Source organism: Channa argus, chromosome 23 (genome assembly GCF_033026475.1).
Source record: "Channa argus isolate prfri chromosome 23, Channa argus male v1.0, whole genome shotgun sequence".
NCBI lineage: Eukaryota > Metazoa > Chordata > Actinopteri > Anabantiformes > Channidae > Channa > Channa argus.
In genome coordinates, this window is record NC_090219.1 from 12100253 (window position 1) to 12243049 (window position 142797).

The window sequence follows — 142797 nt, forward strand, 5'->3', positions numbered from 1 at the left end:
CTGTGCACGATCCAAACAATCAAAGCCACTGGTGGTCAAAGACTCTTCACGATGCCTTTGAACTAGACTGTGGTTGTCCTGCAGAATGACACTTTGAAAAATCACAGATTCAAAATTCAAGCTATTTTCAAGTACAAAGAGGAAGTTTGTGATCACTGATGGAAAAGTAGAATTATTGTTGTTTTTAGCAACATTTCATGTTGCAAAGATAAGTCATCTTAAAAAAAGGTTTATTCTGATGCAGCGATTAAAGAATGTTCTCAATTAAGAGGATCCCTGAGTCATCAATATATTAGATGTGTATGTTGTAAATACAAGGTCGAGTAACAGATCTCATAAATACGAGATCTGTATTACTTTGTCTCATAATTATGAGCTTGGCATCTCGTGATGACCAGATATGGCTAAATTTTGTCTTTGGTCAATGCAATGCTACACCACACTACATCGTTTAGAAAACCAGCTTTTATTTTGTAATGTTGCTCAGGTGGCTCAGTGAACGTTCTGTGCTGTGACTTCTTTACTGTCTGTGTTGAGCAGGTTTCAGTTACTTTCCATTGAGAACTGAAAGAAAAAAAACTCTAGCTTGTTATTAAGAACTGAAAAAGAAACAGTTGAGTTAACAAAAAGTTTTCATTTGCCCAATGCACTATACTTTTAAATTTATTTCATTCTCAAAGCAAGGCCTCGGCAACAGTGGAGAGGAAAAACTCTTTAATGGAAGAAACCTCCAGCAGAACCAGGCTCAGGGTGGACGACCATCTGCCTTGACCGGTTGGGGTGAGTGAAAAGTGAAGAGAGAAAAGAAAAGAGCAACAACAGCAACAACAAAACATCAGGCAGGTTGGTAGGACCAGTAGCTGCACACTGGAAAACACACAGCTCCAAAGCCGGGGACACCTGCAGAAAGGGACAGAGAAGGAGACAGAGAGAGGAGAGAGACAACTACTGGAGCAGGAAGGTTTAAAGTCTTAAAAGTAAAATATTGTTACTGCAGTGTCAGACTTTTAAATTATTTAAAAACATTGGGCTTTTATTTTGAAGCCTTCATAAAGGACACCCGTTCATGTTCCTGGATACAGGTTGAAATTTTTGGGACTAACTAGGACACAAAGCAGGATAAATGCCATTTATTTAATGTTCTTTCTCTATGTTCTGAATAATGTTTCCCTCACCTGAGCAAAGATAATGAGTAAATGATCTTATTATTGTGATTTGACTGCAACAATTCAACTGTGTGGCATGAAGCTCAGATTGACAGATTTTAGGCTGAAGTTCTCTTTTGGCCTTGTTTTATCTTGTTTTTATTTCAGAAAAGGCTGAGTGGTAAACTGCACAACATACGCGTCATTACAAGCAAGAAAAAACGTGAAGAAACTAAATTAGGTTCCAAGGCTGAAGAGCTTTATTATTAGAGATTAATGAGGGTAAATATCAGCAGGCTGCTTTGGCCCTGAGGTGAAGTTTCTCAGTGTCAAACTCCAAACTGTGTGTGTGTGTGTGTGTGTGTGTGTGTGTGTGTGTGTGTGTGTGTGTGTGTGTGTGTGTGTGTGTGTGTGTGTGTGTGTGTGTGTGTGTGTGTGTTTTGACCTCTGATGGCTGCCGTAACCACAGTTGCTCCTCGGACTGTAAGAACGACATTAAATGTGTTTCCAACAAAACAGTCAACTTAAGTAGCAACATTTGGTTGATATTTTTTTTTATTGCTGTGCTGATAATGTTCAGCAACTGCATAAGTCATTATTTTTAACAGATTGATTCCATCTTGATTATGACATATTTCTTTAATATCAAAATGTGTTTAATTTCCTCATAGTCTTAACACATTTTACCATCAAATTAACTTTTTTTGTTGTATTACAGTTTGACAAATAATGATAAGTATTTTAATTCATAATTAAGATATGAATCCCCTTCTGCTTAAAACTTGTTCTCATTAAACACACACTTTAATCCCTCACTTACGTCCTGAAGCTACTTTGAAGATGTGTATTATGTTATCATATCGCTCATCACATCATAATACAGAACCTAATTTAATCAGTACAGTTTATTTGAAGTAACCAAATGATGTTTCCATTTGATCGTTTCATCGTCTAGATGTTTATCTCCCTACACCTGGAGATGTTATCAGCAGACGACAGATTGATCACACTTTAATTAGCTTCGCCTCTTTATATCAGGATGACAAACATGTGGGTTAAACGTCCTCGTTAAGGTTTCTTTGCTCTCTGCTGGGACTCTCTCTCCCTCCCAGTCTCAGAGTAATGACTGCATCAGACCTGCGGCTTGTTATCTCAAGATAATGAGCCGTTTGTTTTCACTGTGATAAGTCACATTACTGTAATGAAGAGATTAGAACTCATGTACGTCGTCATCTTTGGATGGTTGGTTAAATACCAGCTAAAAATGCTGCTTGTTTTATTGTCATGAAAAGACAGTTAAGTCATTATAAAGTGATAAAAGAGGCTGAAAATAGCCTGAGTAATCAGAAACGTCCTTTATGAGTCCTTGCAGTCAGAACCAGTGTTTCCAGCTGTTTTAACACTCAGGCATCCTGTTCTCTGCAGGCACAGTCTCCACAGTCGCCCCCTGGTGTTTGTGCTGCACCATTACTGCTGAACTCAGAGTGATGGTAAAAACCTGCATCAGATTCCCGTAAGAAGAAAAATGCCTTCACGCATGGCGTCTGCAGGCCCAAAGGAAAGCAAGCGATGTTTCCATTCCCAACACGATGCTGCTGTGCGGTTCAAGACGACGAGCACTGGGTCACAGTGTTTCAGCAGCAGGTTCCTCTGGGTTTAAGACGACTGGGAGGGTCAGACCTGATCCCCCACCTCTGAGGCACAAATTACACCAGTGACCTGCACTGCGAAGTCTGTCACATAGATTTCTGTCTCAGTTCATTTGATTTTGTTATTATGTGCATTAAATATCCCTAAAGACCTGGTCCTCTTTACATCAGACTCTGAACCCAAAGATTTGCAGGCTTTTAGTGCAGGAGTGTCACATGGTGCTTTAGGAATCTTTAATATCCTTAAGACTTAATATTCGGAGGTAAGCTGATACTAACAGACGCCTGTCCTGCATAGAACACTGAGACTTTGAAGGTAAATCTGCAGGTTCAGGTCCTTTTCACATCGCTTCCACTGTGCAGAATAGAAATGTTTTGTTATTACTACGATTTCAGTAAGTACAGATAAAAACTATCTCAGTGTTTTACATTTGATCTGAGACCCTGGACACATTCTGAAAAGTTCATGCTCACATTTGCATGTGCTGTAAAAATGCGTGCAGCTGATTTCTGTATGCCCACTGTCAGACTCGTGTGCAGAATACTTACCCATGAGCCTCCAGCAGAAGCCAAGTGCAGGTTGTGTTTCCAGTTTTCTCAGCAGATCTTTAGCTTTTCAAACAGAATCATGTTCTCATGTTAATCACGTTATAGCCCGGCCCGCAAGGAAAAGCGTCACTTTGGTGTCTTACACTGGCGCTAAAGGTGCACTTTGGCATCTAGAAGTTTGATGATGAGAAGATTGGCACATGTTGCCATGACAACCATAAACCTGTTTAATATGTGGTACACTGCCATGTTCTCCCCGTGCTTGTGTGGGTTTCCTCCAGTTTCCTCCCACAGTCCAAACACATGCTTGTTAGGTTCACTGGTGACTCTAAATTGCCTGTAGGTGTAAATGTGAGCGTGAATGTTTGTCTGTCTGTGTGTGTCTGTCTGTGTTAGCACTGAGACAGACTGGGGACCTGTCCAGGGTGGACCCGCTTCTCCCCCAAAGACAGCAGGGATAGACTCCAGCCCCCCATGACCATGAACAGGATAAGTGGTTACAGATGATGAATGTGTGCTGTCGACCCATTCTTCCACCTCCTGTGTTCCAATCCAGTTCCTAAACCGTCCCACATCCAGGCCCCTTTTCTATTGGGGTCTGTTCAAGTGGATCCCTTTTCACATGGCATCTCATCATCCTCTGCTCAGATCTGGTAGATCAAGTAAGTAGCTCATTAAAAAGAAGGTCAGAAGGTTAGATTTCTGCTGCTCAGCTCAGTTCGGACTCATACCTAAAACTTTTCAACGTTAGCGTGACACTCAGAGCCGGTTCGGCTCTTCTGAAAGACACAATTAAAACAAGTAAGTCCACATGACTGAACCACAGCGAGCCCTGCAGCATGAGAACACATATGCAGTGTGGACAGAGTAAAGTCTGGGTGAGCTCATTATCAGCATTAACAGGGGCAGAGAGAACAGGCTGGAGATGCCCGGAGGGGACGGTTAGTGGTGAAAGTCCCGCAGCCGGCGAACAGCGTGTGATTCACTGTGAATAAAACCGACAGCAGCCGAGTGCACACTTCACAGATACAGAGCCAGTGGCTCCTCAGGGCTCCAACACTAGACAGGAGAAAAAAGGAGAGTGAAATTTCGTATCACGATGTCCCTCAGAGACAGGTTGAAACCAGCTGCAGACTCTGAAAGAGCAGTGTATTCACAAATCCATGTTCTCCTGCAGCAGTTACACATGACTGTATGAGATGCCACAGCAAATTACTCGAGGACGGTCCCAGTGTTTGGTATCGTCACGGCAGGTGACTCACAACCTGGCTGAAGGGTTTTTTTCCATGCAGGACGGTCTTCTAACAGGAAATGACAGGATGGTGTATGGAGAAATAATCATCTTCTTTATATCGTGTTCCAGTAAATGTCATCATGCAGAAAGAAGAAGGGTTTCTGAGACGTAGCAAAACACCTGAAGACACCTGAAGGGCTGAGATCCCTCTGTCCTCCGATAAAATGTGAATGTCGTATCACAGCTTCACTGCTGCTCTGCCTGTGTCCCACTACATGAAGGAGGCACATTTACCTCCCACACTTCTCATTTTTCATTACAAGACACAGACTGAAATATTCCACCAGACTTAATCAGCTGTAGCAATTTAGCAGCTGTAGTGCTGCTACAGGGGCTACAGGTGTCTCGGTGTCTCAGTGTCTTCACAGCAGAGTGTCCCATTGTTGGCCTCAGTGTTTTGCACAGGAACCTGTCACGGCTTTGGCAAACTGCTTACACTGAAACTGACCTTTAGCTGTGACTCCGCCTCCTTTGTCAGCTTGTCCACTGAAAACGCTGAGCTTCATATTTAACTGATGGCACCAAAGCATCAATTACTGAGGATCCTGGTTTGCTGGTGTGCACATCTGGATCTGCTCGTTTCCATGTGAGTAAAAGGGTTTTGACATGTGGACACAGGATCATCAGTCAGTGCAGTTGAGCTGATCATTCTCATTAAAAAACACTCTTACAGTTTGTGAGCAAGTGATTTTGTGTTGCGATGTGTTGTGTTTGGATGCATTTCCTATTGTGCTTTGCTATGCACCCTGCAGTGACCTGCAGAAGCCATTTCGTTTCGGTTCATGCAGCTTTATGTGACGTGAGGAAATGTGCTGTAAGGCAGAAACACTGACAGCACTGTGATGCAGCAGCTGCCTTCTCTGACTCCATGAAGGAAGCAGAAGCAAAACATTCTAGGTTTGCAGTGAATGGAACTTTAGCCTGAACCTCAAACCATCTCACACATCGGTAACATCCACAGGACCCGTCCAAAGAGTCAAAGGGTTTACAAGTAATGGTACACGAAGATCCTGAAGTTCCAATATTATCCGAAAACTCAACAAAAGTCCTCACACTCTTACCAGGGAGCAACAGTTCTGGTCACAATCTTCTAAAATTACAAAGGCATATAAATCAGATTTGGAGATATTTCCAACTCAGGACATTTTCTCAGTGGTTGTTTTGAATTTTACTCTTAAAATTCCAGATCTGTTACTGTCAAAAAAAGAGAAATAGTAAAATACTTAAATGATGTACTTACTTACCGTAGAGGTGATCTTATTGGAATCTGACGGTCCAGCAAGTACTTCACTCCGCAGATCAGTGTATGACGAACATTATTAACATTAGTATTAACATTTATTATTAACATTTGTTGTACTTATCAATTGTACACACAAGTTTAAGTAGAGTAATCTCACACACACGTTCACAAACAGTGTCATACATACAAGTTTCTCAAAGTATGACTTGCAGTCAGTTCCTCTGCTCCAGCTACCGTGTCACATCTGCTCCCTTCAGTAGCTGATCTGACCAGCATCTCTTACACTTTTACTTAAGTGGAAATGTCAGTGGGTACTTGTACTTTTATTTAAGTACAGTTTTGGAGTATTTCATCCAGCACTGCTGATGATCCAGTTCAATATTTATGAAAAACAGCTCCATGGACAGGTGAGACGGTGCAGTGGGTGTAACTTCTATTCAGTTCAGAAGATGTTACAGCAACTTTCATTCATTTCCTGAAGACCTACACGGATCTTAACCATCACTTGCCAAACCTGACCGTACTCTAACGTTAAACCAAGAGCTCAACAAAAAAGCTTGTAGCTTTCTAAGGACATTTCCTTGTGTAGCAAATAGTCCAACGTTTGTACAAATGACTGTTCTGTCATTGTGGTCTGAAGCCTTTGTTTACAGAGAAATGGTGATGGAGCCGTGAGGACTGAGCTGCACATTAAATGACACAGTTATTTTATTCGAAGCCTCTTTGTGATTAAAGAGATTTATGATAATGAATGTGGCACAAGCAAAATAACGCCTTCGTTTCCTGTAGCTCATTTAGTTTCTACAGCACAAGTCACCTGCAGTGTGTTCCAGCTTCTAAAATGCAGGACAGAGACGGACAGAGATGCACAGTCTCTTTCATGTGTGATCGACTCTTGTTGTGTTTTCTGTGATTACAGCGTTTTTCTCACTGTTGTCGAATTAGTGAGGCTGCTTTCTCACATTGCAGAGTGTTAAACTGCATGCAACCCTCCAACACCACTGCGAACGTGTGAGGACTGTCCAAATGTCACTCACAACAATGGTTCTAAAGTAAAATGCGTCTTTATAACAATAGCAAGTAAACACACGGTCGGAAAAAGATCAGCACATCCTCTCTGTACATGAGACGCTGGATAAAAGGGAGGATTATACTCTACACACAGTTCGGTGTTTGACAAAGTTCTTTAGGCTGAAAAGCAACTTAGCAAAGTATTAACAAAAATTGAAGTCCAGCTTTGTGTGTCCTTCAGATCCTCTGGCTGGGTTTAGCACACAATGAGGCCATTCACGTTCAAGGCCAAAGCCCAGAGACAGCCCATCGCATTATTAGAGTCCATGTGACAAACGAACCCACTCCACGAAGGTTTAGCAACTCCACCCACGGGGGAAGGTCACGGAGCATGACTGACCGCTTTGACAGTAACAAGTTTCTAACAACCTCTATGAATAAAGCTACCTGCAGATGAATAAACATGAAACCCTGAAGTTTATTATTCAAGACACACAATGACACCGAGCGACCTCCCTAACAACTGCTGAACACTGTGTCAGAGAACCTGACTTTGAAATGAAAACAGATCTACAGTGAACCGCTGCAGGTAGAAACTCAATTCTTTTTTTTAGGCCAGTTATACATCATGATGCAGTGTTTGATTTATTTCAATCGTTCATATCTTTACTGAAAAATCCACGAACTGTGGAAACTTTAAAAGCTGCCTCATAATGAGACGTGAAGGGCGAGAACAGATTTTAGTTCAGCTCGATTCAACTTTCTTAATATAACGCTAATTTGCAAAAAAAAACATCTCAAAGCTCTTTGCAGACGAAGGTCAACGCTTTGCTTGTCTAACGAACATGCACAATCAGTTTCAGCTCAAACAGCGTCGGGCGGTAACGTAAGACTCAAACCACGAGCTCTTGTTGCACTTTGGTGAGATGCAGTAACTTGGCTGCTCCGTCTGCAGGACTCGTTTCTGCTGCCAAGACTTCGGGCTCCAGCGCTCTGAGCAGACGCCCGTTTTCTGGATTAAAGGCACCGCTTACACTCTTTGTTATTGACTGTATTGTCAATCTTTCATCATTAATACTTTCAGGCTAATGTTAAGTTGTGTATTTCTGTATTCTACATTGATTCCTTTCTTGTGTTTGGGGATTTTTTTAAGTAAATGCTGCTGTGACACCTGAAGTATTATTAAATCTAATCGAACCAACAACACGCTGAAAAAGCTGTTAGCTTGGTTGTAGCAAAACACCTCGTGGGAAGTTATCACACTTTTCAGTGACTCATGCACCATTGACATGAACCAGTGCAATTACTGAGGCCCCTGCTAATTAACCACCTATGTCACAGAAATGAGTGACAAACAAATGTAATGTGTGTGAATGGATGTTTGACGTGGCCCCTGTGAAGTGTCAATTCGCACAATGCTGCCCTGACACCTGCCCATTAAATGGCGTGATGTCAGCAAATACATCAAAGATTCTCCACTTTCTAAATTCTCCAAAATGAGATGGTGAGGAAAAAAGGAGGTAGGCAGCAGGTGACCTACTGTGGGCTGATAACAACTGAGAACTACACGTTACACACTCATTAAACACCTTTAATGAGGTGAATGTGAAGAATTGTGATTCTCATTGTCACTATACAAACTAACAGGCTTCATTTTATTGGTTTTTGGTCACTCTGAGCTCCAGTTGTTTAAAACTATTTTCAGATGCATAACAGACCAAATAAAGAAGCCGTTCATCTAAAAGATTATCATCAGATCAATCCACCATGAACACACTCATTAGTTGCAGCTCTAAATACCAGCAAAGTGACACTGAATGAGAGCCACACAATTAACCAGCAAACACACAAGCAAAAACAATAACTCGCTGCTCTTTCAGGCAGAGAATCTGAGTTTAATGTGTCCTCATTAGGCTAAAAACTGCATGAAGTGAGCCTTTGTATTTAATCTCATCATCGGGTTGGGAAGGTTGGCCAACAGATAACTGTGTGAATCTTCTCAGCTTGAACAGGAACAAGTGTCCCTTTGAAATCTGCTGTGTGATTAAAGAGCAGCACTGGGTTTGTCTGTGAAACACAAATAAGTTCATGAAAACTGGTGAATTTGTTCCTCGTGCTTCCAAAAAAACCTACTAAATGTGATCTAAGTCCTCTTAAAAGTGACAGTTAGAGCTGTGGACCCGTCATGTCTCCACCCACTAATGTGTGTCACGAATGAGAGTCTTATCATTAATCTGCCTCTGTGTCAGGAACTTTGAGATGACAGAGAGAACAGTGGAAAAGCACAAAGCAGGTTGCAGGTAAAATCTGGATGATTCAAGTTTTTCTTCATTGTGTAGGCAGGTGCTGGGTCAGCGCTCAGCTCAGGAACCTGATATAGGCTGGTGTAAGATGAGGAACGTGATGGAGGTGGATGGAGGAGAAAAGCCACTGAGGGGGAGGACAGGTACAGGACGCATTAATGAAGTTTGGTTCTGACGTTCATGGTCTCCTGGGGATGGACATTGAAATGACTGTAACCACATTTTCATCCAAAGTGGGGGCAAATTTAGCAGAAGTTCAGCAAATCAGTCAAAGAAAATGTGAAGTAATGCCAGTTTCTATCCACTACTAATACTGTCCAGGTCCAGAGAGACTGCTGCCAGTCCATTACATCCCTACAAATGTCCCCCCACTCTCACCGTCTCTATTGTCCACATAGGTCAGGTGAAAACAACAAGTATGTTCCAAAATGCTCCAGGTGGTTCAGGTTGTTTCCACATTTACCTCCATCCACATTCAATCAGTGATGGACAGAGAAACAGGTGGTTCTCCTCCTGCCGAGCAGGTCTGGAGGACTGACAACCAAGAAATCAGAAAACAAGAGAAGAAGAAGCTGTGTGCTCTGCACATTTTTCATATTGAGAAAACTAGACGAATGTTGTCACAGAACAAGCAGAGAACACCAACTGTTTCGGAACAGATAGAACGTGAGCTCTGTTTTCTCCAGTTTCAGAGTCACGTTCTCTGTAGGACAGTTTGGAAAAGCTCTGGTCTTTCAGATTGGACAAAGCCAAAACATAGAGAGAATATGTGGTTTTGGATTCACCCAGCTTCATGTGAATGTGATCCACATATTCCAAGTACCTTCTTCAGTCCTAGGAACGTTGGCTAGAACCCAGATCAGTTCAAGCCTGTTCTTCTACCAACCAATCGCTGTATCTCATTCATGACCTGCTGCTTTCCTATGTTTCCCTGTTGCTCGTCTCGCAGGCGTCCACCACCACCCCGACTCCACCTACAGTAGCCCTAGAGGGTTCCACCAGGATCTGCTTCAGCCTCAGTCACACTGAGTCTGAGTCTGCACCAAAACTTTATTCCAGTGTCTATAGTGTTGAAACAATGACTCATAGCTGCACCTCACTGCTGCTATGGAAGAAATTAATATTCATATACAGCTATGTTGCATGAAAGATGAACTTTTCACAGGGCGAATCGTTGGCATAGTTCCACTTTTAGAAATGTCATGTGTTCATTTTCTTAATTCTACCTAAAAATATACAATAAGAGAACGTGGAGGAGGACTGGGCAGAGGTTGGGGTGTCCAGCTTTATTCCTTGCCAGGTGTGTTCAGTCAATCAGAAGCTCACGTTTTTCCCTCCACCCCACCCTCCTCTAAAACTACAGAACTTGCCTGATCCAGGTCATCAGCAGGGACAGTTAGAAAACCATAGACCTCTTAAAAGTCCAAAAATGATTGAAAACCATATCCTGCCTCTCAAAGATCCACCTGTGCCGCAGGTGGAGCAGGTAATTTAACAACCCTGTCCTATACAACTGAACTGCAAACTCGCTCATGTTTTTGAGAATATGTTGACATGCTGAACATATCAATAAATTGTTATCGGACGACATATTTCTGTCCAGCAAAACATCCAATCTTGCAGCAAAATACCAGGTTTCGTTTTCTGCCGTAATATGGGATCCTGCTGTACAATTTCCAGTTTGTGTGACTACAGTGACATTAAAGTGTTTTCTGGTCGAGCTGACAGCAGCTGGTTAGGGTCAGAGGAAGGTCGAGGGCTTTTACACAAAATGTGTTACTCTAACCCTAATGTCATCGCTTTTCGTTTTTGTTTCTGTTTGATGCTTCAGTTAATACACTGGGATCTGTGCTTGTGTCATTAATATCATCATCTGTCTCACATTGTTCTATAAACAGATCTGATCTGGAAAATCCTTTCATTATTGTGAAATAATGAACTGATTTGATTTTCTTTGAGCACATAATTGAGAAAAGGTGAGACATGGTGCCCTGTTGAATTGAGAATGGATGAAGACAGATGAGAAAAAATGTTTGTTCCCTTTATTGCTGATTTGACAGGAGCGAACACAAAGAAACCTCGTTTGTCTGCAGCTGGAAGGAAAGAAAACACATATTGTTTGTGCTTTAAATTCAATGCAATCATCAAAAACATTTTTCATCCATTTGCCCAAATGTCTTATTTATCAGGCTTTTGTAAAAAATGTAGTGACCTTTTAGAACATGCTGATCTGATGTTGATCATCGCTGGGCGTTCTGACAGAGGTGGAGGGTGAAGACGGCTCGTGGCTGAGGGATGTAGATCAGTCCAGGGTGTTTCCTCCTCAGGATGCTGTCGTTCCATAGAAACATCACCCAGACCAACACCAGCACCAGAGCTGCTGAGAAACTAAACACACACATTTACTTATTAGGCCAGTAGCACTGTCATTGTTCAAGAGACAGGGTCCCCCCTGGACAGGTCTCCAGTCTGTCTCAGGCCCAACACAGAGTCATTCACACAGACAAACATTCACAATCACATTCAATGCTACAGACGATTTAGAGTCACCAGTGAACCTAACATGCATGTGTTGGGACTCTGTGAGGAAACCAGAGGAAAACCACAGCAGCATCCAAACAGGATGAAAAAAATGTGTCCTCAGTGGTGCAAACACACCAGCATTAGGACAACAACACCCTAACATTTGTGTGCTTCAATCTGTTCGGCGTCCTGAAACCGCTGATTCCTGCTTCCAATTGCTGCATCGTGTGGAGAATCGCTTTTCACTGGGACAAAGCTGACACAGACTTGTGCAAGCTGTCCCTAGTTCAAGCTGTTGATGTGCAGGTTTAGAGCATTTCCACTAAAAAATGTATCAGATTACTTAACACGTGCCAGAGATCTGCACCACACTGCACAGAGAGTCACATGTGTTCACACCTGCACAGCATGAAGAGGCCGTCGCCATCAGGGACCATTCCTCGCCTCCTCTGGTGCATCACTGTGGCGGTCATGGCGAAGAAGGTGAAGATGAACAGGATGAAGGTCTGTCCCTCACTGATCAGATACCTGTTAGGTACGATTAGATGCTGTGGTCACGGGTTCAAACCCCACTGTGTGCAAACCAAAATGTCAGTTTTATCAGCTTTGTCATCTTCATGTTGTTCAGCACACAGTTATCTGCACAAATTAACTGTTAATTATAATAATCAGCGATACATAAAGCTGCTTGGCAGCTTAAAAGCTTCCCTGAATGCACCACAGGACATTTCCAGAGTGGTTGAAAGTAACAAAAACTGTGTTTAAATAGAGCTTGTATTTGGTGAGAAAAACGTTTCTCAGCTTTTACTCAATAATGTAATTAGTCAGCAACACCTGAGAACTATCAATTATTACTAACACCTGCACACACACACCTACACACACACCACAGTTTTTCTGCACATAGATTTCCCACAGAATGTACTTTATGCTCAGACACACAATAGTTTGACACACATTTGAAGTTTCAGTTATGATGTAAACATCCTGAATAGGGTTCACTTTTGTGTTGTGGGATCAGGATCTAGATTTGAGAAAAACGCATTAAATTAATGTCAGTGAAGATTCTCAGTCATCCAGGTTTGGTTGTCCGAAGATCTGAGCTAGGCCTGTAGTTATCCTAAGTGGGCCTTAAACAAGATAGCGTCCAGATCCAACAGAAGAATGATGGACAGAGCAGAGACTTAGAGTCAAAGGAAAAACCTGGTGATTCCTTACATGGCTGGAGTGTCACAGAAGCTCAAAAGGATCTTCAGAAAACACCACATACCTGTTCACTTCAAACCCACCAACACACTGAGGCAAAGACTCGTCCACCCGAAAGACTAAACACCTAAACACAAGAAGAGCAACGCAGTGTTTGCAGTCCAGTGCAGTGAACAGTGCTCTGAGCTTTAAAATGGAGAAACCAAACAGCCTCTACACAAGAGGACGGTCCAGCACAGGGGAAGCAACACCTCAGCACCAGAATCAGCATTTTGGACAGAGAAGACAGATGGTATGAGAGAGGAGGACGTGAAGCCCTTTATGTTCACATGGAGAATTGTTCTCTCAACAGAGGAGGAGGCCTCAGGCACAACCTGTCCCCTTTGTCCATTCTGGGGTTACAGCTGACTATAGATCCATCCGTCCATCCTGCCTCCCTCTGTGGGCTGATGTCTGTGTTTGCCCCTGGTAAAGACCTCGAATTTCTCCTGCTGCCGGATGGATTTTGTTGCCTAAAGTAAACATGTTTTTTGGCCAGTTACTTTAATGACTGATGCTGTCATTTGTCTCTGGAGGACAGTCTTATTGGTTTCAGCTTGTGTTCTACTTAAAACAGCCCTGAGCTTTTTAGATTGGGTTAGCATTACTGTTGAAGGAGTTTAATCTCTTTCTGCTGTCAGCAGACAGACTGATCTGTCTGGATGATAGCGTCTCAGAATGTCAATGAGCTGAAGTCAAGTGAAGAATGCAAGATGGGCCTCACACAAAATAAATGTCAATTTGTGCAGGAGCCTGTTCCAGGGAATCCATCTCACTGCAAACTGTTTCTTCTGACATGCAGATAAATGTTCTGCACTTATATAACGCTTTTCTATCTATTTGCACTCAAAGCGCTTTATGCTGCTTCTTATTCACCCATTCACACTCACACTCACACACACACTCACACACCGATGAGGGAGCTGCTATGCAGCTGGCCAACACTCACCGGGAGCAACTAAGTTGGGGTTCAGTGTCTTGCTCAAGGACACTTCGACACGTGAGCAGAGGAGCTGGGGATTGAACCAACAACTGTGGGATTGGTGGACGACCGCTCTACCTCCTGCACCACAGTCGCCCCTACACCATACGTTACAGTGACACACACACTGGATGCTAACACACAGTCACATGACAGACTACGATGTACACGTAAAGTGGTCTGACCAGTAGTAGGCGGTGTTGGGGACAAGCAGCATCCACGCTGCTGTCGGCATCTTCTGCATCTCCTGCTTCCCGCAGCAGAAACAACTGCTGAAGAAGAGGAGGAGAACGATGAAGAGAGGAAGGTACCTGCAGGAGACAGGATTAAAACAAGTTAGAGTTCCACTTCAAAAACTTAATTTACCCCGAAATGGCACAATGTTTTCAAAATTCCTACTCCCAGAAAAAACCCATGTGAGGACGTAGTGCCCTCTAAAGATCCAGTAACTCTGTGGCTTATAGCAGTGTGAACATACCTGATTGGTTAAATGCCACACAGCTTTTTACACCCGAGAAGTTTTTAAATCCCACTGCAAACTGGGGTTGTTGCATCAGAAGGAAGCAGCTCACGAGCTTTGCGGAGCGATGGACACAAGAGGATGTGCGTTTTGCTCGTGTCAGCACAAAAAGGGATTTTCAGCATTGGAACTGAAAATGTGCTCCGTCACACATTCATGACTTCTCACAATTATTAACAACTACTGTAAAAAGGATGATTTGCAAATCAGCGCTGAGAGCGGGTTGAAACGGACCCAACTGCCTCCAGGGTCCCAAGAAGAGAATTACATAAAGTTGCCACGTACAACACATCTCACAGCTCCTCCATCTAATCTGCACAGGAGGTGAAGTGTCGCTGTGAAGGGACTTTAACAACACACCAATGATCACAGCATCACAACTGACCACAGAGCTTTATTATCCTTTGATGTGAACACTCATTTTCTGACTTACTCATTTTTAAGTACACACATTGTCATCAATGTCCATGTGTCCAGGCGTCCACAAAGACGCGTAGAATCTACAGAGCATCTGCAACATTCAGCTTGTTCAGTTATTTTGCAACTCTGCAACTTAATGTAGGTGAAAACTGTTTGGTAGCAGTAGTCAAACATGAAATTAGACTAATGTCAAAGATTTCACGCCTGTAAAATTTGCTACTCCCAGTAGAAAAAGAGTGTAAATATCAGCCCGGTCTCATTTCCAAGGCGTCAAAAAGTGTCTCATTGTCTTACATGCTGATGCTTGTGGAAGTCTATAGTAGTATATGTAGTGTATGAAGTGAAAGTGTCACAGGGAAGTAAACGGGCTGGTGGACAGTCCAACAAGAGACAGGACTTTTCCACAGGAGACCAGGGTTTGACTCTACATGATGATCGGATCATTGCACACGTGTTTTGTTTTTTTTTGTTATAAATCTTGTAACGTAAACTTACCCAGAAGTGGTTTTCACTAACCCGAACCCAGTTTTTGTGCGTCTGCTCCCTGAGCGTCCAACAGTTACAGCAGCGCAACGGACGTAAGAAGATGCATAGGAAGTGACACAATCTGACTTTGTGACATGACAACAAATATTCAATGTGGTCCAACTGGTTTAGAACAGTTTCAATTGGTTTGAATGTCTAATATTCCACCTGCTTGATGCAAATTAACAATTCACTTTTTCATTATTTCAAGAAATCAGTCTGATCAACTCTGACATTTGTTTTTGCTATATGAAAGCAGTAAAATGATGCCTGCAGGAGATTTTTAACCAACAGGGAACAGGACACTGTAGAATATCAAACCGTGCTATGAGAGGCGTCATACAGCACTGCTTAACAAGCTCTTACCACAGCAGATGACCGAGGGTTTTGTCGTAGTAAAACAGAAGCTCGAAGACCTCGATCTGGAAAATAAAATCATATTTATCACTGTTCACATGTTTGTGGCCAAACTTCAGTTACATTACATGCTGCATCACAGGATAAACACTCACACATCATTAAACAAACGCAGACATGAGGCGACAGTGAAACGTGCTGGAAGTTATTTCTCCTCTGCTGTTTAAGACTCATTGAGTTAGCAGATGACAACAGTTTAGAGTTTTAAATCCGATTCCTTAGTGAGCGTACTATGCTGAGGTTACTGGTCATGTTTCTTCTTTGAAAGCAGAAGAACAAAGTGATACAAAGTGACTCAAAAATAATGAGGTTACCAGAAACGTCCTGGAAAAAAATAACATGGAATTTCTATAAAAGCAAAATAACAAACTCTGGTCCGGCAACTACCAGAGTTGAAGGCTCCAGGTTCTTCATGACTGGGTTCTCTCTGAGCGTCAGGTGCAGCTGGTAGCCAATTAGCAGGAGCCGTCGGGTGATGGAGTCGGCCACCAGGTGGAGGGTGGTTCCCATGACGACAGCGATAATGCTGAGGTGGACAGCAGAGCGAGGAAGCTTCCTGGGGCTGCGTTCAAGCATCTGCAGCAGAAGAACAAACAGCGTGATCTGAAAGGTTTTGATAGCAGGTTATTATCCAGTGCACAGTGACGTCACAGGTGTCTGAGTTACTCCGAGCAGCAGGAGCGGAGTCGTGACGTTGTACAGGATGTGGAGGTATTCTGCAGCACCAGGGCGGCTCAGAGGAAACCAGTCTGCAGGGAGGACGAGCTACAAGAAGATTGAAGCAGAAGGAAAAATAGGTTTAATATTTTATTCTCCCTCAATAGTTTTATTCTGTCTGACTCCATTTATGAGTTTAAAACTATTCACACTATAAAAGTCTACTGGGCTTTTATTTTGATTTTGGTCCTGCCGGACAGAGCAGCGCAAATCAACCTGTTACCATGACAACAGTTCGGCCCACATCCAGGATCCAGGTCTGGGCAGTGAAGACGAGCCAGAGCTTCAGGTGGAACCGATACTTGGACAGAGGCTCCTTCTCTGCAGAATCGGCCGAGCGGCTGTAGAACACAGCAGAAAAGAACAGTCGCAACAAATGTCAGAACCACGATGCTCCTGTTCCAGTTTGCTCTGTCCAGTCCTCTGTCCACTCACTCCTGCAGGTCCCTGCAGTGTCCCTACTGTTTCATCATTTCTCTTCCCAGCCACCAGATGTCCTCAGACACACCTGTTCCCCTGTTCCCCATCCTCTAATCACTACTCTCCCGTAACTTCCTCACCTGTTTCTACCTGAGCTTGATCTGCGTCTCATCTACCAAAGTTCCCGTGGTTCCCGTTTGATCTGTCGGAACATATTTCCAACCCATGTTTGAGAGCTTCTCAGTTTGCAAGTCAGTGTTTGAGACATGGATTTGTGAGAGTGGAGACAGATTTGTCCTCACAATCCCAACCACGTGCTGCGTCTGTGTCCCCTCAGGTGTTTCATCTGCTCCCTCAAACCAGCTGGCATGCAAGACTTTTGAAGGGCCAACCAAAATAATAATGCAGCTTTAAAAGCATTCAAAGATTTAGTTCAAATAGTTCAGTCAGTCTTTTAGCTGAGTTTGTGCCTGAATCAGTTCATCGTGTCTTATTATAGGTCATTATAGCATAAATTGTCTCCAATGAGTCCATGAACACTATGTGGTTCACAGTAAACCCACTTGGTTCTGGCCTCTGAATGTGTTGTACTTTTGCAGGTTATTGTTATAAAAATTGCTGCAGAAAAATCACAGTCTCGATGTCTCGGTTGTCCACATATGAAGGACAGAGTCTCATAGTAACCGGGCTGATCTCTGCTGATAACTTTCCCACCGTTAAACGTCTGCACTTGCGTCATTTCTTTTAAAAGGGACAGTTTTGACCTGAAACTAAGCGATGGAGCAACAGTACCATCGAGCAAGTCCTGCTGAAAGCGTGAAGTGAAGTGTGACGTGTGTGTGTGTGTGTGTGTGTGTGTGTGAGTGAACAAATACAGGCTGACAGAGTAGGTACTGTTAGGAAAGGATACAGCAGAGAATCTCTGATGTTCTGCTTCCACATTTCCCAAACTCTCACATCCTGGTTCCATTTCTACTCGTTATGTAATCAGATTACTGACTAGCATCCCCAGCCACAGCAAGCCAACAGTGAAGAACTTAATGTTAAAGTTAAATATAAGTTTTACATTTCACTGTCAGGGATCAGTTAATTTTAGTTATCCTTCATCTCTATGTTTCACACTGCATTTTGTCCACACAGCTATTATGATACTTTGGTTTTTTTATTGATTGCTTTTTTTTTCATTCTCAAACAAAAAACTGAAATGAAAACTGGACTAATGTGGCAGTTAATCAGATGTTTTTCTCAAAGACTAAAAGACATAAATCGGTCCAATCCACCCAGTTCTCATGAGATTTTCCTCCTCTGGTGGCTTCAAACTTGATTGAGAGCAAAGATGAGCTGGAGCAGCAAGTGGAGGGTTGATCATCACAGAGCTTTGGGTTTAAATATGAAAAGTTGACTTTACAAACCTGCTCATGAATGTTGCTGCATGCAGAGCTGAGTTCTGTCTCCTCCGCACAGATGGATGCATGTTGCTCTTCTAGTGTTTGATGCTAAAACACGGTTTAAAGAGCTGCAGTGTATTCCAGTCTCAGTGAGATCCTGCTGCCATCACCTCCAACTCTTCCATCATTATGGACTAGTTTGTTTTCAGAGCTCCTACTCCACCTTGAGCTCCTCCTGAAGCTGAAAGTGTCTCCTTGTGCTGACCAACAGCCTCTGGCTGGGTCAGACTCTCATTATTATCTGGCAGCAGATAAGCCTGTAATCCGTATAAACCTCCTCTCAATTGTTTATTAGACGGCGTTAATCTGATTTCAGATGAACACGGTCAGAAGCTTATGCTGCAGCATAAAGATCATAAATACATTTTTATTAACTGGAAGGAATTTGGGCCAAAGAGAAGTGATGAAGAGACGAGTCTGCATCATGTGACTGATTTCAATTACTGTCCTTTGTTTTTCTGTCCTCGTGCCTCCTGCCAGTGTCACATCTAACCACCAGATGTCCTCGTCTCATTCCATTTCCTGGTTCACCTCCACACCTCAGCCTGCATTTGCATGATTTTCTCACCTGCTGCCTGTTCTCTAATCACCTCCCCAGGCACAGACCGCTCAGTGTTGTGCTTTGATTTAGCACCCAGCCTGTTTCCAACCTCTGGCTGCCTCCTAAATGAGAATGCTGCAAAATATTTCACATGAGGAATAGGAATGTAAGGAGGGTGTAGCTCTGAAGGGGACGATGAAGCTCTTTACAATGTCAGGCTCATTACACCATTTGAGACAGTATCTCTGTAACTCAGCTCACACACACACACACACACACACGCAGAGTCATAGCTGTATGAAGAGTCCTGCACATACCTTGACTTTCTCATCATCTTTCTTTGTTCACTTTCAGTTCCGACTCTTCCTACTGAGGAGGTTTATCAAAGCATCACTGTTTTTAATTCTATTTTCTAACTTTTCAACTTTAGTCAAGCCAAGTAAACCCTTCTGAACAAACTGTCTCTTTCAAATCCTCCAGGACAGGTGCTATCTTTCTTTGTGCAGTTGATTAGTGTGAAACATGTAGACTCAGTACAGAGTACCCCAACTCTGGTTTGTATTCTCTGCAGTTTCAGTTTGGCAATGCCACAGAGAGGGCTTCAGTTTGTGACAGGCACAGCAGCATTGTTGCTGACATCATGGTTATAATGGTACTGCACTTTCAAACTCCTTTTGAAAGGAACAAAAGACCTGATGGTGCTGCAGAAAAGTCAGAAGGTCACTAAAGTCAGTGAGAATATACTCTTCAGTGACCTGGTTACAGTCGTGTTTCTCCAGCAGTTTCCCTCAGACTGAGGCTTGCAAATTCTTTTTAGTGTTTTGAAATGTTTCCTTTATGTTTACTAGCCAATATTTAACTGTGAAGCACTGTGTAACCTGCCATGTAAATAAATGTTGCTTTTCTTGTTTTTTATCGTCTGTCACTCTTTTGACAGTAAAAAAGAAAGTCAGATTACTGACTATATGCTTCCAAAGGAGGCATAAAGAGGATTAATCTGATTACTCATGTGATGCATGTATAGGTGGAGTTACATGTAAACGTGCTCCCTGATTACCTGCTTAACCTGATTTCTCTGAGTAACCCGGTTAATTACATGCATGTCAATGAACTGGATGTCAAATGCACAGCAGAGGTAATATTAAACAGGATGTGTGTAATTTTTTCCAAAAAAAGCACAGACAATGAAATTGTGGTTTTACTTATGGCTTTGTTTTGTTATTTTAACTCTTGTTCTGTGTTTTGTATTCACTGAATTTCGGAATAGTGGAACATCTATCTGCGGAAGAACGTTCTAGTCGGACAAGTTTTCCAGTTGAACAGCAACTTCCGGCAATTGCGAGATAATTAAAGGTGAAAGAGCTTGTATGTGTTTTTGAATCTTTTCCCCACATTTTAGACGAAAACGCCTCCAGACGAATAAGTCTTGAATATTCTATAGTCAATGACAAGAAAAGACTTTAGTTTTTTAACAAACCTGGAAGAAAAAAGTGTCGGTGTAAAAGAAAAAGTCTGTAACGTTAGCAGACTAGCTAACCGGCTAGCTCGCTCAGCTGACGCCTGATACTCAGTCGGAGACAGAAACTGGACGCTCCGGGTCGGGCGGTTTAAGAGAAGCGTCTCTCTAGCTGGGATCCGCTGCGTTTCTCCTTTGGTTTTTAGAGAGAAACAGACTTTCATGCGAGCGTTGGGGCTCGTTTCGACATTTTAATGGGAGGCGGCTTGCTTTGCAGGTGTGGACATTGCAGGCGTCATTTGCGAAGAAAGCGGAGGTCCTGGCTACTTGTCGGGCTCAGATGGAGTCTCTGGCCGGCTACGTGTACAAGGCAGCCAGCGAGGGCCGAGTCCTGACCCTGGCCGCACTGCTGCTCAACCACTCGGCGACTGAGACCCAGTACCTGCTGAGCTATGTCACCCAACTCGCCGGGCAGAGGTCCACGCCACTGATCATCGCAGCCCGGAACGGACATGACAAAGTGGTCCGACTGCTTCTAGACCACTACAGAGTGGACACTGAACAGACCGGCACGGTTCGGTTTGACGGGTAAGAGCTGCCATTCGGCGGGAGGGGGTTACCAACCGGGCCTCACAGTTCCAGGTCCCCCCTGAGAACCAGACTGGTTACATGTCACTTGGTTTTACTTACAGAGCGGGTTCACCGTTTTTCTGTCGATAGTAAGCGCCGCCATCATTAAACATCATTAAAGTCTAGTTCCTTGAATTAGTTGCAAACTTGGTAAATTGGAGAAGAATCAGCCATGTTAATTCCTAAACTGTCAATCTTTAGTCTTGGTCTTTTAAAGAGAGTCTGTTTAATTACCAGATATGATCAAATCAGCTAAAGGTCAGGTCGAGGTACAATTTTTCATTTTTGCTTTATTTCTTCTGTGTGTTCAGTAACAGACAACCTCCAGTCTGCAAAGCTGCCGCTGCACAGCTGAAATCAGCTTTTATCTCATGTATAATCATCTGGTAATTATAATCTTTAATAATCAAAGAAAACCTCACAGTGTTCCAAAGATATTGAATAAGGAGGTTGTGAAACTAGCAAATGTTCTCATTGATGATATTGTAGTGACAGTTAATTAGTTAAACCAATAATTTCATCTGTACATCATTGGTTAGTCTGAGTAAATGGAGAAATATTGACACCGACATGTATTTGGGGTCAACAGGTGCTCAGCAACAAATTCTTTACCCATTTTACAAAGACAAATTTTAGACCACAAATAGTGGCAAAAGACAGATTCTGATCTAGCACTGTTCCATATCGTAACAATTGCCTAGAATTTCTCCTCATCATCATGTCACTTTGGAAAGTGTGGTGCAAAGTCAAGCTCACACTTTGGAAGAGTTATGTGTTTGGTATAAATGCACCTCAGGGAATTTGCTATGAACTGAGATTTTTCACACTGTCTTCCTCCAATTTCCCTGTGATATGTAGACGAACTGTGAAAATGTAAAAACTGCAGCTTTAAAACTTCCCTTAACCTATTAATAAATAAATAAATAAAATGTGAAGTGGTTCACCTGGACAATGGAGATCTGTGATTTTTACAGCCAGGAAATAGATTCACATAAAGGAAAGTTGTGGCCAAAAACAAAAAACACAAATTGTTGCAAGTTGCTCTTACTGGGTGAGAGGGTGTGTGTGTGTGTGTGTGACTGTGCAGCTGGTAGCAGTGTATCAGTACTGCAGAAAATAAATATTGGAACACTTTCAAATATTCTGAATTGGTGTGTATTACAGGACAATATTTTTGATTCTAGCCGTCACAGTTTATTCATGTGCTTTCTAACTAATTAGTTTTTCTGAGCCAGGCCACTTGAAAATCTGGATTAGTCAAAATAAAAATCGTTAAAAAGTAGACTAATTATGTTGTCTCTGTCCGGCTCGCAGCTACGTCATCGACGGGGCCACAGCACTGTGGTGTGCAGCTGGAGCAGGACACTTCGAGGTGGTGCGTCTACTGGTGACTCACCAAGCCAACGTGAACCACACCACTATCACCAACTCCACGCCGCTGCGGGCTGCTTGCTTTGACGGACGCCTGGACATCGTTCGCTACCTGGTGGAACACAATGCAGATATCAGCATCACCAACAAGTACAACAATACTTGCCTAATGATCGCAGCCTATAAGGGCCACGCGGACGTAGTCAAATTCCTGCTGGAGCAGGGTGCGGACCCTAATGCCAAGGCCCACTGTGGGGCCACCGCCCTGCACTTTGCAGCTGAGGCGGGACATCTGGAAATTGTAAAAGAGCTGGTGCGCTGCCAGGCAGCCATGGTGGTGAATGGACACGGCATGACGCCGCTGAAGGTCGCTGCAGAGAGCTGCAAAGCTGATGTGGTGGAGCTGCTGCTGACGCATGCTGACTGTGACCTCCGCAGCCGCATCGAGGCCCTGGAACTTCTGGGAGCCTCGTTCGCCAACGACCGGGAGAACTACGACATCCAAAAGACTTATCAGTACCTTCACATGGCCATGACGGAGCGTTTTCGTGATCCAGATAACATCATCGGCAAGGAGCTGCTGCCGCCCATTGAGGCCTACGGGGGGCGCAGCGAGTGTCGAACGCTTAAAGACCTGGAGGCCATTCGAGTGGACAGAGACGCTCTGCACATGGAGGGACTGATGACCCGGGAGCGTATCCTAGGCTCGGACAATGTTGATGTGTCCCACCCCATCATATATCGTGGTGCTGTGTATGCTGACAGCATGGAGTTCGAACAGTGCATCAAACTGTGGCTTCATGCACTTCACCTTCGGCAGAAAGGATCCAGGAACACGCACAAGGACCTGTTACGCTTTGCCCAGGTGTTCTCCCAGATGGTCCACCTGAAGGAGCAGGTGCTGGCCTCTGCTGTGGAGCAGGTGCTGAGCTGCAGCGTGTTGGAGATTCAGCGCAGCATGGCTCGGGTGGAGGCGGCGGCTGAATCCGAGTTGCAACAAGCCATGGAAAATTACGAGTCAAATATTTTTACCTTTCTCTACTTGTCCTGCATCTCCACCAAAACCACCTGCAGTGACGAGGAGCGCGCCTCCATCAACAAGCACATCTACAACCTCATCCAGCTCGACCCGCGGGGCCGAGACGGCTCCTCTCTGCTCCACCTGGCCATCAGCTCCACCACGCCGGTCGATGATTTCCACACCAACGACGTCTGTAGCTTCCCCAACGCCCAGGTCACCAAGCTGCTGCTGGACTGCGGCGCACAGGTCAACGCTGTGGACCATGAGGGCAACACCCCGCTGCATGTCATCGTCCAATACAACCGACCAATCAGTGACTTCCTCACGCTGCACGCCATCATCATCAACCTGGTGGAGGCCGGTGCTCACACAGACATGACCAACAAGCAGAAGAAGACGCCACTAGACAAGAGCACCACGGGCGTGTCCGAGATCCTGCTGAAGACGCAGATGAAGATGAGCCTCAAGTGCCTGGCTGCTCGTGCCGTCCGGCAGCACCAGATAACATACCGCAACCAGATCCCCAAAACCCTGGAGGAGTTTGTGGAGTTCCATTAAAGCAGAGCCAAAGGCTCAACACGATCCAAGGACAGACTTTGTTCTTAAAGAAGTTCTTAGTTTTCTAACAGATCCAAAGGGTGCTGAGGACGATGAGTCAGTGCTAAAACATTTTTAAGTGTTTTTATAAATGAAGCGTGTAGATTATTTTTCTTTTTTTTTTTTCTATGAGATTATTAGTTGCTCAGTACCAGCAGCCAGCAGAGAGAACCATCACTACACTGCACCTTGTTTTGCCTTATCTCCATGCCAGGGAGCTACTGCGTACACCATGTTACTGTGATTCTGCAGCCTGAGACAATGTGAGGGGGAGATGATCAGGAAAAAGGTGACTGCAGAATCAACCAGATGCTTTCTGTGCATCCATCCCTCTGATCATCTCTCACACGTAAGCTTGATATTTAACTTGAACAATAATTTTTACTGTTTCTTTTTTTTTTTTTTTTTTTTTTTTAACTGTAACAATGAAGTGGTGAGAAAAGCAGGAAACAAGGGTTCGACTGCTGGACAGAACTTATTCTACCAGGTTTTTAGTTTATTATATTTTAGAAGCAGGTCATGTTAAAGACTTTACTGGTAACAATTATTGGGTGGAATATTTGTTCTCACACTGAGGCCCAACGCACTCTCACCCCTGTAAGCTTCCTGTCCACCGATTGATTGCAGTGAAATTGAATGTTAACAGTATTTTGAAATGTGGCATGTTGGCAAGCGATTCCCAAGCTCTTAACACGTAGGAGAACTGTTTCTTCATTTGACCTTCACAGGTGCAACGTGTCCAAAGTAGATTTTTATTTTTCCTTTCTCAAACCATTTAATGGCAATAAATTCTAAAGGCTGGAATAGGTCAATACTGCCTGATGTTCACCAAGGAAAGGAATAAAATTAGGCATAGGTGAAAAAAAAAACACTTCTGTGTAAAAGAAACCTATTTGTTAGTTCGCTTTAATTATTCCAATAATTTTGTGGGTCACAATGAACGTTTTTATTACATAGGCACCTGTAGGGAAAAGTAGGATCCGAAAAGAAATGCATGTCTGTCTGGTAAACTCCTTAAATTTGTGTTGGGATTTTTATTTTATTTTTTAAATCATGATTAACCTCAGAGGATGAACATTTTGTAGTTTTAAGAAAAGACTTACTAACCTGCAGGTTTATCTGGAGAAAGGCAACATCCCAAAACTAAAAACTGGTCCTTTTTGTGTTTGTTTCAAGTTGATGGCCACTTACTTTTTGCCATAAAAGTGTATAATTTCCAGTTAATAAAAACATGAAGCAGATTTCCCCAGAACCTGCTACCAAGACTCCACTGACTATAATTGAGTTTGTATTTTGAAATATGTCTGAGTCTGGTAACAAAATGTTAGACTTTTTTTTATTTCTTTAAAGTTTTCTTCGAGGCAGAAAGGGAAACTCATTTATTTGACTTTAGACTAATTCTTATAAGGTGTCACTGTTCTTTCTTTGGGCTCAAACCTTTCAGACCAGGTTTGTGTGTCCTCATGTCTTTTTCACTTCTGAGCTTTTCCTGAGGTATTTTCCCATGACTTTGGTAAATGGCCACTTCTATAGCTCTTTTATCCAAAGTGCTTTAGAATGTCGCTTCTCCTTCACCCACTCACACACCTGACCCACCGGGGGCAACTTGGGGTTCAGTGTCTTGCCCAAGCACATTTTGACAGGGAGTCAAAGCACTGACCCTGCGGCCTGTGGACGACTGCCTTACCAGCTGAACTGCATCCTACTATTGACTCAGTTTTCCTCCGATTCCAAATCAAAAAACCTTTTTAATCTGAGAAATTCTAAAATATTGAAAAATGGTTTTTAGTTTTAGGCTGTTTGTGGGTAAAAAGACTCTTAGAGCCGTGACACCTGAATGTCGGTCGCCCTAGTTTGTCTTGCACCATATGCACTAGTCAGACATTTTCAGCCGATTCCGTGTGTTGAATCAGCGGTTGTCCTGTTGGTGAGTGAGACATCTGTGATTGGCTGCTCATCTTAGCGAATCAGTGCACAGAGACCAAGGGATGGCACCGTCTGTTCTGCCACTTTCAACCTCCTATAAGACACATTCTTGATAATAAATATTTATGAACCACCTGTGGTAAACGAGTAAAAATGTTAATGCCCCTGCTTGTTAATCCCTTTAAAACTCAGCAGACTGCACATAAAACACCCGTCATGCTCAAGCTGTTTGCTTCATTACTGTTTTGCATCAGAGAAACACTGAGAGGCATTTTCCTTTGAAAGAAACTTCAGAAATGTTTCCACCGAGGAGGAAAGAGTTTTATTTGACAGGTGTCGCCAACCCCCTTTTATCCAGAATGGACTTGATTTCCTGCTGGTTCACCCATCGGATCAGCTGATCCACAGCTGTCTACATATTGAAACAGTAAAAACACCTTAAGGCCAATTCATAGTTTTGATGCCTGCTACAGTATCTGTGAGCTACATTTCATCACCTACCAGTTTTATGAAGATTGAGGCAGACTCATGCAACCCAGAAACTTGTCTGCACAGCAGCTCATCTTTATTATGAAATAATCGTAATTTGTGGATAAAATAGTTTGATCAGAATCAGACATAATGTATTAATCCCTATGTATGTCAGTCCCAGCTCAGCCCGAGAAGCCTGCTGCTGCAGTGATTTGTCTAAAGATAAAGGTCCATTAATGCGCAAACACTTTGTTCCGGAGAATTCTGTAACCTTTTCCTAACGCACACTTATAGAGAAAGAAGTTGTATTTCTTGTCCGTCACTTTTGAAGCTGCAGGAAGCACGAACCTCTCAAACCAAGACTGAAGTTCAGATTTATTCTAAGGGAGACGACTCACTAAGTGCAGGAATAGTTTATGAGGAAGCAGAACTTCACACATTTAAGCCGTTTTGCTGCTGTTACAACATGAATGAAAGCTGCTCAAAGGCCTGTTTCCTGTTTTCCTGGAGACCCTGGTGTCATTTACTTGTCAGGTGCAGGAAAAGGTCATATGAAGTGTGTGCTGGCGCCTTGGAGCAACAAACTCATTTCCTCTAATGTGTGTCTGTGCAGCTTCCTGCTGAGAGTTTGTATTAGTGCTGTGCTCAGACATTAAAGGTGGTGATGGTGGATCCTCTGTGGTGAAGGGTGTGAGCTGATGATAATGTGTCGATCAGAAAACCTTTCAGGTTTTATTTGAACACTGCAGGAGTCTTTTGCTTTGTGTGTGTGTGTGTGTGTGTGTGTGTGTCTGCTTCCTGCAGAATGATAGCTGCCACATTAAAACTCGTCTCTCTGCAGCCACCATAGTCCTGTTGAGTCTTAATAAGAGACAAGACTAAAACTGTTCATTGTAGAGCTGTGGAAATAAGATTACTGATTTTTTTTTTTTTTAAATCTGATTTACAGCCCTAGTTCATAGTAAGTGAAAAGTTTTACTCAGTCAAAATAATTAGATAAAAAGTATAATTATAAAGTAATTAATTATTTAGGTCTCAATCTCTGTTACTTTACTTGGTCTTTCCTAATATTTTGACTTTTTAGTAACAACCTTAATTTTTGACCTTCTCTCTTTATTTCATTTGAAATAAAAACACCTGCTTGGTTGAAGTGTAAACTAATTCATGTTCATAAGACTCACTGCACACTGTCACACTTGGCTCCACAGTTCAGAAACCAGAGGAAATGTGAACCAAACATGTGTCACATGTTGAATTGTCCTTGAGCAAGACACTGACACTGAACCCCAGCTTAGTTGCTCCTGGTGAGTGTTGGCCAGCTGCATAGCAGCTCCACTATCAGTGTGTGTGTGATTGTGTGTGTGAATGGGTGAATAAGAAGCAGTGTAAAGCACTTTGAGAGCCACTAGGCAGAAAAGCTCCATATTAGTGCAGAGCATTTACCATTTGGACCAGCTGTGCATTAAATATTTCACTGGAGAAATTAATGAAATACTTATTATTAACACTTTAAGACATTTAAAAATAGCTGGATGCAAACTTTTGCACCCAACTGTAGGTCTGCAGCATTCGTCCCTTTGGAGAAACCACAATGAAGCATGTTTTAAATCCAGCTGCAGTGTCTGCAAGGCAGCTATGGACAGAACTCGCACAGAAGCAACAGTAACAGCAATTGTTTGATGATTGTATACATATTTGTCTTGTTGGGTTTCTTTTTATTTCTATAGATTCTTTAATACAAACTGTCTTTTCATAGTGCACGAACTTTTAGCTTCACCTTTACAGATTTTGTTGATGTAACATGAAAATGTCCCCACTGATTGTAGTGTTTTACTCAGTGCTATATGCTTCACGCCTCCTGTCAAAGACTCGCCTTCATCACAACCTTAAAACGTACTGATCAATTATGTTTAAAGACCAGAGAACTTTGTATTATGTGCCACCTGCAGCCCAAAACGTTCACTTAACCCTCATCGTGTCCATAACATGTGCAGCAAACAGTTTACTGTGGATACTGATGACGGTGCCAAGTTTCCATCCACACACAAATCACACTGATGCTCTCCAGAGGATTAACACGCCACAAGCTCAGCTGTGTTCATTTCTCCCCATGTTTGCTGCACAGTCGCCGTCTCTCTCCACCCAAACACTGAGGCTCAACCTGCCACTGCTTTTATTCAGTACGAAAACGAGACTGGGATTAAATACAAGTTCCTAAAACACGATACACGACATTTTAGTGCTAAATGACACAACACACTGCCCTTTTTACATCTTTATTCAGACACGAACACAATCGCTGCACTCTGGGAAACTGCAGCAGTGAATCAGAAAAACCTGAATGCCACAATCCTTCTGAATCATACTCGCCATTATTTACAAAAAGTTCAAGTTTGACTTCATACAACAAAAGTGCATCAGCTACACATCAGGAAATAATACACAATGTTCATAAGATGCATGTAGCATGTTCATTAGTATAAAAAGAAAGCAAATGGGATAAAAATCAGCCACTTTAGGTAGTTTAGTGCTGGATGAAATATCATCCTTCTCAGTTGGATCTTAAACAAGCAGTTTATTGAGTCACACGTGATCACACAGGTTTTTCCTGTTTAGCCACATTATCTAAAGTGTTTGTAGCTGCTCAAACTAGCTGGTTCTGAGCTGCTGTGTGTCATTAACAGCTTTGTGACATGTTTCCACCATGAGGACGGGGTTAGTGGTCCTTCTCAGACCTTTTCCAAGTCTCAGAATTCAGCTGTTCTGCATGTTTCATGAAGACGATGAAGATCTGCGTGATTTTATGCTGACAACTAGGAGAAAAACATGGCAAAACCCTTTGGCCCCAGATGTCAGTGTGAGACACATGTACCAACGTTTGGGGTCTTGGAGACCAAACCAGCCTCTGGGTGGATCCTAACAATCTGCTGTGACCCACAGCTGCAAACAGAATCGGAATCAGAACACATGGGCCACTTTAGGACCAGACTTAGGGGAACACACGCACAGCAAAATGATGAAGACAAAGTGAAGACACGTCTTCCTGTGGGCTAATAACTAAATATTCATAGCTGTATTTACAAAACGTCACACTCAGGAGATCAGACGATCGTTGTCCCCTCAGCACACAGCAAAGCTCTGCCGATAACCAGGAAACCGTTGAACACATCACTTTCTCAGCTCTGTTTGTTTTCCTGTGAGCTTCGTCCTTGTCGCCGTTCGTTCTTCCTCAGTGGCCATTAAACCCCCGCGGGAATGAGCTCTATCCTCATTCGCTATAGATGATGGAGATGACAGCACGGTTAAATCAGACTGAATAAACTTGAGTCTATAAAGTCGAGTCGGTGAGGAGTGTGTTGGGTGGTGGTGACTGTGATTCACGTCATGTTACTGTTGGAAAAGCTTCTGCATCCATTATCTTCTTTAATTTGCCTCCTGCCTGTAACTGAGCACAAACCTTTACAGTCTAACACTTGAGTGTAATGAAGCTTTTGGACACGTTCCTCTTCATTATCACTTGTTTGCTGTTGGTGCAGCGTTTAAATTAGAGTCAGCTTCACGCTCTCGTTTTTATCTACAGTCCCACAGGGAAATAAAACAGTGAAGCACGCTGGCTGTGGTTTCACATTCCTATTAAAAAGTGTTACGTTCTCCCACGGTGGCCTCCTAAGGACAAAACACATGAAAAGCAATTGAATAACCAGTAAGGAAGCTGTTTTTGTTGTTGTTCTTTCTGCTTTTTGTGTTTGGTCCTTCGGGGCCACCGTACCCTCATTATACAGAAGCTGCACAGTGGGTGTTTATGAGAAGGTGGTTCCAGTTTGAGTCCACAGTTCTCTGCAGGATCTATTTAAAGACTTTAAGTGTGGAGGACGAGACAGTCAAGTGTGTAAAGCAGTCAAACATGTCTTTGCATAATGTGTAAAACGTAACGCTCAACACTAAACTGAGGACGTTCTCTTTTCTTATTGTGCCAGCAGAGATGGGCCCTGTACTTCAGGGTCCCTGAGAGACGGTAGGAGGCTTTGACGTGTTCAGGTGGTCTGCGTCAACTCTTAAAGTCCAACATTTCAGATTTTGTCGTCACTGTTTGAGCCCTGTTGTCATTGTGTAAGTGCCTGCAGCAGGATTCAGTGACTTTACAAGACGAAGAAGGACGAGCGAACGCAGCATCGTCTTCGTCCACACGTCACAGCTCCTCTGCTGCCTTTCCATTGGCCACAGGCTGCTCCTCCTCTTCCTCCTGTCGCCTCCGTCTGTTGAAGAAGCCGAGCTGAGGGGAAGATAACAGACGCAGAGAAACTTCAGCTTCATGATGCAATAAAACTCCGCCCTTGATTAACAGCAGCACACATAAACCATAAAGAAACAGATAAACACATTTGTGGAAATGAAGAGCCAGACATCTCTCAACTGAGCTGGAAATGTTACTTCTGAGTAAATGTTTGTGCTCTGATGTGTGAACGTAATTATCTACTTCACCACAGAACACACAGGGATCACACATCAGCCTTTTCATGCTTTTTCTCGTTAAAACCACCAAGTGGTAATAATGTTGTGGCTGATCAGTACAAACTGTGTCCTTTGGGCCCCAACCGTCCTAATAAGTGCAGGACTCTTTTCAGAATATGTCTCAGAGTAAGAGGCTCTATGTGACACACAAGCACTAAATTAGTCTTCCACAACAAAAATAAATACAATAAGTCTATGCCAGCTGTCACTGGGTGGGAGCCAGGGTCCAACCTGGACAGGTGTCCTGTCTGTCTCAGGGGCAACACAGTGAGACACATACAGACAGGCAAACATTCACACTAACATTGACACCTACAGGCAAAATAAAGAAAGGCCAGAGTTCAAACCGGTGACCTTCTAGCTGTGTGGTGGCACCACTAACCACTCCCCCACTGTGCCGCCTCCTGGACAGTTATATTAGAAGAAATAATTGGATTCTAGTGACATCTGCTTATATGATGCTACCAGTGCAGTCAACTCCCGTGTGTGTGTGCATGTGTGTGTGTGTGTGTGTGTGTGTGTTTACCTTCCACAGGGCCAGAACCAGTAAAGCCAGCAACAACAGTCCTCCCAGTGAGCTTCCCAGTATAATCCAGATGGGGATGGTGTAATCCTCCTCCTTTATCAGCTCCAGGATTATCTGCATCACATTGAGCAGGAGTATTTATCCAGTAAGAAACATTTCAAACCTCATTTTCAAGAGTCCTGACAAAAACAGCAGCTTTTATTTTCTCTTCTTTTGGCTTCAGATCATGTCACATGTAGATTTGACATGCGACCCCCACTCTCCCCCCCCCCCCCCCCCCCCCCCCCCCCCCCAGGCTTCAAAGGAGAAGCAGTGTTTGTTCCTAAATCTAAGTTTCAATCTCAGTTTTTTAGAAGTTTTAAAAAAAAAACATGATGTCTCTGTTAGAAATGAATGAGATGACATCACGGAGATGATAATAATAATAATAATATTAATAAAATATTATAGTATGGATCCAAATAGAACTATAACAGAACCAGTGCAGTTATTTTCTCCTGTACTTATGATGTTTATCAGCAGATGGCAGCAATGTTCATCATTACACAGAGGTTTCAACACTGAGACCCTTTGTTGTGGGACTGGGGCTGCAGGTGGGTCCACAGCCTGACAGGAGTCCACCTGTATGCAGGTTCCATCTTTACCTGTGACGGTTTCACATTTCCACACTTCTGAGGCCAGTTTAAAAAAACTCCCTCTTTGCCTGGATGCACCAAAAGGTGCAGTTACAGATTTGTCCAGCTTCATGTAGACGTAGTCTCAGTACGTCTCCATGAGCCAGAAGTTTATGGTGGAGCGGAGTTAGTCAGACAACATTTAAAGGACAAGGACAAAGACTCTGTGGTTAAACTAAAGGTTTTTTTCTAGGTTTAATCAGGAAGAGGAGCTTCTAGAAAACACTGGGCTCAGTGTTGGATGACGTCTTCAGATGTTTAGTCGATGAACTGACAGTCATGAGTCTTACCTCTCGGACGGGTCTGTCCTCCTGCAGGAACATGGGACTGGAAGGCTCCAGCTGGATGGAGGCTGCAGTCAGTACCTCCAGAGACCTGAAGTTCATCTTAAACAGGTAGACACAAGATAAATGACAGGTCCACATGTCCACAGAGACATGTTTTCAGATTTCATGAGGGACTCACAGCGAGCAGAGTGTTGAGCTGGAGCTGTCCTCCAAGCGTCACCTTCACCCCTCTGGAGGCCGGCAGGTTCAGTCTGCACTGGACCACCATGCTCACGCTGTTACTCTGGTTCTTCACACACACACACACACACACACACACACGAGATAAAAGCACTTTAACACAACCTGTCTGGTGTTTTTCAGGTCTCCACACTGTGAACGTCCCTCAGTCTCACCAGCTGTGTCAGGTGAGACAGGTCCTCAGCTGTAACCTGATTGGCCGGTCTGATCGGAGGCAGCGTGCAGTGAGAGCCAGTTACCTGCTGAGAGGAAGAGCAGGACAAGTCACAGTCTAATGAGCTAAGAGGTCTGCAGCAGTCAGACATCATGAAATCAAGTGGCTATTTTCAGAGTAAAAGTCCTTTGTTTTTGTTAGTAACACATTTTTTAGTTTTGGACTAAAAATTTGTCCAAAAAAACGTCCACCTCAGTGCGACTAATTTGGAAGGTCAGAGCCTTAAGCACCCATCACTTTCACATGAAGCTGTATTAATAAGGGAGGAAGCGTTGGCCTGTAACCTGCTCGATGGTGCAGTCTGTGATGTTCACTAACTGGTTGCCCTCTGTGGTCACAGCCCAGATATCAGCCCTGAACAGAAGCTCCTGCACAGAGAAGATGCCCAGGTTCTGGATCTGTGTGTAGAACAAGGACAGAATTAAAAAGTGTGCTCGTTTGGACTCATTGGCCTTCACCCTCTGCCTGATTGAGGCAGTTCCTACATTTCCCAGAATTCCCTTCGACAACCTCAGAGTGTGAACATGCTGGATGGAATTAATTATTTCACAGAGAGAAGAGCTGAAAATGTTTGTCCTCGGTGCAGGATGACGAAGTCTGATTGGAATGAAGATGCTCTTCCTGTGTTGGAGGCCGATTGTGATCATCACACGTGCACGTGTTTTACCTCGTGAAACATTTGCTCTATCTGCTACAAATCTGCACTGTCAGCAAAATTCATGTGAGACAGGAAAGTGCAGGCTACTGTGACTCCGACGGTGTCTTCTGGGAAAAATCCCCATTGGACAGACGCAAACACCAAGTTTGTGCAATAGGACGTGATGTGTTTGCTGCTCGTGTACAAAAACACTAACTACTCATGTCCACTGGGTCAGACTGTGCTTCTGTGAGTGTCCTGCACTTGGCAGATGAAGTGTTTGAGTAACTCACATAATAAGTGAGGTTGAAGGAGGCAGAGTTGCTGTCTGCTTGGTCCCAGAAGGACGAGGACAAGTCAGCTTTGATTTCAAACCGAGGAGAGTTGGGGTCTCTGCCAAGAGGACACAAACAATAATGATACATACTTCAAGTCCTACTCTTGTTTTCCGAGTCACATTTTCTTTGTCATTTGATTGATGAATACAGCACAACGTGTGTCCACATATGCTGACAAATGTTTGTTGAATTCAGAAAATATTATCTAGATGTTAGAGGATGTTACTACCTGGTGAAGAGCAGATCAGTTTGGTATCTGACGGGGAGGAAGATGTTATTGATGTTGTCGTCAGGATAACCCTCCTCTCCCTCACTGATCAACACACACACACAGACACCTGTGAGGACACTCGTACACTTACACTCATACTAACTTCTGTCAGTCACTTTAACAATAATAACACATCACCTGGTGGCTGTCATGACAACCTGGATGTGATCCAGGAAGACAGAGCGGCTGAACTCAAACTCCAGGCGGAAAGATACCTGAAAAGAGGAGCGCGGCTGACTTTACCTTCACACTTACAGCACATTTAAAGAATAGTGTCAAATATTTCAACACTTTAGAATAAGAGCAATGAGAGATTTTAGAGATTTCAACTAGAAACATTTGGCTTCTTTTGTTAAAAAGCGTTTCTGAAAGGTTTAAAGTTGACTGGTCATAAAGGATTTTCATACACAACAATAACTGAAGCACATAAACTGGCCTCAAAAACATTAGTCACAAAGATAATTTACATCGAAGTCATTTCACTTTTCACTTCCTCAGCTGTAGCTAATACTAATTCATCTGTGTTTAGCATCGTTAAAACATAGGATTGTGTGGATAAAATATTAAAATATTCTTGTGTCTAATTGGTGCGTTATGTCAGTTTCTGTTGCTATGGTTTCACCTGAGCAGTAGCTCAAACCTTGTTGAGAGGAAGTCCACAATAATCTGCTCCACAGTCTGGACCGATAAACGAGACTGTACTCAGACAGGAAGTGGGCCCTCGGGGGACCTTACAGTGGTAGACCGGGCTGTGATCCCGTTTACAGGGATGGTCGTTAGGCTAATGAAGGATCTTAGTCAGTGTCTTTAATCACTATCATTACTGCGACTGGATAACAGCTGTGATGGTCTGATGGTTCCTGTTGGACACAGGGGAGCAGGTATACATGTGGATTTTAAACATGTTTGGTTGCCCTCCGTCCTCCTGCAGCTGTTTCTGAAGCTATTAACAAATGATTTACATGATCCATGAGCAGCTATTCTGATTGGCTGGAGGTGTGGCCTCCACTTTCACCTCTAGCCAATAGGAGTCCACTCTAAAGAATAATGTCTATTCTGTTATGACACTGACATAAACGCTGCAACGCATCAGTAAACTGGAGACTGATCCTGAATGTGAGGAGTAAGAACCTGCAGCTGCACAGCAGAGACATGAAGCTGCATTTCCTCAGCAAAATAACAGAAATAAAGTTGATTAGCGGCTGAGCGTGTATTAAAACTTCATTAAAAGAGCAGTTCCGCTTCCAGTGTCCTGCCCATTGTTTGCTGTTTATGAGGTTGTTTGCAGTATTTTTGTGTATCTGAACCTACCTGGGACAGGGACTTCATGAATGGAGCGCTGAAGTTACAGAACCTCTGATTGGCCAGTCTGTCCTCAGAGTAGCATTCGATCTGAATATCTGATTGGTCCTGCAGGGGGGTGGGGGATGGGGGGGACCTGAGTCACTGAGCCAACAGAAAGATTGACTTGGAAACAGCATCCACTCTGAGTTCTCACCTTGATTATGAGGCTGGAGAAAAGCAGGTTGGAGGAGGTGGAGATGTGGATAGAGGCTCTGTAGGCGTTTTCTCCTTGATTCTCTAGGCGAGCGAAAACCACCACCCTCCTCCGCCCGGTCTCGACTACAGACCCGGAGCCTGCCGCCGACCCCGGACGGCTGCACAAAGACCAGGCGCTTTGGTCCTTGGAGCTGCAGAACTGCCTTAAAAATGCAACACAGAAGCTGTTGTTGGACCTTCCCAGTGTGTGATAATGATACAGGAAAGCAGGTGTCACTCACTGAACATCCATGAGATCTGTGTGACTGTGGACGATGAGGTCAGGAACACAGGTGTCCTCCTGCTCACAGCCGTTCCAGAACGGAAGCTGCAAACAGCAGTTATTACATTTCCATTTGGCTCAGAGACCCTGACCCTAAAACCGAGTCAGATTGGGTCCGAAATGATGGAGTAAGTCAGAACACTGTATTTATACCACACTCATAGCTTTTGGCCCATTTTACATCCTTTACTGCAGATGACCTGGATGTAAACTCTCACCTCGGCCCTCAGGATGCTCGGCCAGTCGGGGTCCAACACTGGGCCTTCGTCTGGGTTCTGCATCCCCGTCTCCAGGAGAACCGCAATTGGACGCCCGTAATCCGTTGTCTCCTGTTCAGAGAAGTGATGGGCCACATCTTTAGTGACGTGATGCGACCTGATGTTACTGGACGTCAGGACGTGGTGTGTTTTTTATGTGTGAGATCTTTCTGACCTGCACAGAGAAGCTGAGGCGCTGGCAGCTCTGAGCTCCAGTCTGCAGCGTCACACTCCGCGGCTGCTGTCGGTCAGACTCATCCAAAACAGCTCGCGAAGGAAAACGCCTCTCATCCAGCACCAAACTATACCAAACAGCTGGAAGGAGGAAGGAGAAGAAGAAGAGCTGAAGAAGCTTAAATAGGAGACAGAAAACTGACTTTACAGGTCGTTCAGGTGGGATGAAAGAAGGTGACGTCACCTGCTCATGTGCTCATTGTGCACATAATGTTTCCAAATGTTGCTGAAATTTAAAAAAAAAATTTCAGAGTTGGCAAAATGAAATAGGATTTAGTGAGTGAACTGTTGGAAAGCAGAAAACATAATCAGGCAGCAGGAACCTCCTCTCTGCATTGGTGTCGTTTTAATGGATGATTGTGTTTAGTAGTAGAGGACTGCAGAAGGAGCCCACACATGCAGAACACTGGACAACACTACAGATGTAGTGAAATGTTACTCTCTATACTGTATAACATGATCTACACATCTGGATTTGCTGCTGTTTACTCTTCTGAAGTACAACTATGGGCCGATAACACACATTTGATGAAACAGGTCCCATTTTTGGAAGAAGTACCAGGTGGGACAAAGGTTTCTCTGTTCAATTCAGTCACCTGTCCAAAGCTGGTTGTTCTTCTTTGCACACGATCCACAAACACATAAACATAAAGACTGTCCATCAACTATCGCGGATTCCTAGTCTCACTCTGCAAGTAGCACACACCTGATGACTGAGTAAACCGGGGGCAACACACTTAACAACTGGACATTCTGGAGAAAAGAAAACCCCCAAATCCCACGAGAGTAAGAAATTCACTCGTGTTCTTGTGCCAAAACAAATATGGTGGTGACTGGAACTTTAAGTTTGTAACTTACCAATTTCTGCATAAAGGACCAAAAGACAAAGAAAGCAGCTAAATCACGGATGTGAAAGTGAGGACAACGTGGACTATAGAGCCTCCAGAGGGACATAAGTTAGGTAAAATAAGTTTATAAAACAATGTAAATATTAAACATGTATAAAAAAGGGTTGTGAGAACAGCTGACAGAGACCAGTCCAACCAGTGGTCAGGACCAACTCAATAAGTGAGTGTAACTCATTAACTCATTAAGTCATTGAGTGTCTGGATTCACCAATCACCAGCACCGTGTACTATCTTACTCATCAGTCTCATTAGCATATTTCCCCCAGTTGTTTGAAGAATGTTGTTCACTGTCTCCAGCCTCAGTATATATTTATTTGCTGATTTCTCTTTTGTGTCTGTTTCCCTGCTTTGGTCTGACCACTTGTTCTTCATTAGACTTCGCCTCCAGCTCTCCGTGCTGGATTTGTTTTACTGGACTCCAGTCAACCTGCTTCTGATTTAATAGTTAATAAAGTCTGTTTACTTGTCTGCCCAAATGCATTTGGGTCCTCGGTCTCTGTGTCTGGTCTTTTGATTCTAAATATTGAGCATTTTAATGCAGAGCAGTGGTCGTGCACATAGATGTGCACTTATTGTGTCTATGTGATGATGCTTCACAGAAGCATTCAGCTCTCAGTCCCCTTCATTAAGTAAAATGCATAAGTAATGTACTTTATGGAGCAGTAACTTCTATGTTATAGATTAATACAGCGCTGCATTGTGTGCTTCCTCATTAGTGGTTGGATGCTGTTGCCGAGTGTAACGGCAGAGTTCATACTCATCTGTTTAACAACTGACGCTGGGTTTGATTTATGAGAGCTGAGGTAAGCTGCTCCATTCCAGCACAGTTCGTGTTCGAAATGAAACGTCTGCACAGAGTTTGAATCTGAGTAAATCTCAGATTTTGTCACCTTGGCCTCTGTGGTGTGTTGGTGTGTGTGCACCCATGCATCTCTGCCTCTATATGTGTAATCCAGTCCAGATGATCGGGGGAGGATGGGGACAGGAAGGTATGGAGGTCTGAAGTGATGGAGGGAGGGGTGGAGCGACACAGTTTAAGCTGGCTGTTGTTAGCATGTTAGCCGGCCCAGCACATCTGCGGGCAATTACAGAGACACGACAGCAAACTCCACAAAGGACTGTGAGGCAGGGAAAAGACCACGACAACATTTTCCACATACGGACGGTCAAATTACACCTGGAAGACTGATGCCTACACAGCTGGAAGACAAGACAAGACAAGACAGTCTTTCTTTTTTTCCCTGCATTTACCCACCCCCACTCCTTTACAGTGGGGTTTGCTCAAAGGATGATGAACTTTGGTTGGAGCCTGCCAGGACTGTGCAAGTGAAATAAAAGCCAGGATGATCTCATGATAAAATGACAGCTGAGGTGCTGTTTCTGTAGGTTTGAGTCCTAAGCGGAGTTCAGTTAAATCCCCACTGGTCAGTTTACCACTGTCTCCAGGTAGGTGCCTGCTTTTCGTTCCCACGGAAAGCGAGGAACATGTGAGCACAACAGAAGGAAGTGAACGATCCACAAGGGGCTTAAAAAAACATATAATGTTCCTCTGTTACTCTGGTAGGAAATTAAATATCGAGTGGCTCCCAATTGTAAAGCCTGGAACTCAGGAGGCAGAGTGTGGACCACTAATCATAGGCTTAGAGGTTCAGCCCTGTTCACTGTCATTAGGTAAGACCTCAAACCCCTGTACCTCACATGACAGCTACATCATTAGCAGTGTGTCTGCAGTTTAACCACGGGGTCAGTATGTCAGTTCAAGGTTAAATTTAACTGATTTCCTGATGGTCAGACCAGCACCTTGAACTGCAGCTGCCAAGCTGACAAACTCTGAAAAAGATTTCAGATGGAGGTTTTTTAATGTTCAAGTAATATTTGACAATAACTTTAAACAGTTCTATTTATTTTGGCCAGAGTCGCTCGTGCAGATACAGTTTGTCTGAACTCACACACCTTGTACTGAAGGACTCATCGCTTCTTGAACGTGTGGTTACTGACAATAAAATCTTTGGACAAACTGAGGTGTTAGTATGTGTCGTCCACCTACCAACATCAGTCCTGGTCTTTGTCCTTCTCTTTGTCCTAAAGTCCAGACTCAGGCAGACAGTTACTGACATGCAGGTGACCTCCTTCCCTCCTCGCCAGCAGTCCTTATTAAAGATGTTGACCTTCTCAGGCTCAAAGGTCAGTTTGGCCTGTATCCGCACAACTCCGCGAGACCTGGAAGGTGGAGTCATCATCAGAGAAGTGATCCTGTAAGTTACTGTTAAGGTTTAATCATAGTAGTGGGTGTCTGACCAGATGATGACAGCAGCTCCCAGCGCTCCTACTGCAAGGTCAACGAGCCCATCTGCATTGATGTCCAGAACACCGTGAAGACTTTGTCCAAAATACTTCAGACCTGCAGAAAAACCAGCTGCAGATAGACGCTAGAGAGAAAAAAGAGAAATGGCCCAGTCAGTGTTTGTGTATGTGCCTCATTCAGTTCACATGAACTGGTTCTTTGTCCGTTACCTGTCTGTACTGGCTCTGGATCGTTTTGTCCTGGCCATAAAAGACGTAAACCGCCCCCTGGTGGTCATCTTCCAGCGGGGCTCCCACCACTAGCTCCGTGAACCCATCTCCGTTCATGTCAGGTATGTGGGCCAATGCTGAGCCTAGCCGGGAGTTCTGGGAGCGGTCTAAAACCTCCAGCACCCCCTGCAGGATGAAGGATGTCTGCCAGGAGGGAGTTCAGTTTGGTCTTTGTGAAAATGAAGGCACTCTTCTGTTGATATGTGGGTGCGTTGCTAAAAAACTTGTGCATGTTTCAGACATGCATGTGCTGATTGACACTGCTGTCAACCAATAAGAGTGAAACCATTTAGGCTTTGGAGACTTTGACCTGTGACGTACCTGAGGTGTGACGGTGTAGATGTAAATCTTCCCTCTCTCCCAGCCTTGGCTGTAGTACATAGGCGCAGCCACCAGGAGGATGTCGGTCTGTCCATCCCCATCTATGTCCATCGATAACAACTCACTGCCGTAATAGGACCCAATCTGGGAGTGAGTCAAGAAAACAGCAACATTTAATCGCATGCTGTGTATTACAGCAGTATAAAGTGGATGTGAACAAAACGGGGCTGTTCTTACACTTCTAGAACAATCTAGAATCCAAACAAAAGAACAAAATTCATTGAGACATTTTATCTCCTTTTTTCAGTGTGGACTGAGCCTGAACTGCACAGAAATGATTCCTCTTACTACTGAAATTGTTTTCAGACCACACTCCAAGGCAGCAGGAACCAGCAATGCAACCGTGCTGGAAGAAATGGGAGCTGAAAATGGACGTCATAGTTTAGACTTCATAGGTTCATAGATTGGAACAGGCCCATGTAACCAAGTCAGCTAATATCGTTTAAAGTTTGACTGTTTAAGACAAATTTCTTTTCTCATTGTTTTTCTTGCCAGGCTGGTGAGTCTATCAAGTTGTCTACCAAGGTTTATCTATCAAGGTGCAGAGCTGTTGGTTCCCACAATCTATGGAACTGCATCAGCTCAAAGTGAACCATAAGCCGCCAACTGAGGTAGTGGCCTCAGGGATAACAGCCTTGCATTTGTGGCGGTGAGTGGGTTCACATGGAAGTAACCATGTTACCGTCTGATTTCTTAAGGGTCATGTGAACGGAAAAGCTGATTTCTGAAACCAAGGTAGAGGACTTATGAAACCTGGTTTCCCCAGGTAGTTTTCTGTTGGAGAACACAGATTTCTTTGCCATGTATACACGTAACCAGCCTTCTCATTGGTTTTCTCCAACTCAATGAGGCTGCAGACAGAATCATGCAGCTGAGTGAAAGAATAAGACAGGAGACCATCAACGGGTGATGTCGCCTCATTTTTCAAACTAAATCTGACTAATGCCAGACAGAAAATTTAAATGCCTTGTTCGTGCTGTGGACCAACTGTGCCCCTCTTTTTTTCCTCTCCCTTCGCCTTTGCTTCCCCTTTCCAGTTACTCCGCTGCTGCATGTATAGGTGGATTTCCACTACCCCTGTTACTTAAATGCATGCAAAAGCAGTGAGTGTGTGTTGGACCTGCTCTCCTAGCAGTGCCTGCAGGATGGTCAGGTTTCCAGTGTTCTTCAGAGTGAAGATGATGACCTTGCCAGTGTGGTTGAACCTCGGAGCTCCAGCCACGTAGAGCTGTGAGCCATGAGATGAAATGAGTGAACCTACCGAGTAACCTGAAACCAGGAGGGAGAGAGAAATGGACCAGTGGTTTATGCTTCCATGCTCGTACCAACACCACCAAGTTACAGTGTGTAACTTAATCTAGTGCTAACGTGAGGCTATCGTCTCTGCTCTGCCCAGGTTTCCCTCTCCCTGTTCTGCTTAACTTGTTGTTAGCACTGTCATCGTGGTCAAATTATTATTGTAAAGAATGTTACAAAATGTGCTAATCTTTTCTCTGATTGGTCAGTGGGGTGAGTCCTGCTCAGACACTGCACTGCATGAAGAGAAGTGTGGGAGCATATTTCAAATGAATAACGTGGCTCACTGTAACTTTAAGCATCGTCTCTGTGATTTTACGTGTTGTTACCCAGATAGGCTCCGTGGTTCTTCAGCTCCTCTGGAAACTCGTCCTTATAGGAGGATTTTGGAGGAACAACTTTGCCGTGTTTAGTTTCTTTTAGCACAGCCCCGTTCCAGTCGTAGGCTCCCACCGCCCCAAGCAGAATTCCATCCTGGAGGAAACACATGGGTTTGTATGGAGATCACTGTGTGCTTTAAGGGTGACGTCTGAGATACAACAACGGGAGCAGCATTGGTGTTAAGTGTGTTTATTGGTTGTTTCTGACACTCTAAGCTCAGTCACGCTCAGATTCTAAACTACAGCTTTCACACCAGCTCAGATGAAGCAAACTAAACAGGCCAGGTGTGAAAGCATGATCCACCTTTGACCTAACTAGTGAACTGAATCCCTCAGGAGCCAAACCTCAGCTCTAAATTTTAGGTCAGTGATGGTAAAGTCACATTTTAGTCTCTTTGGGCAGTTTCTAAATGTTCTGTTTTATGTTTCTCAGGTCCAGTTGGGCTCGGATGAGGGATGCAGGGATGTAAATTACAAGGTTCAGGTTCAGGTGTCACTTTAAAACTAAAGGAACCCACAGGAAGAAAGGAAATAAAGGAAAACCTGCTGCTAGTGATGGAACAATAGGAGCTTCAGTGTCACATTTAAACTCAGTGGGACAGTCTCACATGTGAGGCTCAGATGAACTCGTAAAGTTACTAAAGCTCAGTGTCAGTGGCTCTATTGGGAGGTGAGTCCAAAACCACAATGAATGACTAAATACTTGGTGAAGGCATCGCCACAAAGTGCCCCCTCCCTGCAGGATTTGAGCTGCACATGGCTTCAGATTCACTGTTTGATGCCAAGAAGGGCTTTTGTAATCCTGTAGAAGGGTGAGCAGGGCGGTGGTCCTGCAGAATGACTCAGACAGAGATGATACCATGTCGTCTGTTTTCCACATCAATCTGACTGTGACTTGATTTTTCATTTTTACCTTTGTATCCTGAAACTGAAGCTGTTTGTGTGTTGGTGTGCTGATGAATGCATGTGTGTTTGTATCTCAGTGTGTGTGTGTGTGTGTGTGTTGGCAGCTTTATGTTCAGGAAAACCATCTGCTACGTGTTACACATAGAAAGTTTCCACCCCACCATTTTCACTCCTTGACATTGGAATCCAGTGGAATTTAGCTTTTCCCTGGATGAGGAACAACAGAAATATTTCTAAAAGCTCCATATTCTGCAGTATCAGACAGCTGTCAGAACCAGAACCAGTACAAAATGATAGCGATGATCAGAATAATGGTACCAGTACCTGAGGGTTTCTGTTAGAATCAGATCAATGCAACACAAAACTCGGCCTCTGTTCTCTGTTGATTTTATTGGATTTGGTTTACTGGAGAAAACAGGACACTGTACCCATTGTCAGCTAGAAACTGATTTAGAACCAGTCCTCCATGCTCTGCTCAGCCCTTCAGGTTGTTGTAGTTTTCAAATGTCAATGAATAAGCATGTTAAACTTACTAATCAGGCAGAAATGGTTGAATTTATCCAACTGGTCTGCACCGCGGCAAGTGTAGGAGGAGCATGTTTCAGCTATTAACTTGTGGATCGAGATCTGTTCCATCAGTAATTTGGGGGGAAAATTAGCAATATGAATAAAGTGGGTGCTACAGCAGGCAGACTGAATGTTGAGGTAACTGCAGATTCAAACTATTTGGAAGCAGCAATAATTTAAAAAGCTCACATGGACACATTTGTGCTGCTTCAGACCAACTAACACCAACAACGAGAATATCTTGCAATATCTGATTTAACTAAGCAATATGTCATAAGACAGTGTATCTGAATAGGACTGAAACTACTTACTCTAACTAAATGTGAGGAGAAACCAGCCTGAGCCATCTGCAGACCGAACCCTCGCCCCTGACTGCTGGTCCCTGGAAAAGCAGACAATGAGCATCAGAAAGACACATAATCGTCCTGGGACATATTGATTGGTACTATTTACGTATTAGTGAACATCTTAATGTTGTGCTTTAACATGTCATTGGTATTTTTACTACACTGCAAATCAACCCTACTTTGTTTTTGTACATGTACTGTGTCCTTCAAAAAATGTATAAGCAGATTTTTGTACACTGGGCAAAAACACCTGTAAACAGTGAAGTTAAGCTAATGAAGCTAATAATCGAGCCCTTGCAGTAGAGGTGTATCTGTGTTCGGAAGACGATCTGTGGATCTGGTCTTGGCTAAAGTGTGGATGATGCCACATTTTTTTTACGTGAACCCAACCGGAGCCCAAAGCTCCCGCAGCATCTGGAGCAGAGCCTCAGAGGGCTAATGGATAAGGCCTAAACCAGCTATTGTGGGTTTGACGCCACAGGTTGGCTTTAGTGTTACTATTGGATGCTCTAGGAGCAACACTAATTGCCGCCATGGGAACAACACCATCTGATGTTGATGCTACAGGTAGATTTTTAGATTTTAACAAAACGCTACAAACAGAGACAACAGCACACACACACTTAGTAACTATAGTAAGCTTGTGCACCACATTGTGTTACGATCATCATCATTAACATCTCGCTTTAGACTCAAATCCTTTTCGCTGTTTATTCTAAATTAAAGTGCTAATATAGATTCATGTTGCAACCCAATTCTGAACATGATTTTTTGAAATTGGTCTCAGCTTAACAATCTTTGAACCTTTGGCCTCAGCAGACCACCTGTTTTGGGCTGCCACCAATGCTTCTTCTGCGACTTCCTAAAATCGCCTTAACACATTAGCCACAACAATATAATTAAACAAGAGTTTTAAAAGGGTTTGATTTCAGATTATTTCAGACAGTATATTTTAACATCTGCACCTTCCAGAGTAAAAATCCTCTCTCCTAGAGCGTCCACAATGTCCTTCAGGGCCGACTCGTCCGTCACATTGAAGAAATGCTTCTCGTCTGGGTCACTGGCAATGAACTTGATTTCTTTCAGAAAAGCTTCAGGGTTGATTCCTCGACGGTTGTAATAACCCAGAACCTGGAGGAGACGGGGACAGAGGGTTTTACCAAGAAGTGCAAGAAAGGACTAAAAGGAATAACACTGAGAGGTGGAACAAAGCTGATGAGCAGTGCCTCAGGGTGCTGAGGGTAAAAACGGGTGGACTCACAGCAATGGCGTACATGGTGATGTTGTCTCTCTCACTGTCAGCGACAGCCTGCACCAGCTGAGGACTGTCGTGAGATTCACCATCTGTGATTACAATCATCACCTTCTGAGCACCAGGCCGGCCGCCACGCTGAAATGCCTCCATCCTGCACAAAAGATAGCATGTGAGAGCGTGTGGTAGATAACAGTAGGATTTAATACTCCAGAGGGAAGGTTTTGTCCCACCGTGCCACATTGATGCCCAGTGCCGTCCTCGTCTCCTCACCCCCCCGCTGGTCAATGCTCCTAGCAGCCTCCACCACCTCCTCCACCGTGTGGTACTCACCCAGACTAAACTCGTGGACCACCGTGGAACCGTACTGAATCACACCCACCTGCAGACACAACATATACTAATTTGACTTTGGGTGTTATTTTGAAGCCATGTTGTTCCAGCTTAAATGTAACAGAAAAAGACTAAAACCCGCTCAGCAACTTGTGTTTTTATTCAGTCCAGTACAGGAAGGGTTGAAGTTGACATCTCAGTGAAAGAGAAAACTCAAAACCAAAGCTAACGAAAAGGTTTCTGTTGACATGTTGGGTTGGTGTTTTTGCTTCATGGCACGTACAGCTCTAGTTTCATGTTGTTAAATATGACTATGGGATATTTATTTTTAGGATCCTGACAACAATTTCAAAAGAATCTAAATTTGAGGGTTGACAAGCTTCTGACATCAGGACTCCAGCAAAGCTGCGCTTTACTTAGGAGGAATTCAGACTGAATCCCACTGGACGTGATCTTTGATAATTTGGTGGTGAACCAACCTGTGTCTGACCTGAGCCGATGTAGAACTTCTGCAGGATGTTGATGAGGAAATCCTGGACCTCGTACCAGGGGTAGATGGAGTTAGAACCATCCAGAACAATCACAATGTCCATGAATGTCTCGCACCCTGCAAGACAAAAAAGGTGATGGATGGATGGGGAAATGGACAGATGGACGCATGGATGGACAGTTAGATGAGTGTATTGATTACTCTGCAGCGCAGGAGTGATGGTGTGGGACAGCTTGAAGTTTCGTCCAACTCTGGAGCAGATTCCCGTGCTGTACAAGGAGCTTCCACATTCATGAGACCACAGTGGACCACAGGTCTGACGACACAAAGTGGACAACGTCAGAGAAACAAAAGAACAAAGCAGCATCATCCGTGACGTCGTTAGCGTCATCTGAAACAAGTAGTTCTGATTTATTTCTGGTGTTAAAGCCATAATAACAGTGTAAAACCGTGCTCTTTCTGCAGAATCATCCATTACAACGTGTTTTATTATCGTATGTATTCTATACACTCAGTGGCCACTTTATTAGATACACCTTTCTAGTACCAGGTTGGAGTTTTACCTACAGATCTGCCCTAATTCCTGCTAGAAGGTGCTGGAAACAGTCTTTGAATTCTTTGACATTATAACATCACACAGCTGCGGTGTGATGTTCGTCCACATCCCAAAAGTGCTCTGGTGGAGTCAGATTGGATCCTGACCGCAGCTCCAAAAGAACTGTCAAGGACATTTGTGTACAGTAAACTCAGTGTCATGTTTAAGAAACCAGTTTGAGGTGGTTTTGGCTTTGTGACGTGCTGCATTATCTGTGGCCATGAATGGATGGACATGGTCAGTAACAAAACACCGGTAGTATGTGGCTTTTAAAGAATATTCAGTTGTTACTAAAGGGGCCCAAAAAAAACCCGCCATCACCAGCCTGAAACACTGATTTAGTGCAGCCCAGATCCATGTTTTCATGTTGTTTACACCAAATTCTGAGTGGACCATCTAAATGTCGCAGCAGAAATTAAGACTCATCAGATCAGGCAACGTTTTCCAATCTGTAAAATGTAAAACATGTAAAAACACAACGCTCGTGAACTGTAGCCTCGGTTTCCTGCTCTTAGCTGAGAGGACGGCCACCAGGTGAGGTCATCTGCTGCTGCAGGTTCGACATGTTGTGTGTGCACCTCAGCTTTAAACAGGTACTGTTGACTTGGTATCGGCTTGAAGACATTTGCTCTTTTTCAGGACGTCCTTTGTGAACCCTAGAGACAGTTTCTGGAATACTCTGACCAGCCTGCCAACTATTTTGCCCCATATTTTCTTTGCAGCCATATTTTCCACTTTTTTATGCTAAATTAGCAAAAACCACAACTTCTTCCTGCTCAATATACATATCAAAGATCATTTGACAGTCTGTCATCATTTCGATTCATAAAAAAATGTTTGTGTCATGTGACTCACAACGAAGCTGTTGTCTTTAGGTTGGGAGGTCAGCGTCATCCCCAGCCTCATCTTGTCTTTCCTCTCAGACACGTTGTCCAGAGAAAGTTTCCCTGATCACAGAGCAAACACATCGCAGTTATTCCCAAACTTCATCACTTCGTCTGCACATTATTTATTATCAATAATTTATTGTTTCCATCTGACTACAAAGTCTTAGTGAAGCTGGATCCAGAGATTTGGGACATTTTTATCACTATTCTTGCTTAAAAATTAACTGAGGCAAAACGAAGTTGACATGTCCATTAACTGTATGTGTTGGACATTTGTCCAGGCCAGTGGACTTTTTGTGCCTCAAATTGAAAACATAATTTTTTACTTGAATAAAAACATGACACTATTTTATGCAGCACGTTAATTGTGTTGTTCACATAAATCTATTGACGGATGATTGAGGGAAACTGAGCCCTCACTGTGTTTTTCTTCATGCTCTTTACTTGTTTCTTCTTCGGCAGGAGCAACAAATGTACGTGATTTCAGACAGGCGTTGGATTCTGAACCAGTGTCTCCATCGCCTCATTCCACTGCTGCCAGTATCAGGTTTAACTATGATCGTTTCTCCATTCTGACACTGTTCACACACTTCCTGTTCAGACTGAGACGTCTGCTGCAATTGTCATGAAGCTGTTGCTCACCCAGGTGGAGTCGGCTGCAATTCGCAGAGTTTCTGGAATCCAGCGGACATCTGTACACATCACCGGTCTGCTGCTTCCCTGTGGATTCGAAGGGGGCTCCGACCAGCAACCTGAAATCACACACACAGAGTAATGGAGGCTGAGGTAATGGACAGTAGGAGGTCTGCAGAGGGATCACACATACACAGGGCTTATTACGAGAAGCTGTTGTTTAACTGATGTCTTGAAGAACTTTCCTGTGCTGCCCTCAGCTCCTGTTGCAGCAGCAGCTGCTGGAGCCATCAGCATCTGCAGTTGTAAACACTAGTCCTGCGGCTGCAGTGTCACACAGCGAGCAGGTTATTAGCGTGAACCCAAGTAAACACCACCACATGTGGCCTGGACAGCAGTTCTGGGAAGGAAGGCTGAGTCACATTCCAGAGGAGATGCCATAGTAGAGTGCTCAGCCCCAGTCTGCTAATGTGTCTCCACTCCACATCAAACGGGTGGAGAGCAGCGCTGACAAACCACATCCCAAACAGCAGAAGGAGCGAGTCCACGTCCTGCGGCAGCAAACAGCAGACAGACATCTGCCTCGGATCCTCTGACATCACTCCATCACGCCGTTCGTTTCCCCTGCAGGTGCTCGGGTTCTGGTAAATCCTCCAAACCGAACCCGTCTCTTCTGCTCCTGCTTTGTTCGACTATTTGTCACTCAATGAGCAACTTCCTGCACTTCCTGTAACAACTTACAACCGCCCACAGCTCTGTGACAGCATTTTCTGCTTGACCCTAAGTTGGACTTAGGGTCAAGCAGAAAGTAGGACTTTGTGTTCTCATATTCACTCCACCGACCAGGAACAAACAATAATCCCGACTGTGTCTGTCTGGACCCCAACATCGGCCTGAAAAACACCTGAAATGTAAATGTCAACAGGCTGCACAGAAAAACAACTCTGCACGACACCGACGTCAAAACAGAAGTGCAGCAGAGTGCCGGGCTTCCCAGAGGGGGGTGGCTGAATGATGAACCACAACACATAGTTTCCAGGTCCAGCTCTGCGCCTCAGGATGCAGGAGAAGCCGGCATGAAACAAATACTTTCCACTTATTTACCTGAGACTTCAAAGGCAGAGAGACGCCGTAATCCTGGAGGACTGCGGCGCATTCATCAGGGCTCAGAGGTATTTTAAAAGAACAGATCTCACCTGGATCTGCAGACAGTAAGACAGCAGGTCAGGAGGCTTTGGTCTGATTTAGTGTTTCCCAGACGACAAAGAGACATTATTTCAGGGCTTTGTCCTCACACTGTCCAACATGTGCACCTTGCTGTCATAATTGTAATTTGGCCTGTATCCTGTATTGTATTTAATCTTACCTCACTTCACCTCATCTCTTTGTAATTTTCCTCACCTCATCTTCTGTGCAGCAGAAAGCACAGCTGGAGGCTAACATTTGTCTGCTTTCTGGGACTCTATCAACAGGTTGGACACATCGAGATGAAGGCTGAGAAAACCAGACAAACACTTGCTGCAGACTGCAGAGGTGCCAAGGACAAACTGTACAGGAACATGTGTGTCTGCGCGAGATAAAGAGCAACACATTCTGCATTATGGAATTTAAATTTACTGCAGAAAAGTCGGTAAATAACACCCTGCTGCTTCACAGATATGTTCCACTCACTGATCAGACACGTTGGTGGAAAATGTGTTATCCACACATGATCCTGACATCTCACGGACTGCACTGTAGAGGGACGACAGAAAGCAACAACCTGCTTTCCTGGAAACATTTCCTGGTTTAGGGTTTTTCGACTCACTTTCCCAGCACATGAAGCTATGACAGGCCTCAGAGTCCAATAAATCCTAAAATTCAACAGCTCTTTTCCTTTGTAACCAGACAGACAGACAGACGTTATCCATTTCCAAGTACTTTCAGTGTTTAGCAAAAGGTACCTGGAAATAGGATTCAGCTTTTTCAGCTTTTCTCAGTTGCTAAGATGCATTTAATGAACCTGAGATCCACTTCATCGTCACATGTGAACACGCGTTTGCTGGTTTCACATGTTTTTACATCATTTTTCCAAACAGTTAACACACATGACCAAAAATCTTTGTTGTAATAACTGTGTAAAGTGAAGGGAAGCACGTTTTCAGTTCATAGAAGTTACTCGTAAAAGGATGAATCTCTCTCGTCAATGTGTGCGTCCTCCTACAGAAACGTGTCCAATCAATGATCAGTGTTCATCCTGTATAAAAGAAGCTGGATCAGGAAATCAGTCGCTGTTATGTTATGAGAACCTGACGACTAATGGACATTCAGAGTATTTCATGTCTTCTTTTAGATTTTTGGGATGTTTTCACCCATTAAGTTTCATTTGATTTCTTTGAATTTTTCAGTATTTAACTTTTCTGTGATTGAACAATGTCAAAAAAAGCCTGAAATCTGATGCAACACAGTATGAAAAATATTTTCAAGTAGTTTTTAAGTAGAATTATTGCACAGATGTTGTGTCATACTGAGTGTCTCAATCGGTCCAGTCTAGATGTTCACTGTAGGTCCTGCAGGTCAAAGACAGGCTGCAGAAAGAGCTGCACACAGGAATGAATCAAGAAAACTTTGTCATCTGAAATAGTGCAGCAGGTGCAGGTTTGTTCGCTCTAGTAAAATCACCATTGATTTTTGTATTGTCACTACTGTGTAGTGACTGTTTTGTTAGTGTGAGAACATTTTTCAAACACAAAGTGTCATTGTGGGCAGTGAGCTTCTGATTCAGTCTGTGTGTTCACTGCTCTGAAAATGTAACACAAGGGTCTCAGCACATTGTGGCCAGATGCACATTAAAAAACCCTCAAACTGAAGTGACCCTAAAGCCTCGTCAGTACTAATGTTTGCATAGACATTACGGCTGGATTCTCTAGATGCTGACTGATGTGGACAGACTGGTGAATACAGACCCATTCAGAAACTGGTCTCTAGATCTGGTGGATCATTAATGAAATGGAATCCTCACCACTGGCGTCCGCCTGCTTCATGCTGCTGGACCGTGTATCCAAACTGGGCTTCTTTAGATCCAGAGAAGATCTTGAAGTTCTTCGTGTCAAAGTTGAAACAGAGCTGCAGGTCTAGAAGACAGAAGACTGTGGTTATTTTACCTGAGAGGACATTTCTGTTACACAAACCTTAATCCACCAGTGTGCAGCTGCCCAGTAACCAGTAGTCTCATAGACAATAGTGTTTATGCAGAAGCATAATTTGTATTTGAACACATGACCATTGATTGTTGATCGCACAGTCTGCTCTGCTCGATCTGCTACAGTCCCGATGCCGTCACTGTGTCCAGCTGCATATGAAGGGTTTTATCTTCAAATCTCCAAAGATTTTCCATGGAATCAAGGTTTCCTATAAGAGCCCCCCAGGCCTGGAACTCACTTTTTTTTCTGTTTGTCCTTCATTCTCACACACAGAAAAAGAGGGAAAATAATAAAATCACAGACACGTGCTGCTGCTGTTTGTCCATCTGCACAGGTGGGGGGATGGGGGGGGGGGGGGGGGGGGGGTATTTTAGAAACCTCAGCGGCTGAGGGCTCCTTTTAAATTTAAACTGTGTTTCAAATTGTGATGCTCAAATGCTGCTTTTGTTTTTAGGATTTCTGGAGTGATTACTTGCTCGTATCAGCCCTGAAGTCCAACGTTAACACACCAGGAAGGAAACGACCTGTCGTACGAGTCCTAAACAAACAGACAGACTGAGTTTTTCCACAGTGGCTTCAATGATCCGAAGCTCATACATGAGACCGGCTTTGATAAACAGTTACAGTGCTGAGCTCTGTTAGATGTTTAGCTTCTTCGTGTCAGTGGCTGAGTCTGAAGGAGGACAAAGGACAAAGGACAAAACCTCTCATCACAAAGCCTTCACCTCCATCTCTTTCCTGCTCCTGCAGCGACTGACTCCGAAGCTCCTCTGGTTTCAATTAGACGTTTTTTTTTTAATCTGCCGGTCGCTTCACAGGAAGAGGGAGGGAGGGAGAACTGGAAGGTCATCAAACGCTGCCAACTCTGACAGAAAGCGACATAATGAAGAACGATGAAAATAACGTCACTGAGCTTTTTCAATTTTAGTTTCCATGAGAGGAAATGGAGCGCGGCCAGGAAAAGGGGGAAGGAGGCAATTTTATCATTCCAGCGTGAGTCCAAGAAGGTGAACTCTGTGTCATCTGAATAACACGGATCAGGAATTATGACACAGGAAAAGCCAGGACATTCTTCCTCCATCAGATCATTAGAATGACCTTATTGATGTGGCACAAAAAAATCTGATCACATTTTTTCCTTTCTCATGGTTTTTTTTCCCAGAGCTCCACTGACCTTCCAACTATTTCAGCTCCAGAAACCAAGTCCTTCTCTCTGAACTCAGAGCTGCTCGTATTTAACAGAATCTCACTCAGTCCGTTTGTCGATGATGCAGCAGTTGTTAAATAGGCGATTGGGGAAAAAAACTTATATTACTTAGTTAACTTGACCCAGTTGTCGACAATAAGAACTTCTTACTGGTTTTCATTAGTTTCTCATTGTTTTTGAGTGAAATTAAGTTAAACCAATAGCAACGAAGGAGGTAATGACACCACTACACCAGTAGGAGGCAGAAATTCACAATAATGTGCTTAGTCTGCTGGAAACACATGTAGGAAGGTTTTAATACTGTCAAAGCATCTTTTTCTGTGCTTGGAACATCCTCTGCTGACATTTGCTAAGAACAGAAGAAGGATTCTGTTTTAATGTAGTACAGTGTGAAGCTGAGCACTAGATAAATACATTACATTACACAAATAACAGTTACTAGGTCTTAATAAGATCATAAGTTTACATGATTTGTTGTTCAAGTAAAAAAAAAAACTCAGACATTCAAAGTTGCAGGAAGTGTCCCAGTAGTTTGTCCAACTCACATAAGTATGTGTTTAGGACACATACCACAGTACGTTTAACTAGAGTAATTTTCTTGTTTCTTGTCTGAATACTTCATACTGAGTCATAAGTACACATTAAATACATGCTTCAGTACTGTATGCAGTTTAGTTGTGTAAACTAAAGTGTGCTACACCTAATAAGCATTTTGGAAGTAGAAGTGCACTAAGGTTACCTCACAGGTACATGCAGCCTTCTATCACAGCACCGAGGCAGGAGGTGGCTGTTGCTGTCCCTGGTGGACGAGTGGGTGTGAAAGCTCAGGACCATGGTTCATTTCCTACTTCAGTATGACAGTACATGTGTATCTCTAATGTGATGGAAACTCATGTCTAATGTAACTTTATTTCTACTATTTGTAATCGTATCTCATCTCGTTCAGTCAAATACCCAGATTGAATCTTCTGACCTTCATCTCAGGGACCTTTCTACAAGCCAACACATCAGTTTTTATATAAACTCGTTTCTTGTCCGTGGTGGAAGTGTTGGCACTTCTGCATCGGACTCTGCTGGTGCTGGTGCTGAGTTCAGTCTGGCTGCCAACATCTGCAGTCACTGTACAGGAGCAAACTCTCTAAGAACTAAACACCAGTATGATCTTTGTGAACTTTGAACATCTAACGTGGTAGAAGAAGGAACTTCAGCACAGAGTTTGATTTGTTGGCCACTGCTGCTTCCTACTGTGGAGTGTTTTCTTCAGGTACCTGTAGACACATCTCTACATCTTTTCTCCCTCCTCATCTAATCTCACCCACAGTTTTTTGCAAGCTTTGGATTCTAATCTAATCTGTCTGTAAACTAACAGAGATATCTGTGACCCCCCAGCTGTGTGGGCTAAATGAGCAGCTCACAGAACATCGTGGGCTGTTTTCACATCTGTTTGGTTGTGATGGATTTTGCTGCTGAGGACAAAAAACAAAAGAATAGACTGTGAGCGACTTTAAGATTAGTTTGTTTCCTCACGACTGAGAAGAATCTGCTCCTGTCTGAGTCGAGCCAAAAGCCAACTCGATTTATTGGAGCCATTGGCGAAACACACAGAGAGATTTGGCAGATTAGAGACAAAAGATCTCGATCCAGGTTTGAGTGTCCTCTCTGCTGCTGGATGATCTTGTGGGTGATGGCCGAGCAGACTTTATGACTTCTCCTGTGTGTGTGTTCATACTTAGGTGAGTTTTCCAGATGTGTCTGAGCTGATCTCAAAACTGAAAACAGACTCAAGTCCAGCTGCAACTTCTGTGGCTGCACAGAGAATATTTTTGTCAGAGGAGAAACAAAGTCTGCGTTGTTTTTGCACGACGTCCAGTTTTCAAATCAGATGCAGCAGCAGGCAAGAAGTCTAATCAGGTCAAAGACGGGATTGATTTAGCCAACGATGCTCATGACCAGCAGCTCGCAGCCAAACGCCGTCTGTGTCACTTCCTCCAGCAGGCAGGCAGACGGCTCTGCTGGCCCGGCATCACGACACCTCCCTGACAGGCAGCACACATCACGTGGTCCACCCCACTGCTGGCCAGACGTATTTCCAGGCCATTTTTACGTTTGGCCATTTGTGCAGTGATTATTATAACAGGACATTAAAGCTGCAGAACGGCTTCTACGTCATTTCTTGAAATAAAAGCTCATAAAAGCTCCTTTGAGCACCATAAGCCTAACATTCCTTATTAAACTCTTACTAACTCTTAACTCCTTTTGGAAGTCTGAAAGTGTGATGTTTGATATTTTAGAAACTGTTTCCAGTCATGTACAGTGATGTAAATAATATACACAAATTAGTGTCAGTGAGCCAGGAAACATTACATTCCATCATTTTTGAATGGAGTGTTTTGTGGACGTCTGACAAATCCTGATGATTGTCTGGATCTTCGTCCATCGTACATTGTGTTACTCGCAGCCCTGGCTACAAAACAAAAGTGTCATTTTCTCTGTAGTTATATAAAACTTTTTTTTATGTTTTAGACACATTCATCAGAGGGTTCTGTGTCTGAGGCCGAGCTGCTCCATCGTTACAGGCAAAATAAAACCATCAGGAATGTCTGTGGTTACTCTGAAGAGCTGCCGTGATGCCAAAGCAGCAGCAGGATTTGAAATATTTGAAGCATTTTTATTCTGGTTTGTTTTGTAACAGTAGAGTGACACATCAGTGGAGTTTGACACGAGAGAGAGCGAGTGGACAAATAACAGGAGGCTCTTCACTCAAAGCCGGCAGGACACATCGCTTTCCAGAAGCTTCAGTGTTTGAGCCTGAGCTAAGAGAAGCTTCCTGTGTGGTCAGCAGAACAACAACAGGGTGACTGATGTGTTGCTGCGTGGCTTTAACGATCAGCCTAAAAGCCACAGCGTCCTGTTAAAAACCATTTCACCCTCTGAGTTCCTGCAGAAACAGCCCCGGGCTTCACACCAAACTCTGCACAGATTCAATTTATGGGCCAGTGGGATCCTGATGCTCCCGCTCCAACGCGTGGAAACACATTTTAATCGGACGGAAACAGGAAAATCATTTCTGAGTTTGTCCACTGGGAATTATTATTATTTCTGCTAGAACCAGGGCATCGTCCGGCCGATATCCCCACAGCTTTTTACCACATGTCGAGTTTGGAAATGTCCATGGTTTTAATAGGGTGAGAACATCTCCTTAAAAAGATTTCCTCAGAACTCCACCACCAGGGCAAAATGTCCCAAATGAGGTGTCTGTGTGTGAACCTCTCGTATCAGAATTAATGCTGGAAATTTCACTTTAGATTCCAACAGGTGCTGAAGACACTGAACTCGAATCTTTAACTTTAATCTTTCTTGAAACGTTTATTTAAAAATGGCAAAAGTCCGAAACTTTCACAAGTCTGTAACAGCTAAAAGCAGATGTTACCACCGATCTGAGAACGTTGTCAATCAGCTCAACTGGTAACAAAATGTTCACTGAAGTGTAGAAATGTCAGACCGTCCACCACAGACTGGAGACAGGTGGACCCAGATGTTTACGCCTGCCGAGCACATATTAAAACACTAAGAGATCTGTGTAAAGACAATGAATCCAGAGACAGATGTCCAACTGTTTCATCTTCAGATGTCCACCTTCCGGTCCTCTAAGGCAGCATCAGAGATGTGTTCACTTAGTGTTGGACATCTACTGAAGTAAATGTTGGTTTCACTGAGATCTTGATTCACATTTAAACTCACTAACAATGTTCGTGCTTCCAGAGTTTGAACTGTTTTCAGTCTCTCTGATTTCAACAATTAGTGAGTTTCTGCTTGATACTGACTGTGCAGAGTGTAGTGGAGTGTAGCAGATGGTAGAAGAGCGTAGGTTTGATTCATCAAGCTGCATATTGTTCCGTGTTTTTGTATAATTTGTTACATTATGTCCTGTTTTCCTCTGAAAAGCGTTGGAGCTGTCCAAGATTTCTGGTGTGTATCTATAACTGCAGCAGTGGCAGGGAAAGCATTTCACATGAAAGCCCCAAGGTTTTGCTCTGCATCTGCTGCAGCTCATGATGCATCATTTGCATCCCTCTGCTGTTTGACTGAGACTCGTTTCCCCTTCTTCCTCCTGCTTTCAGCCTCCAACTGACAACAAAAACTTCACCATAACGGAGAACACAGGCCTGTCGTGTCTGGGTTGGCTGGAAACTCTTGCTATGAGGGCTTACAGAGATGCTGATGAAGTCTCACTGGGGATAATAAATGTTGACAAATGTTCCACAACAATTTGCTTTTAACAAACCCACAATTCGCTGCTTTAAATTTCTCTCCATTTAAACAAAACACATGAAGATGTTACTCTACAGGAAATGAGCGGAAACACAAATAAGATGTATGAAACACTCAGCTGGAAACAGCCTGACAACAAAGTTTGTGATTTTAAAGAGGAAACGTTGAAACTCCAAAAACACCTTTCTAGGTACAGATGTGAACCTCTGTATTTCTTTTCAATCACAGCTGGATCAATGCCACAACCCTGAACTGTTATCACCGATCATTCTGTCGCCATGGCAACTTGTAGTTTCCAAGAAGGAACTGTAAGATGCTTAGAAATCTTTAGCAGCAGCAGCAGCTGTATCTCTCTCTCTCTCTCTCTCTCTCTCTCTCTCTGTCTTGCTTACCTGGCAGGAGGCTGCAGGTCCACAGCAGCAGGACGTAGTGATAATCCATGAGAAAGGGTGAAACACACAGAGTGTGAGGGTGTGTGTTGTTAGAGCTTTGATTCTTCACTCTGCTGCTCTCATGTGTGAGCAAGAAAGAGTAGGAAGAGGAGTAGGAGGAGGAGGAGGAGGAGGATGAGTGCAGTGAACACACCTCCTCCTTCCATGTGTGTCTGCTGCAAAACGCACACACACTCAGATCTGTCTCACTAATTTTACCTTCAAGTTCAAGTAATGTCCTGCATAAACAGGAAATGACTCCATTTGTGTCGGCCAGATGTGAACATCTGTCCGATAATCCTGGAGAACGGGGAGCTCTAAGAATCCTGGGTATCACCTCCACTTTCCTGCAGTGGCTGCTCCACCTGGATCTGAGTCTGCTCAGTGTGTCTCAGTGTCAAATCCTCCTAAAATGTCTGCAGGACTGAGAAAAGACACAAGCTACATTTTCTGTTACCTTTCTGTAAGATTTGAGGCAATGACCACTTCTTGAACCTCTGGTTTGATTTCTGCATTCATGACAAAAGATTATTACCAAACTCGTCTTAAAAGGCAGAACACCAGTTATGTATTAACGCCCCAGAAAGTTGGACAGACTATTGATCAGGGCCGTGTACTGGGAAACAGGGCCAGAAACCAATGGAGAGCTCAAAAAAGACAAAACAAACCCAATTTCAAACCAATGCATCTTAACCACAACAGTGAAAACTAACAGACTGAGGAGCTGCAGTGTCATGATAATAATGATGGAGGCTTGATCATGTTCTTCCCCTGTGAGGGAACCTCATCAGGTCCATAGTGTTGTTTGTCTCAGAGGGTGAGAGGGACACTTTAAGGGTTGTTCACATTTTTATTCCACATTTGGAGCAGTGACATTGGCTTCACAGCAATAGAACTGTTTATTTCCCACAGAGGAAGCAGGATTTGTACCGTGTGGAATTTGAGTTTGTTCTGTGAAGTGCAACTTGCACATAAGGAAAAAGAACTCGAGGCATCAGAACTCACTTCTTCATCAGTCATTGACAGAGTTCTTGACAGGAAGCCATGTTTTCAATTATTCCAATAAAATAAATAATAATGTAAATAATTCATAAAGGCATTGAAATGAACACATGACATCATTATCTAACTCGAACACATTTCCAGCAAACTGCACAAGTGTCGTAGCCACTTTAAGAGGCTGCAATGTGCTGAAGAACACACTTCACTCTCACTGAAAAGAGGAACTAAAGCAAACACGTCTCCTGAAACTGGTCCAAAGCAGCAGACCAGCAGCAGGGGGAGATGCACACTAACAGGAGTAGAGCTTTTAGGCTCAGTGGCCTTTTCCAGCTCCAGAACTTTCCTCTGGAAGTGGTTTGTTTTGCACATTGCTCATTTATTGTCCTCCACATCAGGCTTTTACCCTTTTCTTTTTTCTTTTACTGCATCTTTGTTTGCTGGTCCCCACATAAATATGACATTTTGTCTCATCCCACAGCGTCCTTTGGTGTATAATATTGACGTCACATCAACGACTTTCTATCCACATTTAAGTTCAGGGAACACAACTTCAGGGCAATGTTACATTAAGAAACGAGGGTTAGGCACAACATCCTCAGCGTCATGTTTAGTCAGAAGAAAAATGAAACTAAAACAAAACGCTGCAAACATTGTGACACAATCATCAATAAAGTGCACAATGTCTCACACTATAGTCTTTTCCTTCATTGGAAAAGTCCTGTGTCTTCTTATGCCATCCGCCCTCTATGAGACTATGTCTCTTCTTATTTTTAATGTCATAGATTTAGTCAATTACTGAAGCACCAGGGTTTCTAATTAACTACACTGACAGCTCTGTAAGTCAATCACCAACGCAAAGGGGAACTTTGAACGTCAGCATGTAACAGCAGTTCTTTTTGACATCTCGGGAATGAGAAAGGGCTGTTGTGTCTTGGGTCATTGATTTTGAACTGGTGAACAAGATGTTATGAAGCAAATCCGGATAATTACTGCTTGAACGTGACTTTATCTTCCGTATTCACTCTGATGTCACCAACATCCCAAACAGTTAAACTCAGTCTGAAATTCTTTTGAAAATCCCATCTCATTAACTACTGTTGCTGGTGTTAGTTTTGCTCACCTTAACCGAAACCCAACCTTGCTCTTACCCCAACCGCCCAGGAACAGCACTACATTAGCCCACAGTTAACTTTATGGATCACACCTGTCCTCTGTCTGTTAGTGGGTTCTTTGACCAATCGGTAGAACTTCTGAATCAGTTCAGCAGCTTGATTGTTTTGCTTCATTAGTAGAAGTAGCTCAAGATTTAAACAGGTGTCTAATCTAACATCCATGGGTTGAAACAGGTTGAAACAGGTTGAAACATACAGAGCAGATCAAGAAGTCATAATGTGCTTTGTACTGACAGGATTGGATTTTCTCCATAAACCTGTATTTAGTGCAGCTGATTCACTCCAGTTTGCACTGGAGCCACAAATCCGCAGACACTGTCACTGTCACTATCACTTCACTGTGATAGTGAAGAACATTTAAAAATACGCAGATTCTCGAGCAGTTTCTGCAGCGTCTTTTCTAACTGGACATATGAACATTTAGTCCTGTTCAAGGGTTCTGTCTCTTTTTTGCTTCGTTCTGCTGAATGTCCATTGGTAAGACAGCGTCAAAGAGTTAAATGAGAATATTTAATCATGTCCAGATGTGGCTTTAAATTAACTCACCGAAACCCAAACCCGAGTAACACGAGCAAATATCAAATCTGGACCATTTAATGAGAAGTTGTGAGGCCCACAGAGCCCACAGTGTAATTGTGTTAACACATTTATGCTCCCACACAGACACACACACACACACACACACACACACACACAGTGACTGGATGGCAGAAGGCTGCTGTCATTCTGTTGGGAACAACAAGTGGAAACTCAGAGTCAAAGCAGCCGAGTTAAAGTGAAACAGCCGGTAAAAAAGCCTTTCAACAGGCTAAGGGTCAGTTAGTGAAGGCCAACACATGTACTGTACCTTCAGACACACTGAAGGACACACTGAGGTCAGGGATGGATCGATGACTATATTTAAATGCACTTTAGAAACCTGATTACCGTAAATTCACGTATACATGCAGCAGCAGAGTGACCTGATTTCTCCTCCACCTCAAACTCATTTTAGACGCCTGGTTCACAGATTTTAACTGGGACAGAAAACACATCACACATGTCTCAGCAGAGTGACAGCACAGGAGGAGGAGAGTGAACACACAGCTTTCACACATCTTTCACTCAGCTGCTTGGTCCTGTCCGCAGCCTCTGGTTACACACATGCACTGTTGGAGAAAGACGATTAGAAACCTGGTTACTCGTATAAATGGCAGAGAAATTTACAGTTTCCAACAGAAATCTACCTGGGAAATAATTTCCATTTAGTCATTTGTCAGAGGATTTTTATCCAAAGCGGCTTTCAGGTGAGGTACAAGGCAGCAAGAAAAAGGAGAAAACATCAGCGCAAAGTCTAGTTAGAAGAAGAGTTGATGTTTCATGAGATAAAGGAAGTTTTTCCTTTTTTTAATAGATATAAGTAGATTTGAGTGTGGAAGAGTTTTGTTTTCAGCAGTTTGTGTAATATTGTGAATGAGTTTGCTGAGCGTTCAGTTTGCTTGGTGTCTTCTGTGTGGTGCTGGGACCACCAGAGGCACTGGCAGAGCACATTGGACAGGAGGGATTGTAGACCTGGATGAGGGAGTTGAGGTAAGAAGGAGCTGTTGACGTGATCCCCCAGTAGGCAAGAGCTTTGGACCTGATGCGAGCAGCTACAGGAAGCCAGTGTAGAGATCTGAAGAGTGGTGTGACATGGGTCCTTTTTGGCTGATTAAAAATGCTGCGTGCTGCTGCATTTTGCATCATCTGCAAGGGTTTGACTGCAGATGCCAGTGACCCCATCAAGAGATAGATACGACCAGCACATGTACAATAAGTTGGGTTGTATATTCTGTGAGGTAGGGTCTGATCTTCCTGATGTTGTAGAGGGCAAATCTGCATGTCCTACAGACTGAGGAGATGTGGTCCTTAAAGCTCAGAAGAGCTAAGAGATAAGTCATGTGAGCAGATGATAGAACCCAGGGATGTAGTATGGACAGAAAAAAAGAAGAGGACCAAGAACTGAACCCTGTGGCACACCTGTAGAGAGTTCAGTTGGTGTCTATTGGCCTTGGTCTTTCTTACAGGACAGGTCTACTGCACTGAGACTGTCTACTGTTTCTACTTCTTATTTCTTGATCCGAGTCCCCTCACCCATCACACTGGGCCCTGAATAATTCATTCTTGCAGAGCCACATTGACAGATGGGAGTTTCTCTCAGTCACCTTCCTGTTGCTCTGGTTCACCTGGACACACAGGGCTTTTGTTCTCTTGTACATTTTGAACAATTGATTATCTAGATCATGTCTTTTGCGCTGGTTTCTGATTTTTACCCTCACATACTCAGACAATAGTGCTGATTGTAAGATTAAGTAGCTTAGTGCAGTTTAATTGAAGTTTGCTTCAGTGTATATTTCTATATACACTATATGGTAAAAATGTGAATGATCATAATCCTGTTCCTTTCTACGGTCATTTAGTGTCAGTCAGTGATACTTTAATTGACTTGATTGACTTGATTGAAAGGGTTTCAGTTTGAAGCCAACTGTGTTTGTCTGGATAACAAATGCATAAAGAAGAGGAAAATTAATCAAATCGAGTTTATTTTAGGTCCAGTTTCAAAAATCTACTGAAATCTACTACTGAACCCTATAGTTTGGTCACAGGATTCAAACAGGGCAAAACAAAGACTAAAATGAGCTTTAAGGACCAGTGAGACAGGACCTGTTCCATGACAAGTGAATGACTAAAAAAGTGACACCAAAACATCACAGCTGAGAGCATAAACTGCTCTGAGATCATCTGAACCACAGAGCAAAAACCAGAGTGCAGACTAAGAAAACTGCTGTAATGACCGTCTGAGCAGAGCTGTTTAATTTCCTGCTTCCAGCTTAAAGAAAAGACAACACACTCTGTTCTCAGGCACTGGATCTGTGTAAGCTGTGAGGCTTGTTGAAGTTTGATGGGTTGGCATTTTATAGACATGTTACATATACATTTGCGTACTTGATTTAAAGCAGTGGGCAGCCACGCCGAATGTCACGCCTTGTTGGAGGACACGTTTGGTGAATGGGCAGGGATTTAAACATGGGGACTTCTGTATTCCACTGATCCACTGATCCAAAGTTTGGGCTCCTCCTGACAATTCACATATTTTGACAACAGCAACAATTCCTACAAATTTTTACTGTCCCGACAGGGTCAAGGACTTTTAAGCTGCTGCAGCTTTAGTGCGTTAGGAAGATATTAGATAAAATAAATAATAAAGAAAATTTAAAATATCACATAAAAGAGTTTTAAAATATATGTTATATGGATAAAATTGTCATTTTTACCCACCAAGCTAAACTAAATAAACCAAACTGGCAAGGTTAAGACATGTTTCTAGATTAGATTCAAATGTTTGAAAAATCTATCTTTATTTAGTGATATGAAGACAATTATTCGAGTAAACTGGGGAGTTGTTCTCTGTCCAATTGGTTTCAAGACTCTGTCCTTAGTTTTCATGTTCTGTACAGATTGTAAAGGCCTCTGAAACAAATTTGTGATTTTAGGGTTGAAACATTTTTCAGTCTCTACAATCTTCTCTCTCCTGGACTTGTGCAATTTATCTCATCCTTTGTCAGATGCTCTCAGGCTCCATCAAATTGGATGAGAAGTGTCTCAACTGTCATTTTCAGGTCCTTCCAAAGACCTGTGGGCTTAAACTTTGGTCTTTGGTTGGACCAATTCCAGTCAGTGACATGTCCTGAAGACACTCCAGTGTTGTCTTGGCTGTTCTAGTCCTGGTGTTAAAATTGTTAAAATTGACCTGTTGCCCCAGTCTCGTACACTCTGGAGCAGAACTACAGCCCTTTTATCCAAAGCAGTTTAAAACATTTCTTCTTATTCACACACACACAAACACACACACACACACATGGCAGCAGCTACCATACAGAGTGTTCTGACCTACTGGAAGCAGCTGGAGGTTCAGATGAGAGAGTGGAGCCACTGAACTGTGGTTTGAGGCCGAGGCCTGATTGATGGAGTGTTACTGAGATGTTCTGCCCTCTCTGCAGAGAACATCTGAAGTTAGAGACACTGTTGTCTTCTACCTGATCAATGTCCATCTCTACATCACAGTTATCAAGGCCACTGTGGTCCTGTGAGCACTCAAAGCTTTAGAAGTGGTTTTCTACTCTTGTTGTGATCCGTGCATCACCATTAACTCTTAGTGTGAAGCTTTACAGAGAGCTCCCTGCTCTTCATCAATCAACCAAATCCATTTATGTAGATAGCAACTTTTGGACAGATTATTGCAAACTTCAAGTCAAAACAGTGAAAAACAAGATAGGTAGTTGGCAACAAGGCACTCAAACGAGGAGGTGGGAGGTAGAGCGGTTGTCCACCAATCCCACAGTTCGATCCCGGCTCCCGGTGAGCGTTGGCCAGCTGCAAAGCAGCTCCCCCATTGGTGTGTGAGTGTGTGTGTGATTGTGAGTGCGAATGGGTGAATAAGAATGTGTGAAAGTGCTGTGAGTGCCAATAGGTAGAAAACCTCTATATAAGTGCAGAACATTTACCATTAAAGTAGGAGACTATTCTGTCTTGTCTTTTGTCCTGACATATGGACTGAGTTGTGGGTCACAACAGATCTGTGCCTTTCACAGCAAACATGCCTTTTATTGGACTTTTGTTAATCACATAAAGACCTGAAATCAACACACAGGATTGCAGCAAACCTTCTATCGTCTGTGATATTTGCTGGTATGAGAAGCTCCTCGCTGACTTCTCTGATAATCACTTGGATGCATGTGTTTGTTATTTGGTTTTTCCTTTGTACAGATTTAGTTTGGTGTTGTTCGGATGAAGCTGCTGGAGCGGCTCTGCTCTGTCTGACTGCAATGAAGTCAAATGTTGTAAAACAGGGTGGGACAACCGCTGTCCACTCACAAATACATGCAGCAAATGCATATTTACATGGGCTCTTCTATGTCATAGTTTTTTTAAAAAGTCCCCAAATAATTAGGGTGAATTTAGTGTTTGGTGCCGGGAGGAGCTGCTCTGGGTTGCAGACGCTGGTTAACTGTTCCCACATGGTCCTGGCCTGAGGAGGCTTCTCATCGAGCTCAGTTTGAAGACAGACTGCTGGAATTAAAGTTTCCACTGCAAAGTCACTCAGTTGTCAGTTTATTAGGTACAGCCAGCTCAAACCGATCCTGTCCTACAGTGAATCCTCCACCGTCAAGGTGAAAATGTTCCGATTCCAAGTGTTTAAGAGAATTTTTCATGTCCAAGCTAAATCAGCTCTGTTAGGAAACAGTCCAAAGATTTTGTGCAGGTCTGGTTCACAGCTACGGGAAACTGCTTTAAAGGAGATTCAATCTGTTATTAGATCCAAGGCTTCACTTACTTTTTCCCCCAGCACTGTTTAATGTTCAGTAAAGACATGAAAGGTCATAATGTGTGTGTGCAGCTTAAGCACATCTTGTTTGTGACTTAGATAAAGATCAGATCAGATTTTATGACCAAGTTATCCAGAAATCACCTTACTTCAAAGACTTCCATGTCTTTGTCTATAGCCACTGTAACTGTGACTGATTTAAAGCCTTCAGGTGCAGTTGATTTTCATTTGTGTGTTTGTGTGTGTGTGTGTGTGTGTGTGTGTGTGTGATTTGCAGGACATTTTCATGGCCTCTGTGTTTAATGAAATTCTGGTAATAGAAAAGAAATGTTGTGTGGGATGAGTTTCACACTTTCGTCTCCCACTTAGTCCCATCCCATCAGAGAAGAGACGCCACACATGTGTCCACTGCCACCCAGTGGAGAAGACTGCACATACTTAAACTAACCTTTATTATATTCCAGGGCATGGATGGATCTGATGAAGTTGACAGTTTGACCCCAACACAACCAGGAAGTGATCTTTATTCAATCTTTATTCAGAGTCATGTGACAAACATCAGAGCTCATTGTTATTAGACTCACATCAACATAAACAACAGGAACAAACCACAAATCATCCACAATCATCCTAAAATCCAAACAAAGACTTGTTTTATTACATAAACATCTGCTGTAATATGTTTGTCACTCACCAGAAAACAAAATAAACCTCATGAATGAATACACAGACTTTTTGCCACATTTTGTCATGATAGCTTCGCCTTAATTGCAGTATATGTATATGTTGCAGGAGAACTGCAGCCCCTGCTAACGAGGGAGGGTTCTGGACATCGTGTCCTATGTCTTTATGTCTCATCATGTTGTTCACTGTGAATGTGCTTCTTTATTGTCAGTGCATCGTCACCTTCAGAGAAACTCGTGCTCATCAGATTAGAGCCAGTGTTGCTGACTTGTGTTGCACCAGTGGTGGAAAGTAAATGTTGAGGTGTGTTTAACTTGTCTGGACTGTCTATTTTAGCCCTGAGGATTTGTCTTTGATTTCTAAATTCAGTGGCTGTGTGAGGCCCCTGGATTCCTGCATTGATGCTGTTTTTGTTGTGTTTGACACACTGAAAACTACAAATCAAATCAGGCCTGGACTTGTTGGACTTCTGTGTCATCCTTCACATCATGTGGGACACGAGTTTCTCTCTCATTTCGTCCAATAAACTAAAATAAATCCCCCCCAAAAAAACATCTTAAGTGACATGAACATTGCCCCATCAGCAACAGCAAGGATCCTTTCAGACAGATGTGTGTTTTCAGAAAACTGTTTGGGAGTGTCCTTGATTACAGCAGTGAAGTGAGGACGGCTCGGGACTCAGGTCCAGAGGCTTGGAACTTGGAGGCTGGAGGCTCAGGACCTGTTGGTGCTGGTGTTGCTGCAGCTTGTTGACCGCTCGCCGTCCTCCGCAGCTGCAAACTTCACCTTCCTACACGACCTCTGCAGACACAAACACACACAGCACGGATCACACATGCTGAGATAACAACCACCGCAGGGTCTGCAGTCGTGAACATAGATTCACTCCATTTATCGCACACAGCCGACGAACAACAGGCTCCTCTTCTCCGTCCGGTTCTCGATCTGCGGTCCATTTTATTGGGTAGGTCTCAAATGGGGGGGGGGATCAGTTCTCAGAGAGGAAATCTTGATGGTAAAATTCATTGTGTGCATGTTCCTCATACGTCTTCACAAAGACATACAGTAAAAAACCTCTGTGATGGATGTTCAGCCATTGTGTTAATAACTTTAAGCTGCTAACACATTCAGCTGTGCATAAACCACATTATTGTCCCACATTTTCCTTATCTGGACTCACCTGTTTCTCTGCGGGGCCTCGGGGGTACCGGGAAATGTCTTCCCGCCAACGCTCTGCCCTCTCCCAGTCATCCAGCCACAGCTGGTGGCGGTACTCTGACTGACGGGATGTGATTCGATGGTAAATTGCCTGATTCTGACGGCTGATCGATAGGAGCTCCTCCCTCCTCCTGTCAGCATTCAGACTGGGAGGAAAAATCAAAAGCCACACTCTGATGGATGCATACTTTGATAGTTTGCCTCTCACCGCACACTGCCTGCCGTCTGAGACACAGCTGGGCCAGGGGTGTCGTCCCCACGTCATCCTGGAAACCTCATGACCTTGGATGTAGCAGCTGTCCACAACAACAGTCAGTAAAGAATTTCTAACATTTTCGTTTCAGTTTGTCTTTGTCTGTTTGCACACATTTTTAATTTGATGAGTTGGGCTATTTTGTGTCTGGTTTTAATTTTTGTGTGTCTATGGACACATGCATGAATGTTAATCCATGTTTACAGGGTGGAAAAAAGCTGAAAAAAAAACGTTGAGAAATATTAAGTTGTGGCAACTTCAACATGTTGCTAATGTGTCAGGTATCTTGTGATTAGCTGTGGACACTGTCCCAACTGACACATAAAGAGATGACGTCACTAAAATGATATGTACTTTTGCTGGTTTCTAAGTTGACTGTAAGCAGGCTGAACATGACGCGGAACTATTAGCCTGTGTTAATCTGCGTGTGAAGTCCTGTTGTAAGGCTGGTTGTTGGAGCAGAGTTCCAGTAGATTCCCTGAGTGACAGAAGAAAAGACCAAACCTGACCTGATTTCAGAGGCTTTACAGCTCCTGTCAACACTCCAGGTTTTACAGGCGAGTGTGAGAGCAGATGAAAAGCCGTCTGTGACTAGCACCACCTCCACACACCCACACCCAGATCAATAATTCAACGCCATAACAGAGAAGAGCCGGTCACATCAATTATTTAAAGCTCCAACAATGTTAAAGATCTCAGTGGGAGTAGGAAGTGTCCGCGTCAAGTCGAGAAAAACTCTTTTTAGAGACGTCAAGAAAGCACATGCTCAGCTTCAGGAGTGATCATTTGAAAAAAGGGTGTGGCTCCACACGAAACACATGACATGACCTACTGCATCAGAACAATACCAGGGTGACGGAGCATTAAAGAGAAAAGGAACAGCATGATGGGAATCTGGAAGAGGTCATTGTTTGTTTTCCCACCTGTCACACCTGTTTTGAATCATGCTGACTCCATGATTAGGTAATGGCAGCACAGAGTCTGCTTTCGTTTGAGTCTGGTTGTGGTAATTGTACATGTTGTGTGTCTATCTAGTCATGTTGTGTCTACGAACATTTTATTGTTTTGATTATTTTGCTCTACCTTTGGCCATTTATTGCCTCTTAGATTTTTGGTGCTTTGTCTTTTATTTTCAACCCTTGGAAACTGTCCATTTGCCAGCAATGTGGCTCCCATTTGTTTCTCAATGCATATGTGAGTGTGTGTGTGTGTGTGTATATATATATATATATATATATATATATATATATATATATATATATATATATATATATATATATATAAATACTGTAAGTATGATGCAAAAATGGTTTTGTTGCCAATGTCACTGCTGTGAACAGACCTAGTGGTTTTGTCAGCATATGCGGTGACAGCTGGCTCTGCACTGGTGGATTCACACTAGATTAAGAAAAAAAGGCTGAAAAACCAAACTATGGGAAAAAGGAGAAAAATTGTGGCATCTTTGGTGTTTCATACATGATGCAGCATTTCTCCATCAGTTCCTCATCTCCCGTCTTTCCAACAAACACAATGTCCGTTCAAACCACAACTTAAACACAGGAGACGCGTCACATTATGACACAACAAAGCATGACATGTCAGGACAACACAAACCGGCAAATGAGCTAACAGGAAGTTGCTTTGTGTCTCTGTCTGTGCTTTTACCTCCTCAGGTGATACTGGTTCTGGTGGTCAACCAGACCTTTAGAGCCAAAGATGTCGGCCACTTTGGAGGTCAACCGCCGATTGTCTCTGTCAATGGCCGACAGTCGCTCATGATGCAGCTGAACACAACAACCAGGAGTTAAACCACAGAGTGAGGACATTTGGGGAGAAGAAGAAATGACTAGCGAGCTTCAGAGCAGGCAGTCACACACTGCATGGTCGCATTTTAATCAAGCTCATTTGAAACTTTTTGATAAATCCTGGGATTTAAAAAACGGTTGTCAACTGACCTGCAGCTTTTTAAGTTTTAGCTGGATGTGGGCTGGTGTCCTCACGCCCTTGGTGTCCACTACAGGCAGGGCATCAGTCACCTGGACAGGTAAACACAGGTAAGTGAAGTCTGCGTAAACCTACCTGATACCTCAGCAGCTCCTTCGTCCTCCTGCGTCTTCAGGTCAAATGTGCTAATGAGTGGATCTAACACACCAGAGGTCACTTTGCAGTTTCAGCCATATTTTCACAGCTGCATTAGCAACAGATCTGAGGAGTCACCTGTAGCTTGTCAGCCAGGTACAGCAGCATCTCAGCATTCTTTAATTCACAACCTCATCAACCCTGTGTGTCCTATTTAGTAATTTAACAGCAAACCAGTGATACCGAACCAAAATTTCAGCAGCCACCCCTCCACATCCCCCCCTACCCTTCGGCGGTGGTTTTCGTAGTTGTTCTGGTCCCATCGCTGCTGCAGGTAGCGGTTGGTGACGGGCTTCATCGGTTGGTATGACCTGTGCATGCTGCCCCTGTGGTAATAGCTGCACACTCTCAGTGGAAACCAGCAAGAGGTGGTGTTTTGTTGTGTGTTTGCAGGCCTGGGGGTTGTCGCCATGGAGATGTACCCCGCTTTATCTCATTGTAGCCAGATAAGGTTCCTTATTTATTATTACTGAGCTGATGCTCAGCCACGATGAGGCGGCACATAACACACACATAACATATTATCCCAATACACACATTCAAAAGTGAAATTAACCTTATTCTAATGTAAAACTCTACTTTATACTATGTCCTCTCCAGTTTTACTACGGCTGTTATTGTGATTTCACATTGTTTCACATTGTAACTACCTGCGCTGATCTGCTTCATATTGTTGTGTTAGCTCACTGCTTTGTGTGTTGGCTCTGTGTCGTCTTTGGCTGCTTCAGCTCTTGTCTTAATCACCATAATTCACATATGTTGTGCATTGTGCTGTTTTATGGCGCTTTAACAGTTGGAAATTAGCCTCCTAACTAACAGTGACACATTGTCAGTGATAGTGATTAATGAGCAATGTCCCTGAAATAAAAACGCATCAATAAATAATATTGCACTTTGGAATTTGTTTTCAGATAGAAGTTTTTAAGCGTTTTATTGAATACTGTATTTAAAGTAGATACACTGGTTCACCCACACACACAGGACACTGATTGGTTGGACAGCATCTGTTTGTATAGTTGCTTGGTTCAGAATTCGTCTTTAATGTGTTTTAATTAAATTTGATGCCCACGGGGCTGTGCAGAACTGGAGTGTGTTTTTAGGTAAGTACTTGCACTTCTGTGGAATTTGTGTACCTCTGCCACCTCTGCTCTCTGGCTTTTAGCACTAACCTCATGAGACATTTGGCTTCTGTGCAACCTTTCATCATGTAAATATGATGTAAACTCAATGTTGCTGCAGAGGGAACAAGATCTTTGTTATTGCGACGTCACCCTTTGAAACATTTCCTCTTTCATTTGTGTCACAGCAGGTCACAGCAGGCCTCTCCAGGAGCAGCAGCCATGTCACGGCCTCTCCTCTGAAATCAGTGAGCTGTGTGGGAGATTCAACGTGACCGCAGCTGAACTTTAAATGTCTGAGGAGGGAACGTGTGTCGAGGGATCTCTCTGCAGCCCAGAGAGGGAAATGATGGCACATAAGCTCACACATAAACAACGGTGTGCCCTTATGAAGCTGTCAGCTCGAGTTAAAGTGAGGGAGAAACTGTATGGGGGAGCCGGGGCCTCACGCTCTGAACAGGACTGGGTTTCTTGGCAGGTGGAGCTGCCATGAAACCAAACTCTCAGTCGCCTGCTTCACGGTTCGTTAGCTGTAGGCTCGGCAAAGCTTCCTTACTTTGATCTCAAATCAAAGGCAAGATAATGGCTCTGGTAGCACAGACAGGTCTGTGGTGCTGCATGTTATTTTAGATGGGGTGGGAGGTAAGAGATGCCACCTTTTGGCCAGTCGATCAAAGAATGAAGTGGGCAGATATGAAAACATGGGCCCTCTGGGACAAGTTTACTGAGCACTTCATGTTCATTTTTAGTAAATTTGTGTCTTTTTGGGACCTTTTTGTTGTTCTTGTGCATGTTTGTGGTCATTTTGTGTCTTTGAATTGAGCTCTTTTTAACAAGAACTAAAATCAGTAACTTCAGAGGCTCTGGTCCACCTGCCCTCTGACCTGTCAGGCCCCTGGATCTGTGTAGGCCTGTTCAAAAATCCATCCACAGCCCTGACACCAGGTTACCTCAAATGATCTGTATGTAAAGTCCTTCACTTCCACTGGTTTAGTTGTAATGCTGACAATTTCTGAATGGAATCTAAATTGTAATGCAGGCCTGAGTGGATTTAAGCAGGTTATAAATGACTAGAATATAAAATCCACTCACTACTCTTCAGTTTCTCCTCTGAATACAGATTGTGTGTGTGTGTGTTTGTGTGTGTGTCTGTGTGTGTCTGTGTGTGTGTGAAGGATTAATTGAACATGAGTGGGTGTGTGTTCTCTGCTCTTGCTGTGATGAAACGCCGTAGGGAATCCATTTATTCTGAAGTCTCTGCAGTTGAGGAGAGACAGAGAGAAGATCTGTGTTGCCTCAGTGACTGGAGTGGAAAATGAAGACAGTTATTTACATCTTGTCTTTTGCAGCAGAAGGTGTAGATATCAGAGTAACGAACCACAGAGTGCTTACATGTCTCACACAAAAGCTCCTGTGTTCTTAAAGTGGCTTCACTTGTTCTGGCTAACATGCGGATTTCAGCCTAAAATCATCCAGAGAAATATGTTCTTAGAAAGCAGTTTGAGGACTGATTTGTTTTTAATCCTGAGTGACATTATCTGGTGTTAGTGCTGAAAGCAATGTTCAGCAATGTTTGATTGTCTCAGTGTTAATGATGTGACTGCAGTTAAATGAGATATGTGTGACAGGAAGGCTCTCAGCAACCACTACAGTAAATATATAGACACAGTTCTCATTTTATGCACATTTCTGCATTTGACTCGTTTGTACTTTTATTACTGTTCAGACCATATGTGGCGTTGCTGCATCTCTGCACACGTTCTTCATGACAGGTCCTGTATGCAGGACTTAATAAAGGATGTAAAATAAAGTGTTGTGAAGCTTGACAAATAACAAACTTTAATCTTTTAGCTTTACTAAACCTTTGACAATCAAATGGTGCTTGAAAGTTTGTGAACACTTCAGAGGTCTCTATCTACAACCAACCAAATGATATACATTTATTTATTATTTATGGCATTTATTATTAGTTATTTATTGTATAAAATGATCCAGGGGCGGCTGTAGCTCAGTTGGTGAGGCAGTTTTCTACGGACCACAGGGTTAGTGGTTCGATCCCCAATCCCAGCTATATGTCAAAGTGTCTCTGGGCGAGACACTGAACCCCCCCACCCTTTCCCAGGACACTTGATTCAAATAAAAATGTAAATGATACTGTGTGGCTCCATCTGTGCAGGATGTTGATGAAAAGTGGAATCAAATGAAAATCACACACACACTAAGGATGTGATCATTTTAACATGACATCACTAACTCTATTATAGGCCTGGTGGCTCAATGGGTAGAGCATCGGGTTGGGATGCAGAAGGTTGCAGCATCCGGTGTAAAAACACAGGCCAAATTAACGTGCAGAAGTCATTCTGCTGTGGCGACCCCTGAAAGGGACAACCTGAAAGCCTCTGAGCAACACTACCTCTGTCAGGGTACCACTTACCTCCATCCTACACACACTCTGTCAAGGTTCCTTGCCTTGGAGGACATTACGTTCACTGCCATTCGTTTTCTGGAGACTTACCCTACTAGTTAGAATTAAAATGTTTTTGCTTTAGAAATAGGATCTGCTATCCGATAGATGTCAGTTAAACTATTACCCTCTGTATTGTACTTTAGTAAAACGTAAATTAAAAATTAAGTACAAGTACTTCACATCTGAAGTACAAGTGAAGTACAAGTACTTCACAGGGGTTTACTGAACAGGCTTCGCACACACAGAGCCAGAACCTTTGAAGTGTTCGTTATAATTGTTTCCAAGAGCCAAGTCAAGATTCAAGATGCCGGACAGATGAGATGAACAACAACCAGAAAAAAATGCTAAGCTACTTATGAAGCACAGGGTCAGGGGTTTGACTCCCACTCCTCCTGGCTGCATCTAAAGTTGTTCCTAGGCAAGACACGTAGCCCCCCGTGCTACTTACTTATAAGTCGCCTTGGACAAACGTGTCTGCCAAAAGGCTGATCGTAAAAATGATTAGAACCTGAATCTATTCAACATAAACATAAAATAACTAAAATAGACACAAAATGTCCAAAACCGAGTCAACACGACTAAAAAGAAGGTCTGGGGGCCCTGGTGTCTATTCTTTCACAATCCGCCAGTGGACTGAATGCAGCACATGAGTGCGACTTCCGTCCATTGAATCCAGGTCCAGTGAGAGAATCCAATCCGGCGAACCGAGTCCAGGTCCAGTGACTCCTCGCCTCCAGGCTCCGGGGTTTGGTTGCTTTGTACCTAACAGCCATTTAGCCTCACGGTGCTGTTTGTCTGCCTGTTGGTGTCTGTGTGTCTCTTACCAGGGAAAACGCGGATCTGGAAACTCTGGGAATACCGCATCCAGTCATGGAATACCTGGGATTAGTTTTATTTTCGTCCAGTTCCGACAACTGACTCCCTAATCTCGGTGTTTCCCGCGGCTTTCCAGTTTTCTCCGGGATGTGACCGTGTGATGGCTGCGGTCCAGTGAACTGGGAGCACGTTGACTGGTCTCTGCCTGTTCAGTCCACCAGTTTGGGAGCTTGTCTTAACTGTTTTTACTGGGATTATCGGGACCTATGGAGTGCACATGAACATTGGTCGAATACGGATTCCAAACGGGGTAAGTGGACATGCTGAGGCTGGCTTTCTTGGTGGGATTTCAATGAGCTTTTTTGAAACGCGGGATAGCCTGCTAGCCATCCCGGGGCTTAGCTCAGTAGGCTAGCTGCTGTCTTTGTCTGGAGAGACCGGGGAGCTAAGGGACATGCGTCCATCATCGGACACGTCCCCGTCTGACCTGCTTATTTCTGCTTACCTGGAAATGTTTAACCACTGCCTCTAAACTATATCAGTTATTATTAAACGGTTTAATAGATTATTTTGGCTCTAACGTTTAACGTAGCCACACGAAGTAATAGCCACCTTTGAAAGCGCGTCAAACCGTCATTGGCGTGTTCAGCTCTTTAAAGCTATTGAAGTATTCAGCTACATAACTGCTTAACGTTTTCACGTGGCCTCGATCCTCGTATTGTCTAAACTGACTGACAGTGAAAACAGTGGCAGGTCGAAGGTGATAAAAAGTGAATTTAAGCAGGACGCACCGGGAGGAATTTAACCGCTTGTCCGATAATGGACTCATGGCTTTGGCAGGAGGTTGAAAGCGCCGCAACGGTAATTGTCCCCATGACAAATCGGACGTTAGGTCAACAGTTAAATAAACGATCTGTGCAGCGCCTTACGTTGATGTTTGTATTTGGTTTGATATTTATAATCTCTTGTTTGAATACCTGGGTATTTCCTATGAAACTGTTATTCACCGTGTAACTTTTGCAGTAACTGTACTAAAAATATCTCATTAGAGCTAAGCAACACAGCGTCCGATAATGGATCTCGCTAGCCTTGTAGCGGGCCACGGTGGGCCTTGGTGTTCGGTGCACAGGTTTTGCACGGTATCGGCATTTTACTCGGCGTTGATCTTAAAAGATTGTATTTTTGTGTTTGTTTGAGGTGAATATTGTTCAGTTGAAACAAATACACGACGTCATGGTTGTGCTTGTTTGCTTTGTGCCAAAGGGCAGTGAAATCCAAGGCCGACGAGTTGACGTTAGCTAGCTTCTCGATTTATTCAGCTAACGGTAGCTAGGCCAGCTAGCTCCGTGTGATCGGTGTGTTTGCAACGGTTTCCTTTTTTCTAGTTGTGCAGTTAACAAACGGGGCAATACTCCTCATTGAATATTAGTATTTTAAGCCTTGTTCCACTGCCCTCACAAATCCAGGGACAACTGTCCAGTGGTCAGAAATGTTGCCAACGTAAACGCTAACTCCGACACTATAATATTAATATCTGAGCTGGGCCGCCAGGTTCCAGATTGTTGGTAACTTGCTACACACGTATTACAACAGTAAGGGTTTCGTTGCTGTCAGGAAAACGTACTGCTGAGAATCTGACCCAGTGCCGCGTTAGTCGTGTTTGTGCGGCTGCATTTAAGCCACTGACCGAGGGCCTCGAATGAGCTGCCGTGAAGGAAAAGGCTTCTCAGTGAAAGTGCTTTACTTTAAATGGCTTAAAGTTACTCCCAAGGTGTGTGGCTGTCATTTAAACAAAAGTAAACTTTATTTTACCCACTTTTAATGTCGCATTGGCCTTAATTCGTGACGGATTATACATGAGAACCAACACAAAGAGACACAACAGATGACACATGTTTATCTTTCTGTAAAGCCAGTGATACGTCCAGGATCTTGGCTAATCCTGTGGGGGTGTTGGTTGTAAGTGTGGAAACAGCCGTTTAACTTGTTCTGAACAGTATGATCCAGTCAGTTTTCCACCATGAGGCTTGCTGAGTAATTTGGGGCTTTTTTTTCTAAACTATTTTTGCAGCAGTGAAATTGTGGCCTTGAGTGTGAAAAGATGTCTGAACACAATGACACAACGTACTTCAGCGTGGACTCGAGTTCTTAAAATATGTACCAAGTATAAATATATATAACACATTTTAAATGGGGTGGCCAAAACATCAAAACCTACTAATGCAATCCAGTACAACTCCACTGCCCACTTTGACCTTTATAATAAACACCTAATAGAATTATCACCCTTCTGAAAGTTTCCACTAGAAAACTGAGAAATTGTAATGATCTGAAAGTAGAATTCATGGCAGTGCCACTATATTGGGTTGCATTCGCGTGTACAGGTGTAACTAATGAAAGCGTGTGTGTGTGTGTGTGTGTGTGTGTGTGTGTGTGTGTAAGGCAGCAGTGTAATTGAGAGGAAACATAAATAGTGGTGACCACAACTTGCAGACTAACAACAGTACTGGGTCTGGAACTGAAAATATGTAAACATAAGCAGCAGACTACAACAGAGGAGGAGGTTTTCTTTAACGCAGTTCAGCATAAGTAATGTGACTGTTTTTAAGCCAGTGGCAGATGGTTGTACAGTGGGGGATTGTACAGAAAACGTCTCACATAAGACTATTATCGATTAGTTAATATAATGTAGTGTTTTGCAGTTTAAGCATGTTTTGTTATAAAAATATTTTTACTAATGTTCAATGAGTTCTATGTCCATAACATTTTGAAAATGTATTCTTCTCTTGATTTGACATCCAGTGTTCGAGACCTGGTTACCAAACCGTAAAAGAGGAGCAAATATCTATATTGTGGTAAACTGTTATACAGTGGCAACGATGTAATGATGCTTTGTCTACTATATAGCTTTTTATGCTGCCCATTCAAGGCAGGACCACTTTGCTCTGAGTAAAGGTACAAACCCAGCATGTGGGACCATTGTTGACCTTGGTTTATGCTGACATTAGAGGTAATAAAACTGTGTTGCTGTATCAGTGTTATAAAGCCTGTTAACCTTTTGTGCTTAGCCGCAAAATCTTGTAATAAAAATCAGCACATTTTATTCCCTCTTTGTATAGATTTGTTTTCTCTTTTTCTTGTTTTTCTTATGTTGACCAGATATTTTTGATAAATTGTAGATTATTGTCCTGCAATAGATAGCAGATTAATGTCATGCTTTACAAAAATATGTAGGCTCTAGTATTTTCACTATTCACGAGTGTGCTACTGTATTTCCTCTTTAGCAAACAGGTTAAAAGTTATTATTGGTCTTGCAATCTTAATGTTATTGTGCATCCGTTAGAATATAGTCCACTTTGTAGAACTGTGCTTGTACTAAAATGTCTTACTTTGCCATTTATGTAGTGGTCTGGAGAAGCAACAGCTTCTATTGTCTGATCACAGACACAGTCTCCGTGAGTTATCTTAACATTAGCAGCAGTGTTAATAATAATCAAATTGTACTTCTGAATCCAGACATATAAACAAAATGAGCAGTAGTAAGTAACTATAATTGAGCTGGTGTCTGTTTCAGTCAAGTTCAGCCTGCATTTGTTCATTTTGAGCTCGTGTTGTGTGGAAGTTTAAACAGTGCTTAACCAGAAACCATTGAGGACTTCTGCTGTTGTTTGGCATCTTTTTTGTTGAACGACCCACGGACACTTAACTTGTAGCTCGTTTTACTGAGAAAAACGCGTTTCCCAACATGTCAGAGATGAAGGGAGATAGTGGCCCGGGTGGAGTTAAACTGTTGCTGATGCTTTTTCTTACTGTCAACTAAAATCTGCTCCAGAACTGGAGATGAATGAAAAGATGAAGACCGAGCTGCTGAAGTAGACTGTGATGACGGCTTGCCGTCCATACTCACAGTGCTGCAAAAACCTATCAACTTGTCAGTAATCACAATGGGTGTAATGGCTCTGAGCCTGAGATGCAAATGTCTGTGGTCATGTGTCATCACTACACTGCAAACTTAGCTGTGAAGTTCTCTGAGTACCTGATGCCTACAGATGGAATCTAATTACATTTACATGCATTTAAGTAACCAGGTTATTGGGGGTGGGGGCTCTCTTAGTGTTGCTGGACAACACGGTGTCTTTATAGAAGGCGTAGCATGAGCAAACCATAAGTCACAAATTTAGAGAATCATTGTGATTAGCACTCATCAGTAACCTCACTTTAAGATGCAGCACGCTAGGCAGGAAGTGTCTACTCTCCAAAAAGAACATTAAGCTCTATTTCCACTGCACTGAACCAACTCGATTCAGCTCGACTCTACTCTCGTTTTTTGCTTTTCCATTGGAAAATGTTGTGGATAGTACCTGCTTGTGTGCATGCTGAACAGGAGGTACTAAATTTGGAGTGGAAAAGGAGGCAAATGGAGTGGAGCTGAATTTCCCCGGGTTGATCTGGTACTATACAGTAGTAGCAATTCGATACTTAAAAATCACATTATCTTGGGGCTATGGGTGTCGCCATGACAGTATTCACATGTTGTTTTGGGTGTGTGTGATGTCTCTGCTCACAGAACCAATAGAGAAAAGTTTTTTACTTACAGAATGTTTTACATTTCAGCTATTTTAATGACAGCAATTCTCCAGACAGTTGGAAGAGTTTGAAATGACAGGACACTCAGATTTTCACTTTAATTTCACAGCCTAACATATTATAGTGCTTAGCTGTTAAACCTCTGCAGTGTGCTGCGCTCAGAGCAGCTGACAGAGCTACACCCGCTGGGTAATCAATAAGATGGAGAGTCCCAGAGAGCACTGATGGATACAGGCTGTGCTTAGCCTATGATACAAGAGCTCTGCTCATTCCTCACTGTCCACGTACACATCCTTTTACTGCACAATAAAATCATACTTCAGATATTTTATCTCCTTGAAATGACTGTTTATTGGCCTTGACAACCAATATGGAAACTGCTTTACACACCATTTTTACGACTGTTGAATTAGTGTTTGTAACCTTGCTTTATTTGCATGAGGAAACTGCTGATGGCTGCTGATAGTTAACAAGGGCCTGGTGTTTCTGCATGTGTAGTAGTCTGTGTCTAATGGTGCATTTACAGCACAGTGTCAAGAAAATAAGTCTTTTAATTTGGTCTGTGCATTAGTCCGTGATGATTACCATTGCTAATTACATCACACCCACAAATCAATAGCAATTACACATATCATGTCACACATTTGCAGCAATGTGTTTAAAATATGAAGAAACCAAAAACAATCGTCATTTATTCATTTATTGACAAATTTTTTTCTTTTCACCTTTTGTAGGATTTTGTGGTTTTCACATACCTAGTTATTCATAATCTCATCTAAATTGGTGTGATCACATCTAAAGACAGCATAATGCCTATAGAACAATGTTGCCAAAGTTTTAATGGGAATTGTCATTTCAAGCAAGACCTGAGCAGTGCACTGTGTAATCATTACTGAATTCTAAGTCCACTCAATGTCTGTCATTAGAACAAAATAAAAACGGTTTTCTTAGTAGAAGAAATGGTTTTTAAAGCCTGGACCGTTCACACTTAAACACTGTTCCCACTAAACGGCAAAGAGTTGTAGTTTCTTGATATTGAAGAATCACACACCTTTTGACTTTAGGGTCTGAGGTTGACAACCCTGCAGATCCCGTGAAAACTAATTCTTGTGTGTTCTGCTGCCCAAAAAAACACAACCAGCTTTTTATATATGGGGCAACTTTTGATGCGATTTAGGCTTAGACGCTGTATAGAGACGTGCAGACAGCACTAATTGTAAAATATATAAGTAAAAATCCTTACAATGGCATGTAAGGTGATGCAAAATTAATAATAATGGAGCACATTCAGCAGTTACAAATCTTTCATTATTATTAACAAGAATTGTCAAGAACCGTATGATCAAATAATTTGTTTGCATCACCCTTGATAGGATAATTAATAATTTACTTAAATGTTTGTATAAAATGACAGTTGTACTAGCTGAATGTGTATTAAATATTTGTTTTACTCTTTGATATTTCAGAATAAGGGGCTGGTAACTTTTTGCACGCATGCTAGTTGAAATTGTATGGTGAAGGAAAAACATCTCATTCATTTCACTGTGTCACAGATCACTCTGTTTGGCAGTAACGAGGATTTCTTCCCCATGATGCTCGATGATCGTGATGATCAAGCACTTGTAAATGGTTCTCAACCAGAAATGCAAACCTTTCTCGTTTGGAGAACACAAAAGTGTGAAAACCCACTGTGCCCACAAGAGACTAACCCCACTCCCACCTGCCAAGAAACAGTACAAAGATGATGTTGGGGGTAGAGCCATAAAAGAATGCTGTGATACATTTTGTGACATGGTTAATTAAAAATTTGCAAATAGGAGAAGAAAAAACTATTATTTTCCAAATGATCATTTAGGCTGTAATAAGAAATCAGCCATGTAGCACTTTCTATAAATATAAGGGGAAAGGCTATTGTGATGTGTATATTTTCGGAATAAACAAAACTATATAGAGATGAATTTTTGTTCATAATGCATACTACTCATGAATAATTTAAAAAGGATAATGTAAATGTTTTACCATTGCTTTCCACCGCTTCAGATTTTAATAACATTTAAAAACTGGATAGATTTGAAGAAGGCTGTATGGTCAGACAACCAAGTAATCCATTAGACTTGGGACAGTCATGAAATTACGCCTGAAAGGATTCAAATACTGCTCAGAGGTTAAGAGTTCACTCCCATTTAAAAAAATAAATAAATAAAAATGTAGGGACTAGGCCTGACTATACACATTTGATAAAATGGAATTCTATGGGTGATTATGCCTATGAGTGCTAATGTCTTCCTATGCTCCTAAACGTGTAAAGTGTAGAAAAGTCACAGCCATTAATGTTTGTAAAGTCTGTGTCACTTCTCAACCGCGTGATACATTTAAATGAACCGTTTGAACATTGCAAACAGAACAAAAGAAGATGAGAAGTAGTTGCAGACAACACTGAGCCACAGAATACTTTTGTGGTTGGGTTTATTTTCCATACTGTCTCTCTTATTAGAGATCTCATTGTGATGCTGCTGTTATCTGTCTGTTGAGGATTCAGTGTTGTCGCTGTAGTAGCAGCAGTCGGAGGAGAATTAACACATGATTATCACATGAAATCTCTCAGCATGACTTTTAAAATCACGTTAAATTTGACAATCAAGCAGTGAGAAGCTTGACAGAACAGGATTTCAATCTAAACCTCAGCAGTTAGCATTAACATTTCTTTGAACGCATGTTGCTCAGAGCACTTCACTTTTCTTTATTCTACAAATTTTGATTTTTTTTTTTATAAATTTCATTTTGTGCTTAAACAGGATGCAGCTGTTTACACTGCTGGCAGAGGTAGTTGTACAATAAAACTTTTCTTTTCTTAAGATAACCATGTCCACAAAATGGAGGATGTCCCGTTTTATTTAGAATGTGCGAGACATGATTTAGAGACTCAGGTGTAGTGGTTTAACTTTCACTTCCTGCAGGATACAAGCATCATAAACTGAGAGGCAGTGATGCTGCCAGTGAAAAGCCTCCTGTGTACATGTTTTCACTAGAGATGTGGCCATGCAAGGTGATTCACTGACCTAGAGCTTTTCCAACCACTCGGCCATTGGGCAAGTAGCTAAGAGCTTTTACTTGCTCAATAAGCAAACTTGCTTGTAATAAAAATAGAAATTGTGGGCCTAATAAAATGCAAATAAAATAGATATTTGGAGAAAATAGTGTTATTATTATAGAAACTTTGCTTCTAATATACTTCTTTACGACTCATATACAATTATTTCAAAATAAATGTTAATGAATGTGAACTATTTTATTTAAATAACTATTACAAATAACTAAGATGTATTCTAAGATGTATTCTTTTTTTTTTTGAGTGAGCAGGCACAAACACTACAGTGTTAAAATGCAGAATAAATATCCATCACAGGTCGTGATGAAACCAGAGAATGACAATCCTTATTAAATGTGTATCTGATGTGTATCACACTTTAACACCCTGATTCACAAAGTAAAGGGCCTTTGAATAATGGATCAGATACTTATAGAAAGGAGTGTTATTCACCCTTTTTATTAAAACCTAATTAAATGGAGCCCACACTTTTGAATTTAAATGGAAACGAAAGTTATATCTGCACTTATATAGGGCTTTTCTACCTATTAGCACTCAAGGTGCTTTACACTGCTTCTTATCCAGCCCTTCACACTCACACACACTCATGGGGGAGCTGCTATGCAGCTGGCCAACACTCACCGGGAGCAACTAAGCTGGGGTTCAGTGTCTTCCTCAAGGACACTTTGACATGTGACCAGAGGAGCCGGGGATTGAACCAACAACTGTGGAACTGGTGGACGACCGCTTTACCTTCCTGCGCCACAGTCTCCCTATTTGTAATAGTTGTTGTACGGTACTTAAGCCTGATTCACACATTAACTGCAGCCAATGTTAGGAGAATCTGGCCTCTTACATTTTTCTGGAGAGGTTCTTCACACATGTAAGACACAGCGTGAGATCGCCTGAGTAAGAACTCGTTCACACGTGAAGTTCAATTTCATTGTGTGATCAGTGCACACAGCAGGCACAACATCATAGAAAACTTAAACTGTGGGAAAGTGCTTGGTTTACAGCACATGATAGAAACATCCCAATGCCCATTCACTCACTTTTAGAACTTCCGGGTTTAAAAGCGTAAATCCTTTGTATTGTGAATCCATGTTGTTAATGCTTCATGAAGTAATAGGGAAGTTTGTGAACAGGGGAGGCATCAAATAAATCACATGACCTGGTCTCTAGTTAACCTGAAAGGAGAGATTGTTGACACTAGGATCTAAGTGCATTGACTGTATTATTCAGGCTACTGTATTGTGTCCATTTAGCCCAGTAAAGCTAAGCAAGTTCTGGTGGACTGTCATCAGTCTAATAGTAACCCACTCCATCCCCTAACCACGACTAAACACACACACACACACACACACACACACACACACACGTGCAGACCCTGAAACTTACTTAGAAACTGGAATTAGGAAATTGTGTTGGAACTGCCACGTCACTGCACCAGGGTTTCTTTGTCATTCTAATGTCTTTAGCCATTACTTTTGTTTGTAATTGTCATTCTCCGTGTCTCTATTTATCTGCTATTGAACATTTCCCTGAAGGAGACCAACAGCCAGAAGCCAGTTCTCTGTATGTGTTAGATTAAAAGTTTTTGCTCACGTCAACCTGTCAAATACAGATTAAGTTATTATTAATAGTGAGTCCAAGCATTGGAATTTACTCAGAAAACCCATTTAAACCTGAACAGTCAAGTTAAATTTAAACAGATAAAAGAGAAGTGGTTTACTAAGAGCGATCAGTGATTGGCCATTGTGGCCCATTCACACCCTATTTATGCTTCATTCTGGCTGTTGATTGGTCAACTGACCATACGGTTGTGTCTTGCTCAGATCACCGTAAACGGACCCTGTGGTCCGTGGACGACTGCCTTAGCAACTGAGCTACAGCCGCCCCCTGTGTGCCTGAGTGGAAGGATTTAAAGCGAGCAAATGGGCGTGTGGACAGTGTTTCTTTCAGTGAACTGCTACGGCTTCTCTCTTTCTTTTGGATTTGCATGGGTTTGATGTGGCTTAAACAAAACAGTCTGTTCCCTGCAGAATACGTTTTCTATCATGCTGTGCCTCCTGCGTTCTCTGGCCAGGCACTACCCCTGACTGAATCAAGCAGTTTTTCCCCATGTGAGAACTCCTCTTACTCAAATCTCCACTCCGGGCAATGTTTGGGCCTAATTCTCTGGAAATTGTCCGGAGGTCATGTGTTTATAGGGCTCAGGTTGGCAACACTGCTCTGTAAACCTGGAAGTCTGTTGGACCATATATGCCCTGCACTCTATTTCCTAAAAAGACTGAGTAGTTATCTTTTTACTAAGGGCATAGGAGCAAACTGCACAGAAACAGACAAGAGTTGTCACTTTCACGCTTGTATGTTTATTTAATTATATCGCTTCTTTTTGCAGTCCTATATTAACACAGGCTAACTTTGCACTTAAAATAAATGTACATCTCTTTTTTTGTTTCGATTGTTAAAAGGAAACCAAAGAATATACTAACCCTATTGATACTGATCATCCGGCTTGAATTTGATTAAAATCTGCAAAAGATTTATTTTGTTTCTTGTATCACTGTTAAATATTCCATGAACGGTTATTTTCTTTAGCGAATGCAGAATAGTTAAAACATGACACCTATATATTTTATTACTGCTGCAAATCAGTTGAACAAGATTAATTTAATACCACAACCTTTCACAAAAGTTTCTTTGTTCTGCATATTTAACAAAACAAATGCTGTCCCACAGCTACGCCCAAACAGTCAGCAGCAGCTGCTTTACCCAAGCACAGTTTTATGGGATTTCAAGAATCAATATTGGATCATTCAAATAATCTGCCTGCTCTCAGTGAGCTACTATGTGTGCTAGGGGTGTGGTACCATTTTAAGAATCATCTGACAGACAGCAATTGACGTCACCATCAGCAAAACCAAATGACTGCAACAAATGTCACAGATAAGATTTATTTACAGCTTTGCAGAGAAAGAGAGTTCTGCTCTTTAGAGCTGCTGGACTTTGGTTGCATTTGCAAATAAAATGTTGAGGAGTTAAGTGGCAACACACAATGTCATATCTATTGTAGGGGGTTATAAAGATACGCCTGCATAGGTTGAAAAAGTACAGATTCTCTGTGTTAAAATCTCTGTGCTCCACTCTGTCACCCTGTAGAGTTCGTGTTTGAGAGGTAGGTAGGTGGAGAGAGAGGTAGAAAAACACAGGCTGGGTCACAGTGTTCACTGTGGCAGCTAACGTTAGCTCACTTCTGCAAACTGCAAAAAGGACAAAGACATTGTTAATAAAACAGTGGTGTGAAAAAGTGCAGCAGGAGGCCAGAGGTAATAAACATTGCCACTCATTTAGGAAGGTGATGAAGGAAAAAAGTCAGATGGTAATAGTGAAACAAGTCAGCAGGAGGCAGGTAGTGTTGCCAGCTACTTTCAGAGCACATTAACTGCCAGCTACTCAACCAGTAACTGGCAGTAACTGAACCTACTAGCTAACGTTATACTGTACACAAAGTGTTAACATGTCTGCATTTTTTTAACTCCATCCCAGCACTGTGTGGAAAGGGGAAGCAGCCGTTTGACACGCAAACATTATTTTGCAGGAGTGTCCACAAGTTACTGTTGCTTAAAACCTCATGGTTTTCGCTTTTATTGATGGACTTTCTAATTGTCAAAACACCACTGGTTTGAGAAGGACTCAGATCTTCTATTTAAGTAAAGTATCTTTAATTCTCTGTACCACAGTGTAAAAATGATATACACTATATTGCCAAAAGTATTTGCTCACCCATCCAAATAAATGAATTCAGGTGCATAAAGCAAGGTGCATGAAGACATGGATGAGTGAGTTTGGTGTGGAAGAACTTGACTGGCCTGCACAGAGTCCTGACCTCAACCCGATAGAAACCTTTGGGATGAATTAGAGCGAAAACTGCGAGCACCGTGTATTATGTATTTCATAAACACACTCCTAAACCTCGTGGAAAACCTTCCCAGAAGAGTTGAAGCTGTTATAGCTGCAAAGGGCCGACGTCATATTAAACCCTATGGATTAAGAATGGGATGTCACACACACTCGCTCTACTCTTGCACTATTTAGTCATTAAGTTAACTCACCATTGTTATTAGTGCTGTCTGTTAATTTAGTAATTAATAAATCCAAATTTTATAGTTGGTGTTGATTACAAAAACAACAATAGATAAAGTGCTTACTTGGCAGTTTTGAAAGTTTGCACAGGAAATGGATTTCACAAATTATGCAAAATATTCTGAAAAGGTGAAAACTAATCCTTTCCTCAGGCTGCCACATGCTTCCACCAATAACAAACACCAAGCAAAACAGCTTTATAGCTTTTTCATCTTTCTACAGGACTTGTTGGTTTTAATTAACACAACTTTTTCCTTGAAACACCAGTAACAGTCAGTTGGAAACCTGCCTGTTTTCTATAACCATTTCATTGAGCGGTACAAATGTCTCACAGGAGAAGTTAAAAAGCTGCAGAGAAAACAACATCCTATTAAAGTCACAACTAATATAAAATGTGTTTGCTTGTTTCTGTATAAATTCTAATGTTAGATGTGCCTGAAGTGTTTGTACAAGCTTTTTATTGCTTTGAATTGAGATAAGAGCTGTAGACAGATCTGGTTTCTGATTGAATCTGTATTCCCTGAAGAGGAAATGTCTGTCTGCAGAGAAGCATCCTCCTGTTTCTGCCTCAGCTCTGATTGTACACTGATATGTCCTCGATAGTGTCTCAGTCACAGTCAGACTGGTTGTTGTCCGTTTTGCTGCTTTATGAACATCACAACAAAACTGGACCTCAGAAATGAAGATGAATTGAGCAAACTTTCTCATTATTTAAGTTAGTCCTGAGAGAAGGGGAATTGTGTGATGAATATTACTATTACTGCAGGTCACACTCAGAGCTTAACGGCAGCTGCTGTGGCTAAAGGTTGAGGCTAGTGTGGAAATGTCTTTTAAGTAGATGCGATGCAAAACATTCCAACAAACACAGCTTCCAGTGACTAAATCCATGTATTTCCAGGACTCATCTGGTCCTGTAGTAAGTGTCCTTGTGGTTATTCTGGAAGTCATTCGCCATTAATAACACTTAAATGCTTATAGATGCCTTTGAGTGACAGCTTCTGTCTCCAGCTGGATGCCTTGTGGAGCGTTGGTTTCCATAGTAAACAGACTGTGCTGTGGCTATGGTTAATAAGGTAGCTTCAATAGCATGGCATTGGTGCATTAAGTACATTTGCATTATATGGTTCAGCAGCTAGCCAGCTAATTCGGTCGCTGATTCAGTCCATGGTGCACAGATTTTGTGTGTTGTGTTGTGTTCTGTAGATTGTGTGAAGTTGACAATATCAAACAAAACTTTGTGTCTCAACATGCAGTTGGAGTTACGTTTCTGTATTTGGGGTTTTGTCGCGGCAGTGCAGCGCCTCAAAAGATAAGGACAATTTGATCTTTTTCTTGTCTGAGTTTAGTTTCTATTTGAATTGTAAACAACATCTTAAGTTGAAGTGGTGTTCTTCCTACCGACCACGTAGAGCTTTGCGTTGACTTAAACTAAGTGTGTTTTCCTGGACAACAGCAGGTTCACAGATTGAACTTGAGATAGAGGACTATCAGAGCAGCAGTATAAAACATGAATGAACATTGAAGAAATCTTATAACAAATGTTATTAACTTAGTCTTCAACTTCTTCAAACGACTTCCCGATTCTCACTAAACCATGAAGTCGCTGTAGGAACTCCCTGTAGACCCCATGTGAGGAACTTGTTTGTGAAATGAAAGAACTCTGGAACCACGAAGACTCTTGACAATGGTCACACTAACCACAGTGCTGTGGAGAGATGGGAGAACGTGGCAGAGAACAGAGATCTGAAGATGGCAGTTCAGACACTTAACATCCAATCTGATGGAGCTTTAGGGGCTCAGGCAAGAAGAAAGAGATAAAACCCTGCTGTGAGAAGCTTGTACAGATTTACCCAGTAAGTTTCTGAGCTGTAATTGCTGCCAAAGGAGCTTCTATGCATAACTGAATTAAGAGTCTTAACAATTTTGTAAAGGAGAGATTTTACTGTGGGATTTTTATTAGATTTTTAATTTTTAATAGATTTGCTATTATTTTTTTGGCAACAGTGTGAAGATTGATTGGCAAAATTGGCTCAATTAAAAACATTTCCCCAACTGCAGCATTGTAGCTCCGTGTTGTTTTAACAGTGGAATTTTATGTCAGAGAATTTGGCTAAATCACGTTTGAAAAACACATCTACTCAGTACCTGCTGAATTAGTTCAAATGCTGTGTTGTTAAAAAAAAAAAAAAAAAAAATTCTGACAAAACACAATGATCATTAATAATCTCTTCAATGCTTGAGTACTGTTACATTTTCACAGTGTAGATATATGGACACAATACGTGATAACACTGAGAAGATTTGTGCTCTCGTGTGACAGCTGTGGCTATAAATACACAGACGCCTCCTGTAGTGAACCTGCGGTTTGCAAACTCAGATTGTCACTAAATAAGCAGATGTCACAGCGAAAGCTCAGGCATCTGCCTGCAGAGACACACTCACCACTAGGTCTAATTAAATGCAGATGATTTATTTGTGTTTCACAGTAATGGTTCCGAATCATTCTCGTATGGGTCAGTGGATTCAGAAGTTGTTTTGTGTCATAGGATCTTTAACAGCCATCTGGAAGAAGGGGCTTGTGGAGACTTCACTATATTCAACCTGGCATAGTAGGGATCCAGGAGTGGGTTTCTCTACCTTATTGTCCAGTGTTGGTGGAGCATAAAGACCCTTCTGAGATACCTGCATCTTAAGCATGGAGCACAGCAAAATGAACAGCCCCCTTAAACAAAGCCTGAACAATGTCACCTTCATGAAGGTGCTTTCAGTGCAGGACTTATAGATTAGTTGCGGTGCTGGGCCTACAGGGAAAACCCAGAGCTTTAGAAATGGTTTATATCCTTTCCTCATTATTGACAAAATGTTATTGTACAGGTCCAAGATCAGTTCTTTAGACTTCAGGTTTCATCATTACATGCAGTGCGAACTTTGCGCTTTTTAATACCCAGTTGTTTCTATTCAGTTTCTAGACTCCCATAAAGGATATGCTTGTGTAATCTCAGCAGCTAGGGATTTTTTGGACAGTCAGTAGATTTGGTGTCTTTGTCAGGGGCAACCTCAGCATGTCGTCCAGGGGATTCAGATCTCGAACTGCCGACTCTGATCGAAAGGTGACCACCTAACCCACGGATTGACTGCTTAGACAGTTGTATCAAAAATTGATGGGTTGAAAAGGGCAACCATTTCGATTTCAAGTAAAATTTGTAAGTACTATATGTATGTATTGTAATCACACCCCTTACTATAGTTTAGTTTATGTAATAAAGTGAAACTGGATGTACATTAATAGATTAGAGAGATTACAGATCAAGTTTCCTTTGGCTTCATCAGGTTTGCTTCTGAATAAAAGTCAATATTTCTAATAATCTGTTATGTTGATGATATGTGAACAATACTTGTCCACCACTAAAATAAAAGTTGTAGAATTAAGTGTACACACTTGTTCAGCAGTTACTGTAGAACCAGTTCAGCTAGAGCCAGTTTACCAGCAGTCCACACAGAGCCAGAGGAGCAGCAGCAGCCGCCGCTCAGCAGAAGTTGGCATTTTCCCAGCGTTGTCTTCCTCCTCCTGCAGCGCAGTACAGCCTGGTATAAATCATCAGGAGTGACAGGCTGTTGAGATCTGCACCAAGACTTGCTCTGCTGGGGACGTGTAGTTTTTATAGCCCAGCAGAGTCAGAAGATGTTTGCGAGAATTCAGGCTTGTCCTCGTTGAGTTGTGGAATGTTCCAGGCCAAGTTTCCGTCAGAACAGCCTGGATGATTTGTCCTGCTGCTGGTGAAGGCCCGGCTGGCTCTACAGGGTCACAGCGTCTCAGGCTCATTTCCATATAAAGAGGCTTCTCTGTGGCTGACAGCCAGGGAGGGCACTCAGAAGAGCAGGGCCTCCTGTGGACGTCCTGCCACCTCCCACCCTTAATTAAGTGCGGTATCAGAGCCAGTTGAGCGTAAAGTCTGATCCGTGAGCAGCTCTGCAGTCTGGATGCCACGAGCTAATCCACTCAGTCATTTTAACACAGGGAGCTCAGGAATTAATGCACTGGTCCACATCCCTGCAGCACTTCACAGGAGCTCTAAAGACTTGTTTATGTTCACTGCTTAACGTACAACACCGCTCCTTTTCAGAGATGCATCAAATTTTCTAGTGCTCTAGTCGTACAGTATTTATTAAATAACCTTTCAACGCATGACATCCCTGCTGCAAGAGTCATTTCTTTATAAATTAATAATCTGGTTATTTTCCGGGTATCATTTAGTCCATACAACTCATCAGTTGTGAATTGAATCCCCTGGATATTTAATCTAAGTTTTGAACAGTCGATTAGACAGAGAGATGTAAGTCCCCTACTTGTTATAATTTCCTACTTCATTTTAATTACACTTTGTATTCATGAGATTCCCATGTGTTGGGTGTCGTGTGTGTTTGTGTGTTGTCAGTATTTGTTCTGTATTGTTGGTTTGTCCTCTGTGTTTTTGTCAGTTGAAGTGCTGTTATTAGTCACAGGATTAGGGGTAGCCCCCTCCTGTTGCGCCATCTGGTTTTTCAGCCACCAGGTTTCAGTGTATAATTGGCCAGGCTGAACAGTTAGGGCCATAAGTAAAGCTCACGCCACACAGGGTCAAAGGTCAGCCTCCTAGATGCAGGCCTTTATTTAGCAAATGTCTTAATCACTTGCTGAAAGTTCACTTAAAAATCCTCTCACCTTTTGACCTCAGAGTAGGAATCTTCACCGATGACACTAACACGTGTGGTATCACAGATTTTTAGAGACATAAAATGCAGATTATAGTGACGTATAGTTCTATAGTTCTAGTTTCAGGTTTGTAGTTTTAGATGGTGGAAAATCTAAATGCAGAAATCAGCCACTTTTATCCAAAGCGACTTACTAGTGAGGTACAAAGCAGAAAAAATCTAAGTCAAAGAGAAAACATCAAAGCAAAGTCCTATCAGAAAAGTGTTCACATTTCATGAGATGCAAGTGTGAGACTAAATCAGCAGACTCCAGAGAAATGACAGAACCTCAGCTACCTCTGAAACCAACAAACAGATTGCAAACAGCACTTACTTGTTGAGTATATCTCCTGTCCTAGTTTGTTTCTTGGCACTTTTCCATGGAAAAAGATTTGCTTTACTTGTAGAAAAAAACACAAGTTATAGAAAATAACACAATTGCATGAAAAGTCAGCTTGTTTAAACCTACTTTTCATGCGTATGGTTTTTCATTGTTTATATAAACTGAGAGTTTTCCTTAAGCTAGATTTGAAAAATTGCAATATATTGCCTTACTAACAGTATTGGAATATATATCACAATGTATGGAATTGTAACCCCTATATCATATTGGTTCCTGCAAATACTACTGTCTATGTCCATACTCTATTATTGTTCTGAGCTCTGCGTTATTAACTCTTCAGCATTTAGAACACACCCAGACTTCTGGACTCTTAATTTTATCCCTAAATGTAGGATGAAGTTTGCGTCACCCTGGGAAATCTTGACTAGTTGGGAGTGATGATCTGCTCTGAGATGCTTGATAACTACAGGCCTTTTAAGTGGATCCACCAAAACATGAAACCATCATAAACAGAACGTGGATTCATATCAGGATCAGAATGTCATTCCATTTACAATAACCTTTACCATGGAACAGATAAGTCATTCATTAATCAAGTGGCTAAAATCAGCCATTTATTGGTCCTTTTTCTATAGACCCAAACCTCTAACATTGAACGCTGACAGGTCTAAACACATAATTAGTAGCTGTTGAATTTCAGAAATGGAGTCCTTGTTCTTGGAAAACAGTGCCTCGGGGTTAAGAGTCAGTTTTTTTGTGTGGACTAAAACAAACTAAATATGTCCAGCACTGGAAATCCCAGCCAGGCCCAAATCTAACCAGCTGTTTCTGGTATCAAAGCCTCCCTGTCAAATGAGTTTCATGGCAATCTGTGAATAAGTTCAGATGATTCTGCTGACAGACGAACATGCTCAGTGGTGGGTGGAAATGAGCCTGACTCAGGCAGAAGAGCAATTTTTGGCTGTGTGGTTCTGGGTTAGTGAAGCGAATGAAGCTAGTGTGAGTGATGGATGTTAAAAAGAATAGTTAAGGGAAGCAGGAACTTCAGCAGGTCTCTTTAAAATATAATAAGGCTGGGCAATACACACCCAGTCATTTTTATTTATTTTTTTTCATATCGGTCAATATCAATACTGATCACTATATTATTCCTTATTCTTTCCTTGGTGACACTGACAGACTGTTCTGAATTAAATTAATTTGTTATCATTGCTGCTGTAACATCCACAATTCTGTAGGTGACGTGCAAAAAAAAAAAAAAAAAGAATGCTGATGAGCCCGTAGCACTGTACGTTCTGCGCTTGCATTAGAGGAAGAAAAAGTGGACTGTAACATAGATTATTTTCACACCACAGACAGTTTATAGTTCAGGGCAATGATATGTCTGATAACAAGTTTCAACCATGGTAGCAGCTCACTTGTCCGCTTGTTCACTAAGCTGGAAAGCCATTTAAAGTGGTCTCTTTCATGGATCCAATTTAACACCTGAAAAGCTGGGAGTCTGCTAGCACCAATGGTGTAGGACATGGCACCAAGACACACCAAGTTGACAGTTGGCTTGGTTTGTCATGTCCAGCTATTCACTACTTTTATCCCAGTATTTCCCCTGCTGCCTCACAAGCACCTTCATGGGTCTGAAATTATAGATTCTATAAACCACACTTGTTAATGGTAGTGGTACCTTCCTTATTGTAACCGTTATTAGGGCTGCATGATATTATATAGCTTCATTTGGAATAGGCTGGTCATTCTTGAATGACTGACCTGCAGGGTCAATGTAGCATGCTGCCCCACAAAGTTGGGAGGATTTAAAGCAACCCAGTAGGCATGTTGATTTCCATCACTCAACTGCCATTGTAGTCAGGTGATAGAACCTTTTTTTTTTATATTTGATGCCTGGCTCTGATGTGCGTCTCCTGTCTGCGCTGATCGGGCACTGAAATAAGGGTTAGGTAACAATTTTAATGTTTTCCTTAAACTTCACATGGTCTATCAGTATTCATGCCAGGAATGAAATGAGGGATCATTAATGGAGTGATATCGCCTCCTTTTAAAATCAAAGGTCCACACAAAATCAAAACCAGACTTTGCCTCCTAAAGGTCTGAATAAATTGCTGTGTATCAATGCTCTGTCTCTCCCATCTTTTCCTCACTCTCCATATCACTTTGAAAGCAGTGCTTTCTATCACTATACAGTAAAAATCTGTGAGCCAGGATTCCAAAATAAGTCAGAGGTGGAGGAGAAATTAAATTAGTCCTCTGCATGCATTTATACCAGGTTTCTTTGAGTTTATGTAAACTCTATTACCCAATTACCAGGGAAAGTTGGTTTCTCTGAGTAACCTGGCTACTTAAATGCAGTTCATGGCTGCAAATAAAAGTGCTCTTATGTGTTTTAACTCCTGCCATATGTTTTTGCTTCATACAGTGTTAACTAGAACCTTAATTATTGTATGTTTTGAATCAGTTGGGCTGGTGGCTTGCACCCATCCCCCTCCCATGCACGTCAACAAGCCTGCATTGTCAGAGGCGGTTGGAGGTCACACTACTCCATTCATATGATAAGTGTCCTGATGGAGGCTTTAGAGCAGGGAATGTGTCTGCTGAGTGCTGCTGGGAAAAGCCTTAGAGTCAATGGCTGTGATTTCTCATTAATTCAGGCTTTATTTCAGCAGCATTGAGGCTGTATTGTAACAAACAATCCTCCACTTTGACTCAGTGTATCTGTTCCTCTACCGCTTTGAAAGATTTAAATATAACAATCACAATGTCGGGGGCTTTGACTGCTGCGCCCTTTTGAGCACCAATAACACCCAGAAACTGGTTAAACTTCCCTAAATGCATAAATGCTGTATAGGACCATAGGACTGATATTCAGTGTAATTGTAATAAAATGCGTTGCTGTTCACCGGTTTTTATGTGCATGTCTGGGTGCATCCTGGGCACTGATCATGTCTGAAAGCACTTATATCCTTAAAAATGCCTTAAAGCGTTTCAAAGCCTTAAATTGTTGTCTTAAAAGTTGCCTGCTGCAGGCTGTAACAGTATCAGGAAATGGGAAACTAACAGAAGGCCTATTGTAGATTGTGCAGCAGGAGGCTGTTTAATTCTTCTTGTTGAGTTTCATTCAGCTTCATTAGATCTGTAGCAAGAGCTAAGTTGCATTTTGCTACTTAATTTGTTCCAGGCTGCATCAATTTATTTAGTTCTGTCAGTAATTATTATTTAGCAAACAAAAACGTGTGTAAGTCTATTATGGTTGTATAAATACACGCAGACCTTACTAATTTTGTCCTTTTATACTTTGCACTGGTTGTTGTAAACAGATATTTAATTGTTTTTTTGTTTGGTATCATTAGTGGAACTTCATGCACCCTGTTAGTTGCATGTTTCTGCTCCCTTATTTTATTAATCTTAGAAGAACTGAAAATAGTAAAGTAAAAAACTTAGTTATGGAAAATTTCTTTTTAAATTAATTTCAGTTTATTTAAAACAAAATAGAAACTGCCATAAATCTAATGCTAATAAGTCTATTTTGGTTAATTAAAAGAGCAATTAATCAATTATAAAGAGCACTAATTAATAATAAGTAAAATTTAGCCTATTGTTGCTGGTTTGGTGCCATCTAACCCATTGTTTGCCTTGTCTATAGGAGGCGATGTGGGGAGCAAGGAGGAGCCACAGGGTCCAGCCCTGAGAAGGCGTCCTGTGGCTGGGAGGAGCGGAGCCCTCCTGTGGCCCTCCTGCGGTGCTCCGGGACACTCCTACTAAGATGTCCCTCAGCAGCGGCCCTGCAGGCGGGAAAGGTGTGGACTCCAACGCGGTGGACACGTATGACAGTGGCGATGAGTGGGATATCGGTGTTGGCAATCTGATCATTGACCTGGAGGCTGACTTGGAGAAGGACAAACTAGAGATGTTGAGCAGTAAGGAGGGAGGCATGGCTGCCCCTCCCAGCACTGTGGCTGCTTTACCTGAGAATATAAAGTTTGTTAGTCCTGTACCTGCTGCACAGGGCAAAGAGAGCAAATCCAAATCCAAACGTAGTAAAAACTCTAAGGAGTGTGTTAAAGCCCCAGTCTCAGATGGAGCTAAAAAGGAAGTTCAGGGTCGGACCTCTGGGGACCCAGTACCACAGAACCCTAATTCTACCCCGACAAAAGGAACTGATAAGTCAAGTAAAGCATCCCGCACCCTCCCTGCTGTGAAAAAGGACAAGGACGGGGTATCTGGGAAAACTAAGAAAGACAAAATGGAGGTTGGGGCCACAGTAATGGTTAACACTGACAAAGACTCCGGGGCCCCTCGCAGTGGCCCATTTGAGGGCCAACAAACTCCTGATTTGGCTGCAGCAGAGCAGCTTGGGAACATGGCGCTAGACTCGGCAGGGATTGGACAGCCTGTCACCATGACGATAGAGCAAGAGGAGGTGGATGGCAGCGACTGCCGAAACCTGAAGAAAATGGTTGGCGAGAAGGTAAGAGAAATCAGATGGGCTTTATATCTTCTTAGTCAATATGTTTCCAGTCTTCTGACTCTGGTTGGTCCAGAGTGCCTTGCTGAAGGACCCTTGGGCACAGCTGAGGGCTGTTATTTCACAAAAACAGTGGATTTGTGTGCCTATGTTTTCTAATCTGCCCGTTATTCTCTTCCCATTTAGTGTGTGTTGGATTGTAGAATAGACTTGTGTTCTCAAATATGAGGTTGCAATATCTAAAATGTTGCTGGTTCACAAATTCTATTTTGCTTTAGAGTTTAGAATATAATCCCTCAAGATTGGAATGATGTCACCTAATTGTCCTAAAAACTGATGAGGCTTTCATGTGGATTCATGAAGTATTAATATAACACAGTAAATATGGTAGACCAGTGATCTAGTATTGTGCTTCCACTGGGTTAGAAGGCTGAAAGAGTTTCTGAATCTTTGTGATGTAGCTGATGTTTCAAGATGATTGTTTTCCAGCTCGTGTTTCAGTTAAGCCAGGCTAAATATAAAAACACCTCTGTATCTCCTACAATGATCATACAGTTAAATTAACACCCCAAAACAGTTTAAAACATAAACGTATCACCTCCATGAGGGAGGATTTAATGTAGGACCTGAAATGTAAAATCTACGCATATAAAACATTTGTGCTGACATTAATCATTTAGCAGAGTTTAAGAAGATTAAAAATATCTCTACTGCCTCTACTCATATGATTCACTGCTGGACAAAGCTGATAGAGGGAGAGAGAGTATGGCAGCTTTTGCTGTCTCGGGGACAAATTTCAAACATCAGAACTTCCATCTATTATCTTTCGCCTATCCTGTGTCGGGTTTTGGTGGCAGCAGGTTTAGAAAGGTTTCCCAGACATCCTTCTCCCCAGCAATGTTTTTTCCAGCTCCTCTGGAAGGAGGCCTGATGGGATATATAATCCCTCCGACGTGTCCTGGGTCAACCACAGAATCTCCTACCAATTGATGCCTGGAAGACCTCCAGCGGAAGGTGCCCTGGAGACATTCTTATTAAATTCCGGAACCACTTCAACTGACTATTTTCAACGCGAAGGAGCAGCGACTATTCCGAGCTCCCTTTAGATGTCAGAACGCACACTGTCTCTAAGGCTGAGCTCAGCCCCCCTTCACAGGAAAGTCGTTTCACCCACTTGTGCTCGGGATCGTATTCTTTCGGTGATGACCATACGTGAGGCGTCACATATTGATTGATTTGTAAATTGTGAGCGTAGCATGGCAGCTTAGCTCCCTCTTCAGCACAGTGGTTTGGTACAACATCCACATTACTGTTGACACTGCACCAGTCTGCCTGTCAACACATCAGAACACATCAAATATTGACAACAGACAAAGAAAAATGTACAAGATCAGTCAACTATACAATTATCTACAGCTCAGGCAGTTCAGGCATTCTCCTTTAATTTATGGTCAGAGTTGGGGAAAGCCTGTCTATACAGTTATGTTTTCAGAAGTTTAAAAAAAAATCAACCAAACATTAAGCCTTGGGTAGTTAGTTTTTTACCTTGTTATTTTAGCATCTTCATAGCAGAACGTCTCTAACACAGTGCACCCAAATTAATGTTTATATTTACATTCATTTTCACAAAATGTCAGTGAAATGCTGCTTACATTGTCCGGATTATATCCTGTCCCCCAGTGCAGTGACCATATTATTTTCGTAAGCTCGTGCGTGCAGCACACTGATCAGTCCTGAATCATCGGGAAGATTAAAAGCGAGTTAGTGGGTGTGTTGTGTTGATGGTGGTTTCAATCACTGGCCTGTGGTTGTAGTCGAGGTTATAATGGTTGTGCGTCTTGTTCATGCTGATCGCACACGGAAATCGATCAGATTTTTACATGTGTTGATGCTTCTCAATTGGGCGATTTCCCACTTTGTGTTACATGTCTGAAAGGTCACTTCAGACTATGTCCGAGGTTGAATTCTCCAAAAATTGTCCAGAATTTATGAAACGGGCTTTATACATCAAATGTTCTCGTGCTGAGTGTGAATGCATGGTGCATGTCAATAAAATGAATTTAAAAAATGTTTTTATGGCAATTCAAGCAATCTTGCTTTGTGTTTCTTGAGCATTGTCACACTGTGATGACAATGACATCACAATTTTAGTGCTATCCACAACTCTTGCCCAATGTAAATCGGTGAGTAGAGCAGAGCTGAACTGGCATCATGCACTAGAAGAGCCCCACACAGCGTCTTGAAAATAACAATTATCTATTGAAATGTTGTGTATGTATGGTACAGTTAACGTACCTGAAGGCAAACTGTCTGTCTGTTTCACACCGTTGCAGTATCATCCGATCTGTTACACCTTTGAATATGTCACGTTTGCATATACAGCTGCTTCTTCTTTTTTTTATTTCTCTGTTATCAACGGGACAGTCAAAGAGAGACAGTGAATTAAAGTTAATATAACGTTTGATATGGGGTTTGTTTTACTGCAGAGTTTGACAATGCTGGCTAATTTTCTCACTTGGAACTAGCAATCAGAATCCAGTCAGGAAAAGCAAATAAAGTCACCATTCCTGTTATTGCTAATAGAACCACTCGTTTCTGTCTGTGGACTCCTTTCCAGCGGCTTTTCTCTCCAACCTTCCATCATCTTAAAAAATGTAGCTTAGTGCTGAAGTTTTGAGTCTTGTGAAAGCTGCTGGCCTGCAACTATCAGCAGTTCAGAGCTGTCAATTATCTAGCTCGGTGGTGGTCTGCTGCCAAATTCCAGCAGTGGGGCTGTGCTTTCTTCTTCCAGCTGGCTGTCGTCCTCTGTCTATCAAACAGATTTTACTGGAGGCCTCAGAGTCACCTCTGTCCTCTCAGATACAAGCCAACGGTCACAGTTTCTTGACCTCATAATGACTTGGCTGATAAAACCCTTGAACTGTCTTGTTAAGATAAATCGGTTTTGGCTTTAATGGATGCACCCCACCCCTTGAAATTTTTATCTGTCTAATATTTAATAACTGTAGTATTTTCATTTGTAGTATAACTGTTACGTTTTTATTCGCTGGTAATTCATTAGTTGGCAATAGTAGACTGTACTGAGCAGCATGTGAACAGCAGCATGTAAATAGTTTGTATCAACTAATGTCAATCAGGCTAAACTATGAGGGTATTTCTTGTTCAATATTATGCAATTTTAAAAAACATACTTCAGTGGAAAGCTTTGTTACTTTTGCGCTGTCAGACTCAAAAAATAATTGTCAACCAAAAAAAAGTTTTGAGAATTTTTTTTTTTGCAAGTCAAAAACTTCTGCAGATTAATATCTTTTGCTTGCGGGTTCAAGAGTTTTCGGAGTTGAATTCCGCTGTAATGGTGCATTTCTATTGGCTACTCAAGCAGCCAAACACAGTGGGTGCAGGTCTCTGACTTCAGAGCCCAATTTATTCATGCTTCTGGGTGTCAGACCAGATCGACCCGAAGTCTACTGCAAACGGACAGAAACGGAACGAATAGAATAATTTTAAACATTTTAAACATAATTTTAAACACTAAGATAAAACATGACCAAATCGAACACCAAAAATATGTCTTTTACATTATATACAAGTTTTTTTGGTTTTCGATTTGGTCATGTTTTATCTTATAGTATTTGTTTTATAGCGAAAGGCACTGATCTAAACCAAACTACAACAATCGCAGGGAGTAGAAATTAATCAAATACCTAAGACAAGAATATTTTCGGTTCGAACAATACACACACAAACACACCAGTGATGGTGGCTGCCATTCAAGGAAGAGACTTGGGCTTTAGTGTTTTGCCTAAGGATGCTTTGACATGTAGCCAGGTGGATCAAGGAGTCAAACACTTCACCCTGTGATTTGTGGGCAACTGCTCTACCAACCGAGCTACTGCCGTCCTTCTTTATGGTAAAAAACATTTATATATCCTGCAGCTAAAACTCAAAAGATTCGGTCAGTTTCTGTAGTCTGCAATAAATGTAACATCGTTAAAGTCAAAATATTCTTGACATTATTTATTGGGTAAAGTTGAAGAAGAAGTGATTATATATTAATGACTCACTCAGTGTGTTTACATGGGCTTAGGTAACCAGGTTACAGTCAGCGATCTCAGGCTGATGTCTTAACTGTCCTAACTGTCCTGTAAACGGAAAAGCTGGTTACCGAAATTGGGGTAAGAATCAGAGAAACCAGATTTTCTGAAAAAAAAAAAAAAAGTCTGAATAAAAATGGAACCAATACAAACAAGTACAAATGAGTCACTTTCCAACGCAGATTTTTTTCTTCATAAAGTTTGTGCTGTGGATCCGCTGTTTGTTTCTTTCCTGTCTCATAATATTCTGTAGACACCATATAAGAATCAAAGTTCGATGCCGAGCCGTGGAAACAAGGGGTTAGTTGCTGTGTTTAGTGATCTTCCAGCTGATCATAAAAACTTTGGCTTGGGCTGATTTGATCTTCTAGCAAATTTCTTTAGTTTGAACATCTCATTTTGTTCATTAAGTATGGATTCACACTTTGCTGTTGATTTAAAAAGGCTCTTAATTTAAGGGTCATTTGTTTGTTGATATAGAATAAATGGGCCTTTGGTTTAAGGTTAAATGGGCTGAAGACGGTTAAACAGGTTATTTAAGGTTAAAAAAAAGCATCAAAATGAATTTTAGAATGTACACTTGTTCATTATTACATTTGCCATAAACCCCTGCAGCTAAATCACGGAACCAGATGACAATATGCATCTATTTCAAAACACAGACAGGAACAGGTCACAACATGTGGACAGAAACTCAGACTAAACAAAAGTTAACTCTCTGGAAAATGTATTGGACAGTTTGTGGACAGGAAAAATTACAGAGCGATTGGCAAATGTGTGCTCTTCCTCTGAAAGCTGAAACTTGGAATGTGACATCATATCAGGATATTTCCAGCTGCTCCAGTGGTTTAAGACTGCAAAACATCTGTTATAGAAAAACTTGGTGAACATCAAGTTTTTAAATCTGATCCTGCTTTGAAGTGCTGACACTTTGAACTAATGTCCCACAAGCAGTGTCAGTCTTGATTTACTCACATCACAGTTACTGTTGATCTCTTCTGTGTTTAAGTGTGAATTTGGTTAGAAATTGGCTCTTTATTCAAAATAAGTGCTGTAAACATTGTGGGGTGATTCAGACCAAATAATGTGAGCCAGCCAGAGGCTGACAGTCTATTAAAATATAATCTAATAAAAGATCCTGGTTATCGTTTTCCTGATAACCAGATCCAAACTGGAAACTTATGCTGAAACTAGACCTGCAAAATATCAACAACCACAAAATCAACCTGCAGCTTTTTAGATAATTAATGTTTTACAGCAAAAAAAAAAACGACAACAAGGTTTTCTTAGTCCAATCTTCTCAATTATTACAGTGTGAAGCTTTTCTTAGTCGTACATGATTGACAACCAAACAAGACATCTAAAGATTTTACCTTGTGCTTTTTGGGAATGTTACATGCATTTTCCTCCATTTTCTGATATTTTGTAAACAAAACGATGAATCAGTTAATTGTGAAAATCAGTAGACTTATCAATAGCTTAAAGGTTTAGTAGCGAGACAGTTTACAGTTTAAATGTACTGGTGGACAAACTATTGTATTTGATCTCACTGTCTTTGCAACTTCTTTTCTGTGGTTTCCTCTTTCTATGGCCGACATACACTTACATACTTCCATGCTGATCAGTGATTGGTTGGATCTCTGACTTTGGCATAGGCAGCAACTTATGGATGAACAATTTTCCTCACATTTGATTTAGTTCAGCATTGTTGGTTTTAATGGTCTGACAGCTATTTTTGTTATTCTTAACAGACTGAATTATTATTCTCCTGTAATTTTACTTTTCCTTTGCTAAAGAATCTGTGTAATACTGGCCAAACATTGTAAACTGCTTCCTGGCAGGCTTTTAGGAATGAAGACGTGGCCTCTACCCAGGCTAAATCTCCACCTGCACATAAACCTGCAGCAGGGAGAAAGCAACTCGGCTCTCTCGGAGTTGTGGCAGAAGACAAGGTGGGCTGATGGCAAAGTGCTTTAGCTGAAGTGAAGTAAAGCCCTTAAAAAAGAAGCCCCCCGACAATGCAGCTCTACAGCCAAGATTGCTGGAAGAATGTGGAACATAGAAGTATTCACGTGTTTGAAGCCTACGACAGCTTCTTGTCAGTCACATATCTTTAGCCTGAATCTGTGAAATTAACCTTTTTTTTTTTTTTTAAATGTACTTTTTAGACTTTTGGATTAGTCTTAAATTGATTGCCAAACTATAGTATAACTGTTTTATATTGAACTGAAATGTCTAGATTTAGACTCACTCGCTATCAGACCACACCACCATTCTAGGAATTAGGTTGCTGGGCTCTCATCCACAGAGCAGTGTCCCCCCCACCCCAGATGCTTTTTCAGTGTCTACAGAGCATCTTGACATCCCATTGAGAAATGACCGCTAACCTGTTGTCATTTGTTAAATTCTTAAGAGTAAGGGCCTCCTCTGACTGGATTGTAAATATATTTTAGAGCGAGGTCCTTAACACACAACCTTTGAGCCATAGAGGAGGGGTAGGGAGGGTTTTTTTTTTGTTGTTTTTTTGGAAGCCAGTTGAGGGTTTCCAGGTGTTAGATTTTCGAGTGAGGAATTGTGATCCTATCCACTCTATATCTTCTCACTCAAGGCCTCTTTTGTGTGTGTGGGTGTGTCTGTCGGTCTGTCTGACATAGCTACATTCCTGACTTGAGCATGTATTCAAGATCCCATTACCCCCTCACAAATCATCGTAATAGGAGAATATACAGGTGGTTGGTGGGTGTGTGTGGAAGAAAGTATTCAGACACTATTTGCATACTTTGTTGTGTTTATAGATTTGCTTTTAAAAAATAAGATGCAGTTTTTGTTCTACAGGCTACACACTGACCCTTTAGTAAAGGCCAGTTAATGGAACTGCTGCACAAGCTAAGTGTCAAAGAAAGTCATATCTTTTTTTTATTTTTTTTGTCCTTTCGGCTGATCCCGTAAGTTCAGGGTCGACAAAGTGCATCATTTCTACCGGGCTTGGAACAAGCACTGCGCAGCTGGGGAGGGGGAGATGGGCTATAGGGGGTTCAGTGTCTTGCCCAGGGACACTTCGACACGGTCGGGAAGAGCAGGACGCAAAAACTGCGGGGTGTGAACCTCGGACCCTATGGTCAGTAGGGGGCCACTCTACCATCTATGTCACTCCCACCTGTCAAGGAAACTCATATTCACACTACAATCTATTGATGTGTCAAGCTAGTAGATACTTTACTGTTCTGGCACATTGGTGAACTGATTCTCTGGACAGATTGTGGACACAATTTTATTTGGCTGTTCAAGGACATCAATCACAGACTTGAGGTACCTGAATCTGCATCACACTTGCACCATGAATGCTATAGTGGAGTAGGTTCAGGAATCAAATCCTCAGTTATCCTAAACTAACTTTTGGGACAGTTGTAAGGTTAAAGTGGGTTTCTGAACATTTTAACAAACCATCACAAAGGACAAAGGATTTTTGTGTGTGAGAATACAACAGAGAATACACATAACATCTTGAGAAGCATGTAGAGGCACAAAGTGGACATCATGCATGTTTGAGTCTTTCCTACTTAAGAGGATGCAAGAAATTGTGGTTCTCGGGTTCAAAGGTCAACGGCTTTTGGCTTGTCCAGGGGTCACCACAGCGAAATGTGGTCTGCTTCTTGATTTGCCACGAGTTTTTACACCGGATGCCCTTTGGGCCACATTCCTCGCATTTTTATCTGGGCTTGGGGCCACACCAGCTGGGGTGGGATTCAAACCCGCAGCCTTCTGCATCCCAACCCAATGCTCTGTGTATGGCAGCTTTTTGAAAAAATCAGGTTACATTTGTTGTGAGAGAAACATGTCAGCAGTGAGCTCTTCTGAATTTAAATCTTTTTTTATTTGCAGTAATTTTGGTCTACAGCAGACACAATTCAATTTGGATGCAAGATTGACAGACATTACCATGAGTGGAGGCATTCATTGTTGGTTTTTAGTACGGGAACTGTCGAAAATGGTGCCAAAACATGTAAAAATACCTGGCCTCAAACATTAATATTGATATGCTAACCTGTTTAATTAATTAATAAACAACATTGTAATTGTTAATGTGTTTACATGTCCATAAGATACCAGGTCACTGTTAATCTGGATATACATGCAGCTGACAAGGAATCTAATTTCTCCTCTTCTATTTGGAAGCCTGGGTCACAGTGTGAACCATCTAAAATTCAAAAACATCTGCATAGGAAAGCAGCATGTTTATAATTCTACGAGGCCCTTTGTGTGAAATTGTCTCTGTCTTTAGGTGGCATCACCCTGTTAATCATCTCTCCCCCATGTTCCCTTCTGCTGCGCATGTGCAGTTGGAGAGAGCTGATTAGAAACCTGGTTACGTATAAATGTAGCACAAAAATCAACATTCTCTGGGAGATGTCTACCTGGGAAAACTGGGTTTTCGAATCCATTACCTCGATTTCAGAAGCCAGCTTTCCTGATTACGTGACAGTTAAAAATCAGCTTTTCTGAGAGAGCTGACTACAACCTGGTTACTTAAGTCTATGTTAATACAGCATTAACATTTGATATATTGGCATCTGTCACCAATTGAAGATTTATCTGACTGGAGGTTTGTTACTGCAGTGATATCTGGGACTTCTTACTGTTCTTTGTTTGCCTTATTGTCTGATATTTGCTTAATTAGTCAACCAAGTGTCTTTAATGTCCCGCCAAGTGTTAGATGGACTTTGTGAAAGTGTGGCTGCCACATACCATCTTCCCCACTGCACTTTTCTGCAGCGTGACACATCAATCAAGCAGCTGAAGTGCTGATCTGTATCTCTAATCTCTCTCTCACTGTGACTGAGTGACCTTGAGAGGAATGTAGCTTGTTGTTGTAATGAATACCTCTGAGACTGAATGGAGACAAGGAGTGGGGGGTGGTGTTTCCCAGCCCAGGCAGCATTGTACAGGAGCTGAGTGTGTGTTGTTGGTTAAAACTCAGCAGCCAATAGCAGAGGTGTAAAACAGAGCCCTCCCCTCTGTAAGAGAAGTGTGTGTGTGTGTGTGTGTGTGTGTGTGTGAGAGAGAGGGTTGGTGGGTTTTCGACTCTTCGGGGGGTTTCCCAGCATTCCAGTCAGCCATGTTATTATTCCTAAAGAGAGCTACGAGCTTGGTGACTCGTTTCTCCTGTTACCACGACAACACTCTTTAAACAGTTAGAAAACCAGTAAGCCTCACCAAGTTCCTGGTAGTCTTCATCAGCTCTGAGGTTTCAGGAAACAAACATGTCCCTCACGTCTCCTGTCAGGAAGTCTGCAGGGAGGAAGAGGTTTTACTGCAATTTGTCGAAGCTTTTAAGTACAAGGTAACACAGCAACTATTAGCAACTATTTGTTTTAGAAAGTGACATTGTTGATGGACATGTGTTTGACAGTCTGCTCTTGTCATAACTGGTGATTGTGTTTGTGTTTCCTCCCTGAGATTTATTCATGAGCAGAAATATTTGACACCATTTGGCACAAAGTCTAGCCCTGAAGGCAACTGATGCAGAAAAAGCAGGGTTTACCAGTTAATTGTTAATTGAAATTGATATTTAAAATGCTACACATTCTGAACAACCAGCATGATATGAGTAGGGTCTATAGACATGTTCGCATGCTTCTTTAGTTTGTGTATGTGTGGAGTATTTACAAGCTTAGCCAAAAGGGGCAGACTTTGGCCCAATAATCTCTGACTGCTAATGGCATTTAGCCACAACCGAAAAGGTTCATTCCAAAATCACTGTAGCGACAACAACAATGGCAGGTATTTAGAAGCGGGTAGTTGTGGACGGGCTCAGTATTTTATATTTATTGCGTTTTACCATTAAAGCTTTCGTCTATTACTGTTGTGATTTGCAGCTGCTTCAGAGTTTGTGACGTCCATTTACTGTAGGTATATGCTTAGTTAACTGTAAGTAAACCTCCACCCTAACACTTGTTTTGCTGAGTGTGTCTAGGTAAAGTAGTGACTACTTGTTGCTACTTTACCTAGCAAATGTCAAGGGGCCCCTCTCTTTACTGTTGCTCAACAGAAAGTGGATCCTGCAAAACAGTAAGACTTAATTGACAAGTTCTTCTTCCAGGAAATGTAATTTTTTGAGAGGTCAAGTCAAACTCCTGACCTTAATCCTAAACAGATGCTGTGGAAGGACCTGAAGCAGGCAGTTCATGTAGGATCTCAAACAACATCCCTGAGTTGAGGCGGTTCTTTAAAGTGGAACTAAAATGCCCCCAAGCTGATGTGCAGGGCTGAAAACCATTTAAACAATTATAAAATATAGAAAAACTCCTAAATTTCAAGCATCACTGCACAGATTATATAACCTTAAAATAATATTAAAAATCTAATTCAAAAATCTTATTATATTTTGTCTTTAGAAATAGAAACTACTACTGCCTCTCTTTAGATCTGAAACCCAAATCATCTTTGACTTCATTATCTTATTTGAACATTACAATGGTAAAATCAGATTTCTTTCATCCAAAAAATGGAGCACCTCTGTCTTTTTCAGGGACACTTATTCATGCTTTTACTACATCCAGACTCCATTAGTGCAATAGCATCCTCATTGGCTCACCTTCAAAACTTCTGTTTCAGTGTCCGTAAAAGCTCCGTAATTAATTATTGACTACACATTTCTCTCTGCCTCATCAATATTGAAATGTATTTATTTATTTAGGCTTTGCAATTAAATGAACCTTTTTCATAAATATCATTGTGTCTTTAAACAATTTACCATAAAAATAATTTCAAATAGGCTTTGACAAAGCTGTAGACATGTTTGACTGGCTGGTTCCTATGTGACAGCCCCCCCCACCCCCACCCCAACCCCCCGCTGGAGCTCTGCTTTAAACAAAGACTTGTTTAAAATCCCAGGACATCACTGCTTCAGGTGTTTGCCATTGCTTGTGTTGTCCAGGTGAACACTCCATCTGGGAGCTCTTGTCTCTTTGTCTTCCTCCCCTTTTCTACATCTCACCCGAAAGGAAGTGGATGTTGAGACGTCTGTCCAGGTAACAAAAGCTGTCCCACATCCTGTTGCTTTGTCAGGTCAGATTGTTATTCTTTGGACAGACAGATGAAAAAGTTTGTGTCCTGTAGAGACTTATATTGGAGAAGTACTTTTGCTTTTATTGGAGCTGTTTGTTGTTGTTGCACTGGTAACAGGGGGAGTGGCAAAGTGAGTTTCCTCACAGAATCATATGGCTCAGGTTGCTAATGGTGGTTTCACTATTTAATTGGCTCATTTACTGTGTATTTTTTATTTTATTGTCATAATTATCTTATAATTAATCATCTTTTTACAGTTCATTGTCACAAAGACTAATTTGTAATGTTATAATTAGTCTGAATTGGATCGGAAGGTTAGCCAGTTTATGATGATGTGGCTCTCAGATTTGCTCCTGTCTCCTGGTTGGGAACGCGGTTGGTGTGTGTTCTCGCGGTCACGTGCTCCCTTGTCGGCCCCACACCAGCTGTTTCCCACCTGATAATAATTACGGGGTTCAGGTCACTGTTTGCTACTCTTCCTTCCTTCTTTTCTGTAATGTCTTCTTTGCCTCTTTCTTTTATGTCTGTGGCTTACTTACTTGTGGAGGGTGTTGATCATCCTCTGGACATCTGTCAAATCAGCAGATTTCCCCATGATTGTGGGTGCATGCAGAGAACCTGATAGAGAAATGCACTATTGCATTATTTATTTTGCATGATTATTAATATATGCAAACTCAAAATAATTTTTTTTGTCCTTGCGGCCTACCCCGTGGGTTCAGGGTCACCACAGTGGATCATTGTCCGCATGTTGATTTGGCACTGTTTCTTACACCGGATGCCCTCCCTGAGGCAACCCTCCCTAATTTCTACCAGGCTTGGGACCGGCACTGCGCAGCTGGGGATGGGGATGGGCTGTTGGGGGTTCAGTGTCTTGTCCAGGGACACGGTCGGGAAGACCAGGACGCAAACCCGTCACTCTACTAAAACAGCCACTGCCGCCCCTAATTTGTGTAGTTTCTAAATAAGTGAAACTAAATCATAAAAAGGCTTTAAATAATTTACATGCAATAAATCTAGAATGCATCAGTTTGACATTATTTTTTTTATTACATGGAAAAAACATTTCTTAATATTAAGATGCACTACTAATAATTTCTCCAGTGGGTTCTGGCTCTGCCACTGGGGCTCCCACCAGCTGGGCATTCCTGGAACACCTTTATTCAAAGAAGTCATTCTGATGATGTCCGAACCTCCTCAGCTGGCTTTTATTGACACCCAGGAGCCAGCAGCTCTATTCCAAACTCCCTCTCAATGTCCTAACTCCACCTACAGAAGAAGCTCAGTTCAAATGCCTGCACTGCTGATCATATTCATTTGGTCACTACCCAAAGCTCATGGACATGGATAAGGGTGTGTTGTAGGTCTACTTGTTAGTTGGAAACTTTACTTGTGGTTTAGCAGAAAATACACTCCATATTATGCTATAAATCTTTTAATTTCTAGCTTTATGGGATTTTGAAATACACAAAGCTTTTTCATAACATAAAAAATATAGAAGATGGAGAGTGGAGTATCTCAGTGAGGTTACATGTGTCAGTTGCGTCTCATCACATCACTGGTGTGCAGTCCTATGCCAAGTTCAGACTGCACAGTATAAGTCACCTGACAAACATAGTGTTAGACCAAAACAGATGTGCTGACACTCCAAAAACGTGTGTACTTTCTCTTTTTAAGTATGATATTTAAGTATGAAAACACAGGTGTGTTCAGGGAATGGTAACCAGCACAGTGCAAATCCTGCAAAAATCTGTTTTTAGCAACAATCTGAAACATTTAAACGTGACTTAATCAGTGGTAATATTGCACTGAATCTGTTTTTGTCTTTATAGTTTTTGTTCTTTGTATTTTTGCTGTGATCTTAATAAAACTGCAACACTCTTTAAATAATGAGTAGTAATTAATCCTAATTGCAGCGGTTTTGTTCACCTCAGTTTGAAGGATTTTCTATGTTGTAGTACTGCCATTTGCTGCTTAGACACATTTTTATCAATTCTGATTTCAACATACTGTACCAGGTATAGTTAGGGTTTAATGGTCATGACAGCAGATAGTTAAAAGAAGTGAGCTGTCATTCGGTCATCAAACATCTACCAGTGTCTTGGCTGTGTTACACTCTGATCATCTTGACGTGTTGACCTGTGTCTCTAAAGTTTATGACTTCTTTACACATCTTTTAACTACTCTGCCCTTTTCTCTGCCTCCCTCCTCCAGATGGAGTCTCCGGTGTCCAACCCTGCTCCTCCTCCTCTCCATCTCCTCGCTCCCATCGTCAACAGTGACATCTCATCTCCCTGCGAGCAGATCATAGTTCGCACACGCTCAGTAGCAGTGAACACAGCAGACGCCTCACTGGCGACTGAGCCAGAGTGCCTGGGACCCTGTGAGCCAGGAACCAGCGTCAACCTGGAAGGCATTGTGTGGCAGGAGACTGAGGACGGTGAGTCAAACACTATCACATCCTGAAGCTAATGGACCAACAGTAAACAAGATAAATATCCTGTAACTGCAATATTGCCGTCCTGTCAGTGTCACAGTTTGTAGCTCTGTCTACAAGCAGAAATTTATGGTGACTAGCTACTTTTGTGTGAGTGCCACAGAAATATAAGTAATCAGTCATGTTTTGTTGCCCAGCTGTTTATTAAGGTAGACTGTCGAGATAAATACATAAAATAAATACAATACAGATAAATATACCAAAGGATGGCTGATTAAAAAATGTTTTTTAAAAAAGCCTTTATGTTTATCTGTGACTAATGTCCTTGTTCCACGATAGATTTTCATCAACATTCATCTTTACAGGTTTCTGTGTCAAAAAAGATTATGGAATAATGCAGTTATATAAACAAATACACAAAGTAATGATTTGTAACTGATGTTGTAGCAGCCAGTTTAAGGAGTTTGGCCTTAATGTTGTTGATGGTGCTACGTCCTATTGTCCATATTATACAGGGGTAATTTGCCTCTGGGAAAAGAATTAGTCGTCTCAGTCGTGTCAGTGACATTGCGAGATGATGTTTGCATATGTGCTGCAACTGGGCATCTCGCATGCGCCTGACATCACAAGCATGGTGAGAGGCCAAGCTTGCACGCTAAGAGAGCCTGGGCAAAATTTAATTGTGGGAAAAAAAAGATGCATCTGCAACAAGAAAGTGTGGCAATATGAACAGAATTAGTTCTATTAAGCACAAGCAGCACCAACATTAGGAGACGATGGCAGATGCTGGAACAGTAACATAGTCCATCAGTGTAGAAGGGGCTTGTTTGTTGTGGTTTTCCCTACAGCAAAAACAAGTTATTTTATATTTCCACTTCAGATTTAGCCCCGCAACTGAACAGACAAGACAGTTCAGTAAGTCAGTATGGAGACAACTGGAGACAATGGTAACTGTTTTGGTAACTGGTAACTAATTGTGCTGCAAATCCGTAATTAAAGTTATTGTAAGAAAGTAAGGTGTCCTGATCCAGTTCATCATTATTATTATTATTATTATTATTATTAGGTATCTGCTGATTGATACCGATTCTGACCTGATACTAATATTTAGACATGTGACAGTAGATGTTAATGTTAATAAATCAAGTATCAAATAGATTGAAGTAACATCTGTATAGTGTATTCAAACAACCTATTAGAAGCAGCAGATCCTGTTCCAAGTGTATCAGCTGTATAGTGTGAACTATGAGACAAGCACACATTTGTTTTCAGTGAATAAAAAATGCTGAACTGCACACAGTTTACAAAACACTATCAGCCGCTGATCGAAAGTGTGAGCACATCTGATGATTTCAAGGCTGATTATTTGCTAAACAGTTGTTTTGAGAATCAAAGATGTAGTTTTAGAGTTTCTCAACCAAACACAGTTTAAAGGCAGCTTATGTTGGCAATTGTCTGGACTTGTGTTGTAAATGTTAAACATGCCCCCTGTATCACTGCCAGGTCTACTCAGTGTCATGTCAAGTTCACTGCCAACCTTTCTCAGTCTGCTCCTGTAGGCACCAGCCCATCTGTCAGTTCAAACACATTGTAAACGCTCTGTGGCCAGCGCTAAAAAAACCGACCTCTGCTCTCTATGGAAGGAAACATTTGCACACATGAGCTGCACACTGAACTTCTTCTGCAGCTGAGTCTTCAGACTGCTACTCGGTCTCTCTCTGTCTGTTCTCACACTTGCTGAGTTATTTAAGTGGCATGACCTCAGAAACCTGCTGGGTGTGATGTTGGTATGAAACTATTCAACATCTGCTGCCCACCAGGGAGGGAAGTCACATCTGACACGCCTGTTTCATGCTGCAGCAACACCCTCTGTGGGTTCCTGTTTCTCAAGCGTTCATTAAATGTACGTGTGTAGGTAAACTCTGTGTGTATCTTCCGGCAGGCATGCTGGTCGTCAACGTCACCTGGAGGAACAAGACGTACGTTGGAACCCTTCTGGACTGCACAAGACATGACTGGGCCCCACCAAGGTGAATCAAATATGTAAAAGTACACAGTTAATCAAACCATCTGATTTAACTTCAAATTTGTACCTCAGGTTAGTTTTAAAATGTGAGTCATTTCTGCAAATGTATATGGTTTCTCTCTTTGGCCTGTGTTGTGTATACATGACAAAGAAATTGTCAGTCTTGGTTTATGGGCTTTCTCTAAACCTCCATTATGAAAACCAGCTTTTCCAACTACCTGACAATTAAGAAATCAGCTTTCCTGAGAAAGCCAACTACACCCTGGTTACTTAAGTATATGTAAATTCCTACTCATTGCTGACTGACTCCACGTTTTTTCAGGTTCTGTGACTCTCCCACCAGTGATGTGGAGATGCGCAGCGGTCGCGGTCGAGGTAAGAGGATGCGTCCCAGCAGCAACACGCCACTGAATGACAACAGCAACTCCTCAGACAATAAAGGCAGCGGCAGCAGCAAGACACGTGGAGCAGCTGCCAACAGCAAAGGGCGGCGCGGCAGTCAGATGGCTGGTGGCGCAGAGGATGTGAAGGCTAGTCCGTCATCTGCCAAGAGGAAGACCAAACCTGTGTCTGACATGGAGCCTACGTCCAGCTCAGAGGACACCAAAGCTTCAAAACGCATGAGAACCAACTCCACTGGTGCTGCCACACCCCTCCCTGGAGGTAAAAATGACTCCCTGCCTCCTCCTCAGCTGGATCGGACTTGTCCCTCCCCTGTACTGATTGACTGCCCCCATCCTAACTGTAACAAGAAATATAAGCACATCAATGGGCTGAAGTACCACCAGGCTCGTGCCCATAATGATGAGGATGTGCGATTGGATCAGGACGCAGACAGTGAATATGGGGATGACTCCAACCTCCATCCTGATTCTGCCGCCTGCAACGGTGCTGGCATCTCCCCAACACGCTCCACCACACCGAAAGGACGAGGCTTTGACGCACCCTCTCCTTCATCAGGGAAATTGAAGGGAAGGAAGAAGGGTGGGGAGGCTGAACCTGAAGTGACAGATGGTGGTGAAGAAGGGGGTTGTTTGACTGACGAGACCAGCAACGATGGGATGGATGATAGAAGAGCCAAGAAGATGGCGGCAGGGGGCAAGTCTGATAAACTGACCCAGAAAGGCTTGAAACCGACCCGTCCCGTGGCCCCCGCTGCACCCGGAGCCCCCTCACCCTACACTCCGCAGACATCCTCCCCTGCTTTGGGCTCAGTAGTACAGTCTGTCCCCAAGAGCCCACAGCTAAAGACCATCCAACCTAAACCGCCCCCTCTCGCTGACCTCGCCTCCAGCCCCGCTCTCACCAAGGACAAGAAGAAGAAGGACAAAAAGAAGCGGGAAGGGGGTAAAGAGGGAGACAGTCCAAAGGCGATGGGTAAGGGTGGGAGGCCGGAGGAAGGGAAGAGCCCATACTCTGAGGCGTCAGACACTTTGCTAAATGGCTCCACAGAAGCTCACCAGAGCCGACTGGCCAGCATCAAGGCAGAGGCTGACAAGGTGTACAGCTTCTCAGACAATGCCCCCAGCCCTTCCATCGGCGTAGCCAGCAGGATTGAGGCTGGTGTTGCGACCCCTCTCCACCTTAACCAGAACGGAGCCGACAACGCCTCTGTCAAAACCAGCAGCCCAGCCTACTCTGACATCTCAGACGCGGGCGAGGATGGGGAGGGGAAGACAGAGGGGGTGAAGGTCAAAACTGAGCCCGACCAGGGGCTTCGTGAAGGGGCCAAGAAGGCTCTCTTCCCCCCTCAGGCCGCTAGTAAAGAATCGCCCTACTACACCAACTACGACTCATACTACTCCCCCACTTACCCCAACCCTAGCCCGGGTGCAGCCCCTGCAGCCCCCCCACATGTGGAGGGAGCTCAGGTGAAGGTGAAGAAGGAGGAGGAGGCAGAGGTGGGCGAGGAGGGCAAACTGAAGGTAGAGCCCCAAGAGGAAAGGAAGGTGGAGCCGGGGACTCCGCAGCCATCAGTCATCCAGCAGCGCTCCAACATGTACACCCAGCCCCTTTACTACAACCAATATTATGCATCCTACCCCTACTCTCCTGACCAGGCCTACCACGCCCACCTGTTGGCCTCCAACCCTGCCTACCGGCAGCAGTACGAAGAGCGGCAGCGACAGGCTGACAAGAAAGCTGAGTGCAAGGAACGGGAGGTGGGAGGCAGAGATGAATGGAAGCAGAAAGCTTCAGTGCCCCCCACCTTGTCCAGAGCCCCCAGCCTCACTGACTTGGGCACCAAGGGAGGGCTGAACCCAGCCAAGCCCAAAGAACTCTCACTAACGTCAGAACAGACAAAGTCTGTTATTATGGCAAAAGGAGAGGACCTCAAGGCCCCAGTCCAGCCTGAGGGTCTGAAGATGAAGCTCAGCGAAGCAGGGCATCATGGGAAGGAGGAGGCCAAGCCAGTGGAGTCCAGCAGGCCAACAGGTGTAGAACCTGCTATGTGGTACAGACAGGTACGTGCATTTGTACAGTGTTGAGAGATTTGTCACATACTGGTGACCTTTGTGTTCTCTACTGATGAGCAATTGATGCTTTCTGAAAATTTAAATTAGATTTAGTGCTGTTTTCATCAATAGCAGTTGCTGTTTAAATGTTTATTGTATGTTTTGATACCAGGGCAAACGCTTTGTCTGGGTACCGTCAATAACATAAATTAAGGTTGTTGCATATTAGAACCTTGGTATCGACTTGGAACTGAAGTATGAGTTCTTATGACATCTTTGGTGTATTGTATTTTCTACAGTGTCCTAAACTATAGCAAGTGTGTTCACAACTATTACTTTTGTGTAATTTGACAACGATTATCACTAAACTGAATCAGTAGTAGTTAATTATTTGAATGAGTCAGACAACGAAAAAAAGAGATTCTTGGCCTATTTTGGCTGATTATCAACATTTTAGTTTTGTGCTTCGTCAAACGTTAAAATGCTGCAGAGAAAATGCAGTGATTTTATATTAAAAATGTCAAGGTAAACATGAAATCTATTATTAAAGTGTTATGACCTGTGTCCATATGATAGATACTTACTTTTGAAATATTTTTTATTTATTTATTATTTCAGGTGAAATTTAAAAAGCTTTATAAAGTGTACAGGCCTGCAATAATCAACATAAATCACAATACTAGTCTTGTTTCCTACAGGAGCCAGACTCACGCCTGTGGCCCTACGTCTACCCCAACAAATACTCAGAAGCTCCTAAACCTCACGAGGAGGACAGGTGGAAGGAGGAAAGGGAGAGGGAGCGTGACAGAAAGGGGAAGGAGGAGAGACCCCGTCCCAGGGAGGGCCCCCAGAAAGATGAAGCAAAGGAGGGAGCGGAGGGCAGAACTCAGCTGCCTCCAGAGGAGCACCGAGGAGCAGGAAAGGAGATGCGGCCCTCTCACATGCAGTTCTCCTCCCCCCTAGCCCAGCACCAGAGCTACATGTCCTACGTGCACGGACCTTACGCCTACAGCCAGGGCTACGAGCCGAGCCACCCTGGCTACAGGGGCATGCCCTCGGTCATGATGCAGAATTACCCCGGTAAGAAGAAGGTGTATTCTCTCTGGTGGTAACTGTGAGAAACACAGGTCAGTGCTGCAAACATTTAGTCCATTAGGTGACAGAAAATTTGATGAACATTTAAACATGGTATATGAACTTCTCTGGTGTCTTCCTGAAGCCCAGATGCAGTCCCCTTCCCGTGGTGTCGCAGCACCAATGCAGTTTGTTTTAACGCTGAACTAGCCTCCAGAAATCTAACAAGCAGTTCTCCTTTTAGCCACCAGGTGTCGCAATGTTGCTTCCTTATTCCCACAGTACTTAATCCTACTGTGGATGCATAAATAGGATCTTGGTGAACAGCAGTTTTAAATCTGTTTCTGTCACACAGCTGCTGTCATAACCCTGTGTTTATATTTCATGTAAGATTTCCTACGATCTCATGACTCTACCCAGCCTCTTAAAACTTGACATTCTTATACAAATGGCAGCCAACATCGATGTTCTGTGGGGAAGGTGATGTGAAAACACTGCGGTTTGATTGGTCAGAGAGAAATGTCACTACCACTGTGTCCAAACTCGTCTTCTTAGTCTCATCATCTAAAACTAACTATGAAGAAGGTTTAAAACTTTACTGATATTCCTGAGTTTTTCTTTTTTCTCACGGTCATCAGCCTCTTCTGGAAAAAAGATACATTGATATACTAGTAGAAAACTAGGAATTAGAAAGCACATGTTGATCAGACAGCTTACAGTATGTACAGTATCTTATCTCTGTTCCACCATTGGGCCCTGAAAGATGGTGAAAATCTTTTTCTGAAAGATTAGTTTAACGAATTGACAGCAAAAAGCTGAATTGTCCGTCTTTCAGTTTATCGGATGTCGGGATTTTCAGCATTTCTGTGTTTTATGTAATTCATTTATTATTTTGGCCTCTGGGAAACTGTAATGGACACTTTCCTCACCATCCAATGAAAGACACCTGACAGGTTAATTGATGTAGGAAATAATCCTTAACTGCAGCTCTGCAGTAAACGCAGATCACTCGAAGCTTTGACTAGGTTTCTTCCCTTAAAGGGAGTTTTTCCTCTCTACTGTGGCCTAGTCCTTGTTCAAGGGGGAATTGTTGGGTTTTCTCTACAGAATAACATCAAGACTATAAAGATGTATAAAGTGCCTTGAGATGACTTTGTTGTGAATTGGCGCTATGTAAATAAAGTTGAATTGAATCAATAATATTGATGGAATGCTATACATAAATATTCAAACTAATCTCTGATGATTAGATGAATACTGTTCGATTCTTTAGTTAGCGTCTGATTGCGGGAAGCTAACTAGCCCACATCTGTCTCTGCACAAATTTCGAACAAATGAGAAATGCAAAACCAAATGAATTCTTGGATTATAAGTCACTGGCTGAACTACTGCACAGATAGGATGACAGCAACATCCCTGTTTTTAACAACAGTTGGAGCAGAACAGGAGAGAATGGATCAGAGATTGAAAGATTTCCTAAAACTAATGCCATTTATTTATGTAGTGTAAAATATAATGTCAAATCCGGTTGTGTAATGACATAACTGGCCACAAAAACTACTTTGTTTTTTCCCTGCAAAGTTTGAATGAGATGTTCTGCTTTGTCTTCAGGCTCATACCTGCCGCCCAGTTACTCCTTTTCCTCATATGGAGGGAAGGTGGTGGCTGGAGAGGAGGGGGAGAAGTCCTCCAGATCCAGTCCCACAGTGAAGCCCCCCGGTGAGGCCAAAGCTTTGGAGCTACTGCAGCAGCACGCGAGCCAGTACAAGAGTAAATCTCCGTCCATCCAAGACAACAAGAACCCACATGACCGGGAGAGAGATAAAGACAGAGAGAGGGAGGGGGACCGGCCGCGATCCTCCCCTTCTCAACGCATCCTTCCTTCCCACCACCACCTGGCATACCCGCTGCTGTCGGGACAGTACGACCTGTCCTACGGCTCAGGTGAGACTCATAAGAGAAAAATACGCATGTATTCACAGGTACTGAAAATGAGTCTGCATCAGTCTGTGGCACATACAGGGAACTTTTGACAGCCATTTTTATCCAACGTTAATTACAAGTGAGAAATGAAGCAGAAAATCTAAGTCAGGAAGAAAACTTTGTGCTATGAGGAAACTGTTCTAGTTTCTTGAGATGCAAGTAGGACACATAAGAGAGAGAAAATATTTTTTTAGGTGCCTAAGAAGCAGAACACAATGTCTTTAACAGTGTTTTGGGTGAGGGGCTACTGAAAGTGGACCGTTAGCCAGCTCATTCCAACACTGTGGGACAACGGAGCTGCAGAGTTTAGTTTGGCATCTCAGCCACTTTAAGCTAGTGGAGATGTCTGAAAAGTGGTGTCTCTCTTTTGGCTGATGGATCATCTGGAGGGGTGTGATTGTGTCCCCAGTGAAGCTCAGAGAATGTCTGTTCCATTAGCTGTAGGACAGAAATGCAGCTGACAAGCTTTTAGTGTAAATGGTTTAGATTTCTGTTGGCTGACAATCAAACAGCTACAGCTGCTGAAGATACTGAAATAAACCTTAAATGGATCTGAAACACTTCAACCTTTGACAGAGGGTAGAAACGATTCTGTTTGGATTCATCACCATGGATTCAAGTCACTGATCAGAGATCTTCTGAAGGTATTAACAGAATGTCAGCAGGGACGTTTTCAGAAGTGACAAAGCTCCTTCAGTTCCAACAGTTTTCGCAGGCTGAGCGATGAGTAAATCAGTTTTGTTCCCCTTTGGTTTTCTAACAATGATTTCTGTGTCTCCCTCAACTCTCCGCCTCAGCCATCGTTGCCAGTCAGCAAGCGTCAGCCCCGTCCATGTATCCCCCAGCACGGAGGTGAGAATGGTAAGGTAACACACACATTGTAGTCTTTGAGTTTGATACGGAAGTGGCCACAAGTTAAAGGCTAAAAGTAAATTTACATCCAAGGTGCTGCAAATGCCTTCACTTTACTAACATTTGTGCCCAAGAACTTTATAGTCCTCAAACAGTTATACATGAGTTGTGGATGCAGTTTCATTGTGTTGACATCAAGCACAAGGTCACATCGCTGATGTTGAAACACATCCAACTTACTGTTGAAATGTTTTCCCTCCAGATACAGGTAAAGATTTCCTCTGTGACGATGTGTCTTTACTCTGAGTACAGTGGAATTGTTTTTTGGTTTCTTACCCATATATGTCTTGTTTATTGAACATCCTGGGGTTAACTGCGTCCATGGCGTTAATAAAACATTTGTTTTCTAACACCAGTACGGATTTATTGTAACCTCACTCCATATTAGGTATCACACTACTGAAGATGGGTCAGTCCAGTGTTGTGGATTTCATTTTAGTGATTATTTTTAATACTCAGAAATGGCTGTTGATACACATCACAGTTCAGTTTAGGTTCATACCAATCATGGTCTTGATCCAGTTTTGTTTTGCAAAAAGTTCCACATTGTTTTGGACATTTGTCTGATCATCCACTGATTATCCCCAATTGAAGACGTATACAGAGGAGTTTCTTTTTAGAAAATGTAATTAAACACAACTTGAAACATTAAACCTCTTAAGAACATGATGGTGGTAATTTTTTGTCAGCTTTGTTCATGATTTATTATTTATCACCATAAGAAACCAGATTGTTGCAGCTGCTGAAGTCAAACAAATTAAATGTGAAACTATCAACATATACATAAAACTAATTTAAGCAGTGAAAAAGACGGAGTACTGTAAAACTAATGACGAATTTATCCCATCACCAGACAGCTCACTGCTGGTTGAATGTCTGCAGAGTTGGCTGTGTGAGAGCTGGAAGTTCTGTCCATTAACATCATTATACATAATGATAATAATAATTTTCAGTGATGTGATAAGTCACTTTTTCTTTTATTATCCCAAAGCACCAAGTCAGATAAAGCTTTACCTACAGAGTTTCTCTGGTTGTAATCACCAATTTAAAAAGGTTTTTGTTTTTAAATAATTCCCGCCTAAAATTAACTATAACTATAACATGACTGAAGTGTGAAATGGATCCCATTGGAGCCTGTAACTAGAACCGGAAAGAGACAGTCTTGTTTTGTTTTTTTACCCTGAACATGTATTAACAAAGTTCCCTTGGATGGCGAAAGTGTGACATCACATCCTCTCACCTGTCTGCAGGCACATCTGACTGGCTGACCTCCAACCCCCACCCAAGACAGGGTCATGTGACTGGATCACATGAGGAAACGTTTCTGTTTCACAGTGGTGTTTGTGTACATTTGATTACCCTGCCTGGACGTCCAGCTGACCACTCTGCTGTCTGCTGGACTGGAACACGGGACTGAAAGCCTGACCCTGCTGGTTTTGCTGATCCTGCTGGTTCCAGGCAGTACCATCAGTGCTCAGGGAAGGGGGTTAGCAGAGGTTTTCAGACTGAGGACACACTGGACCTGGTGGGTGGAGACACACTGAGATGCTCCAGGTCTTGTTGCTGTTGGGACGTACAAAGGAGCAGCTGTTGTTTTTTTCGAGGGTGGGCAGGTCGGATAGTTGTGTGTGCCATGAGGGGGGCTCAGTGTCACGATGGTTTTTCTTCAGGGAGGAGAGGGCAATCACTTCCTTTATCTCGGAGCCAAGTCTTCAGTTCTGTGTCTGTTTTATGACACGTATCACATCTCAATGTTTTTTATTTTGCTGATGTCCTCTGACCTTCAATCACTATCTGTGTGACCTCTGACCCCTCGGAGAACCAGCTCTGGACTCACCTAGACGTCGACACACCTTCACCTTAGAGCGTCTGTTTCACTGAAAATTAAAAAAAAACAAAAAAAAAACCACTGTGGGTGGAGGAGGACGGACCAATCAGAGCGCAGCGTTTGGACTGAAGCTGCTCCCTTGAACTGACAGGAAGTTGGCACCTCCACCTCCTCAGTGTGTAGATGTACTGTACTCTGTGTGTGTGCGTGTGTGTGTGTGTGTAAATACTGTACAGAGGAATTATTTTAAAGAGCCTGTTGGATGCTGTTGGATTTCCTACTCTTCTTTTTGTCTGGTAGCCTCTGCCTCTGTTTTTCTACTGTTGTTGATCTGATATTAAACCTGTAGCTGGTGCAACGGCGCTCGACCTCTGTCTTTCATTTGTTCCCCAAAACACAAAGTTCTGTTTTCCTCAAGTCTCCACAATGGACATAGTGGTTTTGTGAAACAAAATAAGCACCAGCCACAGAGTCACCAATACCCAGTTTTAGCTTTGGGAGGCCAATGTTCAGCTTAAAGGATTTGTTTTTTTCCCTAAAGACCACTTCCTGCTTTGCCCCCTGTCAGATGTGTACTCTCTGTTAGTCAGGCACGGATTTGTGAGCTGGATGCAGTCGTCTGTAAAGAGTGTTCTCTAAACCTGGAAGGTGACAAAATGTCTTTGTGCTTCCCAGAAAAAGCATGAATTGGCCTTTAAACCAACAATGAATCACTTCTAGTTACAGTAAATCTTTAAATCCTGAACCCAATTTAGTTTTTTCTGTCCTACAGGGTTCAATTGTTGTTCAGAAACCGATAAAAGCACGTCAGTGAGACACACCACGAACAACTGTCCTTCACAAGAACATGAGCTTTGTACTTATTCAAAGCAGAGCTCTCAGCTGAATGGGACAGTGGTGATGTAGATTCACGTTACCTTCATTTCTGCTTTAGTCCCTGTGTGGGACAGTTAGAACATTACAGTATAAAAAAAAAACAATGGTCTTGTCCTTTAATCTTAAATAGTGCACCATTTAAAGGTTTTGACATTGTACATGCACTTTAGAAATAGACTTAACCCCAACAACCAGGTAAAGACATGTCCTGTGAAAACTGGAGGTGCTTCCTCTAAAGTTTATTTTAAATGCCACCAGAAGTTTTTCTCAGTGTAGAAGAAGATCTTCCTTTTGTAAATCCCCGAAAACATCCACACACAAATGTAGAGAATTGGATTCCTTAGCAAATGGAGCTGTTTGATTCATCAGTAAATCAATAAAAAGACAGTTATGTTTTTATGTTCACAGGATGTTACGTGGGAGGATCTACTGCTGCTTTATGTTGTAGACTGTGGACCAGTGGTCAGAGAAACCAAACATCTGCCCAAAAAGCTTTGGCTCTGAGAAATGTGTGTTTTTCCACTGTAGACTGAACAATCAACATAAAGCAGACACCAGATATCTACAGTGAAATCAATATTAGTGGCATGTAATGAACTATTTTCTGAATTGAGGTGTTTGCATTTTTGCTGTTGAACCTGTTTGTATCTGTGTCCTCACAGTGACCCGGGCAACGCAGCAGCTCACTGACTTCGTTCTACGCCAATGGCAGGAGGTTCAAAGACATTATTTGACTCTATATAAATGCTGTTGATTACATAAAATTTAAATTTCAGTTGCCAACTAGTCGAGCACTAAATCTCAGACTTTCCCTCAGACGCCAGCTCCGCACAAAGCAGTTTATTTTGAAAATCCTTTAAAGGTGTTTGTCTTTCACCAGATTGGCAGCATGAACCGTTTCTCCACAGGTGGATCGCCGATACGTTTGGTTTGACAGACCTCAGTTAAAAGACATAAAACAATTAATTGGACATTTTGTGTCTGTTGGTAATTTACAGTCTTGAGTACAAATACCTCACTGTTCTTCAGCATTTTCTGGTGTAGTGTAGCTGTCTGAGCACAGGGAGGCGCTGTTGCTTTGTCCCATGTGTCAGCAGATTAAAGGGGCAGTTCACCCCCCTCATTCATTCATTACCAAGACTTAACGTGACCATATCCACTGTGTGTTTAACCCCAAACACACCCTTAAACCAAGTCATCACAGTAGAAGTCAATGATTGTTTAATTTTAGTTAAATGAAACTAAGTGAAACATCTGCACACAGCAGGAGACATTTATCTGTCCTTTACTTTGGAACTTGCCTCTTTTCACTGCATGTTTGACCTAAAGGACCATTTCAGTTGTGTGAAATTTGAGACAGTTTTCTTGCTGTGATCCTTTTTCTTGTTGGGAACTAACAACCTGCTGTACATGCAGGAATTAGGTTTCTAATCGGAAAATGACACTGAAACAAATGTTACTCTGCAGAGGCACGTTCTCCTCTGAGCTTCTGCTTTTCAGTTTTTTGTAAACTCAGGATGTTGCAGAACAGATTAGAAAGATTATTGAATGTGGTTTTCCGCTGAGTGACAGCAAAGAGGAAACTAAACCAGAAATGAACAGTGACTGCTGCATTATGGTAATAGTTAGAGTCATCTGGTCTCCTATGGATTTGCAGACACTTTTGCATGAAAGTGTCCCACAAACATTGGAGCAGCTGTGAGGCTTGTTTTGTGCTTTCGTGTTCAACTATGTGTCAACACAGCATTTCAATCATCTCTGTCTGCAGAGTCATCATTAAAGTGTTTAATTATGCTGGTGCATAAAAATGTTAACGGCTCCAAACTAAGCTTTTTGCATATTTAAAAATCAAGAAAGTTTGTTTTAATATTTGCTTCACTGAAAGTTTAGAAATCCAACCTCAGCTGAGAAATGAGATGTTTACAGTATTTCGGAATAAAAGGTCCAGTCCAGGCCTGTTGATTTGCATTTAGGTTAAATTAATAAAAATAATTATGGTCATCAGCAGCAGAGCGTTGTTGTCGTGCTGAAGTCAGAACCTTCTCAGTGACTTAACATTTCCCACCTTTTTGTTTTCACACTCTTTCTTACTTTGTGCTTTAATTTGAATTTATTTCACAGAAAATTCACTTTCTCTGCATACTGTTGTTTTTATATGTAACGCACTTTCTTTGGACTTTTTTTTCCAGGCCATATCCCTTTTTATTCAAATGTTTCTGGACGTACAACGCGCGTAAAACCCACCCACGTCTCTCTCTTTTTTTTTTTTTAAACGTTGAGACTTTATTTTGAAAGTGACTTCCGGTCACTTCCGCTGTGCCTCGGTTAATCTCGGGCAGCTTGACTGCGGCTCCTGCAGCAGCAGCAGCGCTTCAGCGGTCGGTGCTGCTGGTCGGACGGACCGTCAGCGAACAGACCGAACCCCTGCTGGACCGCAGCGGACGTGATTGAAGACGGCGGGACACACTCAGGTAAGGTTGTCTTCAGTCAAGAGAGTGTGTGTGTTTGTGTGTGTGTTGCTGTCATCGGTATTGATGGTAGTAGAAGTACTAATGGTACTCTGTCTAGAATCTACTGCAGTATTATTGTATTGAAGCAGTGGTAAATGTACTTGACCTGTAGTACTGGGAGCAGTAGTTTTAATAGTAGAAATACTACTAACTGGCTTTGATCAGTGTTGTCATCACTGTACCACATGATATTTCTAATCCATGTCATATTAGTATTTACCTGAAAAAACATGATAAAATACAAATGACACCATAGAAAACACATCATTCTTTACATCGTCCACGTTGATGGCTCTCTACTAATTATCCAGTGGTATAATATAAACTAATGTGACAGTCACTGTGAGTACTTTTATAAATACCTAAGTTCGTAAACATTTAGCTGAGTACTTAAGGAAAACGTGAATACTTCAACCACTGTCAGTAAGTATCAAACTCTAGATGCAGAAATTTATATTAAAACTGAGGGGGGGAGGGGAGGGGGGGGCTGGGGGGCACTGGCCACCCCTAAAATCTGATTGGCCACCCCAGCATCACACAACCTTTACAGACTTTTGTTGCCACATCCCAACTTTTCTGAAACATGTCCTGGCATCAGATTCAAAATAAGATGAAGCTACTTTTACTTTGTGTATTTTATCACAAATCGTGTTTTATGTAAGAGCGACTACAGCTGTCAGAGAAATAAAGTACTGGTAAAGTATTCATCTTACACAGAGTATTAAGTGAATGTATTTCAATAATACTTTCACTTAATGAACAGATTTACTGGATAAAATACTAAGTTGCAGTAATGTCGACCCGTCAACCTGACTTCAGTCATAAACTCTAAGTTCTCTGCAGCTCCAAACACGAAGCTTCTGTCCTGCAGCCTGAAACTGTTTTGGCTCAGTTCAGTGTGTGTGTGTGTGTGTGCGTGTGTGTGTGCGTGTGCGTGTGTGTGTGCGTGTGTGTGGTGCAGTACAACAAACAAAACGCCTCTTTGAGTGGACTGAGTCCAGAACGACCCAGAGACACTGACTCAGGAGATTCACAGTGTTTTACTGTGAGTTCTGTCAGATTGAAAAAGTCTCTGACAGGCAGAAAGTCCTGAATGACTGGAAACTGTCTTTCTGTCAAATTCATTTATTTTATCTGACACCCCCGTCCTGGAATGTTGGGTATGTGCCATCGCTGAGTCCAGTCCTACATTCACCCACAGGAACTGCAGAGTAAATTAGCGTGTGACCCGACAAAACATCAGCGGTTTCCTCCTGAATTGGACTCAGCAGAGGTTCTGGTTCAAATATGTGAACTTTATCAGCTTCAGTTACTGAGGTGATGTGAATGAAACAAAAACTAGAAGGTCCCCAGTTTGAGTCCCTGGCCTTTCTGTGTGGAGTTTCCATGTTTTCCCTGTGCTTGTGTGGGTTTGCTGCAGTTTGCTCCCACAGTCCAAACACATGCTTGTTAGGATTATTGGTAAATTGTCTTTCTGTGTCTGACCTGAGACAGACTGGAGACCTCTCCAGGTTGGACTCCGCCTCTCACCCAACGACAGCTGGACAAATACTTGAACATGATAGATATAAATTACAAAGTGATGTTATATGGTATTTGATGACAACTACACCGGGCTTGGAAATGCCCCCACCACCACCTCCACCCTTATGCTGAGCTTAGCTCCATGAAGATGGTTTGTGTTGTGGTGAATGGAAATGGACACGGGATGTGAAAATGAATCGGGCTTTCAGATGAATGTGATTTTCCTATGGTTTGCATAAATGCCAGTGCAGAGGTGCTGGTGTGGTGGAAACAGTCTCACATTAAAGGGACTGGACTGGTTTCACACACACAATTAAATCAGCCTAATCATGTTAGCAAACACCTCTGCTGGAAATAAGCTTATGTTGAAGACTGCTCACTTTCTCTGGAGCAGTAAAAACAACAGCTCCTGTTGCAATGTTTTCAATTCCATCACATGAACTGTACCAGCAGATTGTGCTTTGCTTTGTTGTCATGGAGATGATGTGCTGACGTGTGAGCTCAGATAAATGTCTGTGTCAGGTAGTGAATCCTCGTTCTTGATCTTCTGGGGGGAGGGGGACACTTAACAGCAGGTGAACAGTCGGGTCTTGAAGTTGATGTGTAGGAAGCAGCGTGAGGACTTGAGAGACTGGATAATAGCATCTCCACAACTTAGGGTCCTGTTGGTGTTTCTGGTCTGCAACTGTCCCTTTTTTACCAATAGAGGTCCAACGGGGACCACCAGAGAACTGGAGATGCTTAGGCTGTTTGGTCCATCTGTGTGTGGGACGTCCTTGTTGACCCAGTCCACCGCCAGGAGCATCGCATACCTGTGGAGACAATGGGACCAGCATGCACCATGGGAGGAGGCAGTGTGATGCTCTGGGAAACGCTGGCTCCTGGAATCATGTGGAAATAACTTTGATGCAGACTAACTGAGGCCACGAAGGATCTGCAACTGTGGAGGCCTCACCGGGTGGGAGGGCGTCCTACACTGTATTAAGCCGGTGGCTTTATTGTTGTGGCTGGTTTGCAGAAAAGGATTAAACAAACGGCAAACTTGCTGGACCTTAAGCAGCACGTGTCACAATGGTTATTTCCGTCCAGAGTTGCTTCAATTTTTCACCATGTTGAATTGATGATGGGAGAGTCAGACCACTGTGTAAACGCAGCACATCCCGAACATTGTCCGTGGGGTTTAGGTCTGGAAATGATGTCTCCTACTCCCTGACCTGCTCTTATAGTTTGAGCTTAATGAATCTTGGCATCGTATTCACCTCTTTCACTGCATCAGTTACTAAGGTCTCATTGAACTAACGTGAACTGACAGCGACAAAGGTTCTGAACACACTGTGAGAAAACGCTCTGAACCAGGTGATTCTCAGGGTTCGTGCCAGCTGAAGTGGATTCTGAGTGAAACATCCAGTACAGTTCAGCTCCAGATCTTGATCAGTAAATAAGTGTCAGAGGAGGGAACATCAGCTGCGACTCCTTGAGAAATCCTCTCCTCACAGAACCCAGTGCAGAGTCGCAGTGTGACGACAAAAGCTTGAAACTGACTTTTCTTCAGAATCTTGTGGGTTAAACCATCTGTGTTTCTGAGATCTTTTAAAGTACCAGGATCATCTCAAAGCCTGTGCATTGTTTTGTTTGTGTTCTTCATCAGGTTTTACTGTCCTCTGGAGACTTTGTCCAAACCTGAGGGTTTCTGTCTGACAGCAGGACGTCTCAGCAGCAGTGAAGTATTAAAGAGTCTTATTACAGCAAGCAGCCGGCGTCTCCCTGAGCAGCTGCCCGATTCAATCAGCAGCCTGAGACTCCGGGGACAGGAATCCTACAGACGGCTCCATGGAAACCAGGGTATGCATATCACCATGGCAACTGTAGTTCACTTCCAGCTTTTGGCTGTTGCAGAAACATGCGCAGGTGGGATCGGTCACCTGTGGACACACTCTGATCACAGCCATCACGTGTTCGGTCCCTGATCCTCATTGATGTGAACAAAGGAGCGAACTCCACGGGGGGTGGGAGGGACCCGTCTGACTCGCCTATTTTTATCATTCAGTTTGAAGCTTTGTCTGAAGCGCAGCTAACAATGCTGGGATCAACGATCTGTGCTCATCGTTTCTAATCGATGTCAGTTTTTAGTAGAATGAGACTTTTTAATCAAAGCTGCAATTTCCACACAAAGTTTCTTAAACCAGAACGTCACAATTAGAATCCCCGATCCCCCTGAGCCTCACTGCCCCGTGGAGCTGGACACAGCTGCAGCCAAAGGAACTTCTGAACTTCACAGTTTGTGGTCTCTGCTGATTTTCACATTGTGCTTTGATATGAACGGTCGCTGCTGATTTTCTTCTGTACGTCTGTAACACACCAAGCTGACCTTTGCTGAGCATCGGTCGCTTTCGCACCATGGGTGTGAATCAGGCCCCCTGTTGGTGCCTTTCAGCTGCCTGTTGAATCAGCACTGGTCCTGATGGTGAGAGGAAGTGCTCGGATTTGCTGTTTAGCTAATGCATCAGTGCAGAAGAGGAAGCAAGAAAATCTGCAAAACTGCATATACAAAGTTTTTACCTGACGTCACGACATCCAACCTTTTTCTAAACCGAGACACTTCGAGTATTTGTCACCACTACTTGTTCGGGTCTACGCGAGTAAAAGCTCTGTTGTGTTTACACGTCAGGACTTTTCCGTACTGGCAGTGTTTTTAAAATACGAGCTTGTGTAAAATAATCTCAGTCATATTAAGGTTGAAATTGGAGTAAGCAGAGGCTGAGCAGCCTCAGGCTGCTGGGGCTCGAGTGTTGTCTGTTTTGAGTGTACACACACACCACAGGGGCCAGAATGAGATGCAATCATCAAAACCTCTCAAACAAGCTGCCGCACATTCCACACGGAGGAAAACGGGTCACGACAATCCAGGTAAACAGCTCGTCACATCAGTTATTGTTGCAGTGGTCTTTACGTGTGGATGTGAGGAAGCTGCATGTTGCCGTCCACCTTCAGGAGCAAAATACTTGATCTCAGCAGCCTCTTATTTTGTGGTCCTGTTTCCATGGTAACAGAGGGGCAAGCATTCTCTCGTCTGAAGAGCCTGCGAGCTTTGTATGCACAGTTTTCTCTGCAGTGCAGTGAGTCCTCCAGCCAATCAGAGCGTCCGCTCATATACAGTGGAGTAAAAATACTCCATTCCAAGTAACTGTTTCATTTAAATTACTCCTTACGTAATAAGAAGTCTTATCAGCTATGTTTTTTAAAGAGTAAAAGTGCTTGTTTTGCAGAAACGTGGTTCCTGTTCATAATCATCGGTGGAGATGCTTTGAAAGTTCATCTCCTCATCTTCACTACAGTCCCTCCAGACCTCAGGGTTCTGCTCCACAAAACATTGAAATCCACGATCTGTGTTTCTGTGATCTTTTGCCTTGTTTGTGAAATATTAGACAGGTTCATGTTTTGTTGTTCCCGTTGTAAAACAGCATGAAGATGTAACTTGGTGATGGTTGGGGGCCGTTCTGGGCTGTAACATAGTAACAAATGGCCGTTGTGTCGTCACTTTAAAAGTCAAATCACCAGAAAAACTACAACGTCAGACAAACGCTGGGTGATGTCACATGTTTGCAGAACTCAAAGTGCATTTACTACAACCATAGCTTTCTTTGTGGAGTACTTTTACTTTTGTACTTTAACATAATGTAGATAATACTTCAGAAAGATTTGAAGTGGTGGTGGAGGAGTTTTTAGGCCAATACTTGAGTATTGAGTTTGTGTACTTGTACCACCTCTGTTTACCCTGGTCCTCCATCACAGTGTTGACGGGGATCTGTGGATATTTGAGTTCGGAGGGATCCTCTTCTGCTACGTTTCCCATTTTTAATCTGAAATGTCATCAGACTGTGGTGAAGAAGGAGCTTTTTGTCATCTCTCACTTTGAGCCGGAGGAGTCGACGTGTTTCTTTCTAACGTCAGTGCAGTGTGAAATAGTTCTGTTCTATTAGAGGACAGCTGCTTATCTTGTTCCATCGTGTCTCCCCGTCCACGTTTACTGTTGGTCACACCTCTATATTTAGAGCTGGTCATCTGATGCTGCCCCCTTCGTCCCTCCTCCCACCTCCTCTGTGTGTGTGTGTGTGTGTGTGTGTGTGTGTGTGTGTGTGTGTGTGTGCTCGCTACTTTTACCCTCACATCATGTATGTGTTCAGCATCATCAGCTTCATCATTTTCTGCCGCTAATTGAAGGTAGCTGCAGACTCAGGGAGGTGTTCCCAGGCCATAGGACATGTATAATATCTCCACTTTGTTTTGGGTCAATCCTGGGGTCTCCACCAAGTTGGACATGCAGCATCCTGATAAGACTCCTGAACCACCTCCAATGGCTCCTTTCAATGTGAAGGGACAGTGGGTCTCCCCTATGGATGTCTGCAGGCTGGGACCATAGCTGAGGATTTGGAAGAAGGCCGACTGGTAAATTAAGAGTTTTGCCTCCACATCACTGCTGACGGTGCAACAATCTACATGTCAAGCTCACGCTCACTCGTGACCCCAAGATACTTCACAAGCTCCTTCAATTGGGGCAAAAACTCCTTCCCAGCCTGAAAAAAGAGCAATCGATACTTTTCCAGCAGAGACCTGTGGCCTCAGATTTAGGTGCCGGCTGTCATCCCAGCTGCTTTGCACCCATCTGCAAATTGTCCCAGTGCTGAAAGTCCTGGTCTGATGTCTCTGCGGACAACAACAATTTAGAATGTGTTTCACTGATTGTTGAGGATGGGGACATGCAGGACATCCTAAGACATCCTAAGGGAGACAGACATAAGCCTTCTCCACTGAAGGGTAAACTCCCATGACCCTTCCAGTAGTTTAGCAAGAGTAAATGGTTAGTCCACTGTTTCACAGCCAGGACAGAATCGTCATTGTTCCCCCTGAACTATTTAACTTCTCAGTCAGGTTCAGTAACCTGACAAAACTGTTGTGGCTCCTAAAAGCACACAGGGAAACTAGTGCTGGATATTTTCGTAGCATTTTATTGAACACATGCCATTAATGTGGACATCTCAGCTACGAACACAACAAGTGTAACAGAGGTCACTGGCGGCTTAGTGGTGGAGCATTGGGTTGGGATGCAGAAGGCCATGGGTTCGAATCCCACCAACTTGGTGCCGGTCCGAAGCCAGAATAAACATGCGGGACACTTTGTGCTGTGGCGACCTCTGAAGGGACGAGCCGAAAGCTGTAAACCTTTAAAGCATCAACGAAATCCCAAATCCCATTACAACAATGAGCTAAACACAGGATAAACAAGGTTTGTTATTATGACCATACTGATGCACTGATGTCTTGTAAGCAACATCATTTGAAATTTAATGATTCAGTTCAATGGAATTCAACTTTATTTATATATCACCATTTTACATTTTACATAATATGGTCAAGACTATAAAATATATAAAGGAAAATGTTTTCTTAGTACAGGAGAGTGAATATGATTTTTGACATACTTGTATATTTGTTATACAAAAAGCAAAAGGATTTAAAGAAGATGTGTGTAAATCATTCTTGGTCTGCAAAGCTGTATTTGAGAGTAAAAGCGTGAATGATTCTGCTTTCGTTCTTGTCTTTTTGAGGGTAACTTGAGTAGAAAAGCAGACTCTGCTTCTGCTTCTGCCTGTTCAGTCACTACTCAACACTTGGTCGTTGACTTGATTTGTTTAATTGTTTGAATTGTTTCCACTGTGTCCTGATAAACTCAAGCAAACAAAAAGATTTGATTTAAAGCCAATCGTGGCAGAATCCTGAACCGATTTGAGTATCGATGAAATATCAGCATTTATGAGCAATTTTCTTGTGATAATTATTGATATTAACTGATTGCAATTTCAGTCAATATTGATAATTGTCGGAGACGATCACAAATTACCAGGATAAGACTTGTTTGTTATCACCCAGGGAACAGATCATCCGATTATTGAGATTCTGAAGTTACTCATGTTTCTTGTTTGAAAGAGCTCAGTGAAGAGCAACACAATGACTCAAAACAGCAACTCAAAATTCATTATTAAATTAATTATGACCTGAAACTACCCCAGAGATGCACTGACTAAAAAACTAAAAATGTCTTCAAACTGCCCAATCATTGATCCTAAACCACTGAGAACAGTGACAAAATACAGAGTGGTTCATGTCTAGACCACATCACCAATAAGAAGTGATGCACCACGGATTTTGACCCTGTGTGTGCATCTGCATTGTTGGTACCAGTGGGAAAATGACACGAGACACATAACACATCAATAAAGTTCTGATGTAACCCCCCCACCCCCATCTCCATCCTCACAGGTTGATGATGATGATGTCTGAGAACTTGGAGCAGAGTGAAGACGTCACTGTTCTGCCCCCACATGAGGTGGAACCCCCCAAGGAGGAGGACGGACACTGCCCCCTCCCATTCAGGTGACAAATTCAATTCAACTTTCTTTATTTAGTGTCCATTAACAGCAGACTACACATAGAGATGACCAAACACATCTTAAGGTGGATTTGTGGGTTGGCAGAAAAATCTGATGCAATAATGTTTACAAGGAAAGAAAGTTCTAGCTGAGCTGGACAGAGACTAAATGTTCCTGTGCCAGAATCCCGATTCAGCTAGTTTGATCAAGTGGTTCCCAACTCAGGGTTTGGTCTCCTCCACATAAATCTGAGGGGTTGTCAATGATTAATGGCAGAATGATTTTCTTGTAACATTTTGGATCATTACAGATATTAATAATTGCAGGAACTGCTACGGACTCGAAGGCATCAGAGATTTGGGTTTTTCTTTCCACTGGGCTCTTGTGCAGTTTTTGCTCAGCTCATTTAAAGGTGAATTAAAGCGAATTTGTGATTTTGATGCAACAGAAATAAAACATAATTTGACCTTAATGTGTCAAAACATTTGGAATTTACTAAAGGAATCTTTACTGTGAGTTTTTATTCAAAATCTATTATTGTAAATATGAAAGTCCCACCTGAAAAACAAGTGGCCACAGAGACAAAGGATAATATTTCCCTTTAAAATGACGTAGAATGGAAGTAAAAAATCGCATAAATACAGATGATAGTGTTCCACCACTAACCTCCAACGACTGCAGGGCGTGGACCGTCCTCACAGCTGGAGTCCAGATGTTGTGGACAGACGGTGGCGTCCACACGCTGAGTTCACCTGTGTGTGGTTACAGGAAAACAGACCCCACCTATTCGTAACCAACCAGGTCCTTCATTAGTAGTGTGTTTGAGTGTGTGTGGGGGGGATGGGGGGTGTTTGAGTGTGTGTGTGTGTGGGGTGGGGGTGTTTGGTGTTTGGCAGACGATGAAAGCTGAGTAGACGTGCAGCAGAGACAATACACAGAGAGGGAAAGCCTCAGTGTCTCTCACTGCTCTGCAATTCCTGTCACGTAGAAAACAAGCTGCAGAATCTGTGTGTGTGTGTGTGTGTGTGTTTGCCTGCAGCATGTGCACTCGGCTCACGTTTGCAGGCACCATGGCTCACAGAGGGGCTGATGGGAAGGAGGAGGAGGTGTGTTATTGACTTCTGCAGAGCGGGAGCCAACACACACAACACTCACAGCTTCGTTTGATTTAGTGAACGTTCATCATTTGTTTCTGTCTCTGTTTTAGCTAAATGACCATAATGTCCTAAACTCATCGGAGAGGACGTCTCAGCAGTCCGTCTGTGTCCGCAGCTCTAATGCAAACCAGTGGGGGACGTCGTTACATCCATGTGTTTGATCTGAGCTGCTTCCACAGACGAGCTGCAGCCTCGTCTCTTCAGATCCGTTTGGCCTCGTTCTCTGCTCCACTTTTCCCTCTAATGACTCAAACTCTCTGCATAATTAATTCTTTCATCACGTCTGTGTGTGTGTGTGTGTGTGTACCTCCCAGACCTCCCAGTAGCTCTTGTGGACAATCACTCCTTTCACACACACACACACTGAGCTCTCCACGCTCCAGTGTAACCAGTTAAATGCAGCAGCTGATGGGAACCTTTGCCTCATTTCCACTTCTTTTCCTGTAAATCCTACATATCGGTGATAATGAAGCTGCTGCTGATCCTCGTCCAGTGTTTCTCACCTGTTTTTTTTGCATGAGCTTCATGCTGATTTGCATCCTCCCGTCATGACTGTATTTACATGACCACTCCGTGAAATCCTACGCCCTGTGTGTGGAGTGTGAGGATTAGTTCACCAGCCACAGCTGTTTGTTTGATTGTACATTAGACTTTACAGTCGCATCAAACTGTAAATCACCTCCCTCCCACTTTGAGACCGTTTCCATGGCTGCTGTCATCACACAGAAGTGTATGAAAACATGGATGAAGAGACACATTACACCTGCACAGTAACTGCTACCCATTTTTATTTTGAACCATTTCTAGATCTCAGATTTCATTAGATATAAAAGCTGCACTTTGCTAGTTTCCATTGTGAGCAGCAACACAGTGGTTGTGTCTGTAATCTCCTGTATTGTTTAAAAAATGATTGTCTGATCTTATTTTACTGACTTTAGACCAAGAGATACAACAGATTTTATAAGGAACCTGTGTAGTAGTGGTTTCAGAGGCAGGTAACAGCCTCTTTATCGCTCAGTCGTGTTTGAGCTGTTTGCTGTCATCAACGCTCTTGAAGCTACAACATGCAGCAAACATTAGAGCGGATACGTTCTGAAGCACTGCAGGTGGTTCACGTAGTTTCAACATTTACCTCCATCGACATTAAAACAGTGACAGACAGGAAACAGGTGTTTCTCCTCCTACTGAGTATGTGCGGAGGCGCCAGTGGACCCTGGGAACAGAACTGGGTCCCTGAGCTCATTTGCCTCAGACTGAAGAAGCTGCTTGGATAAGTAGTAGATGAAGGTTTCTGTGGTTGATGGAGAGCATTCACAGACATGAAGCTGTGGACTGTTTCCTGTTGCCTTCAACACATTGTTCATAGCGAGCAGACCACAAGAGTTTTTTCACAGAACAGGCAGAGAGCAGTATCGGGGGACATCCAGAAAAAAGGAGGCGTGAAATCAGCACCACATGTTTGGGTTCAGGTATTACAGCGTTTCTTCCGCTGTACACACTGCGACATCAAGCTGGCCGTTTCGGATTTAGACTCTGCGGAGGTCAGTTTGGAATCATACAGATGTGGTGTAGCTAGTGCCAGCTCTGTGCTCCAACCAGCTCTGCTCCACTCTACACTCCACCACACTGTGCACAACCCTTCAGGAGTCAGTCAGGGTTGAGTTACAGTAAACGTGTGCAGAAATCGTTGATGCTCTCTGATTGGTCAGAAGGCTGAGCCTGGCTCAGAACATCTCCGCTGTCAGAGCTGCTCCTCTCTTTAAACTCTGGAAATGTGACATTCAGTGTAGCTTTAATTTGCAGCGGACCTCTGGAAGCTGGACTGTCCTCCTACTGCTCACTGTCTTTATCACACCGGCCGTATTTTAAAGAAGGTTTGGTGGAAAGCCTCTGAATCCAAACTGTTTAGACCGATGAAATAAACACGACTTGTGTGCTTGTGCAAACTGTTGCTTGTGAGCAGAATAAGTGATAAGAGCCTGTGGTTTGGGAGTTTATCAGTTTATCAGTGAGAAGAGAAAGAGCAGCTTCGTGTTTAAACTAAAGTTGTTTTATCTGGGTTAGACTGCACATCCCTGTTAGCTGTGGTCACATTTACATGAGACACGATAACACGACGAAACAGTGGGATTAAACCTTTTGCATGATGTGATGATGTGACGGCTGCACATATACTCAGCATGAGTCATCCAGAGGGAACGGCCGGCATCTCTGTTTTCTCTGAAACTGAATTAATGTCATTTCAGGGGGAGAAAGAGAGACAAGAATCTAAAAAGCCGAGCGGACGCTGGACAGATTCCGTTGCACCAAATTGATTTAGAATCAGTTTGATGTGCAGTGTCAGCACAATCAGTAAAATCTAATCAGTTCAGTCAATTTTTCAAGTTTAAGGACAGTTGTGATGACCACAGGAAACACTAAATGCTCTGTTATAGACTTAATATCATCGTCTTCGAGGGCCTGAAGGAAATAGACTACAGAGTCCACAGAGAAATATTTCAGTGGGTCACTTGGAGCAGGAGTTGTTGAAGCAGCCATCAGGGGCTTCAGCCTCCTGTCATGACGGATTCTGTGTGATGCTTCACAGGCAAACCGCTGACTTGATGAATCAGGAACATAAAAGGCAGAGGAATCTCTAATAATGCTCGTTACTGTTTGAGTTTCTCTTGAAGGAAGTTGTTCGCTGGATGATCTAAGAGAAAACCTCCTCTCAGCTCCTTGTGTTCAGGGTGTAAGAACTGTGTGTTTTCATGCAGCACTGCAGGAAATGCTTCACACCACCTTCTGTGGGGCTAAGCCACAGTTTTAACCTCAGTGTGACATTTACACTCAGCCAGCTACTGTGAGGAAGTGCACAACGTTTCACAAGAAGGTCTCATCTGGCTGCTTTTCCAGTGCACTGTATATACTTCATTTGTATAGCTGCCGTTTGTGTTGCAGTCTGTGCGTCAGTAGAAATGTGTTTTGCTTTGCCAGAGATGACTCACATCCTCTGAAGCTGAGTTTTTGTAAAACTAGCACCGGTTTTAGTTCAGAGCTTCTTTTTATCAAGCGTCTCTGAGAACTTTCATTGAAAGTGTTCCTGGAAGTAAAACCTGTCCAACCGCAGAGCAGCATCGACATTTCTGCAATCCAATAAAATAAAGTTACTTTTGAAGAAAGTCTCAGCTGCAGACGTTGGGATGATGCTGTATCACTTTCAAATCTTTTGCTGTGTCAGCACCTGTTTAGGGACCTTTTAGTTTCATGGAGACAACTTGTGTCGTCATTTGCATCCTGCACAAAGTCAGATGTGACTCCATTTATGCACAAATGCTTTCTTTATCTAAGCTCATAGCTCACAGGACGTCTGTCCAGCTGCTCAGCCGCTGAATTATAGTCACGACATGAAACATTTTTACTGTTCCCTGCTATCTGCTGGTGTCTGTGCTGCTCCACCAACCATGGTTTGTGTCCATCGTCTGACAGAATCTGATTTGTCCTGCAGGTTGCAGCTGATCGACGACCTGTCCTACGAAGATGTGAAGAAGTGTTACAGAGGATCAGTAAGTCCAACACTCAGCAAAAGAAGATGTAGCCAATAGAAAGACACACATGCAGCTCTGTAGTTGTGTTCCGAGGTCCAGAGATGACGACAGACCAGCAGGAGCCCCCTGAAATGTCTGCAGAGGTTTCCAGTGTCTGACTCATCTCCAAGGGAACGCTTTCAGGAGTGTGTGTGTTGTGTGTGTGTGTGTGTGTGAGAGGTGTGGTAGACCAGAAAAAGTTTCAGTCAAACAAGCATTTTACAGATCTTGCATGTTGTTTCTCTCTTTGTGGTTGATCAAGCGTTTTAACTGAGCTCAAACTAGAAATATGAACAGTAACCACATGTGATCCCCCTCTGACCTCTGGCCCCAGGGCCTGTGTCTCGTATGCCTGCTCACTAATGCATTCATGCTTAAAACTCCACAATACAGGAGCCATTTACATGCAAAATGTCTAGTTTGATCCAGATATTACAACAAACTTAAGATGGAGCAAAGACACATGCTGTTTCTGTTGTTTCAGTCCTTGTTGTTTCAGACAGGAACAAAAAGGCAGGAAGTCACTGTCTGGATCACAGACAATAAACACACACAGGTGTTTGGGGGGTAACATGAAGTAACTGCTGACCCAAATATCAGGATATAAAACAAAACTCAGGCACAAGCTTTCAGAAAATAGTGGGTCAGCTTATAGACAGTGGTGATAGATACTTGATTAATTGTGACAAGTATTTGAAGGCAAAAAATTTTCATTATTCATTCATTTTAATCAAGGAATCATTATTTCTTGAGTCTGGTTTATAAAAAAACTGCATCATCTGCAAAAAATTGATGCAGAAGTTTAGTTTTTCATGTGTACTGTGAGTAGCAGTGGACCAACAGTAGACCCCTGGGGGGCTCCACCACTAATGAAACCAGAGCAACAACAATTTACCCAGTGTTTTTAATCATTGATGTTTTGAATGTAACTGTTTCCTCGTCCACAGACTGTCAGCAAATACAACTCTCAGTACCACAAGCTGTTCCCGACTGTTCCTAAAGAGGAGATTCTCATGAAAGGTACAGACTGACTGTCACACCTATCACCAATTACAAATCTCAAGCCTCTTTATTGACCCCAGACCCAAAGGATTGTTTCTGCCTTATTTCTGAACACAGACACACAGCAGTGTCATAAGATGTTGGTACGATGAAGTTGTCCTGCTGTCTGCTTCTTCTTCTGCAGTGTATTCGTGTGCGTTGCTGAGAGACATTCTGCTGCAGGGACGACTCTACATCTCCAGGAACTGGCTCTGTTTCTACGCCAACCTGTTTGGTAAAGACATCAAGGTGAGTGAAGACAACTTCAACTACAACATCTCCACCACCTGGATCCGAGTAAAACAACTGGAGCTTTTAAAAAGATGCAAAGCCGATAAAGCTGCACTCATGTCGGTTTGATTCACCTTGTTACAGCCAGCTTTGTCTGCGATGGTGAATTCCAGTGTAACTAATGTCAGGACAAATCTACAAGGACAAGAGTGTGATTTGATAAACACCTCAGACCAGGAATCACCTGGTTGATGCTTTTAGAACAGAAATTAAACCTTGTTTTGAGTCAAAATGCAGTTTATTCATTTTGAACAAAACTGAAGGTGATGATGAAGGTTAAAGCTGCTGAGACTCGCTAAGGACACACATCTGTCTGTCCCACTCCAGGCTTTAATTTGATTTAAGTCAAATCTGAACAAACCTTCAGGATCAGACTCCTGTGCCGTTAAGACTAGAGCATTTTCAGAACTTTAATACATTATGTTTCTCTAAGTTCTGAAAATACTCGTCTTTACGGCACATTTAACTTTTTACACTGGAAAATAAAAGAAGCAAATGAGAGAAACACCAAAAAAAGGAGGATGCTAATTTTCACTCATTTCATGGTTTCGTTTCTAATTTCAAAGCACAGTGCTTCCATATCTGCAATTGCTTCGAGTGTCTTCTAGTGATTTGTCTGTCTCTGCGTCCGTTCACCTGCAGGTCTGTATACCTGTGGTGTCAGTGCGGCTGGTGAAGAAGCACAAGACAGCTGGTCTGGTGCCCAACGGTTTGGCTATCACCATGGACACTGGACAGAAGGTACCAGAGACACCACACAGAGACTCTGGACTGAAATACAATTGGGTCTAGAAACAGCAAAGCGGGTCCAGATCCTGATCCTCCCACCAATCTGATTCACAGACAGATATTGTTGGTCGTCACCAAACATACCACTTATCATAAAAGGCAAAAAAATTCTGCTTGGGTCTCGTCTGTCCACAGAACGTTCTTCCATTTACCTTCGGCTTTAATGGTCTTGAGTAAACTGTGCTCTCTTGGAGAGTAGCATCTCTGCCAGGTTCACCGTTGTTGTTCTCTGCTCTCCTGATGCTCTAATGAACACTGGTATCAGCCACTGCAGGAGCCGTTTCCTGGGGTCCCCAGGGTCCCCTGGGCATCTAGAGCTGTGGACTAAAGAGTTGGATGTGTGTATGTTCAGTAACCTGCTCTCTTTGTGTGTCTCTGTGCAGTATGTGTTTGTGTCCCTGCTGTCCAGAGACAGCGTCTACGATGTCCTCAGGAGGATCTGCACTCACCTGCAGGTTTGATTATGGTTTATTATGCTGAAGGGAGTCGCACTAACTAGAGCCTAATTAGATTCTAATAGTAAAGACCTCCTGTTTGTATCGTAGCGCTGATCCAGCCTCTTCTGTCTTTTCTCTGTTAGGTGAATGGGAAGAGTCTGAGTCTGAAACAGTACCTGGAGGAGCCCAGTTCTCTGTCTATGGTAACACGGACACGTTCAGAGATGAAAAGTAGTCAATTCAATTCAATTCAACTTTATTTATATAGCGCCAATTCACAACAAAGTCATCTCAGGGCACTTTACAGAATAAAGTCAAGAACACTAGTCATCAACACTGTTTGGCTAATGGCAGAATCTTCTTTATTATACCAACATGCTTCTGCACAGGGTCAGAAATATTTATCCAATGGGGCTGCAGACACAGGTGTCCAGCGTCCAAACAATAAAGATGAAGAAAATAATCTAAGAAACTGAAAAAAATGACATTTAAAATCCAACACTATTCACATTAAAAGTAAATCCATTCAGCTACAACAGTAAAAAGAGTTGTAAAGTCTTCATTCATACCTTTTGCTGTAGACTTTTAAATTATGTATCCTAAATGCCTCCACAGCCCCTTTCATACATGAATTTCCCAGAATTTCAGGTGGATCAGGTCCTGACATACTCGGGGTGAGTTCTCCGGAGTATCACCTCCTCTGTTCAGACATGAGCTCAGGTGGAGATAATCTGGACTTTGCTTAGGGATCAGCCTGGGTAAAGTCAGGGCCGACAGACTTGGGTGTTTGCGTTCACACATACCCCCAGAAAAAGTCTGATTTCCAGTGCATGTGTGAAAGGGGCTTACGTTTCACACAGGAAATGATGTTACCACCTCTGGGTCCCAAATTAACTTGTGCTAATCCAATAAACCAGAAATCCATCAGGGAATGATTTTTAATTCTACTTTATTTTTAAACATACTTTTATTTTGACATCTCATTACAAAGCTAGCATCCTTTGGGGTGTGTGTGGATAATTATTTCTTACTGTGATCTTTTGCCCACATGTGTAATTTCCCCTGACGAATAGCCTGTGCTGAAATGCGTTGCTTTAATAAAGAAGCTTCAGAGGAAGACGAGAAATGACTGATTTGTCTGCGTTTCAGGATGAATTTCCAGAGGTGTTGAAGTGGAGGAGGAAACCCTCGCTCCCCGTCGTGTCCTCATCGCTCCCAGACCTGCTGGGAAACTCGTCCCCGGGCCTCGTCCCTGACACGCCCTTCAGCACGCACACGCTCACAGGTATGGACACACACCTGTCAGTCAGCACTCAGGGGGAACCCACTAGGTTACAGGCAGACACTAACCTGTGTCTGTGTTTTTTGGTAGACAGCAGTCTGGAGACCGAAAAGATCCTGCTGACAGAGCCAGTGCCTGAGCTGGGTCACATGGAGTATCAGCTACTGAAGCTCTTCATCTTGCTGTGAGTCTCATTCTGCAAATAATACACAAAATCGTGTTTTATCAAATAATTAACCTGTACAAGCTAGATTCTTTCCTCATGGAGATAAATGTATCATAAGACAACATCCAATAAAATACCAGAAATACGTGCACAAATATCCAGGATGTTCACTGAGAAACCTCCTTAAAAGACCCAGACAACCAGAAACACACACAACACATTGCTGCTGTCAGTAGGTTTCAGTAAGTCAGGTGTTTTCAAGTTTAGCTTGATCTGTGCTGCCACCTGGTGCTGGAAGGAGCAGAGTGTGTGTGCAGCACATTAACAAACATTAGAAAGACCATATGTGACAGTGCCGTCATGTAAAAACTAAAATGGGTTCTCTCACGTCACTGCTGCCTACAGCTGATGGTTTCATTTGTCCAAGATTTTTTTAGAATAGAATTGAGTCAATCAGTCAGATTCTCTGTGTTACCTCAAAGCAACAAATCGTCATTTTTTTTACTTTACACTCACACTCACGGGATTCAGGCCAAACTATAGCAGATTATATCGATCAGACGATGGAGGCTTCAGATGGAATGTCATGTCAGTGTCTCTGTGTCTCTCAGTGTCTTCCTGTTGGTCCTGTCTTCCTGCTATCTGGCCTTTAGAGTCTGTCGTCTGGAGCAGCAGCTGAGCTTCCTGAGCAGCCAGCCGACTCTCCGAGAGAGGTACACACACGCGCGAGACACTTTTCATAAACTTCCACTGAATAAACAAAATAGGTCAACGTATGTTTCCTACACTAATTTATATATTCAAACTTATTCCAAGTGAAGAAATGTTGTAAAATGATCTCTTGAAGCTCATTTTATGCTATGAAGACGTCTAACACCCATGTTGGTCAGTCATTGCATTAGAGCTGTCAGTTTTCATTCAAACTTTATTTTGAAAACATAATTTTAATCATATAAAATAATGAAATATACATAAAATATCAGTGGTATATTTTCAACAGCGTCCGCTCCACTGTCAAGCCAGGTTTCAGAGACTCTCCATCAGACCTCTGGAGGTGACTGATGGCATGTTTTTAATGTTCCAGGTGTGGAGAGGTGCCCTGCTGGATGGCCAATCAGAGAGCAGGAACCTGACGCTAAAGCCGTACGGGACCGAAAGACGAAATCGGCGCTTACATAGACGCCGCTCAGGTGGAGCAGCTGATCTCTCGCCCCATAGGGACGTCACAGTAGTGAACACAAACCGTAGACTGACCTGAGGCTGACGAGTAGAGCCCAGAGTGCTGGAGCAACAATAACGTGCTGTAACATTGTGTAGATTTTTCTGTGGAGACTGAAGACGGAGAAGAACGGACACAAACACTTTAACTAAGAAGTCGTTTTCCACAGTTTCCTCAGGCTTCGAGTGGAAGATGTGACCACCGGTTTCAGTTGTTTTAACCTTGTTCCTAACAAATATTGGTGTTGGGCTAAAACCTACATTCTCCATGAGCCTCAGTAGTAAGAGTTGCTGAAATTGTCCAAAACAACCTGAGAATTCAAAATACAGGAATTAAAGCCGTAGACTAAAATCTCAAGACTGTTACCTTTAGTTTGAACTACTTGTGGTGCACGTAACTGACCTTTAAGAGATGATCTTAAAAACATTTTACATTTTCTTCTTGATGCTTGTTTATACCAACTGCACTGAGTAACATCTGGAAATTTAAAGCCTTAAAACTGTTGTGCTGCTAACTCACCATATTCAAACCTCTGTGGAGAGCTTAAGTATTTGTATACATGTGTGGAGAGTTGTGCATCTGTTTCTCAAACTGTGTGTCTGTGCTGGGATTTGTATTTCAGTCTGTGTGTGAGTCTGGACACAAATCTGTAACTGTAAATAATATTTGTGTGCATGGAAAATAATGTGCAAATGTATTCACTCAAAAACGGAAATGTACATGTTTGAGAAACTTAGTTTTTAGCTTAAAGTGCTGGAAAAGCCTCACAATCGTCTTCTTACACATTTGTTTCTACAGTGAGAGTTGTGAATTGCAGGGTTTTTACTGCCCTCTGCTCAGGCTCACAGGCTCACTATCAAAGCCTTCCTACACCTGAGGGTTGAACCGCTAAGTTTTGCTGAGTTGTAGCTCAGAATAGAATAGAATAGTAATTTCTTGATCCTTTGCAGGACATGACTTTGTTACAGTGGCTCAGTACAAATAACAAAAGATAAAATTAGCAACAAAATGGCAAAAAAAAAAGGCCAAATTTGTGCAATGTGCTATTTTTATTGTTTATCAAAAAGTCTGATGGCCGCTGGCAGGAAGGACTTCCTAGTGCATTGTGGTGGAATAAGTCTGTGGCTGAATTTGCTCTGCAGATCCAGGCGACAATCATTGCTCAGAATACATCTTCTCCCCAAGCAGCTCCGGCTGGATCGTGTTGAAGGCACTCGACAAGTCAAAGAACGTGATCCTCACAGTCGCATCAGAGGAGTCTAGGTCCTCTGCAGCATGTAGGTGAGAGCATCAATGTGAGGCTGATATGCAAACTGTAGAGGATCCATGTACATCCTCACCCTGAGTCTTAAGTAGGAGAGAACCAGCCTCTGAAGAGTCTTCATAATGTGGGAAGTGAGGGCTACTGACCTGTGGTCCTTGAAGTCAGCAGGGAACTATGCAACATGTTTTGGTGTGTGAGGATGCTACACAGCTGACTGGAGCAGGTTCTGAGGAGTCTTGGGCTAAAACCATCAGGATCAGTTGCTTTCCCATGTTTGAGTCTCTCCAGTTCTCACTTCACCTGAAATGATTGGAATGTTATGGGTGAGCAGGTGGAGGTGGAAGACATGTAGAAGGGTTTTGGCCAGGGGAGACCCTTTGGCCCTAATAAAAAAAAAATCGAGATCTGCTCCTGAAAATGTTAATAGTCCACGTGAAGCTGTGTCACAGAGAACGTGCTTAAATTGTGTGATGTGATTGTCCTATGATCTGTAACATGAAATAAGAACTTTTAGCAGGAATCAAACATGGAGTCGTTACATTAGCTTAGCTGTTAGAAAATGCGGCGCAGATCCCCCAGAAAACAGCTTCGAAAAGCACTGGATGCATTTGTATTTCCCCGTTTACGGGCCGCAACAACCGCGCCATTTCTTAACACTGCTTCAGGTGTGTAATATATAAATACTGAATATTAAATATTAAACGGTGCGTCAGCAGTTCAGCTAATGACTAAATGACTCTGTTACTAAACAGGTTTGCTTCTAGAATTAGTTACTGAACAGTAAAATCCTCATCAGCTCATTGCAGTTACACTAATCCTGCAGGAACTTTTGCCTAAAGGAACAAAAAGAAAAGTTCAAAGACGAACAAAGCACCGATCTGGCTGAGATCCTGGCTGCAACATGGACGGTGGAGTTAACGTTCCAGTTTCCTTGTTGGAGATTTCAGTGACAAATATTAAACATTCTTTAAATTATTTCCTTTTGTCTCCATCTAAGGCAGGATCGACCATCTGCATCAGGGTGGGAGAATAACTGCTGAGCTACGGGCAGAGTCCAGGGACGTGTGGACAGTTCAATGGTACTTTTCTTGTCTGTCTAGAATAAATTACTGTCTATTTTGTCCTTGGATATTTGCTTCGTTCAGATAAGAATGTGATGCCTGCTAATATTAACAGCCGCTGTAACGTAATTAATATGGGATGTGTTTGACAGAAAGTGATTAATATTATTATTATTATTATTATTATTCTAAAGTGGTATTTAAACGCTCGCCCTCTGTTCTGGAGGAACTTTGAGCTGCAGCTTCTCAGCTGTGACGTGGTGAGGATGTGAAAGTTTCTCTGCTTAACTCCTCCACACAGCTGATCACCTGCGGTGGTTGTAGCTCAGGTGGTAAGTCTCCCACGAACCACAGAGTCAGTGGTTCAATTCCCAGTCCCTCCTGGCTACATGTCGGTGAGCAACTTGAATGGCAACCACCACCATCGCTGTGTGAATGTGTGTGAATGAGAAGCAACATTGTAAACTACTTTGTATCTCTAAACCTGCCTCAGGTGTGTATTTCTATCTATGACTGACTGAGCCACCAGTGGGTTTCTCCATCTCTGTGGCTTCTTTTTGCTTTTGGACTAAATATTCATTAGGCATCAGATGCAGGTTTGTTAAGCTGGACATTCTGGGCCTAAACTGAGGAACCAGTGTCAGAATAA

The 142797-nt window shown here is 42.7% G+C and overlaps 6 protein-coding genes and 1 long non-coding RNA gene across 14 annotated transcripts; 4 read left to right on the forward strand and 3 right to left on the reverse strand.

The window, feature by feature from the left end:
• Window positions 1-11434: 11434 nt before the first annotated feature.
• cln6b (CLN6 transmembrane ER protein b) lies at window positions 11435-18437 on the reverse strand. The gene is made up of 8 exons (XM_067493957.1): window positions 18376-18437; window positions 16767-16884; window positions 16493-16591; window positions 16214-16402; window positions 15776-15831; window positions 14130-14255; window positions 12117-12245; window positions 11435-11582 (listed from the first exon to the last, which is right to left on the reverse strand). Exons 1-8 carry the CDS (start codon window positions 18435-18437, stop codon window positions 11435-11437), a joined length of 927 nt encoding a protein of 308 aa, XP_067350058.1.
• Window positions 18438-20250: 1813 nt separating this feature from the next.
• On the forward strand, window positions 20251-25297 carry fem1b (fem-1 homolog b). Its single transcript, XM_067493484.1, has 2 exons — window positions 20251-20996; window positions 22353-25297. Exons 1-2 carry the CDS (start codon window positions 20749-20751, stop codon window positions 23986-23988), a joined length of 1884 nt encoding a protein of 627 aa, XP_067349585.1. The 5' UTR covers window positions 20251-20748; the 3' UTR covers window positions 23989-25297.
• Window positions 25298-30558: 5261 nt separating this feature from the next.
• Window positions 30559-57258, reverse strand: itga11b (integrin, alpha 11b). Of its 3 annotated transcripts, none has more exons than XM_067493482.1 (30): window positions 57039-57258; window positions 50987-51098; window positions 47995-48104; window positions 47321-47412; window positions 46072-46186; window positions 45860-45987; window positions 45281-45429; window positions 45057-45201; window positions 44761-44926; window positions 43760-43830; window positions 41925-42069; window positions 41420-41568; window positions 40240-40383; window positions 39859-40062; window positions 39643-39773; window positions 39392-39564; window positions 36378-36517; window positions 36164-36274; window positions 35905-35990; window positions 35622-35826; window positions 35435-35533; window positions 34262-34338; window positions 34082-34165; window positions 33808-33907; window positions 33162-33275; window positions 32819-32902; window positions 32602-32712; window positions 32427-32522; window positions 31463-31576; window positions 30559-30697 (listed from the first exon to the last, which is right to left on the reverse strand). In XM_067493482.1, the coding sequence occupies exons 1-30, from the start codon at window positions 57085-57087 to the stop codon at window positions 30614-30616; spliced, it is 3588 nt and encodes a 1195-aa protein (XP_067349583.1). In that variant the 5' UTR covers window positions 57088-57258; the 3' UTR covers window positions 30559-30613. The 3 variants fall into 3 exon arrangements, with proteins under 3 accessions (XP_067349583.1, XP_067349582.1, XP_067349584.1); XM_067493481.1 differs by having other exon boundaries at window positions 32819-32905; window positions 57039-57257; XM_067493483.1 differs by lacking the exons at window positions 46072-46186; window positions 50987-51098; window positions 57039-57258 and having other exon boundaries at window positions 32819-32905; window positions 47995-48017.
• On the forward strand, window positions 30693-32924 carry LOC137108639 (uncharacterized). Its single transcript, XR_010912229.1, has 3 exons — window positions 30693-31607; window positions 32330-32531; window positions 32787-32924. It is a non-coding gene; the product is annotated as an uncharacterized lncRNA (long non-coding RNA).
• A 7853-nt stretch (window positions 57259-65111) lies between the features above and the next one.
• si:ch211-284k5.2 (sperm axonemal maintenance protein CFAP97D1) lies at window positions 65112-69325 on the reverse strand. Of its 2 annotated transcripts, none has more exons than XM_067493939.1 (5): window positions 69116-69325; window positions 68706-68786; window positions 68416-68534; window positions 66460-66793; window positions 65112-66080 (listed from the first exon to the last, which is right to left on the reverse strand). In XM_067493939.1, the coding sequence occupies exons 1-5, from the start codon at window positions 69299-69301 to the stop codon at window positions 65994-65996; spliced, it is 807 nt and encodes a 268-aa protein (XP_067350040.1). In that variant the 5' UTR covers window positions 69302-69325; the 3' UTR covers window positions 65112-65993. The 2 variants fall into 2 exon arrangements, with proteins under 2 accessions (XP_067350040.1, XP_067350041.1); XM_067493940.1 differs by having other exon boundaries at window positions 66460-66643; window positions 69116-69317.
• A 3897-nt stretch (window positions 69326-73222) lies between these two features.
• znf609a (zinc finger protein 609a) lies at window positions 73223-118905 on the forward strand. 3 transcript variants are annotated; one of them, XM_067493704.1, is made up of 9 exons: window positions 73223-73600; window positions 93838-94662; window positions 108036-108261; window positions 110201-110288; window positions 110607-112749; window positions 113439-113820; window positions 115426-115758; window positions 116595-116658; window positions 117960-118905. In XM_067493704.1, the coding sequence occupies exons 2-8, from the start codon at window positions 93958-93960 to the stop codon at window positions 116651-116653; spliced, it is 3936 nt and encodes a 1311-aa protein (XP_067349805.1). In that variant the 5' UTR covers window positions 73223-73600; window positions 93838-93957; the 3' UTR covers window positions 116654-116658; window positions 117960-118905. The 3 variants fall into 3 exon arrangements, with proteins under 3 accessions (XP_067349805.1, XP_067349804.1, XP_067349806.1); XM_067493703.1 differs by having other exon boundaries at window positions 116595-116649; XM_067493705.1 differs by lacking the exons at window positions 73223-73600; window positions 93838-94662 and adding an exon at window positions 103960-104094 and having other exon boundaries at window positions 116595-116649.
• A 2832-nt stretch (window positions 118906-121737) lies between these two features.
• On the forward strand, window positions 121738-142166 carry LOC137108734 (GRAM domain-containing protein 2A). 3 transcript variants are annotated; one of them, XM_067493714.1, is made up of 13 exons: window positions 121738-121884; window positions 125096-125289; window positions 129766-129879; window positions 134520-134577; window positions 135546-135618; window positions 135785-135888; window positions 136573-136671; window positions 137103-137174; window positions 137300-137359; window positions 138306-138441; window positions 138529-138622; window positions 139216-139317; window positions 139689-140587. In XM_067493714.1, the coding sequence occupies exons 3-13, from the start codon at window positions 129770-129772 to the stop codon at window positions 139735-139737; spliced, it is 957 nt and encodes a 318-aa protein (XP_067349815.1). In that variant the 5' UTR covers window positions 121738-121884; window positions 125096-125289; window positions 129766-129769; the 3' UTR covers window positions 139738-140587. The 3 variants fall into 3 exon arrangements, with proteins under 3 accessions (XP_067349815.1, XP_067349814.1, XP_067349816.1); XM_067493713.1 differs by lacking the exon at window positions 125096-125289 and having other exon boundaries at window positions 139689-142166; XM_067493715.1 differs by lacking the exon at window positions 125096-125289 and having other exon boundaries at window positions 139258-139317.
• The last annotated feature ends 631 nt before the right edge of the window (window positions 142167-142797 follow it).

Excerpts from the sequence above, each read along its gene's own strand:
- fem1b (XM_067493484.1), top strand. The coding sequence starts at position 20,749 with ATGGAGTCTCTGGCCGGCTACGTGTACAAGGCAGCCAGCGAGGGCCGA. Across the intron at positions 20,997-22,352 it reads GGCACGGTTCGGTTTGACGG|CTACGTCATCGACGGGGCCA; the intron begins GTAAGAGCTGCC and ends TCCGGCTCGCAG.
- LOC137108734 (XM_067493713.1), top strand. The coding sequence starts at position 129,770 with ATGATGATGATGTCTGAGAACTTGGAGCAGAGTGAAGACGTCACTGTT. Across the intron at positions 137,360-138,305 it reads AGCCCAGTTCTCTGTCTATG|GATGAATTTCCAGAGGTGTT; the intron begins GTAACACGGACA and ends TCTGCGTTTCAG. Across the intron at positions 139,318-139,688 it reads CAGCCGACTCTCCGAGAGAG|GTGTGGAGAGGTGCCCTGCT; the intron begins GTACACACACGC and ends TTAATGTTCCAG.
- znf609a (XM_067493703.1), top strand. The coding sequence starts at position 93,958 with ATGTCCCTCAGCAGCGGCCCTGCAGGCGGGAAAGGTGTGGACTCCAAC. Across the intron at positions 113,821-115,425 it reads CATGATGCAGAATTACCCCG|GCTCATACCTGCCGCCCAGT; the intron begins GTAAGAAGAAGG and ends CTTTGTCTTCAG. Across the intron at positions 115,759-116,594 it reads CGACCTGTCCTACGGCTCAG|CCATCGTTGCCAGTCAGCAA; the intron begins GTGAGACTCATA and ends TCTCCGCCTCAG.
- itga11b (XM_067493481.1), bottom strand. The coding sequence starts at position 57,087 with ATGGATTATCACTACGTCCTGCTGCTGTGGACCTGCAGCCTCCTGCCA. Across the intron at positions 45,202-45,280 it reads CTGGGCATCAATGTGGCACG|GATGGAGGCATTTCAGCGTG; the intron begins GTGGGACAAAAC and ends TCTTTTGTGCAG. Across the intron at positions 44,927-45,056 it reads TCACCATGTACGCCATTGCT|GTTCTGGGTTATTACAACCG; the intron begins GTGAGTCCACCC and ends CGTCTCCTCCAG.
- si:ch211-284k5.2 (XM_067493939.1), bottom strand. The coding sequence starts at position 69,301 with ATGGCGACAACCCCCAGGCCTGCAAACACACAACAAAACACCACCTCT. Across the intron at positions 68,787-69,115 it reads ACGAAAACCACCGCCGAAGG|GTGACTGATGCCCTGCCTGT; the intron begins GTAGGGGGGGAT and ends TTACCTGTCCAG. Across the intron at positions 66,794-68,415 it reads AACCAGTATCACCTGAGGAG|CTGCTACATCCAAGGTCATG; the intron begins GTAAAAGCACAG and ends TGTTGTGGACAG.
- cln6b (XM_067493957.1), bottom strand. The coding sequence starts at position 18,437 with ATGCATCCATCTGTGCGGAGGAGACAGAACTCAGCTCTGCATGCAGCA. Across the intron at positions 16,403-16,492 it reads CTCCGCTCCTGCTGCTCGGA|ATGCTTGAACGCAGCCCCAG; the intron begins GTAACTCAGACA and ends CTTCTGCTGCAG. Across the intron at positions 11,583-12,116 it reads GGCCTCTTCATGCTGTGCAG|TTTCTCAGCAGCTCTGGTGC; the intron begins GTGTGAACACAT and ends GTGTGTGTTTAG.